Genomic DNA, 144,179 nt, shown 5'->3' on the forward strand with positions numbered 1-144,179 from the left:
GGCAACATGGCGCCTCCATGCTTGCAAAACGCGCCAAAAACTTTTAAACAGGAAATGACGGAATTTTACCGTACATATTTACAGCGGGTCTATTTGGACGGGATTAGTATTTCCTGAGGTAATTTTTCCGGACCTTTTTACAGAAGGTAAAAGTCGCCGTAATCTTTACTGACATTGTCCGTAATGATTACCGAGATGGCACATTCGGACGGGACTAAAATCACAGAGAAGCTCTGGTAATAATTACTTTACCCCCACGTCCCCACGTAAAACTAATCCCGTCCGAATAGGGCTTTAGTCCGTAATGATTACCGAGATGGCACATTCGGACGGGACTAAAATCACAGAGAAGCTCTGGTAATAATTACTTTACCCCCACGTCCCCACGTAAAACTAATCCCGTCCGAATAGGGCTCTAGACACATAAATGATCCAAAGATGGCGGCGCGTGCACAACGCGAGGCCCAGCGTCTCTAAAGATTTTGCGATTTAGTAGCAATTTCTCCATCAACAGCAAGTTTATTCACTCAGAACAGGCTTGCACACATCTCGGCCGACAGCGAGACTTCAGTGCCGGCGCCAAGACTGTAAACAAAAGAGAGGGAAGCGAGGTGGCATCAGGGCTAGGCTAAACCCGCATCAACCATCGATTCCAAGCATCTTCCTTGCTAATATATGGTCTCTCGCAAACAAAATGGATGAGCTGCTGCTCCGGATAACATCACACAAACGGATTAAGGATTGTAATGTCATGATCTTTACGGAAACATGGCTCAATGACAACATTCCCAGCAGTGCCATTGAGCTCGGGGGTCGCAGTGTTTTTCGGGCGGACAGGATGGCAGAGGACTCTGGTAAGCGCAGAGGTGGAGGTCTGTGCATTTATGTTAATAAATCATGGTGCACGGACTCTACTGTAACTGAAAGTCATTGCTCTGTTTATTTAGAGTATTTGATGATTAAGCGCAAACCCTTTTATTTACCGAGAGAATTCTCAGCCATTGTTGTGACTGCGGTGTACATTCTGCGGTGCACATCCTGAAGGAGCTATCGTTGTTGCTGGAGATTTCAACCACTCCAACTTGAGATCTGTTTTTTCAAAATTTCACTGCAATGTCTTCTGCTCTACCAGAGGGGACAAAACACTGGACCAGGTATACACAAACATACCTGGGGTATACACAGCCATTCCCCTCCCCCACTTGGGTCAGTCTGATCACCTCTTTGTTCATGCTACCCAAATACACATCACTGATCAAACGGGTGAAACCAGCTATGAGGACAATAAAAGTATGGCCAGAGGGGGCCATTTCTTCTCTACAGCAACAGTTTCAGGATACTGACTAGAACATGTTTGCCTCACAGGCCACACTAGACTATCACACAGACATGGACATTTACACATAATCTGTTTTGGATCATATTAACACATGCATTGACAATGTCACTACCGTCAAACACATGAAATGCTTTCCTAATCAGAAGCCGTGGATGAACTCTGAAGTCTGTCTCCTGTTGAAAGCAAGAGATGCTGCCTTTAAATCTGGCAGTGCAGAGGATTACAACAGAGCCAGGGCCAACCTGAAAAGAGGAAAGCAAAACTCATATTCAAACTCCACATAGAAGAGCACTTCCACAACTCTGACCCCAGACGCCTGTGGAAAGGCATCCAGACCATCACAGACTACAAAGGCACAGCTCAACCAACCAGCAGTGCCTTCCAACTGGACGAACTCAATCACTTTTTTGCTTGTTTTGACCAAAGCACAGGACATTTCACCTCAACCAAAGACTCTTCTACAGCTTACAGCCCACTTTCACTCTCAACAACAGATGTCTATTCTGTGTTTAGCAGAGAGGATACACGCAAGGCAGCTGGCCCGGATGGCATACCGGGACGTGTTCTCAGAGCATGCGCTGGACAACTGGCACAGGTTTTTACTGACATTTTCAACCTGTCACTGGCCCAAGCCACAGTTCCTACATGCCTGAAGACCACAACCATCATACCTGTGCCTAAGCACTCAGCTGCCGAATACCTGAATGACTTTCGCCCATTTGCACTGACCCACATTGCTATGAAATGCTTTGAGAAACTGGTCCTGTATCACCTCACTACAGGCCTACCACCTACACTGGTCCCACACCAGTTTGCCTATCGCCCGAACAGGTCAACAGAGGATGCAATTTCCACAGTTCTTCATTCAGCTCTCACCCACCTGGATAAAACCAACACCTACATCAGAATGCTGTTCATTGACTTTAGCTCTGCATTCAATACAGTCCTCCCCACTGCACTCATCACTAAGCTCAGTGACCTGGATATCTCCACCTCCTCTTGCAGATGGATTCTGGACTTTTTCACCAACAGACCTCAATCTGCTAGGTTGGGAACCCAGGTATCCTCAACCCTCATTCTGAACACTGGCGTCCCGCAGGGCTGTGTCCTGAGCCCACTACTCTACTCCCTGTTCACCCACGATTGTGCTCCTCTGTATAACTCCAACATCTTCATCAAGTATGCAGATGACACCACCGTAGTTGGCCAGATTGACAACAACGATGAATCGGCCTACAGGGAAGAGATCCGAAATCTGTCAGCATGGTGTGCCAACAACAACCTGACCCTCAACGCCACAAAGACCAAAGAGCTCATTGTGGACTTTTGGAAATCCAACAGCAGAGACATCTACCAGTTAACATCAACGGAACTGAGGTAGAGCGAGCAAGTTCCTGGGAGTTCACATCTCTGAGCATCTGTCCTGGCAGCAGAACACTTCAGCTCTGGTAAAAAAAGCACAACAACGCCTGTACTTCTTGAAAAGTCTCAAGAAATCTCATCTGTCCCCGGGGATTTTAACAAGTTTCTACCGCTGCAGCATCGAAAGCATCCTGACCAACTCCATCACCATATGGTATGGAGGCTCCACTGTGTGTGAACATAAAGCCCTGCAAAGGGTGGTCAAAACTGCCCAATGCATCACTGGCACCCAACTACCTGCCATTGAACACATTCACCACAGCAGATGTCTGCGCAGAGCTCACAACATTATCAAGGACTCTTCACATCCCAGTCATAAACTGTTTAACCGCCTTCCATCAGGAAGGAGATACAGGAACTTACGCACCAGAACCAGCAGGTTCAGGGACAGCTTTTTTCCATCCATCATCACACTACTGAAGTCTACACTACACCGCTAGATCACCACAAAACAAACACAAAACACTGTATATAACCTCTGTACAATACATGTACATATTACATTGTTTATCTTTTTTACTCCTCATTTATTGGATACATTACATCTGCACTATTTTTTTTATCTATATGTATCTTTATATCATCTTTATATCATTAATGTACATTCTGCCCAACATTTCACATTCATCATTATATATATATATATATATATATATATATATATATATATATATATATATATATATATATATATATACACAGTAGACTGTTTATTCAGCTTGCTAACTCCTTAAATGCCATAATCTTGTAACCTTTCACTCTGCACATTCCTCTTCAATGCCATAGCCTTAGAACCATTTCTGTAATTCTGTAATATTTATTTACTGTATATGCTTTCATATATACCACTTGCTGTAAATATGCTAGATATTTATCTGCACTTTTGCACGACTGCTACTCTTTGCACTTCTTATGCAATGACAATAAAGTTGTATCTATCTATCTATCTATCTATCTATCTATAAAGTGTATCTGTACAACCTGGTGTACACAGTGTGAGACGTTTACATTATTACACCAGCAGGTGGCGCCAGTAAGTTTCATGTCCAATCCACCAAGAGAAGGTCCGGTGTGCTTATTTTCAAGAAAGACTTTTCAAAGACTGATGGAGCAACATGTACATATCAGCTGAGCCATCAGTGAATCAACAGAATCCTGTTCATTCACCTGGTTCACACAACAATCACCAGTTAGTTCAGAATCAGTATCACTTTCATTCAGACTTAAAATGTCCAGCCCATGACTTGCTCCTTTACAGCCTTCAAGTCAAGTCAAGTCAAGTCACCTTTATTGTCACATCACCACAGCACATGTGCCATGGTGTATGAAATTCTTGGGAGCGAGGTCCAGACATTGCATAACCATTTACATACAGTAGTTAAGAAACAGAAATTAAGAACAATTTACATACAGGTAAAAAATGTGCAAAATACAGTATATATATGTATGTATAAGTATAAATATAAATATTATATATATGTAATATGTTAAGGTGCAACAGACTGTACAGATACAGAAATGTCCTGTGGTACAGATAGCTTATTGTCAGATGGATTATTATATTAAATTAAATGTAGTGTGTGTGTATAGTCCAGTGTGTATAAATGCAGTATGAATGCAGTGTGTGTATATAGTCCAGAAGTCCACTCTAATGTCAACTTTAAAAAGCAGGAAAAAGCTCCCAAAGCAGTCAGGAGTTCACAGGTGGGACTTCAAATATGATTCAATGTCTGGATGTGAATGAAGAGGATTCGTTCAAAAAAAACCAAAAAAAAAAAAACGATTAATTCACAAATGTGAATGCTGCTCTTTCTCATGAAGTCATGTGTGGTTTGGTGGGATATAAAGAAAGTTAATCAAATCAACTATCACACATACAGTATGTGGTTTATTATCAACATGTTCCAGGTATAATACAACTAAAGTGCAAATAAATTGAACACTATAGCATTTTAATCAGATGAAATTTGCATCCTCCAAATCTAAAGCCTAAAGCCTGAACCACTCATTATTTAAATTAAGTCACATAGCTCTTTAAAGGTTGGGTGCACGATGTTTGATAAATGCTTCAGAAAACTGAGTCGGGCCGACAAACAAAACAAACGTGTAGCCAATGAGCAGAAAGGGGCGTGTCTTGTCAATGTGTGGCGGAGTGTTCAGTGCGTATGTGTGACATTAGCCAGAAGCAGTTGAAAGATTGACATGGTGGATACCTGCCGTTACCTCTGCCTCGGGTTCTAGGTGTTGAACGTCGTCTTCCACGTGAAACGGAGCTGTGTACAGCGTTTGACAACAACTGTGTACAGCACACAGTACTACAAAAACACATTTGTATTACCATAGTATTACTCATTGAGTTCATTTATTGATAAAAATATCCCCTCGGCCAGCTGCCCCAGCAGGTTCTGCCATAATAGTTGCCTGGGTTGCGTATGCATGTGTGGGGCGGAGCGATCAAAAAAGGGGTGACACTCATTTGGGTTAGGGGCGTGTTTATTTTGGTGATTTCAAATGTCAACATTGGCTTTCAAACATCATGCACCCCACCTTTAATGTAAAATGGATGTATGCTTAGCATTCTGTCAATCAAATGTGGAAAAACATGAATTATGGGTAAGCAAACATTTCTCTCTGCTCAGAGTTGATCCCTGCTTTTGTTTATTTTCCTTTTTGCATCTTTTATAGCATGAATTATTTCTTTATAGTCCACGGTAGTTGTGTCCAGAAATAGGTCTTTGTGCACCCACTGTAGTAGTCGGATGGCTTGGTCTTGGTCGATGAGATCCCATTTGCTGTATTTTTTCACTATGTCTTTAAATCCTCTCTTGTAGTACTCGTTCCTGTCGATCACGGCAAGTCCCGGATCATGTGTCCTGAACTGATGACGAATACCTGCAAGTTAAATAGAACAGTAATCATTTAGATTGGTTCAGCCAAAGGTTTTAAATTTTAAAGGCTCTATTCACTTTTTTATGCTCATTAGAGGTTAGTATGTAATATGTACCAAGATCGTTCCAGATGTTGTCGGAGCATTGAGGATGGGCCATCATTAAGGAGAGCTTCAGAGCTTTCTCTGTATCTCCACTTGAAAAGGTGTTTGTCAGGAACCGTCTGAGGAACATGAAAATGAAACAAGGACATGGATCAGCACTAAGAAAAGAAATGATTGCAGTGATAGAGATAGATGCAGGTGTTGAGACGAGACCTGCAGGCTCTGGATTCTACACGGTTTCCACTGCTCAGAGCACGCTGGTGATCTGTGTACAGCGTGTTCATGCAGAGCTGCTGTTTTCCATCTGGGTCATGTTTCATTTTCTTCATTAAGTAGAAAGCTTCGTTGTTCTTTTGCTCTAAAGATGCAGAAATCTGTGGGTTTGTTTTGAGGAGTTGAAGGACTGCAGTCCATGTGCTTTTTGGTGGAATGTGCTGTGCCACCACTCCTGCTGTGGGCTTCTCCATAGCTAAAAGGCTTCATGGGATTACATACAAGATGAGTAATGTTAGTTTTGTATGAGACTTGACTACAGGAACATATTCATGAAGAAAATCTGATTTGCTTGAAGGGACCCAAAAATTCCCAGAAGTCGAATATGGCATGCAGTATTTTTGTTATGATTTATACATATTAATTTTTGTTCTTTGATCCCATTGGCAGAATATGTGTTTTCTCTTTGATAAAACTGCTGCTGAAGCAGTGACTATGATTTTTTTAACATTAAAACATTTTTACTATAGGAAAGAAATGCCAGTAAGCAGCCTTGACATTGCTAATCTGTCACGCTGTTGTCGATTATATTTACAATATCAGGAACTAAGTTTGAATTAATTTTTATCTATCCACACAGGGTACTCTTGTTCTTGTTCATTCCATTGTCATTTTGAGACGCTACTTGGCAGCTCTGTGTATGACCTCTGAAAACATCCAGAATGTAGCTGTTGTGTTTTCAGCCTTCTCAGGTTGTCCCACACCACCCCATTGCTGTAGAGCCGTAGAGCAGTGGAGCCGCTGCTCCACCACATCCAGAGAAGTCAGCTGAGGTGGCTCGGGCATCTGTTCCGGATGCCTCCAGGACACCTCCCTGGGGAGGTGTTCCGGGCATGTCCAACCGGGGAGAGGCCCTGGGGAAGACCTAGGACACACTGGAGGGACTATGTCTCTCGGCTGGCCTGGGAACGCCTCTGTATTCCCCCGGAAGAGCTGGAGGAAGTGTCTGGGGAGAGGGAAGTCTGGGCATCCCTGCTTAGACTGCTGCCTCCATGACCCGGATAAGTGGTAGAAAATGGATGGATGGATGGATGGCTGGAACTTTGACTGGCATAGTCACTGCTTTGGCAACAGTTTTATTGAGCAGAAAATCTCAATTTGATACATATCTTGCTTAGGGTTTGAAGAACAAAATAGCCAGATTCATGTGCACAACCTTTGGAAAACTAACACAAATACAAAACGCATCTACAAGGTATGATGGCACATGGAAGACAGACTCTAAGCATATACTACCTAGCAACAAAACCTGTACCTGTGTGAAGTTCGCATGCCACATTCAAATTCGGATCATTTTTGTGTTCCCACTTTTATGTTCAAACTAGTGCATAACAAAAATAGGATGACTAAAGCCAACAATTTGAATAAAAAAAAATACCACTTGTGGTTGTCCACTTTTCCGAGTTTGTACTCATTGATAATTTGTTTTGGTGTCTTGTTTTTAGTGTACTTGATGTACTTCTCCAGATCACATTCTCGCACTCCAGAATGGATATTAAATTTATTCAAGCTATTTGTCATGTTAAACATGTTCTGGATCTTCACAGCATCTATATACTTGCTTGGTTTTAAAAGAACCTGTAACAGAAACAATATTAGTATTTTTTATTACAATTCTGTAAAATAATTCCCCAAACAGTGAGTAAACAGTACAGGGTCAGCTGTGGGCCTTGATCAAGAGCCCATCAGTAGCGGCTTGGTAATGTTGGAGCTTGAACCCCCAACTTTCCATTCACTAACCCAGATTCTTATCCACTAAATCACCTCCATGGACAACTGAGCTACAAACCTTTTTTCCAAGGATGTATTAATAATAATGACATGTGGTTTGAAATGCCTGTAGTATGTGGCACAATACAGTGACCCAACTTTTCAGATGGCTGCTAAACCCTTGGGGTTACAGTGGATTAGGTTTTAGCATGTTTGCCTTACACCTAAAGGTCTGGGGGTTTGTTTGGCATCTCTAAAGTGTGTGTGTTTATTGTGTATTTTAATGGGTTGGCACCTTGTCCAAGGTGGCTCCTGCTTTGTGCCACAACCTCATGACCCTGTGTAGTATCATTCATTCATTCATTAATTAGTTCATTCATTTTTTGCTGCTTATCCGAACTACCTCGGGTCACGGGGAGCCTGTGCCCCAGGCGTCATCAGGCATCAAGGCAGGATACACCCTGGACGGAGTGCCAACCCATCGCAGGACACACACACACACTCTCATTCACTCACACACTACGGACAATTTTCCAGAGATGCCAATCAACCTACTATGCATGTCTTTGGACCGGGGGAGGAAACCAAAGTACCCGGAGGAAACCCCTGAGGCACGGGGAGAACATGCAAACTCCACACACACAAGGTGGAGGTGGGAATTGAACCTCCAACCCTGGAGGTGTGAGGCGAACATGCTAACCACTAAGCCAGCGTGCCCTCCTGTATAATATATGTGGTACAGAAAACAGATACAGCCCTGAGATAGTATTCTTTATAATAACCTTTTGTTCTATGTTCATGTTCTAAAAAGTTGCTTTGAGACAATGTCAATTGTAAAAAGCACTATACAAATAAATTTGAATCAAATTGTATTGAATAGATACTAAGCCAGCCAACCAAAGTCTTGCAACTAAACTTGAACATATGGCATATTTTTCCTTACCTCCTCACCAACATTCCTACGGAGCTCTTTAACTTTTTGTAGCACAACATTGCTCGGGTCAGCAGTTGTTGCTTGGATGACAGCATGAAAAAGACAGTTGACAGTTTCTTGTGATCCGTCAGGGCGAACAACATCAATGCGACCACTCTGTGGAACATCTTCAGGATTACTGTAATTTTTCAGTTTGTTCAACTTTGAGTCATTTCTGTGAAATGCAGGGAATTATGAGAATATATTTATTTAACCAAAAAGTAATGGCTGCAACAGCATCAACAAGAATTTCTATATAAGTCCCAAATGCTTTTTTAGGCTCACCCTTGAGAAGTCAGAGGTGTTTTTGTAAAATAGAGTTTGATAGTACCAGCTACTGGGTCAGTTCCTGGGAAAGTCTTCTCTGCAAGACGTCCTCGAGCATCTGCTACAGTTATACAGATTCCTTTTCCTCCCAACAAGCTACTCTTTGTGAGGATATGGGCTTCTAATGCTGTTGCTGGCTGTTGATAATCAGCTATATTATTAGCATAACCTGTGAGCTCACTTAGGTCTTTTTTACTCATAGATCTTTTCTTGCATTCAGTGGCTGATTTCCGACCATGACAATGCTGCTGAGTCACAAAGAAACTTTGGGTTTTGTGGCTCAAATTGCCAAGTACATTTCCAGTAACAGAGTTTAGTCGCTGAGTAAATGTTTTTGTAAAAATTGACGTGGCAAACCCAGAAAAACTCTCCACCATGGTTTGGGAAAGAACTTCTGAAACCAAGTCAATAAGATCATCTTTAAGACGTTCCACATCCAACAGTTTGTCCCTGCCATCATGGTCATATATTTCAAGTAATGGATCCTCCTTAATAGACTTCAGAAATGCAGGAACGAAATTACAGTCAATGGTCTGTTTAGTAGGAATGGAGGAGTACATTTCATAAATGGTAGTGGACATGCTTGCAGCACTCAGAAGTCTCTTGATGCAGGTATAAGGTCGGTGTGCAATAAACTCTGCTGATTTGTCCCATACATTTGACAGATTTTTAATGGTATTTTTTATTTGGTTACAGTTTATTATAAGACCTTTGATGCTAAGTCTTGTAGTCTGATCAACAGAGTCAATAATTTGTTTCTCCAAGTTTTTGCTAATCTTGTAGCCTGTCTTTTTATTTAAGGCTGTCTTTGGGATTCCTGAGCTGATAAAATCTAAAAGCATTCGAACAAATTGTTCATTCTGGTGCAGTGCTGAACAGATAGATTTTTTGAAAATAAGTTGAAATTCTCGTTTGAAAGCTTTAGCATCAATGTTGTTCAAAGCAGTGTTTACTCCGCGAATAGCCAGTTGCTTAACAGCATATACACTTGTTTTTTTTAAGTTCAATTTGGCTACATTCAATGTGATGTTTTTTATGCAAACTGATGATGTTAATGACTTGACTGTTGGGGACATAAATAGCTTTCTTCCTGAATGGTAGGCAATCCATGCAGTATGTTTTAGTGACTTGCTGCCATTGAAGATACTATTTGCTGCATTTGTCACTGAGGAGAGTGATCTTTTGACCACACTAAATCCATGACAGGCCAAAGAATTTTGTATATTGATTGCTTTAGACATCGCCCATGATGCCCAGTCAAAATTGCCATTTATCATTCCCATAATACCACTGATTATGTCAGACACACCTTCTGAGATCAAACCAGGACCAAATGAGGACATGGAACCAGCTGTCAGTTCACATAACAGAACTCCTGCTACAACCTGAGCCACACCAAGAAAACAACAAATCAGGGGATCAAATGAGAATTTGGGCTTTTGTTTCACCTCAAACACAACTGCAAGGCCATAATTACGAAAGAGGCCGAGTTCACTAGAAGACACAAAATCCTCCTTAGTCGATAAGCTGTAAAGTGTCAAGTCCATAGTTTTGAAATCTTCTTTTTCCAATACAAGCAGATTGTATATATTTGTAATATTTTGTTTCCATGAGTTAAATATGTTCATCCTTGCCTGCATTTGTATTTGTAAGTTACAGCTGCCACTGTGGTGTGGTTCAAAATCTTGAATAAAAGACAAAGAACAGAAGCTCAGTGTGTTGGTCATTTCTGATACATAAGCATCAATGGCTTTTTCTGCCTCCTTGAGTAAGGAACATGCCTCAGTTTTGTAGTCCTCTTTGGCCAAGTTAATGGTAATGTAGGCCTGATTATACAGTGCAACAGCTCTGTAGTAGTTGTCTGAGTCAGAGGCTTTTTTCCAGTAAGTTTTTGCTCCATAGTCACATTTATTTTTGTTTTGAAGATGCAAGGCAGTTCTTCCTAAAGCCTGCTGAATGTGGTCATAAAAGTTTTCACTGTGACCTTGTAAAAGTTTGTTACTTGTGTCCTGCAAGTTCTGGATTAGGTCTTCTTTCAGGTGTGTGAGGTCACTGTGTATGTTAATCTGGTCTGTATGAAGTATCAGCCATATACCCCATGATTCCTTCAAAGCATTCAGTGCTGGGTGATAGTCCATCTTACTGTGAAAAGATTCAAAGTAATGATGGGCATCTTTAATTTTCACTTCAAAGAGGTCTATCTTTTCTATTGTACTATAATGCTTGTCAAAGTCACTAAGGAACTGACAAAATGTAGAGAACAGCTCTTCCTTCATTTCAATTTCAGCTAGTTTTTCCTTCTCCATGTCTTTTATTCGATTAACTTCATATTCTTCTCTCAGTTCCCTCATGACTTCAATAGAATGGCCTCGGTAGGCCATGGCCAGACGATCATGGTTCAGTATTACCTGGACCATCCCTGGGGTGCCTTTTCTACCTGTTCGTCCAAAGACTTGTTTCTCGACTCTTCGGTTATTGGGGAAGTAGGTGAGTAGCACAAAGAGACCACCGCAGCGGTTAACCTCTTCTGTGACCTTAATGTCTGTCCCACGTCCTCCAAGGTTAGTGGTAATAATGATCCGTCCCTTGTCGAACTCCTGGTTCTCAATGTTGTGGCACTCGCTCATCGTGTACATGGTAACTGAATATTTAGTTTCTGCTGCAATTTTGTCATTGAGCGCATTTGCTGTGTTGACGTCCTCACACACGACTAACACCACCTGTCCTCGTTTAGAGACATTTGAGACTGTGGCACAAATAGTTTGGATCCACTGGTCGGTACCTCCCCTCACTTGTACTGCAGGCAGCTCAGTAACCTTCTGACGTTGATGAGGTGGTATGACATAGCTGTCCGTTTTGTAATGTCTTGCTAGGAAACCCTTGTCTGCATCTCCACCTAGTGTTCCAGAAACACCAAATATCCCTTTCCCCATGAGATATCTTTTAAAGAAATTTGAATTTGACATGTAGTTTGTCACATTTGATAATGGTGATAAAGTTAGTTGATGCTTCATCTCCAGAAATTGTTGTAGTCCATCACCCCATCGTTTTCTTTTCTCCAGCATTCCACTAGCCTGAAAATCCACTGGGATTATTGCATGGTACATGTGTTGGTCATCTTCATCAACATCTAATCCCTGAGCTTTTAAAGATCTCTCAATCATGTACTCTCTGCCTTTGGTCATCTGAATGGCCTTCAGTGCATTCTCAACAAACAGTGGCAGCTGATTTTCCAGGTATTTCTCTAAGAAAGAAGGGATTACAAGTGATTCTTTATCTTCTTCTGAACTACTTTGTCGAGAGTATTTAATTTTGGATTTCAACTGGCTAACAGTGGCTTCAATGAGCAAATTTTCAGACAGGATCTCACAAGCTTTTCCATTCTCAAGTAGCAGCATGTTGATGTTTTGGTCAGTTTTTAACTTTTTCTCTCCAAACTGAGTCACTTTTCTTGTTTCCGGCTGATAAATATAACAGTTAAATGCCACCTTGTCCTCCATCCCCATCTCAAGAACATTGAGCAGATCATACTGTTGCTCTATTCCTGTTTTGGCCATGATGGTCTTCCATGCCTCATTTTCAATGTCTCCATGTTCCTTTTCTCCTTCTTCATTAAAAGAGTCCTTCAAATTTTCAAAATCTTCCTCTGAGTAAAAGCCTAATTCAATGCCTGGCAACAGAATTTCCAGTGGTGAAAATTTATCATTTTTATCTGAACCAATCATTGCTATCAGGGCAGCTGTGTGAAAACTCTGGACTCTTGTTGTCCACATGGTCTCTCCAGTTTCTTCTACCTCAATTGGTCGACATGCAGATATTATGGCCCAGATGCTTGCTAGGATTTGTTCCAAATGTTGGAGTCCACTGGACTCAAGGGACAGAAATGTTATTTGAACTCCATTATCCAAGGTCATGTAGTCAACCTCATCCACAAGGACCATCTCAAACCTCCTGTCTCCTCGAGTTGTTTTCTTCTCAAACTCTTGTTTCAGTATATCTGCTGCAATAGTTCCAACAGTACTATACACTACATCTAGTTTGTATGCTTCCTGAGTAAGTTCTTCTTGTTCTTCAGATGAGACATCATTCAGCACTGGAGGAACAGCAGATGACATTATGTCGAACATCTTGTAAAGTTTGCTCCATTCCTCTAAATCACGACGAGCAAGGACCGGAGAGCTGGTCACAATGTCCACCTTCACACCACGCATGGCATGGATCACAGCAAGCATGGCTAATATACAAGATTTCCCTTCACCTGTCCCAATTTCAAGAAGACAACCTGTGTTGGTTTTTGATTTTGGAAGCAGGAAAACCACCAGGGCTGCAAGTTGAGTTAATCTGGGAAGATATCCATCAATGACTTTTTCCTCTTTACCCTTTTGAATAGTGACAGCAGAGCACATTTTTACTGCGAGTGACATTTGCACTAGTACACTTTTGAGAACTTGTCTGTCTGGGTTGGTAAAATCCAGTTCTTTAACCATTTTCTTTACACTCTGAATGTCATTTTTATGGAGATGAGTTCTTTTGTATTTTGGAAGGTCTGTTTCCAGATATACCAGAACATCCTCTAGTATTGTCAAGACATTCTCAGGGTAGTTTGAGTTGCGCATTTCACTAATAATAGTATCAGCATTTTTGTGTCTCTCTGTGTCAACATACCCTTTCAGCCATCTGAGGGGATCAGATTTATCTAAAGCATTGAGGACATTCCCATACTCCAACTTGTAGGTCTGTGCAATGTGAAGTATTGCCTGCACTTGGTCTTTGTCATTCCTGACAACATAACGCATGAAATCTGTTATTTCTGCCAGTTTCCATGTGTTGTTGAATGCAATCTGACACAGAATTTCTTTACTCTGTGTAGAAAGTTGCATATCAGTTTGAAGAACGTTCTGTAAAAGATTAAACGCGAGTGATGGATGATCGTCTTGCAACAGTTCGAGCACATCCAAGAGGAAATCCCGATCATGTTTATGTGTGTGGTCGTTTTCATCCTCCTCAAAAACTAACTGCAGTAATGTCTCAAGCACTGTCAGCCTATCATGTAGAGGCAAAGTCTCATAACCAACTGCTGTGTCGAAAGAAAACAGGCAGCTACTGGACAGGTCGTGTTTCTTACAGTACTCCACCATTAACTCATTTTGTAGGGTTTTCATCCTGTCTTCTAATGTCTCCTCTGAGTCTTCCTCATCAGTTATTTGATATTCACACAGGAGCTCTGAGAATGTCTTCTTTATTTTTGGAACCTGTATTAAAATAATATATTATGTAACAGACCTCAGCATAACATTTAAAACATTATATATTTAACTTGGAACAATACTTATTAAATCTGTTACCTCATCTATTTCAATTTCAGCCTCCAAAGGCTGTTGCATTACGTGCGTTTGGTGATGGAGCTCATGGCCTCTCAGCCGTTGATTTAGTGCTTCTGCTTTCTGCTTCAGCGTCTCTTTTGCCTGTGAAAGCTTCTTCTCAGCGAGCTCACTTTCCCTTTTAATTTGTTCCTCAATTCTTCTTTCCCGTTCAAGCTGAGCCTGTTGCCGCTGCTCTTCATCTCGTCTTCGTTTTTGCTCTTCCTCTCGCGCATCATCTTTGATTTTCTCTGTATATGATAAAAAAAATTATACTCATATTACTTTGTACATTAATTGTAGTATACGTATTACAGGAGTATGTCATGTTTATATACAGTATTTTTTTTTTTTAAACATACAGAAATACATAAGTACACAAAGTAAATAAATAGGCACCCAATTAGCTGTGACATAAGAATTGATATAATTTGATTAAAAAAAATATAAATGAATATGTAAAATACCATAATTTGGGCACGTTGATTTCTTGTCTTCGTAATTTACATTGCAGTCCAGATGTATGTACCAGTGGTCTCCACTCTCTCGAATTGTGAAACAGGGGTCATCTCTTGGATTGAATAAGTACCACAAATCTGGATCTGTTTGGCACTCTGTCTCTGAGCACTGCCCGTACTTCACTTTCAAGTAGATGGCTTTGCCCCATTTAATTAAATCTCTCTGGTATTGCTGTGTTTTTTTGTGAGGTTGAATATCAAGCTAAATACAGAAATATGTAGTCAATTTTATCTTTACAATACTAATGACATTAAAGTGAGAAATAATCTTTTTCAGTATTGTTTAATTGTATCACATAATTGCTTAATTTTATATGATGGAACTTAAATGTGCTTCATCAGCCTCCAACTCAACTCCAAGTTGTTAAATATTACAAAATTCATCAATAACATGGTGCATGTATGCATTATTACACCACAGCACTTGGATTCTGGGTTATGAGTGATCAGAGGGTGCTCATTAGAGTCATTTTCTCTAACAGAAACTCTGACAATAAAACAGGTTTATATTGATTAACTTGTTCTAATATGCTCTTCTTCCTATAGTAACAGGTGTGACTCTGGTGCCGCTGCCCACATGCAGCCAGCTGCTGTTTGGGTGTTGAGAGGACAGAACCACATCAGCAACCTTTGTGTTGCAGACAGCAAATTAGCACATGGCTGTAAGGTGGAGCAACAGAAGAATGCAACAAGGATGACTGGTCCCACATACTCACTCCTTCCTCTCTAGAGAGACCTAAACGTCTTACCATGTGATTTTGCCTGCAGAACCTACTACAAGATGCTCAAGAGCAAAATCCTAGAGCGATCTCCGATAAAAGCTGCAGCAGAGTTTCATGACTGGATTCTCCAGCCCAGAGCCACTGCTGATCAGGCCCAGATGAAACTACAGGAGCCTCCTAAACTCCTTAACCGTCCTAAATTCCAGGAGCACAGTGCACAGTGACCCTGGCACAACCAGCAATCTTGATCTGAGAAGCCAAGAAGATGGGAATGCTCTCAGTCTCAAGCCAAACCAAGCTGTAGAATGGCTGCTCGTCGTGTAAATGATCACAGATCTCCTAGTTCCTCTGCACCTGGGGTGAGACTAGCCAGGCTTCTATATGGTCCCTGCCACCAGGGCATGCAATTGATAAAAACCACCAGCCACCTAAGTGGGAAGGGTCTACATGGTCCAAAATAAAGGGAATGCCAGAGCCACAATTAACAGTAAGATACCCTAACCCAGTTTCTTCTGTGTTCCAACAGTTCAACCAGGAGGACAGCATTGAGCATGAACAAAAGAAGTATGGCAGACTGGCACAGTGCTGTGTCTGCATACCGGGACCCCAATTAGTCAGACCACCTATACAACCTTGGGGAAGTACTTAAGAGCTCCGGAAGGTTAACTCATGTAAGTATCATCTGGGGCTGACTTAAGCACAGTATCAGGGGGTACTGCATTGGCCTGAGCTTGTTAAAAAGTCTAGGAGAACAAAGTAAAGGAAGAAGGGTACCCCATCACACCACCAATAAACTGGTATGTGCCATCATGTCCCAGATATCTGAATGGGTGAAAGGGAGGCAAAAGCTGAACCCCGCTCATAGGGAATTGTGTGGCAGTCGAGAGAGAAGCCCTTGTAACAAAGTGGGCTATTGAAGCACTCTGTAGTAGCACTCTGCCACCTTGCAGGCCTGCACTTCACTCTAGTCACTGACTATGCAGTGGATGGCCAGAGCCAAGGACACCAACTGTAGCGTAACTTGATTGTTTCTGTCATTTCTGCCTGGGTGCTAAAAAGAGTGTGTCACTTCAGCACCTCAAATGTTGTCGATAGCTGATGAGCATTTAGATGTGTGACAAGTTGGCTGAAGTTCAGGGGAAAAAATGACAGCCAATCAGGGTGGCAGCTACAGCTCTGAAGACAGAGAAAGAGCTTTGTGGGGTATGGTGCTCCCAGGGAGGTGCTCCCTGAAACCCTTACACTCCGAAAGTCTCCTGGGTCTCGCCTTGTCACTGCTCCTCATTGCTGAGATCTGTACCCCTGCACCAAGCTAAGTTTCACCTTTCTTCAAATTCACTAAGATTTATCCTGCGTTTCTTAAATAAATTGCACCTGTTTTATACCAAGTACCCTGTCTCCAGTGTGTCTCTGTTGCTAAAACTAAAAAAATACTGTTTTCTGCCTGAGTTATGTCACATTTTTAATGTTTTTATCTGATACACATTTTATCCCAAATGGAAACAAATGATGAATTTTTTCCTTAACCAAAAAAGTAATCATTGTTAAAGTGCTGTGGTATTAGATGAATTAAATATATAAATATATAATTCTATATAATTATAATGTATAATGTAGTTATATATTAAATATATAATGTGCTGTTACAGAAAAGTGCACAGTCTGTATTAAAAGTATCACATTTCAGGTTATCTAAAAGTATTTATCTGAAGGATGTAGTGGTTGTGTAAACATTACTGTAGTGTATCTGTCAGAAAACAGCCATGGTGTCTGGGTCTCGATGCAGACGGTCCATTTGTAGGGTGTACAATTGTTAACAGTTATTTCTCCTCCCAGGAGGCCCATTCTGAAATGGAAGATTTTATAAAATAATGTGCTACTATTTAAAAAATAATTTATTAGGAGGTGTTATGAGTAATGTAATAATATAATAATGTAATAAATATTATCATATAATCATAATGTAATAAATCTAAAGATTTTTTAAAAAAATATATAGACTTAAGAATAATAATAAAACAACTACAATAATTCATTCATTCATTCATTTTCCACCGCTTATCCGAACTACCTCGGGTCACGGGGAGCCTGTGCCTATCTCAGGCGTCATCGGGCATCAAGGCAGGGTACACCCTGGATGGAGTGCCAACCCATCGCAGGGCACACACACACACTCTCATTCACACACTACAGACAATTTTCCAGGGATGCCAATCAACCTACCATGCATCTCTTTGGACCGGGGGAGGAAAGCCCTGAGGCATGGGGAGAACATGCAAACTCCACACACACAAGGTGGAGGCGGGAATCGAACCCCCAACCCTGGAGGTGTGAGGCGAATGTGCTAACCACTAAGCCACCGTGATTCATTGGACCATTACAGGTAGTTACATTTAAATTTGCCTCATCTGACAACCTTACCAAAAGTAATGTACAAAAGTGCTTTCAAGTTTCTATTAATGAATACATCCATCACAGACTAAGAATACCATCAGTTTAACTCTATTTCCTTGGAAAATACAGCAAGAAAACATTTCAAATCCTTTTGATAGTTTTTGTAATGCTTCATGACACACACAGGTGTGTACTACACACAGTTGCTTTTACTAGTCTATATTTGGAGCTCAGATATTTGCTTACATTACATTTACATAGGAGTGGCACACAAACAGAAATCAGCTGTAGTGCTTAGTTGTTAAGACTAAATGAAATGATATAGACAAAAGCAGGGCAGGGTCAGAATGTGGAGCGTGAATAGAACAGTGAACATATATTATAGGCCTTGAGACAGAAGAAAATTATTTGTCATACTTTTAGATATTCTCCATAAAATCACAATTTAAGTTTGCAGAAATATAGGCAGCAGATTATAAGTAGAAGATGACTTTAGACTTTAGCTAGACACTGAGCACAAGTAAATATCTTGCTTAATGTCAGCATGCTAATCATGGTAATAAACAGAGCTAAGCCATTTAAAGTTTAAAATTAAATTTACACCACTGAAATTTAAGTAGTTTGGACAAATTACAGTTGTTAAATCTGCTATTATTTCTAAGTGACAACATCCTAATTTGACAGAAACCTCAGCTTGTAGTAAACTCTAACAGCTTTACCAGTTTAACAGAACCCTTCTGTGTAATATAATGTGGAGGTTATAAAATATGTGTTTAATAATTTACTGTACAGTTCATAAAACTCACCTGGTGTCTGTTCATAGCCGATGCCGGTGTGTGAAGCAGATTAGGCAAGAAAAACAGGTTAGGCAAGAATATTTTTTTTTTCCTTAAGGTGGAGTGGAAATATGATGCACAGTAGGTGTAGTTACACACTACGCACACATATTTAAGAGACTCCAGAGGTTTATTTCTTATTTGTACTGTACAGTACAGACTGTTTTGAAGAGCTAAAAGAACTTAAACCAATAGTAATAATAAGTAATAAAATAGAGCTCTGTAAATCTGTACATACAGTGTTGTTCTTTCAGCTGCTTCCTGTTCAGGTCACCAGAGAAGATCATCCAGTCCACATATTTGATGTTGCACATGTTTACAAATGCCCTTCCTGATGCATATCTCCCTCCTGGGACTGGCATTAAGAGTTAACTCTTGCCTGCCCTGGACTTGAACATGTGCTGTGGCAATGAAAGTACCAGATCCTGCATGTGGAGCACCAGGGGACCAAATTTGAGAAACTAAACTAAATAACCTAAATTTAAATAAATAAAATAAGAATAATTAAACCTGCTTGGCTAAAAAATGTGTATTTTCTGCTTGTGTCTCCAAAACAGCAATGACAATGAGACATGACCTCTGTGAAGGTGTGCTACAGTATGGTATCTGGCACCAAGGCATTAGCAGCAGATCCTTTAAGTGTCAGTGAGATTTAGATGTTCATGACTCATTGAATCACTTTGGTAGGTACTTATCACTGCACACTGGAACACCTCACAACACCTGACATTTTGGAGATGCCCTGACCCAGTCATCTACTGTAGGTGTGTCAACTGTGAGCAAATACGTGTTAGAGAACATACATAAACATACACTATCATGAAGACCGAGCAGCAATTAAAGCAAGTCTGGATCAAAGTTCTGGAAAAATATCAGTTAGGGTTTGAATATTAAAAAAATGCTTGATGAGGCATTCATTTTAGCCTGTGTAAAAAAAATGTGTATTATGGGATTTACTGTAGTGTCATATATCAAGCATCAAGAACAAGGCTGTGTTCAAAGTGTTGAAGCTCTCAAGCTGAGACCCACAACATTTTATATTTCATAAGTCTTATATTATACATTTATATATTATACATTATACATTTTATAAGTCTTATATTAACACTTACATGTAAGTCTCTATCATTGAATGCATTAACTCTGGTTCACTAGGTTACATACTTAAGATACCATGAGTCTAAAACATCAAAGGTTTTTTTTTATAATTTTTTTTTTTATACACATATATGCAACAAACAGGGAAGGAAGTGCTAGTTGAAGTGTTTCATGAATAAGTACAGTAGGTCTTCAACCGCTGTTTGAAAATAGCCAGTGACTCAGCTGTCCAGACCCCTAGGGGAAGTTCATTCCACCACCTCGGTGCCAGAACAGAAAAAAAATTTGTAGTAGACATAACTCTTACCCTGAGAGGGCTTACTCAATTAAACTGAAGGTGAACCAGGTGCTCCACACAGATGTGACTGATGTTAATTTTCATGTATGTATATTTACAATGTAAATATATGCATTTCACTAAAAATCCTTCCTATTTGTTTTATTTTTTTTAATATGTTTTATGTCATGTTTAAATTAATTAGTTCTATTTTTGGCGGAAGTGTTTTCTTTTGCGATTAAGCTGTGTTATGTCATGACGTCATTCGGGAAGCGCGCGCTGCTCCTCAGTTTACTTTGTGCATACTGAGGAGAGGTAAGTAAGCTGTTAGCGGTGCTCTCCCGGGATTACTTGCAAAATTGAGTTTTACACATTTGAATTTCACTCATAACATGTTCAAATATTATTGTTGTTATTAATGTAATATGTGATATGTAAGGTGATTTGTGGATGGATGGGGAGGATTAAGCGTCTTATTCAATAAGTACAGCGAGCAAATAAGCATGTGCATTGGCTAGGCTTAGTGATGCTAGTGAGTTAATGGCTGCAATTTGACTTGTGCAGGTGGTAAAGCTGACCAAGCAGCCACGGTTATTTTGTTTCTTTCTGTATTCCATCCAGGTACAGTAACTTCTAATGTTTTATAATTTGTTTAATTAAATTTGTATTTCTGTTTTATCAGTTTACTTTGTGCATACTGAGGAGAGGTGGTAAAGCTGACCAATCAGCCACGGTTATTTTGTTTCTTTCTGTATTCCATCCAGAATTGTTGAGTGTTGGTGACAATAAACTCTCCAGTACTGCTGCAGCAAAGTTGTAAAGACTAGTCATTCCACAACACAATGCAGAGAACGCGAGCACCGGTCAGAACCGAACGTGACCGGTTACACAGACTCTCCACTGGTGTCCCACAGGGCTCAGTACTTGGTCCTCTTCTTTTCTCTCTGTATACTCACTCTCTTTGTGAAGTTATTTCCTCACATGGGTTCTCTTACCACTGCTATTATGATGATACACAACTTATCTTCTCTTTCCCACCCTCAGATGCCACAGCTTCTGATCGGATCTCTGCATTTCTGGCAGAAATATAATCATGGATGACTGCTCATCAGTTAAAGCTCAATCCTAGCAAAATTGAACTGCTTTTCATCCCAGGTGATTCATCCCCAGGTCATGATCTTGCTATATCCCTGCACAACGATCTGATCTCTCCTTCAGCCACAGCTTGCAAACTTGGGGTAACCATGGACAATCAACAGTCCTTTTCCTCTCATGTTGCTAATGTGACTCACTCATGTCACTTTTTTCACACTCATCAATCCTCACACTGCACCTCACACCCTCCGATCTACCAGCACTTCTCAACTGGTTCCACCATCTCTCAGGGTAAGAGGCAAGTATACTACAAGACTCATTTCTGTTCTGGCACCAAGGTAGTGGAATGAACTTCCCCTAGAGGTCCGGACAGCTGAGTCACTGGCTATTTTCAAACGGCGGTTGAAGACCTACTTATTCAGGAAACACTTCAACTAGCACTTCTTTCCTTATCTTTTGCATTTAAAAAAAAAAAAAAAAAACTCTGGCACGTTTTCATTGTAACTTTGAACAATGTTTTAAACTCATGGTATCTTAAGTATGTAACCTAGTGAGCCAGCATTAATGTATCCAATGATAGAGATTTAAGCACTTATGTACGTCGCTCTGGGTAAGGGCGTCTGGCAAATGCTGTAAATGTAAATGTAAATGTGGTGGAACCAGTCGAGCAGTGCTGGTAGCTCTGAGGGTGCGAGTGCAGCGTGAGGAGTGATGAGGGCTTTGAGGTAAGAGTGAGCTGGTCCGTTTTTGGCTTTGTAGGCAAGCATCGTGACCTAATGGTTAGAGAGTCTGATTCCTAAACCTAAGGTTGGCCCTTGAGCAAGGCACCGAACCCCCCAACTGCTCCCCGGGCACCGCAGCATAAATGGCTGCCCACTGCTCCGGGTATGTGTTCACGGTGTGTGTGTGTGTGTTCACTGCTGTGTGTGCACTTTGGATGGGTTAAATGCAGAGAACAAATTCTGAGTATGGGTCACCATACTTAGCCGTATGTCACTTCACTTTTATTTTCACTTTCATCAGTGTTTAAATCTGATGCATGCAGCTACCGGAAGCCAGTGGAGGGATTGCATGCGAGAACTTAGGCAGGTTGAAAACAAGCCATGCAGCTGCATTTTGGATCATTTGCAGAGGACGGATTGCGTTCATACAGTATGTAGACCTGCCAGCGGTGCATTGCAGTAATCCAGTCTTGAAATGACAAGAGACTGAACAAGTACCTGAGCAGCCTGTGTGGACAAAAATGGCTAAATCCTTCTAATGTTGTACAGAAGAAACCGACATGAGTGAGTCACATTAGCAACATGAGAGGAAAAGGACAGTTGATTGTCCATCGTTACCCCAAGGTTGCGAGCTGTGGCTGAAAGGGGAGATCAGATCGTTATGCAGGGATATAGCAAGGTCATGACCTGGGGATGAATCACCTGGGATGAACAGCAGTTCAGTTTTGCTAGGATTGAGCATATAATGAAGGGTTCACATAATGAACTCTACTCCATATAATGGAGTAGAGTTGTACCAGTACCAGCCGATGGAATAAAATGTACCACTTGTGGTAGTTAAGGTGTGCTAGTTGTACCAGTACCAGCCGATGGAATAAAATGTACCACTTGTGGTAGTTAAGCTGACTGACACAAGCTTCCTAGGTAGAACCTGTCTGGAGGAAATCTGTAATGGAGTAAAATACATCTTACATGTTATTTTTGTTGGGGGGGCATGGTGGCTTAGTGTTTCACGCCTCACACCTCCAGGGTTGGGGGTTCGATTCCCACCACCGCCTTGTGTGTGTGGAGTTTGCATGTTCTCCCCGTGCCTCGGGGGTTTCCTCCGGGTACACCAGCTTCCTCCCCCGGTCCAAAGACATGCATGGAAGGTTGATTGGCTTCCCTGGAAAATTGTCCGTAGTGTGTGAGTGTGTGAGTGTATGAGAGTGTGTGTGTGTCCTGCGATGGGTTGGCACTCCGTCCAGGGTGTATCCTGCCTTGATGCCCGATGACGCCGGAGATTTAGATCCTTGCCATCCTTCACTGGACAGTTTAGTATAGCAGGCTGTTCAAACTATCAAGGAAGGGATGAGAAAGACCAAAGGTGGGACAAGAAGAAGAAAGAAACACAAGGTAAGGTACTTAATTGTCAGTAAACTCTCAAACAGCAAGAAGGACATCTAATCATAAACTGAAAGTAAGTTAAGAAGTTAAAAAGAGAAGGATTAAGAAAAGAGATATACTCCTTTAGTATACTAATGTTACCCCTTACAGTATACTAACGTTACCCCTACATTATACTAACCATACCCCTACAGTATACTAATGTTACCCCTACACTATACTAAAGTTACCCCTACAGTATATTAATCTTACCCCTACACTATACTAATGTTACCTCCTACAGTATACTAATGTTACCCCTACAGTATATTAATGTTACCCTTACAGTATACTAATGTTACCCCCTACAGTATACTAAAGTTACCCCTACAGTATACTAATATTACCCCTACAGTATATTAATGTTACCCTTACAGTATATCAATGATACACATACAATATATTAATGTTACCCCTACAGTATACTAATGTTACCCCTACAGTATACTAATGTTACCCCCTACAGTATACTAATGTTACCCTTACAGTATACTAATGTACCCCCTACAGTATACTAATGTTACCCCCTACAGTATACTAATGTTACCCCTAGTTTAGTTTAGTTTAGTTTAGTTTATTAATTTATAAAGCACATTTAAAAACAACAGCCGTTGCAGCCAAAGTGCTGTACATCAAGTAAAAACAAACAAGAACAGTGCAAAAGTAAAAACACAATCCAAAACAAACCAAAAGAAAACACATAAAATTCTGCACTTTCAAACAGAGTTAAAACTTACAGAATAAAAGTAGGTTTTTAAAGCAGATTTAAACAATGAGACAGTGGTAGCAGATTTTAAATGAAGAGGGAGATTGTTCCACAACCTTGGAGCTGCTGTAGCAAAAGCCCAGAGAGAAGGAATTGATTAGAAGACCGAAGAGATCTAGGGGTAGGGTACGGAGTGAGGAGGTCACAAATATACTGGGGAGCACCATGTAAAGCTTTAAAAACATAAAGTAAAATCTTAAAATCAATACAGAACTTAACCGGGAGAAAGTGTAATGAGGCAACTACTGGGGTAATGTGCTCACATTTTCTGGTGCCAGTCAGTAATCTCGCTGCCGCATTTTGTACCAGTTGTAATCGGTCGAGAGATGATTTAGGCAAGCCAAAATAAAGAGAGTTGCAGTAATCCAATCTCGAAGTTATAAAAGCATGAATTATAGTTTGAAGGTCCTTCATAGAAAGCATCTTCTTGATTTTAGCAATTGATCTATACTAATACTATACACTATACTAATGTTATCCATACAGTATATTAATGTTGCCCCTACAGTATACTAATGTTACCCTTACAGTATACTAATGTTAGCCCTACACTATACTAATGTTACCCTTATAGTACAGTATATTAATGTTACCCCTACAGTATACTAATGTTACGCATACAGTATACTAATGTTACCCCTATAGCGTATTAATGTTACCGCTACAGTATACTAATGTTACCCCTACAGTATGCTAATGTTAAACATACAGTACATTAATGTTACCCTTACAGTATACTAATGTTACCCCTACACTATACTCATGTTACCCTTATAGTACAGTATATTAATGTTACCCCTACAGTATACTAATGTTACCCCCTACACTATACTAATGTTACCCTTACAGTATACTAATGTTACCCCTGCAGTGTACTAATGTTATCCATACAGTATACTAATGTTGCCCATACAGTATATTAATGTTACCCCCTACACTATACTAATGCTACCCCTACAGTATACTAATATTACCCCTATAGTATACTAATGTTACCCTTACAGTATGTTAATGTTAAACATACAGTACATTAATGTTACCCTTGCAGTATACTAATGTTACCCCTACACTATACTAATGTTACCCTTATAGTACAGTATATTAATGTTACCCCTACAGTATATTAATGTTACCCCCTACACTATACTAATGCTACCCCTACAGTATACTAATGTTACCTCTATAATATACTAATGTTACCCTTACAGTATACTAATGTTACCCTTACAGTATACCAATGTTACCCCTACAGTATACTAATGTTACCCTTACAGTATATTAATGAGATTTGCTTACATTTTGTTTCTAAGCCACAGTTGTGCATCTTGCATAGTGCAGATGTGGCAAACACACAAAAAATGAGCTGTAGTGCTTAGTTGCTAAGACTGAATGAAATGTTACCCCTACAGTATACTAATGTTACCCATAAAGCATATTAATGTTACCTCTACAGTATACTAATGTTACCCTTACAGTATATTAATGTTACCCCTACAGTATACTAATGTTACCCTTACAGTATATTAATGATATTTGCTTACATTTTTGTTTCTAAGCCACAGTTGTGCATCTTGCATAGTGCAGGTGTGGCAAACACACACAAAAAATCAGCTGTAGTGCTTAGTTGTTAAGTTGTTGTAGCACTACAAGCATGAATAGAACAGTGAACATATATCATAGGCTATGAGACAGAGGAAAATTATCTGTCATACTTTTAAATACTCAGCATAAAATTATTATTTAAGTTTGCAGAAATATAGGCAGCAGATTATAAGTAGAAGAACTAGACTTTAGACTTTAGCTAGACTTTAACAGAACCCTTTTGTGTAATATAATGTGGAGGTTATAAAATATGTGTTTAATAATTTACTGTACAGTTCATAAAACTCACGTGGTGCCTGTTCATAGCCGATGCCGGTGTGTGAAGCAGATAGGACAGGTTAGGCAAGAATAATAATTTTTTTTTTTCTTAAGGTGGAGTGGAAATATGATGCACAGTAGGTGTAGTTACACACTACACGCATATTTAAGAGACTCAAGAGATTTATTTCCCATTTGTACTGTACAGTACAGACTGTTTTGAAGAGCTAAAAGAACTTAAACCAATAGTAATAATAAGTAATAAAATAGAGCTCTGTAAATCTGTACATACAGTGTTGTTCTTTCAGCTGCTTCCTGTTCAGGTCACCAGAGAAGATCATCCAGTCCACATATTTGATGTTGCACATGTTTACAAATGCCCTTCCTGATGCATATCTCCCTCCTGGGACTGGCATTAAGAGTTAACTCTTGCCTGCCCTGGACTTGAACATGTGCTGTGGCAATGAAAGCACCAGATCCTGCATGTGGAGCACCAGGGGACCAAATTTGAGAAACTAAACTAAATAACCTAAATTTAAATAAATAAAATAAGAATAATTAAACCTGCTTGGCTAAAAAATGTGTAGTTTCTGCTTGTGTCTCCAAAACAGCTCTGACTATGAGACATGACCTCTGTCAAGTTGTGCTATGGTATCAGGCACCAAGGCATTAGCAGCAGATCCTTTAAGTGTCAGTGAGATTTAGATGTTCATGACTCACTGAATCACTTTGGTAGGTACTTATCACTGCACACTGGAACACCTCACAACACCTGACATTTTGGAGATGCCCTGACCCAGTCATCTAGGTGTGTCAACTGTGAGCAAATACATGTTAGAGAACATACATAAACATACACTATCATGAAGACCGAGCAGCAATTAAAGCAAGTCAGGATCAAAGTTCTGAAAATATATCAGTTAGGGTTTGAATATTAAAAAAATGCTTGGTGAGGCATTCATTTTAGCCTGTGTAAAAAAAAAAATATGTGTATTATAAGTTTTGCTATAGTGTCATATAGCAAGCATCAAGAACAAGGCTGTGTTCAAAGTGTTGAAGCTCCCAAGATGAGACCCACAACAATTTATAAGGGAACATGTGGGAAAGAGATATAACATTTACATTTACATTTACAGCATGTGACAGACTCTCTTATCCAGAGCAACATACAGAAGTGCTTAAGTCTCTATCATTGTATACATTAACTCTGGCTCACTAGGTTACATACTTAAGATACCATGAGTCTAAATCACTGTTCAAAGGTTTATTTTTTTTTGTATTTCATAAACATGTATGCAACAAACAGCCAAGGAAGTGGTAGTTGAAGTGTTTCATGAATAAGTAGGTCTTCAACAGTCGCTTGAAGATATCCAGTGACTCAGCAGTCCAGATCCCTGGGGGAAGTTACTGGACATTACTGTAGGGGTAACATTAGTACACTGTAGGGGCAACATTAGTATACTGTAGGGGTAACATTAGAACACTTTAGGGGGTAACATTAGTATACTATAGGGGTAACATTAGTATAGTGTAGGGGTAACAGTATACTGTAGATGTAACATTAATACAGTGTAGGGGTAACATTAGTATTTTGTAGGGGTAACATTAGTATAGTGTAGGGGTGACATTAGTATACTGTAGATGTAACATTAATACAGTGTAGGGGTAACATTAGTATAGTGTAGGAAGAAACATTAGTATACTGTAGGGGTGACATTAGAATAGTGTAGGGGTAACATTAGTATACTGTAGGGGTAACATTAGTATACTGTAGGGGTGACATTAGTATAGTGTAGAGGTAACATTAGTATACTATGGGGTGACATTAGAATAGTGTAGGGGTAACATTAGTATACTGTAGGGGTGACATTAGTATAGTGTAGGGGTAACATTAGTATAGTGTAGTAGTAACATTAGTATACTTTAGGTGGCAACATTAGTATACTGTAGGGGTGACATTTGTATAGTGTAGGGGTAACTACTATACTGTAGGGGTAACATTAGTATACTGTAGGGGTGACATTAGTATAGTGTAGAGGTAACATTAGTATAGTGTACGGGTAACATTAGTATACTGCAGGGGTAACATTAGTATACTGTAGGGGTAACATTAGTATACTGTAGGGGTGACATTAGTATAGTGTAATAGTAAGATTAGTATACTGTAGGGGTGACATTAGTATAGTGTAGAGGTAACATTAGTACAGTATAGTGTAATAGTAAGATTAGAATACTGCAGGGGTAACATTAGTATACTAAAATTGTATTGTTGTGTTAATTACAGCTTTTGCTTAAAAAATACACACAAAAATGCACCAAAATTCATGCTAGGATGAATCTCTAGTCATCTACTCTGAGACTTGTAATGTTTCTGTATCTGAAAAAACACAGCACTGTTTCTCCAAATATGGCTGTGTTTTATAAAGAGGAAATGGAGGAAAAGGAAGCTGGGGTGTGGTGGGTTTTACTTAATAAAAATGCCTGCAGACTTACAGTTTATTTTAGATAAATCAGATGAGTGGTTAAAAGTGGTCACATTCACTGATAGAGTAGAGAAACTTTATCTCCTGCTGCAATTGGGCTCTGCTTGCACTCAAAACCGCATTGAGCATGCGTAAACTATGAGCATTCAAAAGGTTGCAAGAGTGTTGGAGTGATAAAAAAGTGTCCTCAGTCAACCTTGACAGCTTAAAGAGACAGCTTCAAGACAGCTTGAGAGGTTAAAGTCGCTTTAATAATCGCCCTCTCTGTGGGAGACAGACGTGATGCTGCAGTGAATTCTGTAAGTAAAAGAGCTTTGTTTATAATAAAAAGCAATAGTAAAACGTTATGATTCTTCCTCATGTATCTCACACAATGCATGTTGTACAGACTGAGGACCAGTAAGTAGTAGTTCACACAATGTTTAATAAAGAAACATTCATTTAGTGAGCAGATTTAATCTAAAGTCAATTCAAGTTTATTTGTATAGCACGTTTAACAACTGGCATTGTCTCAAAGCAGCTTAACAGAACATAAACATAGAACAAAAGGTTAATATAAAGAATAATATAAAGATTAATACAATACAAAATTCAGGATTGATATTAGATATATTTAAATGTGTTTGTATTTATCCCCAATGAGCGTGTGAGGTGACTCAGGTGACTGTGGGGAGGAAAAACTCCCTTAGATGGTAAAGGAAGAAACCTTGAGAGGAACCAGACTCAAAGTGAAAGCTCATCCTCATATGGGTGACACTGGAGGGTGTGATTATAAATATACAGTCTGATAAATATTGTATTGATGAAGAGATTGTTCTTAAAGACCACATGGAGTTGGTGTCTGATCTTAGAATGTCTGAATACTTCATGACTCAGAGTCCAACTGGAGCTGGAACATCTCTAGATGTCTCAGGATCCTCACATGGCCAACGCATGTTGTATCTAGAAACACATGTACTGTACTTTCAAAACTCTATTTATCCACCTTTCCATCTTCATTTCTGGACTGTGGTTCATCCAGCTGCTCTTTCTGAGCTAACGGTTAAAGGAACCGCACATAGATTTCAGGGGCTTTTAGATACTTACAGTAATAGCACTGAAAACGGAACAGCTCCTACAGCACAGAAAAATAAAGTGTACAGAATTTACAAAACAGTCCACAGAATTTAGAATAAGACTAAAGGCTTAATGTTTTAAAAGCATTAGATATTAAAAATGGTAAAAGTAAAATATATACATATATAAAAATCTACAATGCTCATTTCACATCCTTTCAGCAGGACCTCATGTAGAGAGAAAATAACGTTCTTTAATGTTCCCATTAATGCCCTTTTATGCGTTATGGTCTATACAAACACAAAACCAGACATCCCAAGTGTACCGAAATTTGATGTTTTAGTTTTAGTGTGTTTTAGTATACTTCTCTACCTCTCAACTCTTTCTTGTCATTAATTGATGGATTTGAAATGTTGAGCGGCGCCGCGACCAAACGTCAAACGAAGACTTCTTTTGATAGGTGAAATGAGATGTGAAACAGCATCAAACTTCCAATGCTATCAAATAAAAATTTGGGGTGGCACCTGGTGTGGCCAATCAGATGTCAGGGATACCCCTCTGGCTCCGCCACTGCTCTGCTTGCCTGCTGCATCACGTGGATAGATTATGCTCTTGCGTGCGTCCAACAACAGTTAAAAAAAAAAAAAAGTTATTTCGAGTCTTTTAACTCAAGTCACAAGTCTGTAGTCATGAATGTCAAGTCAAAGTCAAGTCGAGTCTTTTTTAAATATTTGTCAAGCAAGTCTCAACCAGTTTTACTGTGCAATCTTTTAATAATCCTGGCTGTATAACTGGCTGTATAATTGTGCCAGGAAGCACATTTTAATAAAGTATAAAATGGAAATTTAAAAATGTTAGTAGATAAAACTCTCTCAGATCACTTTGTAATGATCTACTCTATGCTCACAATAAAGATCAGCCAATTTTACTCGGGAATGTTTTAATAATTCCTCATAATTAAATCACCATATCTGGCAGTATAACTGCACATGGAGGTACATTTTAATCCTATATTAAATTCGAAATGTTAGTTAATAAAACTTTCCCTTCACAATGACCTACTGTATATTCAAAAATAAATATCAAATAATTCTACTCTCTAATTTTCATTCAAATTCAATATTTCTGTCCATTTAACTCAACCAGAAGCTGAATTTGATCCATTATAAAATTAACATTTCAATATGATAGTTGATCAAGTCAGATCCATTCATAATGGCCTAGTCTAGTCAAATGTACAATGTCTGTAATCCATTATAAAATTATAATTAAAATTGTATTTGTCACATACAGTACATAAACATACACAGGATGATATGAGGTGGGATGTGTTTTAGTAAAGTAGAAGTTTAAGGAAAAATAGTAAAATGGGTAGAAGTACAGAACTACAGAGAAAAATTAAAATGTAGATACAATTAAACATGTACATATATACAGGGCAGGGCATAATATACAGTTCAACTAATTTAATCCATAATAAAATGATTTATGGATCTTTATTTTAAGAATAGAGAAGTTAGTTTAATTAACAAAGTAAATTTTATAATAGACTAAATGTTGCCCACTGGCTGAATTATATTCATTTAATGATGTAATCAATGTAATGATTTTGAAAGGGAAATTCTTAAAAAATTCCCCAGTTAAATTAGTTGGTCTTTATTGTTAGCATGGAGAATCCCAATATAAAGTGAACTGATTCAGTTTGATCAACTAACAATTTGAAATGTACAGTTTATAATGGATTAAATGTTGCCCACTGGGGCAATTGTGTTGACAGACATGTTGACCTTGGATAGGAATTATTATAAGATGTGGCAGCACTTTTGATCTATATTTAAAAAACACAGTCAGAAACAGAGTTGGTGGTAAAAGCAGAGAAGTAAAGATGGTATTTATTTTGCTGCAGCAAAAGGCGTCTTCCATACAGTGCAGAGTCCCAAGTCTACACATTGAAGAGGCAAAGATTGGTGATTCAGCTCTCCATTTTATACCCTAGGTGTGTGCTTGTGTAGCCTGGTATGTGTGTGTATTGGTACAGTGCGTGTGTGTGTGTGCATTTATATTTATGTGACCTCTCTGTCACCTCAGTAAAGTCAGATCTTATCATGCACATGCACCCACACTCATATTTATGGCAGGGATGTTTATGGTAGGGAATAGATTGTTGTAGAAATGTTTATGGCAGGAACATTTCCTCCTGTTCTCTCTCTCTAGTCTGACACACAGAATTTACCATGAAAGCACATATAACACTCATGATATTTAAAATTTACACTACAAAGATTAAACAGTACAATTGGCTGATATTTATTTTGAGTCACATTGAAGTGATCATTTTAAAATATTGTTTTTATGATGGATTAAATATGCCCACTGCCCATTAATCCTTTACTAATGGTCAGTTTAACCCTTTGGCTTCTAGAGTAAAAGTCCTGCTCATAAAAAAAAATCTTTTTTTCCTGCTTACTGGCAGATGAAGATTCACAAGGAGTAGGAGAAAGGAAACAAGGTCAGTATATAAATAGTACATACACTGTATGGTCAAAAGGTTGTGGACACTCACACACTTATGTAATTTGTTCCAAAACTGTTATCACAACGTTGGATGTTCACAATTATTGTATAGTAAAGAATGTCTTTGTGTGCAGAAGCATTACAATTTTCCTTCACTTATAGTAAGAGGCCCAAACACTGTTCCAGCATGATAATTCCCCTGTGCACAAAGCAGCTGCATGGTGTCGTTGTTTTATTTCTTATTTATTGCTGTCAATACTTTCATTTCAGAATGGGGTTCCTGGGAGGAGACGTAACTATTCACAATAAAACTCAGTACAAATGGACCGTCTGCATCGAGTCTAAGGAGCCATGGCCTAAGTCTGACATATATATTACAGTAATGCACACAGTCAATATGTTTCCTTAAGTTATTATAAAATTGCACACATTTTGTGTGAAAACATTCAAGATTTTTGTTTCTATTATTTTTCATGCATGTGAATATTTAACATCTCCTATCTGTTCCTGTCTGTTTAGTTCACAGTTGGAGGCTATGAAAAAAAAGTTCAAAAATTATTTGTACCCATCACCTTTATCAGAACAATCTACATCAATGTGAAATATGGCAAGTGCTCAGAGACAGACTGCTACAAAAATCCACATTTGTGGTTCATGTTTGATCCAAAAGATGATCCATATTTCACAATTCAAGAGAGTGGAGACCATGAGCAAATACATCTGGACTGCAATAGACATTATGAGAAGAAGAGATCAACATGCCCAAATTATGGTATGTCAGTTTTTTTTTAGAAGAATTTCTGTAAATTGTTTTAAAGCATGATCTCTGAAGATACCACGCTGCACCCTAGTTTTGTCACATATGTTTTCATCTTGGCATTGTCGCTCTGTTTCATTATTAATATCAGAGCTTTTCCAGTTGCTTTCAGGCTAATTTTGTCTTATTTAAAATAGCATATTTAAAACACAGAAAAGATTATTTTCATTTATTTATTAATTAATATTTTAGCTGTCTTCCTGGTATGCATAGTACAGGTCTCTGTCCAAAGGGATTGTGACATTCAGCAGGGAAGGGAGTTGGGCTTTTCTCAGCCTTCGTAAGGAGTAAAGACGCTGCTGGGCTTTCTTGTTGATGAAGCTGGTGTTGAGTTCTCAACTTGATTAACCCTTCTGGACACTTTAGGACAGACATGTCCAAAGTCCGGCACGGGGGCCAATTGCGGCCCGTGTTGAAATTTCCATTAGCCCGCAGCCTCTGGCATAAAATTAATAATGTGTGGCCCGTCAGCACTGTTTTATATACTTTACCAGAAGATGGCAGCTGATCCAAACGAGCTGATCATCGCTGGATGACCCTTTATAGCCCATTTCTAAAATGGCGACTGTAACGAAGAAAAGGAAAGTTGACAGAGAGGGCCGTCGCTTCAAGACAAGTGGAAATTGGCATATTTTTTCACCGAAATACGAAACAACTGTGTCTGCCTAATTTGCCAAGCGGCTGTGGCTGTTTACAAGGAATTCAATATCAAGAGGCACTACCAGATGAAACATGCTAACTACGACAAGCTAACTGTGAGCGAACGTTATCTAGAAGCTGTTTTAACGGCACAGCAGCGGTTTTTTACAAGAGCTCGTGAGTCAAATGAAAATGCCACAAAGGCGAGCTATAAGGTCAAAGCCAAAACTGAACATTTGTCCTGAGAAGAAGCAAGCGTTTGCCAATGTTTGCCTGGCTCGTAACACAGTGGTATGGAGAATTGAAGATGTTTGAAGAGTCGGCCCCCACACATCACCAAATCTGGCTCTCTTTGCAAAAAAGTTTGGACACCCCTGCTTTAGGACATTTTTGTCCATTAGGGGACATACATAGTTCCCATTCACTGAGCCTCCAACCCCGACTCCACCATGCCGGAACATGTGTTCGTTGTACCAGTTTACGTCATAAATCTCCACATATTTTTCTCTCTCTCCCCCTGTAATGAAGAGTCATAGGGCTGAGGATCTATTTGCAGGCTTTATTAGAATACTTGCCGTACAACAGGCAAGGGTTGACGTTGGAAAACTGCAGAGAAGACAGAAATCATGGTTAATACAACAGGCAGAGGGTCAGGGCAGGCGGCAGAGAATCGTATGGCAGAAATACAAAACAAAGTAACAACTAGTAAATCACAAGACGGGAAACGCTCAGAATGATAGCCGAGGCAAATCGAGACTTCGCACAGAAGTCAAGTTCAAGTTTGCTTTTATAGGGAGTGGATGATTGGAACCAGGTGGCGGGAAGCTACTAATACTCGGGAGAACGTTCCCTCTAGTGACAATCGGAGGATGAGGCAGGTGCTTCAACCATGACAGAGCCCCCTGCGAGCGGCTCCCGAAGCGAGGATGCGTGCGATGCCGGGGTCTTCCACGAGGTCGAGGGGCCGGTTTGCCCGGGTGCTCTCGGTGGAACTCGCGGTGAGTGACGGGTCCAGGATGCCCCTCGCCCACCCCGGCGTCTGGAGTCCAGTACGTTGTGAACCTGATAAGCCTCCTCACTGCCGACCAGCAGGGGTGGTGGCACCGATGGATCGGCAGCCTCCTTTCATTTCCCTTTAGGACCACCAGCGGGTTTTAGTAGCGTGACATGGAAAGTAGGAGAGATACGGTAAGTAGAGGGTAATGCCAAGCGGTATGACACAGGGTTTATTTGTTTAATGATCTTGAACAGGCCCACGTACCTAGGACTAAGCTTTCTGCAGGGTAGGCGGAGACGGATGTCATGGGTGGAGAGCCAAACCCACTGATCAGGTTGATAATCTGGGTGCGTTCTGCGGCATTTGTCGGCCTGGAGTTTCTGTAGCCTGACGGCTATTTTCAGCTGGTGATGTGCCTCGTTCCCGGTTTCTTCGCTCCTACGGAACCAATCATCCACTGCTGGCAGATCTGAGGGCTCACCAGACCATGGGAATAGAGGCGGTTGATACCCAAGTATACACTGGAAGGGTGTGATACCGGTGGTTGATTTGGTGAGTGAGTTCTGTGCATATTCCGCCCACATGAGGTACCTGCTCCAGTCGGCCTGGTTGTTTTGACAGTACCAGTGGAGAAAACAGGTAAGTTCTTGATTCATGCGCTCAGTTTGGCCGTTGGCTTGTGAGTGATATCCGGAGGTGAGACTAATGTTGATGTTTAACTGTTTGAAGAAGGCAGACCAGACTCGGGATGTGAACTGTGGTCCTCTTTCGGAGATGATGTCTTCAGGTAGGCCATGGAAGCGGAACACGTAATTACAGAGGGTTTCCGCTGTTTCGAACGCTGTGGGCAGTTTGGGTTGAGGCATCAGGCGGCATGCCATTGAGAATCGATCTACGACGGTGAGGATTATGGTGCAGTTGCTGGACTTGGGTAGATCAGTGAAGAAGTTGATGTGGGACCAGGGTCGCAGTGGGACACGTAAGGGCTGCAGTAATCCTGCAGGGAGTTGATGTGAGGCTTTAGATGTGTTACACACTGTACAGTTTTTCACAAAGTTTCCTACATCTTCGGATAGAGAGGACCACCAGAACGTATTCTGAGCGAGTCGGGTAGTGGCCGAAATGCTGGGATGACCGGAGCTTGGAGAGGCATGCAGTAGTCCGAGGAGAGCTGAGCATAAGTTATCCGGCACGTAGGTCTTGGCGGGAGGACAGTTGGCAGGAGGCGGAGACATCGCATTGATTTGAGAGATCTCAGTCTTGATGTCCCATTGAATGGGAGCGACCATTTGAGCCTCGGGGATGATGGACTCAGCAGGAGGGTTCTGGTCGAGCTCATTGTCTAGGCGAGAGAGTGCGTTGGCTTTAATGTTCTTGGACCCTGGTCTGTAGGTGACTGTAAAGTGGAGCGTCTGAAGAACATAGCCCATCACGCTTGGCGGGTGTTCATTCGCTTGGCTGAGTGTAGATATTCTAGATTTTTATGATCCGTGAGAACCGTGAAAGGATGCTGGGTGCCCTCCAGCCAGTGCCGCCACTCCTCGAATGCTGCATTCATGGCTAGCAATTTGCGGTCCCCTACGTCATAGTTGCGTTCGGTAGCTGATGTTTTTGGGACACGTAAGCTCACGGGAACATCTTGTCAGCCGGACCCTGACGCTGTCACAGAACCGCTCCGATTCCTGCGTTGGAGGTGTCCACTTCGACAATGAACGGTCGAGTTGAGTCAGGGTGATGGAGAATGGGAGCCATGGTGAAACGCTCCTTCAACAGGCGAAAGGCTGTATTTGCCTTGGTGTCGCTATGTGGTGTCGCTATGGTACTAAATCCACGGATGAAGCAGCGATAGAAATTAGCGAACCCAAGGAAACACTGTAGTTCCTTGACGGTTTGAGGTCGTGGCCACTTTAGCACTGCTTGTACTTGGACCCCTCCGGCGGAGATGACGTAGCCCAGGAAGGATGTGGAGGTCTTATGGAATTCACACTTCTTTGCTTTAGCATAAAACTGATGTTGGATCAAGCGTTTCAGCACTGCTGGATGTGTTCCGCTAACGTTTCGGAATGGATAAGGATGTTGTCAATATACACGATCACCCAGCGATCCAGCATATCCCAGAAAACATTGTCGACTGTTATGCTGTTATGTTATACATGGACTGTTAGAAAGGCCGAACGGCATGACCAAATATTCATAGTGGCATATTTTCCATTGCGTTTTCCATTCCGTTTTCTATGGCAGTTTTCCATTCATCTCCCTCTCTGATGCGGATGAGGTTATAGGCATTGTGCAGGTCCAGCTTGGAAAAGTATCTGGCATTACGGAGCTGTTCTAGGGCCGATGGTACGAGGGGAAGAGGATACCGAAACTTTGCGGTGATCTAATTCAAAGCCCGATAGTCGATGCAAGGTCGGAGCCCTCCGTCCTTTTTCTTCACAAAGAAGAACACTGACAAGGCTGGTGACACAGAATGCCGAATAAGCCCCTTCTTTAAATCCTCCTCTATGTACTTATTCATTGCTTCGGATTCTGGTTGTCACTATGATAGGAGCCCACTTGTAATTCAATCTCCTTGGTAATGAATTGTATTCGTCCCTCTCCAAGTGGTCGACCGTCTATCACCTCCACTGCCAAGGGAGAGATACACTCAGTTAGTGGAATGGCATTCAATCTGACCAACTCCCCGAAATGAAATTTCCCGCAGAACCGGAGTCAACAAGAGCTACCAGATCAATTTCCCTTCCCTGTACCTTTAAACGCACATCAAATTGGGCACAGTTCTGAGATCGGGAGGTGAAAATGTTCAGACTCACCAGGATGTTTCGTTTATTGCATGGCCTGGTGGGACATGTTGGCAGCAGGTGTCCGGGTTTTCCACAGTATAGGCAGAGTTGCTTGACGGATGCATCACGCTCTCTCCTCGGGCGTGAGGTGTGTGTATCCGAGTTGCATGGGTTCGGTATTCTCGAATGGTGGGATGCGTGTGGGCGATCGCTGGGTCTTTAGCATGTTGTCTATTTGGATCGACAGTTCCACGAATTCTCTCCCCTCGTCACGACAGTCGAGTTCGGCCTGCAGCTTGCGGCTCAATACCTTGCGGTAGAGAAGCTTGAGAGGTCTCTCCTCCCAGCCTGCTTGTGCCACGAGGGTGCAAAACTCAAGGGCATAATCCACGGCAGTGTGGTTTCCCTGGGAGACACTTAATAGGCGCTCCTCTGCGCTCTCTCCTCCCACGGAATGTTCGAATACTCTGCGAAACTGGGTTAGGAAGTGATGGAAAGAAGGGAATGCGGAACCATCCTCTCATCATACCGCGGTTGCCCACTCTAGAGCCTTTCCCGTGAGAAGGGTGCAGACAAAGGCTATTCAACTGGCTTCAGTGGGGTAGAGCGAGGGTTTTTGTGTCACAAAGAGTGAACACTGCATCAGGAAGACCCTGCATTTCGCCGGATCGCCGTTGAACTTGTCTGGGAAGGCGAGCCGTGGGTTTGCGGTCGAGAAGACGGCGTAGGAGGGGCAGGCGGTGATGCAAACAGCGTTGGGCTGGATGGCGCCAGGCTACCTCGCAAGCTTTGTAGTGCTGTGATGAGTTCACTCGTGAGCGAGGTAAGATGAGTCAATTGTTTGTAGTGGCCTGCAAGTTGTTGTGCTTGAGTAGAAAGCTACATCGAGAGCTTGGAAATCACTGCTGGATCACTTTGTGGCAAAGTCTTCTGTAATGAAGCATCATAGGGCTGAGGATCCATTTGCAGGCTTTATTAGAATACTCACAGTACAATAGGCAAGGGTCGACGTTGGCCAAAACGGCAATGCAGAGAAGACAGAAATTGTGGTCAATACAACAGGCAGAGGGTCAGGGCAGGCGGCAGAGAATCGTAAGGCAGAAATACAAAACAAAGTAACAACCGGTAAATCACAAGACTTGAAATGCTCAGATTGATAGCCGAGGCAAATCGAGACTTTGCACAGAAGTCAAGTTCAAGTTCGCTTTTATTGGGAGTGGATGATTGGAACCAAGTGGCGCTGTAATCAGTCCCGGTGATAGGGTTATGGGAAGTGTAGTCCGGAAGCTACCAACACTCGGGAGAACGTTCCCTCTGGTGGTGATCGGAGGACAAGGCAGGTGCTTCAAAGCTGACACCCCTCTCTCTAATTATTTAATTATATATTTATTCATTTATTATTTTCCAAAAACTTGTAAGCGAGTATATCTAATACTATGCATGATTAATGGTTCTGATATACGGGGGGTCTATTCTATTTTCTAGTTGCTGCTCTCACCGCTCTGTCCATGCATGCTCACGGACGGGCGTGTGGATTCTTGCCCAGAACAGAACCATACCGCCAAACTTTAACTGTATGCATTTTATCTAATAAATTCTCATTTGACAAAGTGGTCCTGACAGAAATGTGGAATATTTCCTGTCAACCAGGGAAAATTGAAGATGATGCACGAGAGGAAGAGGAGCAACGAAGAGAAAAAGAGGAGAAGAGGAGACAGGCCCAGCTTGAACATGAAAAAAGAATTGAGGAACAGATTAGAAGGGAAAGTGAGCTTGCTGCTGAGAAGCTTTCACGAGCCAGAGAGACACTGAAGCAGAAAGAGAGGCTGAGAGGCCATGAGCTCCATCACCAAACTTATATAATGCAACAGCCTCTGGAGGCTGAAATTGAAATAGATGAGGTAACAGATTTAAATGATCATTAATAGAAATTTTAAATGCCATTCTCAGTACTTGTTCTTAGTTAAATATTATTGTCTAAAATTGAAGGTGAAGGCTGTTACATAATGTTATTATTTTTTAATACAGGTTTCAGAAATAGAGAAGAAATTCTCAGAGCTCCTGTGCGAATATCAAATGACTGATGAGGAAGACTCAGAGGAGACATTAGAAGACAGGATGAAAACCCTGCAAAATGAGTTAATGGTGGAGTACTGTAAGAAACATGACCTGACCAGTAGCTGCGTGTTTTCTTTCGACACTGCAGTTAGTTATGAGACTTTGCCTCTACATGATAGACTGACAGTGCTTGAGACAGTACTGCAGTTAGTTTTTGAGGAGGATGAAAACGAGCACACACATAAACATGATCGGGATTTCCTCTTGGATGTGCTCGAACTGTTGCAAGACGATCATCCATCACTCGCGTTTAATCTTTTACAGAACGTTCTTCAAACTGATATGCAACTGTCTACACAGAGTAAAGAAATTCTGTGTCAGATTGCATTCAACAACACATGGAAACTAGCAGAAATAACAGATTTCATGCGTTATGTTGTCAGGAATGACAAAGACCAAGTGCAGGCAATACTTCACATTGCACAGACCTACAAGTTGGAGTATGGGAATGTCCTCAAAGCTTTAGATAAATCTGATCCCCTCAGATGGCTGAAAGGGTATGTAGTCACAGAGAAACACAAAAATGCTGATACTATTATTAGTGAAATGCGCAACTCAAACTACCCTGAGAATGTCTTGACAATACTAGAGGATGTTCTGGTATATCTGGAAACAGAGCTTACAAAATACAAAAGAACTGATCTCCATAAAAATGACATTCAGAGTGTAAAGAAAATGGTTAAAGAACTGGATTTTACCAACCCAGACAGACAAGTTCTCAAAAGTGTCCTTGTGCAAATGTCACTCGCAGTAAAAATGTGCTCTGCTGTCACTATTCAAAAGGGTGAAGAGGAAAAAGTCATTGAAGGATATCTTCCCAGATTAACTCAAATTGCATCTGTGGTGGCTTTCCTGCTTCCAAAATCAAAAACCAACACAGGTTGTCTTCTTGAAATTGGGACAGGTGAAGGGAAATCTTGTATATTAGCCATGCTTGCTGTGATCCATGCCATGCGTGGTGTGAAGGTGGACATTGTGACCAGCTCTCCGGTACTTGCCCGTCGTGATTTAGAGGAATGGAGCAAACTTTACAAGATGTTTGACATAACGTCATCTGCTGTTCCTCCAGTGCTGAATGATGTCTCATCTGAAGAACTAGAGGAACTGACTCAGGAAGCATACAAACAAGATGTAGTGTATAGTACTGTTGGAACATTTGCAGCAGATACACTGAAACAAGAGTTTGAGAAGAAAACAACTCGAGGAGACAGGAGGTTTGAGATGGTCCTTGTGGATGAGGTTGACTACATGACCTTGGATAATGGAGTGCAAATAACATTTCTGTCCCATGAGTCCAGTGGACTCCAACATTTGGAACAAATCCTAGCAAGCATCTGGGCCATAATATCTGCATGTCGCCCAATTGAGGTAGAAGAAAATGGAGAGACCATGTGGACAACAAGAGTCCAGAGTTTTCACACAGCTGCCCTGATAGCAATGATTGGTTCAGATAAAAATGATAAATTTTCACCACTGGAAATTCTGTTGCCAGGCATTGAATTAGGCTTTTACTCAGAGGAAGATTTTAAAAATTTGAAGGTCTCTTTCAATGAAGAAGGAGAAAAGGAACAAGGAGACATTGAAAATGAGGCATGGAAGACTATCATGGCTAAAACAGGAGTAGAACAACAATATGATCTGCTCAATGTTCTTGAGATGGGGATGGAGGACAAGGTGGCATTTACCTGTTATATTTATCAGCCAGAAACAAGAAAAATGACTCAGTTTGGAGAGCAAAAGTTAAAAACTGACCAAAACATCAACATGCTGCTACTTGAGAATGGAAAAGCTTGTGAGATCCTGTCTGAAAATTTGCTTATTGAAGCCACTGTTAGCCAGTTGAAATCCAAAATCAAATACTCTCAACAAAGTAGTTCAGAAGAAGATAAAGAATCGCTTGTAATCCCTTCTTTCTTAGAGAAATATTTGGAAAATCAGCTGCCACTGTTTGTTGAGAATGCACTGAAGGCCATTCAGATGACCAAAGGCAGAGAGTACATGATTGAGAGATCTCTAAAAGCTCAGGGATTAGATGTTGAAGAAGACGATCAACACATGTACCATGCAATAATCCCAGTGGACTTTCAGGCTAGTGGAATACTGGAGAAAAGAAAACGGTGGGGTGATGGACTACAACAATTTCTGGAGATGAAGCATCAACTAACTTTATCTCCATTATCAAATGTGACAAACTACATGTCAAATTCAAATTTCTTTAAAAGATATCTCATGGGGAAAGGGATATTTGGTGTTTCTGGAACACTAGGTGGAGATGCAGACAAGGGTTTCCTGGCAAGACATTACAAAACGGACAGCTATGTCATACCACCTCATCAACGTCAGAAGGTTACTGAGCTGCCTGCAGTACAAGTGAGGGGAGGTACTGACCAGTGGATCCAAACTATTTGTGCCACAGTCTCAAAAGTCTCTAAACAAGGACAGGTGGTGTTAGTCGTGTGTGAGGACGTCAACACAGCAAATGTGCTCAATGACAAAATTGCAGCAGAAACTAAATATTCAGTTACCATGTACACAATGAGCGAGTGCCACAACATTGAGAACCAGGAGTTCGACAAGGGACAGATCATTATTACCACCAACCTTGGAGGACGTGGGACAGACATTAAGGTCACAGAAGAGGTTAACTGCTGCGGTGGTCTCTTTGTGCTACTCACCTACTTCCCCAATAACCGAAGAGTCGAGAAACAAGTGTTCGGACGAACAGGTCGAAAAGGCACCCCAGGGATGGTCCAGGTAATACTGAACCATGATCGTCTGGCCATGGCCTACCGAGGCCATTCTATTGAAGTCATGAGGGAACTGAGAGAAGAATATGAAGTTAATCGAATAAAAGAAATGGAGAAGGAGAAACTAGCTGAAATTGAAATGAAGGAAGAGCTGTTCTCTACTTTTTGTCAGTTCCTTAGTGACTTTGACAAGCATTATAGTACAATAGAGAAGATAGACCTCTTTGAAGTAAAAATTAAAGATGTCCATTGTTACTTTGAATCTTTTCATGGTAAGATGGATTATCACCCAGCACTGAATGCTTTGAAGGAATCATGGGGTATATGGCTGATACTTCATACAGACCAGATTAACATACACAGTGACCGTACACACCTGAAAGAAGACTTAATCCAGAACTTGCAGGACACAAGTAACAAACTTTTACAAGGTCACAGTGAAAACGTTTATGATCACATACAGCAGGCTTTAGGAAGAACTGCCTTGCACCATCAAAACAAAAATAAATGTGACTATGGAGCGAAATCTTACTGGAAAAAAGCCTCTGACTCAGACAACTACTACAGAGCTGTTGCACTGTATAATCAGGCCTACATTACCATTAACTTGGCCAAAGACGGCTACAAAACTGAGGCACGTTCCTTACTCGAGGAGGCAGAGAAAACCTTACATGTTTACATGTCTGAAACAACCAGAACATTGAGCTTCTGTTCTTTGTCTGTTACTCGAGATTTTGAACCACACCACAGTGGCAGCTGTAACTTACAAATACAAATGCAGGCAAGGATGAACATATTTAACTCATGGAAACAAAATATCAAAAAAATCTGTGATCTGCTTGTATTGGAAAAAGAAGATTTCAAAACTGTGGACTTGAATATTTATAGTTTATTAAATGAGGAGGATTTTGTGTCTTCTACTGAACTTGGCCTCTTTCGTAATTATGGCCTTGCAGTTGTATTTGAGGTAAAACAAAAGCCCAAATTCTCATTTGATGCTCTGATTTGTTGTTTTCTTGGTGTGCTTCAAGTTGTAGCAGGAGTTCTGGTGTGCACTCTGTCAGCTGGTTCCATGTCCTCATTTGGTCTTGGCTTGATCTCAGAAGGTGTGTCTGATATGATCACTGGAGTCATGGGTATGATAAATGGCACATTTGATTGGGCATCATGGGCGATATCTAAAGCAATAAGTATAGGAATCTCTTTGGCCTGTGGGGGATTCAGTGTTCTCAAAAGATCATTCTCCTCTGTGAAAAATGCTGCAAGTAATATTCTCAATGGCACCAAATCCCTAAAAAGTGTTGCATGTAATGCCCTGAAATCAGGTAAAAACATGTTTGTTTCCACAGGTAAATTAGCCAAATCAATGGTGTCATCAGTAAGTGTAAAGAACATGACAAAGACCATGGTTAAACTGAATCTGAAGCATGCAAGTAAATATGCTGTCCAGGAATTGGCAATTCAAGGAGTAAACACTGCTTTGAACACATGCTTCAATGCTACAGTACAAAAGACATTCCAACAAGGATTTCAAAATACTTTAAAGGAATCTGTATGTTCAATATTACACCAAAATAAAGAGTTTGTTCGAACACTCACAGATTTCATCAGCTCAGGAATTCCAAAGGCTGCCTTGCAGAAAGAATCTGGTTCTTACAGGATTAGCAAATCCCTAAAGAAGGAAATGATGGACCATACGGTTTACAATACAAACCTTGTCATGAATGATCTCATTGTAAACTGTAAACAGATACATCATGTGATTAACATACTCTCACACGTATGGGACAAATCAGCAGAGCATGTTGCACACCGACCTTATGCCTGCATCAAGAGTCTTCTGAGTGCTGCAAGCATGTCCACTACCATTTATGAAATGTACTCCTCCATTCCTACTAAACAGACCATTGACTGTAATTTTGTTCCTGCATTTTTGAAGTCCATGCATGAGGAAGCTTTATTTGAGACATATGACCATGATGGAAGGGACACCCTGGAAGATGTCGAAAGGCTTAAAGATGATCTCATTGTTAAAATTTCAGAAGTTCTTTCCCAAACAATGGTGGAGAGTTTTTCTGGGTCTGCCACCTCCTTGTTTACAAAAACATTTACTCAACGACTAAACTCTGTTACTGGAAAAGTAGTTGGTAATTTACTGGGGAGGCATGAAACCCAAAGTTTCTTTGTCAATCAGCAGCATAATTATGATATGAAATCTGCCACTGAATGCAAGGAAAGGCCTTTGTCTGAGGAAGAAATAAATGAGCTCATGTGCTACACTAATACTGTAACTGATGAACAAAAGCCAGCAACAGCTTTAGAAGTTCTTGTTCTTACAAGAAGTAACTTGCTGGAGGGAAAAGGAATTTGCTTAAGTGTTGTAGATAATAAAGGAAATCATCTCGGTGAGGAGACTTACCCAGGAACTGACCCAGCAGCTGGTACTATCAAACTTGTGCTGACAAAAACACCTCAAACTTCTCCAGAGTGAGCTCAATCTTTATTGAACAGAAAACACTACAGAAGAACTATTTTCTTATTTGGTGTGCTTATAGGCATAATGGTTTTTTGTGCCTTACAGAAAAAGAGGAATATGGAGTAAACTGACTCAATGGGCCATGGGTAAAGACACACCTGTCAGTGGCCACATTGATATTATACGACCTGACGGCTCTCGGGAAATTGTGAACTCCACAAATCAGAACTGTCTGTTTCATGCTATCATCCAAGCAACAACTAAAGACCCAAATGATGTTGTACAACAAAAAGCCATAGAACTCAGGAGCAAAGTCAGTCAGGAGGTAAGAGATTATAACATAACAATATTATTAGAGAAATAATAGTGTACAGTATATCTCCCATTGGTGCATACTGTATCCCCTCTGCATGACTTAGGACAGGGAGCCTCCGGGCTGCAGGTAACTACCCCCTCCCTTGTGGGAGAGGAAATGTTCCTGGGTCTTGCCTTGTCACTGCTCCTCATTGCTGAGATCTGTACCCCACACAGAGCACACTGTGCCAAGCTAAGTTTCACCTTTCTTCACCTTCACCAAGATTTATCCTGCATTTCTTAAATAAATTGCACCTTTTTTTACACCAAGAACGCTGTCTCCAATGTGTCTCTGTTGCTAAAACTAGAAAAATATTGTCTTCATACCTGAGTTATGTCACATTTTTACATGTTTTTATCTGACTCATGTTTTATCCCAAATGGAAACAAATGATGATTCATGACACACACAGGTGTGTACTACACACAGTTTCATTTACTAGTCTATATTTGGAGCTCAGATATTTGCATACATTTCATTTCTAAGCCACAGTAGTGCAGGTTTTGTATGTTTCATAGGAGTGGCACACACAAAAAATCAGCTGTAATGCTTAGTTGTTAAGACTGAATGAAATGATATAGACAAAAGCAGGGCAGGGTCAGAATGTGAAGCGTGAATAGAACAGTGAACATATATCACAGGCCTTGAGACAGAGGAAAATTATTTGTCATACTTTTAAATACTCAGCATAAAATTATTATTTAAGTTTGCAGAAATGAAGGCAGCACATTATAAGTGCTAGACTTTAGACTTTAGCTAGACTTTAACAACACTGAGCACGAGTAAATATCTGGCTTAATGTCAGCATGCTAATCATGGTAATTAACAGAGCTAAGCAATTTAAAGATTAAAATTAAATTTACACCATTGAAATTTAAGTAGTTTGGACAAATTACAGTTGTTAAATCTGCTACTATTCCTAAAAAAGTAATCATTGTTAAAGTGGTATAAGATGAATTAAATATATAAATATGTGCTGTTACAGAAAACTGCACAGTCTGTATTAAAAGTATCACAAATTTAGGTATCTAAAAGTATTTATCTGAAGGATGTAGTGGTTGTGTAAACATTACTGCAGTGTATCTGTCAGAAAACAGCCATGGTGTCTGGGTCTCGATGCAGACGGTCCATAGACTTAACAACAATAATAATAATAATAATAATAATAATAATAATAATAATACGAATAATAATAAGAATAATAATAAGAGCAACAACAATAATAGTTGTTATTATTATTATTATTATTATTATTATTATTATTATTATTATTATACCAAGGGATTGAAGATCCACTGCGGCCTATGATGTCTGCTGCTACTTTGACAATATGTTAATAAAATCTGGTGAAGATTGGACAACATTTGAAGGAGAAAGAGCAGTAATGGCAGTTTGAAGGAAGCATCCATAGCATGTTATTGTAATGTTTGACTAGTAGATGGCAGTGGCATGAAAATTGTTGCATACCCTGAGGTCAAAGTCATAAAGATGCCTACCAAGTTGTTGCTGAGATACAGCCTCACTTCATGTTTAATGGATTTGCTGTCAGATTCATTGGACCATTACAGTTAGTTACATTTAAATTTACCTCATCTGACAACCTTACCAAAAGTAATGTACAAAAGTGCTTTCAAGTTTCTATTAATGAATACATCCATCACAGACTAAGAATACCATCAGTTTAACTCTATTTCCTTGGAAAATACAGCAAGAAAACATTTCAAATCCTTTTGATAGTTTTTGTAATGCTTCATGACACACACAGGTGTGTACTACACACAGATGCTTTTACTAGTCTATATTTGGAGCTCAGATATTTGCTTACATTACATTTACATAGGAGTGGCACACAAACAGAAATCAGCTGTAATGCTTAGTTGTTAAGACTAAATGAAATGATATAGACAAAAGCAGGGCAGGGTCAGAATGTGGAGCGTGAATAGAACAGTGAACATATATTATAGGCCTTGAGACAGAGGAAAATTATTTGTCATACTTTTAAATATTCTCCATAAAATTATAATTTAAGTTTGCAGAAATGAATGCAGCACATTATAAGTGCTAGACTTTAGACTTTAGGCTTGTAGTAAACTCTAACAGCTTTAACAGTTTTAACAGAACCCTTCTGTGTAATATAATGTGGAGGTTATAAGATATGTGTTTAATAATTTACTGTACAGTTCATAAAACTCACCTGGTGTCTGTTCATAGCCGATGCCGGTGTGTGAAGCAAATAGGACAGGTTAGGCAAGAATAATTAAATTTTTGTTTCCTTAAGGTGGAGTGGAAATATGATGCACAGTAGGTGTAGTTACACACTACACACATATTTAAGAGACTCAAGAGGTTTATTTCTTATTTGTACTGTACAGTACAGACTGTTTTGAAGAGATAAACGAACTTAAACCAATAGTAATAATAAGTAATAAATTAGAGCTCTGTAAATCTGTACATACAGTGTTGTTCTTTCAGCTGCTTTCTGTTCAGGTCACCAGAGAAGATCATCCAGTCCACATATTTGATGTTGCACATGTTTACAAATGCCCTTCTCATTGTGCTGTGGCAATGAGAGCACCAGATCCTGCATGTGGAGCACCAGGGAACCAAATTCGAGAAACTTAATTAAATAACCTAAATTAAAATAATTAAACCTGTTTGCCTAAAAATGTGTAGGTCCTAAAATGTATACAGTAGGTCCTAATATGTGTATTATGAGTTTTGCTGTAGTGTCATATAGCAAGCATCATGAACAAGGCTGTGTTCAAAGTGTTGAAGCTCCCAAGCTGAGGTCCACAACATTTTATATGGGAACTTAGACTTATGTGGGAAATCTAAGAGATATAACATTTACATTTACAACATGTGACAGACTCTCTTATCCAGAGCGACTCAAGTACTTCTGGATCATTTGCAGAGGACGAATTGTGTTCAAAGGTAGACCTGCCAGCAGTTGTTGCGAGTCTTGAAATGACAAGAGACTGAACAAGTACCTGAGCAGCCTGTGTGGACAAAAATGGCCGAATCATTCTAATGTTGTAGAGAAGAAACCGATATGAGCGAGTCACATTAGCAACCTGAGAGGAAAAGGACAGTTGATTGTTCATGTTTACCCCAAGGTTGTGAGCTGTGGCTGAAGGAGAGATCAGATCGTTATGCAGGGATATAGCATGACCTGGGGATGAATCACCTGGGATGAACAGCAGTTCAGTTTTGCTAGGATTGAGCATATAATGAAGGGTTCAGATAATGAACTCTACTCCATATAATGGAGTAGAGTTGTACCATTACCAGGCAATGGAATAAAATGTACCACTTGTGGTAGTTAATCTGACTTACTCAAGCTTCCTATGTAGAATTTGGCTGGAGGAAATCTGTAATGAAGTGAAATACAGCTTACATGTTATTTATTTATTTATTTATTTTTATTCAGGGTGTTTCTAATTGAATGTAACCATCAAAAAACTGAGGATGTGCTTTAGTACCCATGGCTTGCATAAAATGCTATTCTTAGACAATGGAATGTTTCTCAAGGAGGAGATTAAAGATTTCATGAGGAAGAATGGCATGTGGCTTTAGATCCTTGCCATCCTTCACTGGACAGTTTAGTAAAGTAGGCTGTTCAAACCATCAAGGAAGGGATGAGAAAGACCAAAGGTGGGACAAGAAGAAGAAAGGAACACAAGGTAAGGTACTTAATTGTCATTGAAATCTCAAACAGCAAGAATCATAAACCGAAAGTAAGTTAAGAGGTTAAAAAGAGAAGGATTAAGAAAAGAGAATAATGTAAAAGAAATATAAAAGATTGCACACGAGTGTAATGTCACCCATACAGTATGTACTTTAAATACAGTATACTAATGTTACCCCTACAGTATATTTATGTTACTCCTACAGTATATTAACATTATTTTACAGTGAGGTCTCGCTGTGTTGCTTAAGTTGCATTGTTGTGTTAATTACAGCTTGTTTATTTGTAATTTTTGCTTAAAAAATACACACAACAACAAAAATGCACCAAAATTCTGGCAAGGATGAATTCATAGTCGTCTAGACTGAGACTTGTAATATTTCTGTATCAGAAAAAAAAAACACAGCATTGTTTCTCCAAATATGGGTGTGTTTTATAAAGAGCAAATGGAGGAACACTGCGCATGCGTACAGTCTCACCATGCAAAAAGTTGCAAGAGTGTTGAAGAGTGATAGGAAAGTGCCCTCAGTCAACCTTGACAGCTTAAAGACTCCTGACAGGTTAAAGACGGTTTAATAATAGGTCTCTTTGCGGGAGACAGATGTGATGCTGCAGTGAATTCTGTAAGTAAAAGAGCTTTATTTATAATAATAAAAAGCGAAAGTAAAACATTATGATTCTTCCTTATGTATCTCACACAAAGCGTGTTGTTTATTTTCGCTTTCAGACGGTCACTGAGGACCAGTAAGTAATAGTTCACACAATGTTTAATACAGAAACATTCATTTAGTGTGCAGAATTTATCTAAATTCAATTCAAGTTTATTTCTATAGTCATTTTTACAATAGACTTTGTCTCTAAGCAGCTTTACAGAACATGAAAATAACAACAAAATGCTTTTATAGAGAATACTATGTACTGTAATATAAAAAATGTATACATTCATTAACTTTTGATTCTTTTTGTAATCGCAAAGGTCTTGGACTAATGCATTTGAACATACGTAGTCTTCTTCCCAAAGTTGCTGAACTTACTGCATACGTTCACACTGCAGGGTGGGGGGGGGTTGCTGTCTATTGTAAGGATAATTTACAATGTTCAGTAATTACCTCAAAATCTGTTGCTAAACAGTTCGAGTTAATACTTTTAAAAATTGCCTTATAAAAAATGTTTATATCACTGTAGTTGGTTGTTACAGACCACCCTCTGCTCCTGTAAGCGCTTTGACTGCCTTAAGTGAAATAATGATCCTCACATCTCACATCAAACAATATGTTTGATCTATGGAATCTGGCTCATTAATTGATATTATTCTCACTAATAAGCCAGAGAGGTATACATCTGGAGAGTTCTGTCAAAGCCTTAGTGATCACTGTAACATAGCCTGTGTCTGTAAGGGCTCCGCCTTAAGAAATCCTCCGGTGCTTGTTTTTAAACGTTGTTTGAAAAAGTTTAATGAACAGGCTTTTTTGAATGACCTGGTTGTTATAGATTGGTATAGAATTGGGCTTATTCCTGACATTGAAGATCCCTGGGCATATTTTAAATTCTTGTTTAGTTCTGTTTTGAACAAACATGCCCCTATTAAAAAGTTTAGAGTAAAAAATCGTCTCAGTCCTTGGTTTAGTCCTGATCTATCAGACTTTATTCGTCAAAAACACACTTTTTGGTGTAGAGCAAAGGCTTCTAATAATATCTCTGATTGGCAAGCATACAGGGCTATACAAAATAAATGTACCCAGTCCATTAGACAGGCAAAATCCAGCTATTTCAAGCATAGTTTTACTGTTAATGGTTCTGATCCCCGAAAATTTTGGAATACCATCAAAAAAATGGAAAACAAAAATATCTCTCCCCGTTTACTCACTGTAATTAATCACAATGGTGTTGTTATTACTGACAAATCAAAAGTGATTGATCAATTTAACCGACATTTTGTTAATGCTGGCTTTGCTTATGAGAATAGGTCCGGTACTTCTATTTGTTCTCCTGTTAATTTGGCATCTGCTAGGCATTCACCAGCCTCAGGTCTCTCATCCATCTCTTTTAAGTCTATACGAGAGATCGATGTACTAGAGGAATTGCTCAACATGGATATTCATAAACCCGCTGGCTTGGATGAATTAGATTCAATATTTTTAAAGAAATCAGCTTATATTATTGCCATGCCTATCACTTACCTATCGCATGCCTATTGCATTTTTAATCTCTCACTCCATACTGGTGTTTTCCCGAGGGACTGGAAATCTGCTGCTGTAACCCCACTTTTTAAAGGGGGTGATAATTCAGATTTAAATTGCGATAGACCTATTTCCATCTTTCCCTGTCTCTCTAAAGTACTAAAGAAGTTGGTCAATAAGCAAGTTATGCACAATTTGGAGACTTATAATGTTCTTAATCAGTTTCAGTCTGGTTTCAGATCCGGTCATAGTTGTATCACTGCTTCACTTAAGGTTTTCAATGATATCATATGTGCAGTTGACAACAAGGAGTACTGTGTGGCTGCATTTGTTGATCTGGCAAAAGCTTTTGACTCTGTGGACCACAAAATATTGATGGATAGGCTAAGAGATATTGTATTCTCTGAGAGCTGTCTGGCCTGGTTCAAGAGTTACTGTTCTGATCGTTCACAATCAGTAAGGGTGGAGGGGTTTTGGTCAGATGCCCTGCCACTATTTAAAGGGGTCCCACAAGGAAGCATTTTGGGGCCTACACTTTTTAACATTTATATTAATGATATTCCTCTTGCTGCAGGTGATTCTCAAGTACATTTATACGCAGATGACACTATCATTTATACATCCCATTCTTCCTTGACAAGCATTTTCTTTACTGCAGGCTAGTTTTACTTGTATCCAACATGCTTTTTCTAATTATCATCTGGTTTTAAACACAACCAAAACAAAATGCATGGTTTTCGACAGAAATCTTCTTTTACCCTTCTTTGAAACAACTTCTGGTCAAAACGACAGTGCTTCCAATATTGGATTATGGTGATGTAGTTTATAGGTCCGCTTCAAAAACTTTCCTTCGTAAACTGGATGTTATTTATCCGCTTTGTGGCTGGAGCTTCATTTAACACTCACCATTGCCTCCTGTACTCTTTATTGAATTGGTCTTCTCTTCATTCTCGCAGACAAACTCATTGGTTTCTGTTCATTTATAAAACTCTTATTGGTAAAACTTCCTTGTACTTACAGTCCCTTCTTAATGTTTATAATACAAGTCGTGATCTGCGCTCTAGCCGATTCTTTAATTTTCGCATTCCTAAAGTCTGTACGTCCTTTGGTCGATGCTCTTTTCAGTTTTCTGCTGCCTATGATTGGAATCACCTGCAGCTGACTCTTAAGCTTAGTTCATTTATATTGCTTTCTTCCTTTAAATATTCAATTCAGTCACTAACTCAAGATCACTGTACTTGTTTTTAGTTTTTTGTTTGTTTTCATTGTTTATAGCTGTTTGTGTATTGTATTTGTTTTTTTTTTCTTGCCGCTTTGTCAGGTCGTCATTGTAAATGAGAACTGGTTCTCAATTGACTCACCTGGTTAAATAAAGAAATAATAATATAATACAATGTTCAAGATTAATATTAGATATATTTAAATGTGTTTGTATTTATCTCCAATGAGCAAGTCTAAGGTGACTCAGGAGCAGTGTTGTAATGTAACAGAGTACAAATACTTTGTTACTGTACTTAAGTAGAAATTTCACGTATCTGTACTTTACTTCGCTATTTAAATTTGTCAACTTTCACTTTTACTTCACTACATTTTCTAGATAAAATGTATACTTTTACTCCGCTATATTTCCACTAAGCATCTTTGTTACTCGTTACTACAAAATAAAATCAGAAGAAATGTGTGCGACTGCAATAAGGGAGGTTTGGCGAATTACTGCTGCTAGATTGCATTACGTTCCGCACGCAGTATTTCAGTGTAATGTTGCCAAAAGGAGGCGGAAGCACAACTGAAACCGTCATGGAAGCACCTACTCAAGGACCTCCCGTTATCACAGACCAGGGGTGGCCAACAAGTCAGAGACCAAGAACCACATTTTTTACTGTGTTACCGCAAAGAGCCACATCATACACATGGGCACACATGATCATGACCTTTTCCCTGCCATTTTGAGAGCGAACTTGACACAAATTGTTTACTCAAATGATCTTGCTCCTACTGGGAAACTTTGAGGTATTTTCATCCTACTCACATGCGCGTTTGACGAAAATACCGTATTGAACTCAAGCGAAGCGAACACGCACATTAAAAAGACACAAATACAAACTTTAATATGAACGTACAGTACCAGTGTTCTGCGCTTGTAGTGTACTGTACTGTATGTTAAAACTACTGTACATATTGTTGCTCTATTGATATGAGTCAACAGTTATCAACTCAAAAGTTGTCACCAGTGCATACAGGAGTGTGTGCATGTGCTCTTTTCCCTTTATTTTTATCCAGTTTAATGCTTTATTGTTGAATAATGTATTTTCCTCTAAACACTGTATTGTTAACATTGTGAACTTGAACACATTGCAGTGTTACCTGTTTTTTGTCAACAATAAAAAATTAAATTGTGTTCTTGTTTAATTTCTTATTAAAGAAATTAAAATCTCATTTAAGTAGTATAATTTAAATTATAAGACATTAATAGTTATTTTATAAAACATATGCTCAAAAACATTAGTAATGTGAACTAATGAATTTCAGTAAAGACTACTAATGTAAACTTGATTTGTCTATCGCATGACTTGAGATTATATGTTCAAACAACTTAACTTGTCCTGCACAACGGGTTTCCTTGCAAATTTCTAGTAATGTCAACTAATTCGAGTTGAGTGTATGGCCAAAAGGTTGTGGACACTCACATGCTTATGTAATTTGTTCCAAAACTGTTATCACAATGTTGGATGTTCACAATTATTGTATAGTAAAAAATGTATTTGTGGGCAGTTACCCCTTACACTATACTAATGTTACCCCCTACAGTATACTAATGTTACCCCCTACAGTATACTAATGTTACCCCTACAGTATAGTAATGTTACCCCTACAGTATACTAATGTTACACCTACAGTATACTAATGTTACCCCTACAGTATACTAATGTTACCCCCTACAGTATACTAATGTTACCCCTACATTATACTAATGTTACCCCCTACACTATACTAATGTTACCCCTACACTATACTAATGTAACCCCTACAGTATATTAATGTTACCCCTACAGTATACTAATGTTACCCCTACAGTATACTAATGTTACCCTCTCCAGTATACTAATGTTCAGTGTTGTAATGTAACGGAGTACAAATACTTCGTTACCGTACTTAAGTAGAAATTTCACGGATCTGTACTTTACTTCGCTATTTAAATTTCTGTCAACTTTCACTTTTACTTCACTACATTTCCTAGATAAAATGTACACTTTTACTCCGTTATATTTCCATTAAGCATCTTTGTTACTCGTTAATACAAAATAAAATCAGAAGAAATGTGTGCGACTGCTCCTAGATTGCATTACGCTCCGCACGCTCTATTTCAGTGTAATGTTGCCAAAGGGGGAGGAAGCACAACAGAAACCGACATGGAAGCACCTACTGGAGGACCTCCCGTTATTGTAGATGACCACCTCGATGATAGTGGTGAACTCGGTGAACAGGGTGAAGAAGATAACGTTATACACCCGTGGCCGTATTTGCAAGAAATGTTTCTGTACATTGGAATGAAAGATTTTTCCTACCAGATGAAGTGCCTCTTATGTCTACAGAAAATCACTGAAATTTTACTTTTTACTTTTACTTCAAATACTTAAGTACATTAAATATCAGAAAATGACTTTTGATACTTAAGTACAGTAAATATCAGATACTTTAAGACTTTTACTTGAGTAATATTCTAAAAGGTAACTTTCACTTCTATTGAAGTCTTTTTCTAGTACGATACTTGTACTTTTACTCAAGTATTGCTTTCTAGTACTTTATACAACACTGCTAATGTTACCCGTACAGTGTACTTATGTTACTGCTACAGTATAGTAATGTTACCCCTACAGTATAGTAATGTTAACCATACAGTATACTAATGTTACTGCTACAGTATACTAATGTTACCCCTACAGTATACTAATGTTAACCCCTACAATATAGTAATGTTACCCCTACAGTACACGAATGTTACCCCTACAGTATACTAATGTTACTGCTACAGTATAGTAATGTTACCCCTACAGTATACTAATGTTTCCCCTACAGTATACTAATGTTAACCCTACAGTATACTAATGTTACCCACTACAGTATACTAATGTTACCCCTACAGTACATTAATGTTATTTTACAGTGAGGTAATATTGTGTTGCTAAAATTGCATTGTTGTGTTAATGACAGATTGTTTATTTGTAACACACAACAACAAAAATGCACCAAAATTCCAGCTACAGTAGGATGAATCTATAGACATCTAGGCTGAGACTTGTATTGTTTCTGCATCTGAAAAAACACAGCATTCTTTCTCCAAATATGGGTGTGTTTTATAAAGAGGAAATGGAGGAAAAGGAAGCCGAGGTGTGGTGGGTTTTACTTATTAAAATTGCCTGCAGACTTTCAGTTTATTTTAGATAAATCAGATGAGTGACTAAAAGTGGTCACATTCACTGATAGGGTAGAGAAACTTTATCTCCTGCTGCATGTGGGCTCTGCTTGCACTTACAGTTGCAAAAGTTTTGAAGAGTGATAAAAAAGTGTCCTCAGTCAACCTTGACAGCTTAAGGAGAAGACAGCTTGAGAGGTTAAAGACGTTTTAATAATCGGCCTCTCTGTGGGAGACAGACGTGATGCTGCAGTGAATTCTGTAAGTAAAAGAGCTTTATTTATAATAATAAAAAGCAAAAGTAAAATGTTATGATTCTTTCTCATGTATCTCACACAATGCCTGTTGTTCAGACTGAGGACCAGTAAGTAGTAGTTCACACAATGTTTAATAAAGAAACATTCATTTAGTGTGCAGATATTATTCAAGTAGATATTCAATTCAAGTTATTTCTACAGTCATTTTAACAATAGACTTTGTCTCTAAGCAGCTTTACAGAACATAAACATAACAACAAAATGTTATTATAGAGAATAATATAATACAATGTTCTAGATTAATATTAGATATATTTAAATATGTTTGTATTTATCCCTAATGAGCAAGTGAGGTGACTCAGGTGACTGTGGGGAGGAAAAACTCCCTTATGCCCCTTTTCCACCGAGGCAGTTTGAGTGCTGGTTCGGAGCCAGAGCCTAATTTAGAACCACTTCTTTCTTTTTCGACAGCCAAAGCACCAGCTCTGAACCAGGAAAAGTGGTTCTTAAGTAGCACCAAAACGTTGCTGGTCTAGACTTAAGAACCGCTTGTGTCAGGAGCTGGGGGTGGGGCTACTGTTTAATACACTTTTACTTTACTGCAATATGATACATTATCAGCACACATGATAGTAAGTAGCTACATGCTAAGGCTAGCTTTTTCTGTGTTAATGATAAAATAACGTTATGTACTTTCTTGATTACAACCTCCGTTTATACAAATTACATGGAGCTGCACGTACACGTTGGATTCGCCGCGTTTGGATGCCAATGTAGGTTCACAAAGCCACGAGTATTAACAGTAAAGCAACATCCGCCATTGTGTGACACTTACAGTATACAGTGACGTCAGACTCGGCTCTGTGATGGCTCTCTAGCTGATGGAAAGGCAAACTGGTTCTTAGAAAGTTCGCCAGTAGAACCAACTTTGAACCAGCACCAGCACTAGCTCTGAACCAGCACCTGGTTCTTTTGGTGGAAAAGGGGTATTAGATGGTAAAGGAGGAACCAGACTCAAAGTAAAACCTCATCCTCATATGAGTGACACTGGGGATGTGATTATAAATATACAGTCTGATAAATGTTGTATTGGTGAAGAGATTGTTCTTAAAGACCACATGGAGTTGGTATCTGATCTTAGATTGTCTGAATACTTCATGAGTCAGAGTCCAACTGGAGTTGGAACATCTGTGGAACATCTCAGGATAGCACATGTTATATCTAGAAACACATGTACTGTACCTTTATAACTCTATTTATCCACCTGTCTGTATCTTCATTTCTGGACTGTGGTTCATCCAGCTGCTCTTTCTGAGAGCACGGTCAAAGGAACCGCACATAGATTTCAGGGTCGCTGCTTTTAGATACTTACGGTAATAGCACTGAAAACGGAACAGCTCCTACAGCACAGAACAATAAAGTGTACAGAATTTATGAAACAGTCCACAGAATTTAGAATAAGACTAAAGGCTTAATGTTTTAATAATCATTAGATATTAAAAATGGTAAAAGTAAAATATATACATATATAAAAATCTACAATCCTCATTTCACATCCTTTCAGCAGGACCTCATGTAGAGAGAAAATAAAGTTCAACCAGTTTTACTGTGGAATGTTTTATAATCCCTCTTCAGTCACCATATCTGGCTATATAATTGTGCCAGGAAGCACATTTTAATAAACTATAAAATGGAAATTTAAAAATATTAGTAGATAAAACTCTCTCAGATCACTTTGTAATAGGGCTGGGTGATAAAACGATAACGATATGTATCACGATAGACACATGAACGATAGCGATAGAAAATGTGCTCGATAAAAGGTTTGATATTTTTTATCCTTCGTCGGAAGAAAACAGAAGTTGCGAAGCAAGCTTGGTTTCATTAACAAAGGCAATCGCTCTCTGGTAACCTAGCAATGTAGGTAGTGACACGCTAACAGCCAATCATGTAACAGTATCATGTTTGGTTGTGCCATATTGTTGTCTGCTGGTCTGCTAGATTCTGCTTCAGTAACCGGCGACTGATAAGCAGCAAAATGAGCGCCGCTGCGAGCGAGGAAATTGTAAATAAAAGAGGAAAAGTCAGCTCGCCAGTACGGCAGTTTTTTTGGATATTATAAGTAGGGCTGAAACGATTCCTCAAGTAACTCAATTACAAAAATTATTCGAGGCAAATTCCTCTGCCTCAAAGCCACTTTTAATTCATTTTAAAGCTCACGTCATGTTCTTGTGCAATTACTGTGTGTGTGTGTGTGTGCGTGTGTGTGACAACGCGCTTACGTCAAAGCGGAAGGAGACGCGAGGAGTTAGCGGTCTTTTATGCATGCTAGTGCGGGCTGCAAATGGAAGGGCGTGATAACAATGACAATGAGCAAAGAGCAGAAACAAACAGGAGAAAACGACAGAAAATGTCCAAGGTTTGGGATCATTTCAAATCGAAAAGTAAAGAAAATGCCATGGCATGTGTCCATTGCAAGATCGAGCTGGCATACCACAACATGCACGTCGTCCATGCTTATATATGCTTAAAGCACTTGGTATGAAACCATGCATAGGTCCAAGTTCCTGTCCATGTTTTTGCCTCTTAATTACCACAAATCATTCCAAGAAGACAGTAAAGGCTTATGTTATGCCTGAGCTGTAGATTTAGAATCTTTTAGTTCTGAAGTTAAGTTGCATGGCAGTATTTTTGTATTATTATTATTATTATTATTATTATTATTATTACTATTTATTTTAATGTATGCCTTAGTTAATTTTTTTGTTTTTGCATCTCAGAAAAGCTTTCCTTCAAAGCCCAGAATATTTGGCACTTAAATGTACTTAATTCTTCTCAGTCTTCTCAGACAGAAACAATGGGTAAAATGTCTAAATGTTTATTTGTGATAGAAAATATTGTATAAAAGGAAACCAATTAGTTGTTCATTTTAAGAGACCTGTCTTATTTTCTCTTGTATATTTAATATTGCTCTTTAATTAAGCAAAAATACATTTTATCCAATTAATCGACTAATCAATGAAATTTTCAGTAGAATACTCGATTACTAAAATATTCGATAGCTACAGCCTTAATCTCAGTCGACCTCAGTTTTATTTACGTTTACAAAACACTGCACATATTTTAAAACACTTTATTCACCAGAAGGTGAACAGCTAGTGAACTTCCCAGCACTAAACTTGCACTAAATTCTCAGGTTTCTCTATGTTTATATTTAACACTTTGCACTATTTTATTACACTTTATTAAGCATTTCTTACATTTACTTTCATTTTGCACCTTAAATGTTAAGAGATAATTGTTCAGTGTTCATTGTGACATTAGACTTATGTTACATTATAATTATTGGAGTTTTCCTGGTTGTTGACATTTCTGTCTTAATAACTGAGGGGATTCTGATCAGAGGAAGGTTTAAGTTTAAAATAAAAATGTTTAAATGTAATATATTTTTATCCTGGTCCTATTTTAAAGGGGTCATAAAAAATATCAATAATTATCGATATCGACCGATATGAAACTGATATCGTGATACACTTTTCAGTCATATCACCCAGCCCTAATCTGTAATGTTCACAATAAAGATCAGCCAATTTTACTCTGGAATGTTTTAATAATTCCTCATAATTAAATCATCATACCTGGGAGTATAACTGCACCTGGAGGTACATTTTAATCCATTATAACATAGATGTTTCAAAATGTTAGTTAATAAAACCATCTCACTTCCCTTCACAATGACCTACTGTATGTTCACAATAAATATCAAATAATTCTACTCTCTAATTTTCATTCAAAATTCAATATTTATGTCCATTTAACTCAACCAGAAGCTGAATTTGATCCATTATAAATTTAACATTTCGATATGTTAGTTGATCAAGTCAGATCCTTTCATAATGGCCTAGTCTAGTCATATTTACAATGTCTGTAATCCATTATGAAATTATAATTAAAATTGTATTTGCCACATACAGTACATAAACATACACAGGATGATATGAAGTGGGATGTGTTTTAGTAAAGTAGAAGTTTAAGGAAAAATAGTAAAATGGGTAGAAGTACAGAACTACAGAGAAAAATTAAAATGTAGATACAATTAAACATGTACATATATACAGGGCAGGGCATAATATACAGTTCAACTAATTTAATCCATAATAAAATGCTTTATGGATCTTTATTTTAAGAATACTCCTACGGTATAATAATGTTACCCCTACAGTATACTAATGTTACCCCTACAGTATAATAATGTTACCCTTACAGTATACTAATGTTACCCCTGCAGTATAATAATGTTACCCTTACAGTATACTAATGTTACCCCTGCAGTATAATAATGTTACCCTTACAGTATACTAATGTTACCCCTGCAGTATAATAATGTTACCCTTACAGTATACTAATGAAACCCCTGCATTATAATAATGTTACCCCTGCAGTATAATAATGTTACCCTTACAGTATACTAATGTTACCCCTGCAGTATAATAATGTTACCCCTACAGTATAATAATGTTACCCTTACAGTATACTAATGTTACCCCTACAGTGTACTAATGTTACCCTTACAGTATACTAATGTTACCCTTACAGTATACTAATGTTACCCCTTCAGTATATTAATGTATACTAATAAGTAACTTAAATTCACAGTGGGCCAAAATATAAAACTGAGATAAAGTCACGGGCCAAACTGAATATTTATTGAAAAATTAACTGATGTGTAATGTTCAACCTTTTTCATATGGAAACAAACTTTAGTTTTGCTTGAACACAGGATTTGGAACAACCAGAGCTTGATATTACAAACACATAAGAAATTAAATTTGAAATAAAAGACACATCAGTGTTGTTTATTTTTTATTTAAATAAATCAAATAAATGATTCCTCTCACTGTATCATTTTAAGTTCTTTTTTGAAGTGGATCTTTTTCAAAACCAACAACAAAAAAACCAAAAATATTCATTTCATTCAATGAAAATCCAACTTTTCGACTATTAACAGTTCATGCATTGGAGTAGAAAAAGTGCATAAAGAAAACATACATTCAAACTCAGTTTGTTACACTCTGTTTAGTTTCATAGTCTTTAGTTTCAGCTTGCTAGGGTTAGGCCCGCGGGCCTGAGTTTGACATATGTGTTCTAGATGGACAGGGCAAAATTTCACAGGGGTTGGATGCACTAAAAGAGGAGTGGATCACATCAATTTTGTCATGAATGAATTTTAAAAAATCCTCACAGACATTATTTGATGGCTCAATCTTGAGTAAGTTACTAGGATTAATAATTGAATCTATAGTGCTAAAAAGAATTTTGGGAGAATTGCAATGACTCTGCTGATAACATCAGAAAAAAATTGTTTCTGGCTGCTTTTGCTACCTTTTGAAATGTATCCAAGCAGAAGTTAAAAATGTTTTATAAGACAGTAAGATGATCTTTTTTCCACTTCCTCTCAGCTTTCTGGCAATCCTGAGTGAGATGGTGGATAGAGTCATCAAGCCATGGCTGAGATTTAAATTTAGGAAATCTAAATTTAACAGGGGCTACAGAATCCAGAATGGAAGTGCAGGAAGAGTTAAAAAGTTCAAGTAATTTATCCAGATTGGAGGAGTCCGGAACTGAGAGTAAAGAGTTGCATTGTTTTGATAGCTGTCGATAAACAGATTTACAGTTTCAGAATTTATACAACTCATAGGATACCCTGAGGTTTTTGTAGTACATAGATCGTAAAACAGCGTAGTGTTGAATACAATTGGTTTGTGGTCAGAAAATACAATGTCTTCAATGTTAATAGAGAGACCAGAGGACAAAATAAGGTCTAGAGTATTGCCATGGACATGTGTAGCCTCCTGAACATGTTGAACGAGGCCAAACGAATCACAGACCCAGCTAAACTCAGTAACCAAGGGCTTACCTGGGCAGGACATGGATATTAAAGTCACCAAGGATGACTAGACGGTCGTATAATGTCATAGCCTGGGATAAAACGTCTGCAAAGTCCTCTGTAATGTATTTGTCCAGCCTGGGAGGGCTATAGACCAAGGCACAACGTACCGGAGAAGTAATCGACGTAATTTCAACACATTGTAGTTCAAATGAGAGATAGTGCTTAACTGAGAAGGTCCTAAGTTGAAAGTGTTTTTTAAAAACCACAGCGACTCCTCCTCCTCGTCTTCCATCGCATCTAGGGGTGCTAAAATAGCAGCAGTCAGGTGGACAGAGTTCGCCAAAGATGTTTCCTTTTAAAAATAAAAAGTCCAATCGGTGGGAGATAAAAAAAATTGTTAAGAATAAAAGACTTATTCGATACTGATCTGGCGTTTATCAAAGCCATTTTAAAGTTTAGATGTAGACTGTTGTAGTGGTTTGCAGGCACGTTTCAACTGTTGGATATTAGAGGAATTTACACCTCTGGCTCTGATGCGTATTCTTGGGGATCGCACTGTAGCAGGTAATCCAGTTGAGGCTGGGAGAAAAGGCAGATGATAACGATGCCTTAGATCTATCGAACGTCGTGTCGCATAAAAGCCTAGAAGTTTGTAGTAGCGGCAAAGCGACAGCTGTTGTGAGGAACAGTATGAAATTCTCTCCTAATCCTCACTAGGACACCTCCACAAGTTCCCCTCTTTCTGCTACATTTCCTAATGTAAGCAATACAGCAGGGCGGATGACGAAGCCATGTTTCAGACCAAAAAGGGAACGAGGAAGAGTGGTGTAGAGTAGAGCAAATCCTCGTGTAAACTTCCATAGAATCCACAGAGTTTCCTATGTCTAGCAAAAACTGCCGATTATAAGTTATGCCGCTCTTAACAGGCATAATTAAAAATTGCAATAAAAAGACAGAGATAAGGAACCATTTTTGAGCAAATTGAAAGGTTTGGAGTAGACGGCATGCCGACAGGTACACTGGCGCCATCTTGACCCCACCTTTTCTATGGAGAACCCATGAGAGGAAATAACTTCACCAAGAGAGTGAGTATACAGGGAGAAAAGAAGCGGACCAAGTACTGAGCCCTGTGAAACAACAGTGGTGAGTCTGCATGGAGCAGATGTCACTCCCCTCCGTGTTACCTGATATGAGCGTTCTTCCAGGTAGGAAGCGAACCATTCCCAAGCTGATCCGCAAATCCCAAGACTCCTGAGGGTGGACAAAATAGTCTTGTGGTTGACCGTATCAAACACTGTTGAAAGGTAAAGGAGGATAAGGACGGATGACAGTTTGGCTGATCTAGCAGCATGTAGTTTCTTAGAGACATCCAAAAGGGCTGTCTCTGTGGAATGAGCTGCTTTAAAGCCAGACTGTTTGGGATCTTGAAGGTTGTTCTGTGAGAGATAGACAGACAGTTGATTATAGACAATGTGTTCAAGAATTTTTGAAAGAAACGAGAGAAGTGATACCGGTCGGTAGTTACTTTTGTCTGACGGATCCAGAGCAGGTTTCTTTAGGATGAGAATAATTCTTGCTCTCTTGAAAGTACAGTAGTTGGTACCTGACCAGATGCTATGGATCTATTGATGATAGTGGTAATGAAGGGCAAAAGGTCTTGCGAGATGGTCTGGAGCATAGTGGAAGGGAGTGGATGCAATGGGCAAGTGGTAGGATTGCAAGACTGGATAAGTTGTAAAATCTCTTCTGCTGCTACAGTTGAGAACTGCGATAATGAAGGAGTAGAGAATCCATACTCTGAGATGTAAGTGCAGTCGGGGCTGAAGTGAAGGTCCGGCAGATTTCCTCAATCTTCTCATTGTAGAAAGAAGCAAAGTCTTCTGCAGTCAGAGAGGATGAAGAAGGAGGTGGAGCCGGGAGGTTGACTAGAGTAGAGATGATGTTGTGGAGCTTCCGAGGGTCTTGGGCCGAAGCTTCAAGCTTTTTCTTGTAGAATGAAGTCTTGGCAGAAGTCACATCTGAGGAGAACTTGGCCAGGAGTGTTCGGTAAGAATCAAGATCTGCATCAAGTTGTGATTTCTTCCACTTTCTCTCGGATGATCTTAGCTCTCTTCGATTGTTGTGCAGCACATCTGAAATCCAAGGAGCAGAACAAGAAGTTTTCTTGGGTTTAGTGGACAGAGGGCAGAGAAAGTCCATAGTTGAGGAAAGAGATGAGAGGAAAGTATCTGTGGCCGAGTCCAAGGGTAGTGAGGAAAAAGACTCAGGATCAGGAAGAGAAGAAAGAGTGCCAGAAGCTACAGAAGAAGGGGAGACAGAGTGAAGGTTGCGGCGGGTAAGAGCGAGGGGGTGAGAGGTAGTTTTAGGTAGGACAGGTAGAGTGATGGTGTACCAGGTGATGATCGGAGACGTGTTGTGGGGTAGCAGTCATGTCTGTAGCTGGAGAAGGACGGGTGAAAACCAGGTCCAGCACATTGCCTCCTTTGTGTGTGGGGATGTAGCTGTTGAGTGTGAGTGTGAATGAGTCGAGAAGAGTCAGGAGGGAAGAAGATTGAAGCTTGTCAGAGGGGAGCTATCGGTAGGGAAAGCACTAAGCAGTGTGTCCATTTCTACCAGGAAGTCTCCTAGGGGACCAGGAGGGTGGTAGACAACAAAGATAACAAGGTTGATTGGAGAGGTGACTGAAATGGCATGGAATTCAAAAGAGGAGATGGTTAAATGAAACGAGAAGAGAGGTGTAAAACATCATCTCCTTGACAACAGTAAACCTGTACCACCACCCCTGCCTGTTTCTCGTGGTGAGTGAGAGAAAGCATAGGCAGAGGATAAAGCAGCTGGTGTAGCAGTGTTCTGTGGGGATATCCAGGTCTCTGTTAGCGCAAGAAAATCAAAGGAGTAATGGGAAGTTAAAGCAGAAATAAAATCAGCTTTCTTTACAGCAGACTGGCAATTCCAGAGCCCACCTACCACCACTGTTTGAGACTTACACAACAGAGGAGGGTAGATGAGGTTACTGGGATTGTGACCTCTTCTCTGTGGACAAGAGCGTCTGTGACGGTAAGAGTTGAGTACAGAGATGGGTTTGAGGCAAATATCTGCAGTCAACCAAAAGTGAGAATTAAGGTATGGTAGAATATATCAAACAGAACTAGACACTTATGTTACAATGTGAGAGAGAGATACAAACTACAGTACAAACTGATCATCAGTGTCAGGGCCCTAACACAGGTCCATGTGTGTGTGTGTGTGTCTGTCTGTCTGTCTGTGTGTGTCTGTATGTGTGTGTGTGTGTGTGTGTGTGTCTGTCTGTGTGTGATTGTGTGTGATTGTGTGCCTGTGTGTCTGTCTGTGTGTGTATGTGTGTGTGTGTCTGTATGTTTGTGTGTGTTTCTGTGTGTGTGTGTGTGTGTGTGTGTGTTTCTGTGTGTGTGTGTCTGTGTCTGTGTGTGTCAGGGTTCTGTCATTACATGTTGTTCTTATTTCTTATGCTCTTCCATTGAAGTTACTGTGTTTAGGTACCTGATTATTTCCTCATCATTTCTCACCTGTGCAGTGCTTCAGGTGAAGAAGTGTGCAGTGCTTCAGGTGATGATGTGTACCAGCTGCAGTGTTCCTCACCACCTCCTTCTTTTCCTCATCCTCACGTTCATCACAGGTGAGTGTGATCTCAGTGTCACTGCTCACACTGGACTCAGTTAGTCCCTCTGACAGTCTTACACACGTCTATTAAACAGGGTTTAGGATTCATTTCATTCACTTTCAGGAGTTAATTTGTGTTCAGAGCATCAACATGAAAATTCTTACTGCAGAGATTTTGTTTGTTGAATGTCATAGCATCAGTAAATAAAATTGAATAGGTTTCATTATATTACATTTATGTTCTGTTAAATTTATACATGATTTATACAGAAATATACTTCCAAGTCGGTCCCGTTGCGGTCGGCTGACATCACAAATGCTCCGACTATGCTTTGTTGGTTCTTGTTTATGGAAAGTTCCAGAGGGACATTCAGAACTGTAACCTCCTCTGTTTCACTCAGATAAGGATGAACCCAGTAGTACCAGTAGGTGTTTTTTTTTGCACAGCCCTGTGTAATGATTCAATAGCCCAATTTTTTGTTCAACAGTAAAAATTTCTAATTTTACCTCTTCTCAGTGGAAGAAACCATAAATAAACAAGAATGCATGATTTTTTTCATGTCATGACCATGCAATGAATAAACATGGTTATAACGGCAGTCAATGGGGAAAACAGCCCTGATATGTAAATGAGGGAGAAATAATTAAATCTAAAGCTACACAAAAACTAACAATGCATAAAAGCCAGTGTTATTAGTCATCTTTAACATTTCCAAGACTGTAATAAAGGTAAAAAAAAAAAATCCAGTTCACTTTTTTATATTAAAAAGAAATTATTTTTTGTGTATTTTTATGCAAATTTGTGACATCATTAAATAATTAGTAAATAAATATTTAGCAGTTTTGATCAGAACTGAGGTTGATTAACAGATTTGTGCAAAAAAAAAAAAAAAAGTATGTATTTTTATATTAGTTTAGTTTAGTGTTTTTAAAATGTCCACAAGGGTTAAGATCATTACTGTACCACCTTCATTTTATATTTATCTCATTTTTATTTCACTTTTTTTTATAACAATCTTAACTTTATTTCACAAGAAGCATGTGTATGTGACAAAATATGTTTGAGATGATTTTGAGATATATATTTTAGATATATTTTACTCTGTTTATCTGCTTTTCTCTTTCAGTTCCTGTATCAGCTGTCATTACAGTAAAGGTGGAGTTTAATCAGACTGCTGCTCTGCCCTGTCATCGGAGATGTTCTCGTCAGGTCACATGGACTCTGTTCAATAACCCAGATTATGTAGTGGCTCGGTGTGATCAGACAACCTGCTGGCTAGCAGAAGGATTTTACATCTCCCATGATCAGTATCTGAAAGGAGATCTGACCCTCACCATCACTGTAGCTGATGACAGTAAGAGGAACATATACAGGTGTTGGTGTGATGGCAAAGACATTAATTATGTGCGTCTCAGCATCAAGTGTAAGTGTCTTTAATGCTCTATAGTTTATAAACTCTCACTGATTTAGGTTTTATGTGTTTTATGTGTGTGTGTCTGGTGTTTTTTCTTCTCAGCCATCATATCATCAGTTCAGATGAATCCTTGTGAAGATCTACAGCTGAATTTGCACATATCAGAACAAGTGGAGGTGATCTTTAAACACAGAGATTCAACAGATGGTGTACAGATCTGCAGTGTGTATAAAAGATCACTAAACTGTACAGCTGAATACACACAGAGAACATCACTCACTAACACACTTCTTACACTGAGAGGAGTAAAGAGGACTGATGATGGAGTTTACATCATCAGAGACAAGGAGTATAACGAGACCCTTCATATTTACTTTGTAACAGTAAGAGGTACGTATTCAGTGTGATTTGTGTCAGTGTGTAAAATTCAACAGTCTGATATTGGTCAGAAATCATCGTGAACATTCAGTTAATATAATAAAATAAAACTTAAAGTTGCTCTGAAACTTGACCGTATGAGAACCTGTCATTAAATCCCACATTTTCTACACACAGGTTTTTTTTACTAGTAAATAAATTCTTCTGCAGATGATTTACAAATAAATAAATGTTTAAAACTAACACTGTAAATGAGGCCCAGTGGGTGTGTTATTGGTGTTCAGTTAATCACACTCACTGGCACATGGTGTGTGTTAAATCACTAATAAACTGTGTGTGTGTGTGTGTGTGTGTGTGTGTGTGTGGAGTACAGATCAGAACAAAGATCAGGAGTGTGCTCTACCAGTGTGGAAGATTGTCCTGATAGTAGTGCTTCCGGCTGCTGCACTGATTGTGATATTCCTGATCCTGAGGACTATATATCACAGCAACCGAAGAGATGATGTAAGTAACAGAGACCTGCAGCACTGCGACATCAGAGATCACATGACTGTGTGCTGTAATAAAATCCACATCACCCTGATTAGACATCACTCAGTTACTACATGGACACTTCCACAGAACAAATATAATGATCACCTATAATAACTAAATAAATGTCTTCCAGTCTCACACTGACAACTAAATCCTCTATAGGTTCTTTATAAATGAAGACTGAATTTATCTTCAGTTTTATTCATCAGCCTTTGAGGAGATTGAATTTACTGAACTTTAGGATTTACAGCTAGTGATTAGTATTAATATATAATGTAATAATGCATATATACATATTATTTCTTCTACAGTATATTGTACAGAGGCCCAGGAATGGAGCAGGAGAACCACAGAGCTCTAATGCAATAAAAATGAACCTAATGGAGAATGAAGTAATTATACTGACACACGTGTCCTCTAGTGACACTTGTTTTCGGATTGCATAGGAAACCCTTCCAGAATCCCACTAAAGGATGTGCCCTAGTTTGCATGGGTTAATATTGAAAACACAAGATCAACAATTAGAGTTGCTCTTACCTTGAACGCAGATATCCTTCGAAGTCCCTCGGTCTTCTAACAAAGGTTCTGCTCCAAGGTCTTCTACCTATTCTATTGTTTGAATCTTTAGATGAAGGAGTCAGACTTAGACCTTGTTGTCTTTTCAGGATCCTCACAATGGGAGGCCTTGTTTTTATTAAAAGTAGTGTAATACAAATAGGTGTGTGTAATATATGTAAGGTAAAAGAAAATTACGAACAAAATCTCCGTCAAATAATCAAACAATTCTAGCGTAAGTAGAAATAAGTAAAATGCAAAGATAAAACAAACCAAGAAACACTCTCCTAGTGTAAGCCTGCGTTTGTTCTCCTGATGCACCCTCTATAAGCAATAACAGAGTATAACACAATGAGCTCGCCTCAAGGTGAATACACACTGATAACTGGTTCTAAAAAGCTATTTATAACCTTTTATTAGTATGATCTCATAACGGTCATTCTGCTTCTGTCAGCATCCTGTCAGGTCTTCTCATGATCTCATGCTTCTGCAAAACATCCTGAGAAGTCTCCTAAGCTGCACGGCTGACTGTGTGTTCTTATTCTGCTGGCACAAAGCTGCTGACACAAAAACCTTGTGATTTCTTTTTAAGCTTTCACTGTTACTCTCTGTCTTAATATCTAAACATACTATTGAAAATTATAATCATAATTAAATTATATAATTTCTTAATCACACAATGTTTACATAAATTCATATAAAGATGAAGGAAACTTATCGTTCTATAAAATGGAAAAGAAAACTTATAACAATTCTATAATCTTCTTTCAGCAAGATGTTGGGTCTTGAGCCAACTGTCTATGTACAGTGTCTGTTCAGATATATTTAATTTCTTTATTTCATACAACAATTTTCCCATTTCCTTTAGTTTATCTTCCATAGCTTCCTTTTTCTTTGCTTTCTGTCTTTGTTGTCTTTTACTTCGTTTCTTTTTTTTTTTGTGCTGCATTAATTTCACTTTGCAGGGGGGCACGGTGGCTTAGTGGTTAGCACATTCGTCTCACACCTCCAGGGTTGGGGGTTCGATTCCCACCTCTGCCTTGTGTGTGTGGAGTTTGCATGTTCTCCCCGTGCCTCGGGGGTTTCCTCCGGGTACTCCGGTTTCCTCCCCCGGTCCAAAGACATGCATGGTAGGTTGATTGGCATCTCTGGAAAATTTTCCGTAGTGTGTGATTGTGTGAGTGAATGAGAGTGTGTGTGTGTGCCCTGCGATGGGTTGGCACTCTGTCCAGGGTGTATCCTGCCTTGATGCCCGATGACGCCTGAGATAGGCACAGGCTCCCCGTGACCCGTGGTAGTTCGGTAGAAAATGAATGAATGAATGAATGAATGAATGAATGAATGAATGAATTTCACTTTGCTTCTTTTGGATGAGATTGTCACATAAAGATAACCATGTGCACGTTGTATGGCAGTTGCATGTGATATGGCAGTTACTCCACTCCTAACATTTCTATCCACAGTCTTAAACTAAACACTGCCGAGCATCATGCAACCTAGACATTATATAGCATCAAAAAATAAATGATAATCATAACATTTATTTTTTTACAGTAGCTTACTGTGCTACACCCTTTCCTGATTTGTTTCTTACCTGTTGTTTGTTTCTCTTGATGAGCTGCTCTATATATATGTCTGTCTTGTTGTCATGATTATTGTCAGTCATTATTTGATGTAATGTTGTGTGTAAGCTGGAAGGCTGTGTTATGTTTCCATGTCAGTTTAAGTCTTGTTTATTAAATAAAAACAGTACATGCACCATATGCATAAATTTGGGTTTGATTACCCGCTACCGCTAGAGTTACACCTACTCTAATATTAACACCTATAACAATGGGTGTTGACATTATTTTGTCTGACTGCTGTATATTAAAGAACTGCATATGCAAAAGACAATGTGCGTCCCAATTTAGTGCAGTACTACTGCAACGCACTGCTGGCAGGTCTACCTACAGTATTAACACAATTCGTCCACTGCAAATGATCCAAAATGCAGCTGCGCAACTTGTTTTCAACCTGCCAAAGTACTCCACATCAACCCGCTGCTGCGATCCCTGCACTGGCTTCCGGTAGCTGCACGCATCAGATTGAAAACACTGATGCTGGCCTACAAAGCCAAAAATGGACCTTTTACCTCTAAGCCCCCATCATATCTCACAGTGCACCTCACACCCTCAGATCTACAGCACTGCTCCCACCATCTCTCAGGGTAAGAGACAAGTTTACTACAAGACTCTTCTCTGTTCTGGCACCAAAGTGGTGGAATGAACTTCCCCTAGGAGTCCAGGCAGCTGAGTCACTGGCCATTTTCAAATGATGGTTGAAGACCTACTTATTCATGAAATAACAAACAAACAAACAAAAATAAATAAATAAATAAATAAATTTGGAATAGTGATTTACAGTAGGCTCATGGTATCTTAAGTCTGTACCCTAGTGAACCAGAGTTAATGTATTCAAATATAGAGTCTTACAATCACATTTGTACGTTGCTTTGGATAAGGGCATCTGCCAAATGCTGTAAATGTAAATGTAATATAAGTTGGGATGACTTCACAGTGCATGTGGCACACTGTGCTCATCTGGCAAAGAAATGCAGGGAAGCACAAAATGGTTGATGCACTGAAATTGCTACTTGCAAGATATCCACCGTCCCAGAAATGATGTCAACGAGACCTAAACTTTGTGGACAGGGAAGTGCAGGAAGACACGTTAACAGACACAGACAGTGGAATGTTTGTCAGTCTGTACAGTGTACGTTATACTTTTTTTTAAATAAGGATATTATAATGCTGTCTTACCTAACGTGTTTAAACTTTATACTCATCCGATTTCACCATCTCAAACAGTCTCCTTTGTTCACAAACCCCAGTAGATCCAGCTGAATTCCTAACAGAGATTTATTCTTCAGTGGTCTGTGAATCAAATGCATCCCCGGGCAGTTATACATGCTCACTTGCTTCACATGCTTTCCATCAATGGTGACAGGTGATAATGTTAAGTATGTACCACTCTATGCATTAAACCTTCTGCAGATGACATGACACTACATAGAGTTATACATGAAGGGACCCTGTACAGTCCCTTGACTGGGTCCAGTGCTGCACATCACCATATCTGACACACAGCCATGGAGTCATACATGCTATGGTCTGTCACTTAGGCAGTTAGGTAGCTTCTCTTCAGAAAACATACTTATCTTCTATAAGTGCGCACTACTTTCAACATGGGCAAAAAGTGCAATTTGCATTACAAGGAAATTCACGCTAGTTACAAAACTGAAGTTATAAACTGTTCACGGATGAACTCTTGAGTGCAAAACTGTTAGAAGTCTTAAAGCTATCATAGCAAATCTCTACATTGTAGTCCAAGGACTTCTTTTTGGTTTGGTTTCTAAGGGGTACATGAAATAATAAAGTTATGATATTACCTGTCGAGACACACAATAGATGTGCTCACATCTATAGAGCAGCAACATATCTGCTCTCTGTCCATGACAAATATTGATCACTAATTACTAGTTATTAAGTTACTGTCATTACTCAGTTTATCATAAAAAAATTTAATGCAATTTTTTTGCAACTAATTATGAGTACCTCTTATAATTTTGTTTGCACCTCAGCAAGATGAGTGTGACACAGCCTGGGAATTTTATACCATGCACATGTAAGGTCATAATCATGTGGTGATGATATTAATATGAGTAGACAGATAGTTCCAGAAGAAAACTTGTGGCTTAGAAGATAATTGAACATCTACAAGAAAATGATGTAAAGTAACCTGAGGAATGTTGGTGGTGGATATATTGCTGAAGGTGCTCATGATGGGTATAAGCAAAGAGCTCTCTCAGTACCTTCACAACCTTATTGTTACATAACATGCTGATGGCACTGGTTACAGAAGGATTTCTAAACTCTAAATTGGGGCCATAATCTGGAAGTGGAAAGAACATCATTTCACCATAAACCGGCCATGACCAGGTGATCTTTGGAAATCTAGAAGATTTCCAAGTAAAAAGAAAGGAATTATCAGAAGAGTTGTCCAAGAGCCAATGACCACTTGTGGAGAGCTTCAGGAAGACCTGGAATTAGCTCAACACAAGACTCCATTTGTGAAGAAAAAGCATGTTGAACCTCATTTGCTGCACTGTGAAGCCTGTGAAATACTGGGAGAATTGAACTCTTTGGATGCCATAATAAAGACCACGTTTTGAGGTAAAATGGCACTACACTTGACCCCAAATACACCAGACCAACAGTGAAGTTTGGAGGTAGAACATCATGGTGTGGGGCTGATTTTCAGCATAAGGCACTGGGAAACTTTAGGACTGAAGGAAGGATGAACGGAACAATGAACCGAGGCATTTCTGCTAAACATCTGCTTCCATCTACCAGGATGATGAAAATGAAACAAGTGTGGAGATTTCAGTAAGACAACGATCCCAGACACACAGCCCACAAAACTCTCAATTGAAGAAAGAAAATAAATAGAATGTCCCATCAACTGACGGATTCAATAGAAAATCTATGGAAATTACTAGAGATCAGAGCTCATAAAAGAGGCCTATTGAAACTTCAAGATTTGAAGACGTTTTTTGAAGAAGCTTTTGTGTAAGAATGGACAAAATCACACCTGAGCACTTCATGTGACTAGTTACAGGAGGAGTCTTAAAGCTGTCATTAGCAAAAACGACTTTTGTACAAAGTATTAACAAAATGTCTGTAAGCGTGTTTAATACCCTGTGTCATTCCATTTTATTGCACATAACATAAGTTCTGAACTGTATGTATGGATTACTTGGGCTGTACTTGACATCTGGTGAAAATTTCATGTCAACAGAACCTTTAGAAATATATTTACTGAGAAATGGTTATGTGTTCAATACTTAATTTACCTGCTGTATATGTGGGAATTATTCATCTTAAATTGGTAAAACTTTCCATCTTTCACCTCATGTCTTGTGTGAGGAACACTTATATGCTTTTATAGGCATCCTGATTGCTAATTATATTTTTTGGTGCAAATGTTTTGTTTTGTTGTTACAGATTCTTGCAAATCCGTGTAAATATGCAGAAGCTGTGAAGATCCAGATCAAATTTGACAACACAAACAGCTCCAATAAATTTAAAATTGAGGCTGGAGCAAATCCCAAGGAAGAGGCTGAGGATAAAAAAAAACTACCCAAATATGTGAAGGACTATATAGAATATAAGAAAAATATGGATGAAATTACAATTATTAAAGAATACAAGTTGGGAGAAGTGGATACATACGGAAAGTAATTTAATTTGTTTGTTTTATGTTTACATACTAACCTTAGGCTTGTTTATTAGACATTATATATTAATTACAAAACTTAAATGTGGCTTAGAAAAACCCATTAAATGTCACTGGAGCTGGAAAAAACAGAAGGAAAATGTATCTGTGTGTTGATCAAAATGTGTTTGTTTATCATTATTATTTTTTACATGTTGATTTCTTGCTGTCCAGTGTGTCTATTTTATCATAGATTAAATCTACATTTTTTAGAAACTACTTTTCATACGTTAAAAAAAACAAACAGTAAACTGTATCACTAGTTTCTAATAGACGTTTAGGACATTTAGTGTTTTGCTAGTGGAGAACTTAAAAACATAAAAGTCTTACTTTTCCTGCAATCATGCAGAAAGTGTAGGAGAAAGCTGCTACCTGTCTATGTTCATAATGTACAAAACCCAACAAAATACTAACGTTTGTCCCTTTTTCTTTTCTTGTGAAGACTTAGAAATAAGAAAAACAAGGAAAATAAGAAAAATAAGGAAAATAAGGAAAATAAGGAAAATAAGGAAAATAAGGAAACGATCCCTGGAGTGGTCGAGGCAGACCACATTCCTCCACAGAATAGTTTTTGGGAACTCTGTAAAATTCTCATTAATGATGAAAAAAAGAATAAGGCACTCTATGACTTAGTGATGAACGATAAGGATAGAATTGAGAAGTATTTAAAGGAGAAGGATGAGAACAAGAAGGATGAGAACAAGAAGGATAAGAACAAGAAGGATAAGAACAAGATGGATAACAACAAGATGGATAACAACAATATGGATAACAACAATATGAATAGGAAAACGCCTCCTAGTTTTTATGGAAGACATCTGATTTCCATGAACACTCTGCACTGGGACCATCAACGTGCACTGACTACTGCCAGCAGTCATGTATCCGTAGCATGCAGGTTTCGCCTAAACACCAACATGAACATTTGTCCTTCAACAAAATTAGTAGGTCAAATTTAAGTTCCAAATATTAACCTGTGTTTAATATTTATGTCCCCCAGAGAATTGCTGACTAAACATTTGGAAAAGGACACGTGGTTAAAGCACTGAAGCTGTCACTAATTATGGCCCACCCGGAATCCTCGGACTACATACACACTGTTGGTTTTTAATATTTCTCCCCCAATTATTATTATATAATCATCAACAATTATTGCAGAGACTCTACAAGTGAATCAGTATAAAACAATAAATTCCAAACTTTACAGTATTTATATATTATTATTTATAAAAACAAAGCTTCTTCTAATTAAATACATATTTTTAAAAAATGATGCTAGAATTCAAATGTTAATTTTACTGTCACTTTCAAATAAAAGATGTTTACAGCACAGTTTTGTTCTTTACCCTTGTGCTACAGAACTGGGTATAGACACCTCAGGTCCAGACAACAACACACCAAAGAGTGAGGTCGAAGGTTAGTAAAAAGGTTTATTGCTTTGGAATACTCTAAAGAGGCAACCAAAAGTATTATAGTCTAAAAAATCCAATATAGGACAGTCTGCAAAGAGTCAAAGACAGAGTTCAGCCAACAAAAACAAAAGAAATATATACAGTATATATAAAACGGGCAGAAAATGCAAACAAAAGAATGAAAAATTAATCCACCTTTCAGACCACCTTAAAAAAGCCTGTTTCACCACAGACCCCCTTCTGAAACACCCAGCCAGAACGTTCACTTTGTAGTAGAGGTTGACACATCCAGTTGTGGCGCACACAGGAAATTATTTTCATGTGCATTTTGATCTAGAAAATTGACCCCCGCTATAGCGGATCTCTGGAGGAATGGCGACACTGGCTTAAGGGACGCCATGACACAGTACATCAATCTACATGCCCTGAGCCCATCTTACCACCATCCATATTATTCACCCTGGTTCATTGGGACTCGCCCAACAGTCTGAGCCGCCACCTTTAAAATGCACCACCACCAGACATTATGTTCCCACCACCTTGTGCCCTTGAGTGCTCCACTGGGTCCACACAGTCATTAGCTCTGTTCATCCAGGTATTCAAAAATCATATCTGTTCTCCAAAATGCCTTCTGGTGGCCCTCCCTTGCCAAGGATGTTGAAACTTACATCAAAGCTGTGTCCAGCCCACAATGAGCCACCAGGTTCCCACAGGACTCCGAGAACCAATGCCTATTCTGCTGTGACCCTGGTCTCACCTCTCTCCAATCTTTCTCCAAAAGATATACCATGATTTTCATGGCCACTGACTAGTTCTCAAAAGCCTGTCATTTCATAACTCTAAAAGGGCTTCCCATGGCCATCGAGACTGAACCGTTAGCAGGCTCTCTAACATAGTGTATAGTAGACTGAAAAAGGCAGAAATACTGGATCCTAGGATTATTAATGTTTTGGTGTTTAATATGTATTTTACCTTTACTATACATAATTATCAAATCACTGCAATGCTTGAGTTGCCACACTGATCAAATCTAATTTTTTCTTTATACCTCTATATTTCTCAGGTGGAACTAATCAATCAGATGTGGATGTGAACCCCAGACTTACACTAGAGAATATGAACAAATACTACAAAGATGGATTTAAGAAAATTGTAAATAAATACAAGGAGATAAAAGTGATTAAAGAAGAAGAAGCAGTTAAACTGATTAAGTGGGTGGATGAAGATAAATATTTGTGCAAAGAAGAAGAAAAAGAAGAAGAAAAAGAAGAAGAAGAAGAAGAAGAAGAATAAGAAGAAGAAGAAATAAAAAAAATAAATGTAAATTACATAATTAAGATTTGCAAGGACAAGCTCAGTCAGAACCCAGTCCCAGCTCAGTCCCAGGCCCCCACAAAGAAGAGGAATGTGTTTGCATTAAGGCGTGAATCTGTGCCAAATCAATCTGGTGTACCAGATGATCAGGAGTTGCATACTGAAACGTTTGGTATAAATAAAAAACGGAGGTTTGCAAAAAGAGATTTTGACTAATTAATACAAATATTTAGCTCTAAGCTAACTAGTAGCTTAAAGTAGTTTTTGAAAAAAAAAATCGAGTCTGTTGTTAAAAGAGAGAGTGAGTTTTATATATATATATATATATATATATATATATATATATATATATATATATATATATATATAATCAATATTTAATCATTCTAGATTTCTATTGCTTAGCTGGAGAATGTTAAAAGGTTATAAAATAAATTAATCTCTGTGTATGATGAATATCTAACCTCCTGTCTGCACCATTATTACTTTATATTATTAGATATCTACACAGAAATCAAACCAATAATCATGTCCTAATTTTGTACAAACATTACACATCCTTAATAAAACTGAGATGAAGTGACCATGTATTAAAAAGCAAACACAATGTATGATGAGACAAATAAACAATAAATCTGAACATTAAAGATGTTGTTACTGTTTTCAAATATTTTAAAATCCATATTTACACCCATTTTTTATCAATTATTTTTTGCTGTCATTTTCCTTTTTAATTTGTTGTTTCTATTGTATTTTCCACTTTCCTCTTTTGCTATTTCATTTTCTATCATTTTTTCTTTTTTAAATTAGCGGAGCCTTTAGGGGCTCCAGGAGCACTGGTTAGGTGTATTACAGGAGCCATGGCACTGGACATTGCAGGTAATCTTAGGGTCTTAGGCAAGCATAGGTTCTCAAATGACGTTTTCCTTGTAGGAGCTGATGATATGTGCCTTCCTTATTCAAAGGTTACTAAGTGTAATATTGTAGAGGTGTGTGAATTAGCCATGGTGATGCCCAATACTGTAATATTGGACTAATAACCTCACTAATAATGAGGTGTCAGATCCATCAGCAGGCTTTCTGTGTGTTCTGCTTTGTGTTTTAGTTTAGTTTTAAAAAAACTTCTGCCAGCAAAATACATACGCTGTAACTGGGAACATATAACACTGGCTAACGTTATTAAATGTGACCTGATAGAAATAGCTCATGTTTCTGTGAACGGACAGAAAATGAGAAAAAAAAACTAGCATCCATCGTCACATTTACACTAAGTTAACTTATTAACATTTAACTAACATTGGTTTTAGGGTAATCATTTATTGTCAGAAAGATTTCTATATATTAGACTATTTACACTCACCGTTTCAAAGTGCTTTAAAAAATCCACGGTTTGCGCACCGAGGACCAGACAGCACATTGTCAGGTCCTGTTTGATCAACATGGGTGAGTCATTGTTCTGAAAAACATGCACATTTATTTAACAGTTTGGTTTTTCAAGCTTGGTGTTAACTTCAGCGAACAATTTGCTTATAAATTTGGTTAAGAATTTGGTTATGAATCCAATTACTCTTTAAACAATAAACATCACCTTTTGGTGTCTGAATCTCACCCATGTAGGTTCCATGTTGGTACAGTATGTGTATATTTATTACACATATACAACTGCAGATAGGCCAACTGATCAGAAGGTCATGAGTTTGAATCCCAGGTCCACTAAAAGGTGCCACTGCTGGGCCCCAGAGCAATTCTCTTATCACCCAATTTCTCAGTTAGATAAATTGAAAAAAAAAAAATTAAGTAACTCTGGATAAGGGTGTCTGCTAAAAATACACTCCAAGGGCATGATGGTTTTGCTCTTTGAGATTGTGTTTCCAGGCAATTTCAGCAGCCGTGCTCAGGTCTCTTCTCAGTCCGGGAACAAACTCATGATGGCTGACCACCTTATCATCACATAGGACATGCTGAAACATGATGTCGATCGGCAGCATCAGAATATGCCCAAACATAAGATAAAAAGGTGCAAACCCAATCAGATCAATCTCAGATCATCAGTTCATACTCACACCAGCCCTTTGTCTTCATTTTCATGTTTAATGAATGTTACGTGAAGCTGCTGGCTGTACCTGCATGATTTTTATTCATTGTACCACTGCACATGATTGGCTGCTTACTGTAGGTAATTGCATGATTAAACATGCAAATAAATAAATAAAGTGGCCAGTGAGTGTAACAGTCATTCATTTGGGTCTTTTTTCACACTCTCCCGCAACGCTGTCTCTATGGAACCGGGCAGGAATCAAGCGCGTCTCCCCTGGAGGTCTTAGTCGAGCCTGACACTTATCAGCCAATCAAAAAAAGAGCCTACACAATAGCCAATCAGAAAATAGCACTATTGTATCTGGGTAAGATTTAACACAACAACCAATGAAAAAAAGCAGATCCTGGAATTGTTCATCATCATCCTTGTTCACCCACAGAGAAAAGCACTGGAGCTGCGAGCATCACTTTGAGCACAGAGTAAGTCATGATCTCCTGTTGTAATGTTACAACTAATTCACAACTTGTTTGACACAAACAATGACATTGTGACTGCTGTTAGAGACGTTTCCCAGATCATCAGCAGGTGTTTTTCATCAGTGTCTGTAACTTAGTCAACAGTTTTACAGCCTGTTCACTGACAACACCTGCTCAGAACAAGTAGTCTAGGGCCAGTGGTTCTCAAACTGGGGGCCCTGAGATGGTGCCAGGGGGCCCCGGTTTACTGACAACACCTGCTCAGAACAAGTAGTCTAGTGCCAGTGGTTCTCAAACTAGGGGCCCTGAGATGGTGCCAGGGGGCCCCGGTTCACTGACAACACCTGCTCAGAACAAGTAGTCTAGGGCCAGTGGTTCTCAAACTGGGGCCCTGAGATGGTGCCAGGGGGCTCCGGTTCACTGACAACACCTGCTCAGAACAAGTAGTCTAGGGCCAGTGGTTCTCAAACTGGGGGCCTGAGATGGTGCCAGGGGGCCCCGGTTCACTGACAACACCTGCTCAGAACAAGTAGTCTAGGCCAGTGGTTCTTAAACTGGGGGCCCTGAGATGGTGCCATGGGGCCCCGGCTTTATGACATTTTATAAAACAATGAATACAAGTGGGGCCGCATGCTGAAAAATGTTTGAGAACCACTGGTGTAGGCCTAGTCAGTAGTTTAAGTCAGTAGTAAAGAGTAGTTTTTATCAACTTAGACTGAAGGCTGAAACCCATCCTTAATACTAAAGACCTACAGGTCATAGTGCATGCTTTTACTACCTCAAGACTGGACTATTGCAACTCTCTGTATGTTGGGATAAGCAAACACAATTTATCTCGTCTGCAATTAGTGCAGAATGCGGCAGCTAGGTTTCTAACTGGCACAAAAATTAGAGAACACATAACTCCAGTATTATCTACTCTTCACTGGCTTCCAGTCCAGTATAGAATTGATTTCAAAATTCTATTGATGGTTTTTAAAGCATTTCACAACATCGCTCCGAGCTATATCACCAACTTCTTAAAGGACCATACAACAGTCAAGTCGCTGAGATCAAGATATAAACTTCTACTGGCAGTTCCCCGTTCCTCAAAAAAATCTAGGGGCGATAGAGCTTTCATGGTCATCACCCCCAAACTGTGGAACAGCCTCCCTTTGCACATTCGGCAGGCCTCAACTTTAGAAGGTTTTAAGTCTCAATTAAAAACGTATCTTTTTAATTTAGCGTTTGTTGAGAATAGACCTTGTTTAGAGATAGTTTCTTGATGCTTTTATATATTTTATTTCATTTTATCTTTTTCCCTTTTATGTATATTATTTTTCATCTGTAATCGGTCTGATATATATTGCTTTATGCTTTTTGTAATATTGTTCAGCACTTTAGGCTTTTGAAATGGCAGTAAAATGTGCTATATAAATGAATAAATTTGAAGTTGAAGTAGTCATATAGTCATACATATATGTAGGCCCATTGTTGTGTTTGGATGGGGGGTTGGAGATGTCACACTTGCCTGTCTTTAAAACTTGAGAGCTATGTTTAGAGATACATCAACCCTGCATACAGTGGAGGGACAAATCCAGGCTTCCTGCCTACATCCAGATCACCTGCTCTGGTGAATGGGTTGACCTCAGAGTCTTTCTATACCCAGTGTGCACTTAGCAGTAGTGTGACAAGCGGATGGCACTTGACCTCGGTTTCATTAAGGACATGAAATAAAGAAATAAAGGAGGAGACAGAATCTTAGACTCTAATCACACACATGGCAAGTTTATTATCATAAATTGAGAGACATTACTAACATGCAGAGTATAAACAGTATTGATTCATGACACTATAACTGACTTCATGATGCTCTAATGGATTACAAAAAAAACTTGTAGAATGTTTTATATATTAACATTTATGAAAGAACAAAATCTTTAAGAAAGAAAAAAGTTAACATTAATGTATTGTCACTACATGTAGAGATTTGTTTCCTTTAAGTTTGTTTCTTTTTTCAGTCAAACACTGATCTTAACACTGACGTGAACATTACAGCTCACGACGCTGATAATTTGGCCTCATGTGGTCTGTGTTTCTTCTGTTTACAGCTTTAACTTTTATAGCTCCTTTAATTTCTTTATACTCCACTGCAGATGTGTCAAAATATCTCTCTTCTTTCACCCACTGCATCAGGCGATCTGTTTGGTTTTGGTCGATCAGCTTCTTCCTGCTGTATTCACGTACAAGTTTGTCAAAACCGTCCTTGTAATATTTGTGACAGTCAGCCACTGAAAGTCCAGAATTCTTGGTTTCAAAGTTATGTTTTATCCCTGTAATAAGATCAGAACATGAGAATAACTGAGTTTGGGTCAGTGCAGTAGAACTTTAGATTGAATTATATACTGTTGACTAAATTGTAGATTGAAGGTAAACTAGGAATTTAAAAATATACGAAATCATTCCAAACCTTAGGAATAATCCTCTTTTACCTCTTTTTGAGTTTTATCAGCTACTGAACTATAAAACTTAATTTAATTGATTTAATTGTCACTATAGGTGTTCATTCCATCCAAATCTAACTATTTAGGGTTAGTTTTGGAATCTACCCACCACTACATACAGTAAATACAGTAACTTGTCCCATGCCAAGATCTGTGCAGCATTCAGCACACAGCACTGAAAACAGTGATAACTTTGGACCAAATAACCCAAACTAATCCATAATAAACGTGTTTACATACTTTTCAGCTGATTTAAGGTTTTCTTGTTTGGTGTTCAAATGAGCTGGAGGTGTAAAAACCTATCATGATATTTTTTCATGAAATCCACCTCTTTTGTTGTTGAATACACACCCGTCTTCCATTTCCACTCGTTTTCAGCGTCTAAAATGCAAAATAATGCCAAAAAAAATATGTATAAAGTTGTCAGTGAATTTTTAAGGTCCAGGGCATTTAAATGGGCTTTAAACTTTGTTTTGTGTGACATCGACTCGGTGTATTTACGTGGCGTGTTTTGAAGCATAATCCAATAGTAAGGCAGTAAAGTTAGTGTGTCATGAATGATCCATAATTGATGGCCAATGGACTTCTTGTATTTGTAAGTCTTTCACAGACACAGGAAGTGACAAACACAAGAAATAGTCCTTTCTTTTAACGGCAGACAGACAAATTCTTATAATTCTACTGGATATTTCTCTTGGAATATGATTTATAATATTGAACAACAAAGGTAAGAGCAAGTTTAGTGTCATGGCTGTTCAGTTGTTTTGTGATTTTTTTTTCCTAGTATTGGTCACACAGTGATGATCCTTAGACCACTGGATTCTGTAGAATGTTTGTATCGTGTAATGGCTGATTTTTTGGGTCAGATTTCAATTATGTTTGTCCAGGCCAATAAAAGATGCATTGAGTAACCACTCACATGTCTCACAGTGTTCCCCAACCATCACCAACACAGTCACATTGGTGCTGTGACTCATTGTTTCAATCATGATGGTATGTGAAACAGCTGAGGGTTCAGTTTTTGCTGGAGTCAGGTGGACACAATGGTGCTCAGAAACTGTGGAAATTTAAAAAAAAAAATATACAAGAGAAAATTTACAAAGGACATTTTGCTTTCCAGTCAACAGCACATTTTATATTTTCTTTGATCTATATTACTCATTGTTTATGTGTACTGATATTAACTGAGTGGTTTCGAAAACAATCGCACTCCTGTCTGTGGAAGTAAGAGTAGAGAATGGTGTTTATTGAAAATGCAAGTGTGACGGTCTTGTCAGGGCAGTCCTTTCTGCTGAGGTGCACAATGGAGAACACAGGAAATAAGGGAACCTGCATGGAGAATTAAAACAAAACTTCCACAGTCTCATTATCTCTGCTTTGTTATTTAGAACAGTTGTTTTTTAATCTTTTTAAATCAATTATGCGTTGTGATCGTATCGTGTATAAAATGTTGCATTTGATAGCTTCAATATACATTTTCAATGAATTGATAGCAAATTAGTGAAAAACAATTCAATTCAACTAAATTGGATTGGAGGGTAAACATCCCCACCTAGTGGCGAACACATAGTTCAATTTGAACAATAAAATGAATACATTAAACACATTAAAACAACACATCTTACAACATACCTGCACGATGGAGAACACAGGAAATAAGGAAACCCACAGGGAGAATTAAAACATAAAACTTCTAGATAAAACAAAGACAATGCACAAATCAATTACGATTAGGCCTCGTAACACAAACTAAAAAGAACTCAATATAAAACACCACATTTGACGCCAAACACAAACAGTTCCACCAGTAGTTCATTGCAAGTTAAATTCACAATACAGCAATTAGTTATGTGTTTTTAATCATTTTAACATTTAATTACATATATATTGATTTTATATTTTCTTTGATCTATATTATTCATTGTTTATGTGTACTGATATTAACTGTGTGGTTTTGATAACTATCGCACTCCTGTCTTTGGAAGTAAGAGTAGAGAACAGAGATTATTGAAAATGCAAGCCATTACAGTTTAGTGACCCCGATGTACAGAATAGTGCATGACAGTCATGCTCCCAGTTCATGTCCATTAGTTAGTGAGGGCTCGGCTACTAGTCATGAATCAGATGCTTCAGTAGAGCAACAGGGTGTGTTTTTGTCTGCCCCATTCTCTAACACACACCCCTCAGATGTAATCAGTTCAATGCCTGACACAATCAGTCAAGTCAAGTTTCTGACACTGTTTTCTTAAATGAGTGGATATATATCATGAGACTCTACATAAAAAATAATCTCAGCAAAGAGCAACAAGTGGAGAAGATTTTGAGCCATCTTAGAGGCCAAGCAAGAGGTGTGGTAAGAGAAGAAAGAGAAGTTTTTGACATGACCCTGATGCAATTTTTAGTGTTCTCAGATATACTTACTAAATCCTTAGACACTCCAGAGGAATCCTGCATCTCCAATTGTGTGTGTGTGTGTGTGTGTGTGTGTGTGTGTGTGTGTGTGTGTGTGCATGTGTGTTTGTTTAGATGTCTCCTCTTTCTAACGGCTGAGGTTTGTGTTCATGGCTCAGAGTCTGCTCCCTGCTCTCCTCTCCTGCAACCTTGCAGTTGACATTGCTCTAGAAGGACAGGTAAAATGATTGACACATGGTCTGTGCAGGAAGTCCAAGATATTTTGAATGGATATCACTCTGAGATCTGTCTTGTATCTGCAGCAAGAAATGCAGCACCCATTAAAATTCCTGTGATCAGAACTGAAGTGAAACTGTCGACAGCAGCACTTTCACCTACTTTCAATGTCCAGCAGTCCAAGTCTATGGAACCTTCTGCATTACTGGGAGTCATGAGCCTGTTGGAAATAGTCCTGTTAAAGGAATCCACCAGCAAAGAGCCAAGTTGGTGCTCAAAACCCAATGTAAGTCTACTACAAATAACAGGCCTCAATGACCTGCCATACACTGCCTTTACAAGCACTGATCATTCTGGCTTCATGCATTATTGTTTCCAGTATCACTCCCCTGAACTGTTTGTCCTCAGAGTCAAATCACCAAAAGTGATGTATGACTTGAACTCACAGTTAATGCCTGCAAGATGGTTGTTCCAGTTTCATGGTTCCTTTCCAAACTGATGTCTTAATTCTTAGTAGAGTTTCTGGCCTTCCCTGATCCCACCTCCACATCAATAACATCAATACTGGTCTCCTATTTAAAGAGGAAGCAAAAGAAAATGGACGGTGGTAGAAGTGTTGTGTTTGTAGTAGCTTATTCAAGCTTATTCAAGATAGTGTTTGTTGGGGATTGAAGGTTTCTGTTCTGGTTTCTGGAGTTGTGCATGTGTTCCCTGTCTCTGAGCTTGGTTTTCCATTTGAACTTGTTGCCGTGTGTTTACTCTTTGTATATACAGTCATGTGAAAAGTTTAGGACACCCCACAAAAGCCTGTGATTTATTTTTTTAAATAGTAAATAAATATCTTCATTTTAACATTATTGGAAGATTCAAGTAATATAACTAAATAAAATAAAACCAAAGAAAGGTCTTTTTTAAATTATCTGTAAAATGTCATTTTAATTCCAATTTCTTGTGAGGAAAAAGTGATGACACCCCCATATTTATTTGTACTTAAAATGAATAAAATGACTTACAGGCTTGCCTTATTTAAACCTCAGATATTTATCTTGATTTACTCTTAATTGTTGAAGTGAGAGGTATTACCACGGTGAGATCCAAAGAAGAACTCTCTGAGGCCTTCAGAAAGAAGACTGTTGATGATTTTGAGTGTGGTAAAGAATATTGAAAGATCTCCACTGTCTGGAAAATCATTTACATGTGGAGAACATTTGAAACAGCTGCCAACAAGATCAGGTCAGGACGTCCAGGAAGCAAATTCAACCCAAAAGCAGAACGCAAGATGCTTATAGAAGTCCCCAAAAACCCTAAAATATCATCACGGTACCTACTGTACAGCAAGCACCTGCTACAGTTCATATCTACAGTTCACATCTTCAACGCATCTACCTGTCCTTAAGCGTGCATACAGCCATGTTTCTGCTGGATGTCGGAAGAACCACATTTTTGGAGTTAAACTCCATGCACACGGAAGAGCTGCGGGACCTCTGTCTGCTCCGGACACCTACACCATCACCGACCCCCACTACTGCATCTTCCCACAGCGGAAATGCCACAAGCGGCATGAGAGAAAGCAGAAGAGGGGTAAGCGTAGAGTTATCCAGGCCAGGTTAATGGCTAACCCACAAAAGCCAGCTATCCCCACCATCGTACTGGCTAACGTACGCTCTTTGGACAATAAAATGGACTACATCCGATTACTACGCTCAGCTCAGAGGACTGTAAGAGACTGTTGTGTTTTTGTGTTCACGGAAACATGGCTTAGCAACAGCGTTCCAGCTCGATCAGCCGACATGCTATCGAGCTTACAGAGCTCTCGTCACGGGAGGAAAAACCCGCGGCGGCGGACTTTGTGTTTACATCATATACTGAAGTACATGCCAGGTATGAAGAATGACACCTTAAGCAGAGAGTCCTTTGTTAAGTCTTGTGTCAGCCATTGTCTGTTGAAAGAACCATATGCTTCTAGAAAGTTGTCGATGTCCTAGTCGACAGATCATTTGTCTAAGATGGGACAGGACCTTCCCCTGTCACAATCAGTCTGCAAAACTAGTTGTCCATTGCCTTTAGACTCCCTTATGTCCTCTATGGCTCCTTTTGCATTTATGGATCTTCGAAAGAGAATACATTCGGGAGGGGGAGGGGCCTGAAACAAGGCATGACAATGTGCTGTCTGGTCCTCGGCGCGCAAACCGTGGATTTTTTAAAGCACTTTGAAACGGTGAGTGTAAATAGTCTAATATATAGAAATCTTTCTGACAATAAATGATTACCCTAAAACCGATGTTATTTAAATGTTAATAAGTTAACTTAGTGTAAACGTGACGATGGATGCTAGTTTTTTTCTCATTTTCTGTCTGTTCACAGTAACATGAGCTATTTCTATCAGGTCACATTTAATAACGTTAGCCAGTGTTATATGTTCCCAGTTACAACGTTTGTATTTTGCTGGCAGAAGTTTTTTTGTTGGTTCTTATAAGCGTGTATGCATGTACACGTGCTTGTCGCTAACGCTAACATATGTCTCAGGTGTATTAAAATAACTGTTCAAAAACGTGTTTCTTAAAGTTTCTTTTGAAACTTTTTTATTATTTTTTGTTTGTTTGTAGTAGCAACTTAAACTGTTTAAAAGATGTAGTCATTAGCAGATGTTCATAAACGTTTTACAGTGAAAGTGATTTGCTAATCTAAACGTTTTCCTATGCTCTGTTTTCACAGGTTCTTTTGAAGATGCAGTGTAAGTGGAAGTTTTGTGAATTTATATGTGAAGCATGGCTCCAGTTTTAATGCTTATACAGTTTAATGCCTATTGGCATATTTTTGAATACTGTGTTTGTGTTCCTTTTACCAGTGTCCTGCGCTTATAATGTACTGTATGTTAAAACTGCATATTGTTGCTCTATTGATATGAGTTAACAGTTATCAACTCAAAAGTTGTCACCAGTGCATACAGGAGTGTGTGCATGTGCTCTTTTCCCTTTATTTTTATCCAGTTTAATGCTTTATTGGTGAAGAATGTATTTTCCTCTAAACACTGTATTGTTAACATTGTGAACTTGAGTACATTGCAGTGTTACCTGTTTTTTGTCAACAATAAAAAAAATGAGTGTTATTGTTTAATTTCTTATTAAATTAATACATAGTAGTATAATTTAAATTATAAGACATTGCTTTAATATAACATTTATTTTTACTTAAAATCATTTGTTTAACTTAATAGTTATTTTATAAAACATATGCTCAAAAACATTAGTAATGTGAACTAATGAATTTCAGTAAAGACTACTAATGTAAACTTGATTTGTCTATCGCATGACTTGAGATTCTATGTTCAAACAACTTAACTTGTTTAGTTTTATACTGTGTAAAAGCTAAAATGGTTTAGTGCAACGGGTTTCCTCACAAATTTCTAGTAATGTCAACTAATTCGGGTTAAGAGTGCAGACACAGGTGGGGGCACTTGATAAGCAGAACAGATATAAGGTGCATGATTTTGAGCCATATTTTTAGAAGCTTGGAGATCTTGTTGGATCAGCACTGATCATTTTGTCCACTGAATGTTCATGACAACTTTAAAAATTTGTATTTACCAGCAGTTTCAGGATGAAATGCATCATCAATAACCTGCAATCTAACTAATCTATGGTCCTGTTTGTCCCAGTTATGTTTGTCCAGTCCTATAAAAGAATTGAGTGACCACCCACCTGACTCACAGTGTTAATTAATACACCATCACCAATACAGTCACACATAGAACCAGTCATCTGTCTTAAACAGGTACTCAGGCTTCACAGGTCCTTTGTAAGCTCTGTTGGCTTCCTATACCTATTGATATTTGTATTGATATATAGAAGTTTCAAGTAATTTTAAAACTAAAACACAAAGCAGAACAGACAGAAAACCTGCTGATGGATCTGACACCTCATTATTAGTGAGGTTACTAGTCTTACAGTATTGGGCATCACCATGGCTAATTCACACACCTCTACAATATTACTCTTAGTAACCTTTGAATAAGGAAGGCACATATCATCAGCTCCTACAAAGAAAACGTCCTTTGAGAACCTATGCTTGCCTAAGACCTTAAGATTACCTGCAATGTCCAGTGCCATGGCTCCTGTAATACACCTAACCAGTGCTCCTGGAGCCCCTAAAGGCTCCGCTAATTTAAAAAATAAAAAATGACAGAAAATGAAATAGCAAAAGAGAAAAGTGAAAAATACAATAGAAACAACAAATTCAAAAGGAAAATGACAGCACAAAATAATTAATAAAAAATGGGTGTAGTTGAAAGAACGCATCTGTAAAAATATTTGAATACAGTAACAACATCTTTAATGTTCAGATTTATTGTTTATTTATCTCATCATACATTGTGTTTGCTTTTTAATACATGGTCACTTCATCTCAGTTTTATTAAGGATGTGTAATGTTTGTACAAAATTAGAACATGATTATTAGTTTGATTTCTGTGTAGATATCTAATAATATAAAGTAATAATGGCAGATACAGGAGTTAGATATTCAGGGTTTCCCACAGCACTTTGCAGTTCAGGCGGCCCGTCTAAGTTGGGAAACCCTTCCGCCTTAACTAGGTCGTCCAAAAAAATAAAAAATTCCGCTGCGCAAAAGGCAGTCAAGTGCATCTCGAAGAATAGCCACACGGCCGAAATGAGAGAAAGACGTGGTTCGTCACTGTCTGGAGGATAACTTGCCAGTTGATAAAACGCGTGTCCGTAGGAACTGTAAGTGGACTTATGTTTTGGGTTTATTTAAGCAATGCTATATGTCAGCTCTGCCATAAGCTGTCACAGACGCGGGGGTAAAAATGGACCCAAATGCAGGACAGCTTAACAAAAACAGGGATTTAATAAATAAAAGACACAAAACAGGACAAGGGCAACAGCAGACATGAAGACAAGAGAGAATTCCGTGCCGCACAATGCAACGCGGCTCAACTAAATAATACAAATAATCAATAAACATGAGGGACAGGTGTGCAGAGGTGGGGCGGAAAAGACAAGGGCGGGGCAGACACGTGAACATGAAACAAACAAAAGGCACATGGCCAAAGTCCAGGCAAAGTCCTGACATAAGCAGTGACTGATCGCCTTGCACATTTTGACAATGTTGTTTTGCACTTGTATAGTTGTAGTTTGTATACTGTTTGTTAAAACTGTTTGTTGTTAAGGCAAATTTTGAATGTTTTGCACTCTTATTTATTCTTATATATTATTTAAATTTTATATTTAGTGTTAAAGAAATAATTGTTAAATGTAGTACAGAATCTGTGGTCTATCTCACAAAGAAGCGGCGTCCCCACCCGCTTAACCCTACCATTTTAACTAACAAATTCTCTGTGGGAAACCCTGATATTCATCATACACAGAGATTAATTTCTTTTATAACCTTTTAACATTCTCCAGCTAAGCAATAGAAATCTTGAATGATAGTATATATATTAAACTCATTCTCTCTTTGAACAACAGACTCGATTATACTTTTTTTAAAAAAACACTAAGCTAATAGTTAGCTTGGTGCTAAATATTTGAATCTCTTTCTTTAAACTTAACCATTTTATTTTTATCTAAAATTTCATTATGCAACTCCTGATCATCTGGTACACCAGATTGATTTGGCACAGATTCACGCCTTAATGCAAACACATTCCTCTTCTTTGTGGGGGCCTGGGACTGAGCTGGGACTGGGTTCTGACTGAGCTTGTCCTTGCACATCTTAATTATGTGCTTTACATTTTCTTCATTTTCCGACAAATATTTATCTTTTTTCACCCAGTTCATCAGGTCATTTTCTTTGTCTTGGCCAATCACATTCAGCTTCATGTATTCCACTACAATTTTCTCAAATCCTTCTTTGTAGTATTTGTTCATATTGTCTCGTTTAAGTCTGGGGTCCACATTCTTATATTGATCAGTTCCACCTGAGAAATATAGAGGTATAAAGAAAAAATTAGATTTGATCAGTGTGGCAACTCAAGCATTGCAGTGATTTGATAATTATGTATAGTAAAGGTAAAAGACATATTAAACACCAAAACATTAATAATCCTAGGATCCAGTACACTATGTTACAGAGCCTGCTAACGGTTCAGTCTCGATGGCCATGGGAAGCCCTTTTAAGAGTTATGAAATGACAGGCTTATGAGAACTAGTCAGTGGCCATGAAAATCATGGTATATCTTTTGGAGAAAGGTTGGAGAGAGGTGAGACCAGGGTCACAGCAGAATAGGCATTGGTTCTCGGAGTCCTGTGGGAAGCTGGTGGCTCATTGTGGGCTGGACACAGCTTTGACGTAAGTTTCAACATCCTTGGCAAGGGAGGGCTACCAGAAGGCATTTTGGAGAACAGATATGATTTTTGAATACCTGGATGAACAGAGCTAATGACTGTGTGGACCCAGTGGAGCACTCAAGGGCACAAGGTGGTGGGAACATATTGTCTGGTGGTGGTGTATTTTGGAGGTGGCGGCTCAGACTGTTGACCGAGTCCCAACGAACCAGGGTGAGTAATATGGATGGTGGTAAGATGGGCTCAGGGCATGTAGATTGATGTACTGGGTCATGGCGTCCCTTAAGCCAGTGTCGCCATTCCTCCAGAGCGTCCTTGCCCACATCATAGTCCGCTATAGCGGGGGTCAATTTTCTAGATCAAAATGCACATGAAAATAATTTCCTGTGTGCGCCACAACTGGATGTGTCAACCTCTACTACAAAGTGAACGTTCTGGCTGGGTGTTTCAGAAGGAGGTCTGTGGTGAAACAGGCTTTTTGAAGGTGGTCTGAAAAGTTTAACATCTCAGTTTCTCTTTGAATTACTTTTTCATTCCTTTGTTTGGAATTTCTGCCCGTTATATATATATATATATATATATATATATATATATATATATATATATATATATATATATATATATATATATTTCTTTTGTTTTTGTTGCCTGAACTCTGTCTTTGACTCTTTGCAGTCTGTCCTATATTGGATACTTTTGGTTGCCTCTTTAGAGTATTCCAAAGCAATAAACCTTTTTACTAACCTTTGACCTGACCCTTTGGTGTGTTGTTGTCTGGACCTGAGGAGACTTTACCCAGTTCTGTAGCACAAGGGTAAAGAACAAAACTGTGCTGTAAACATCTTTTATTTGAGAGTGACAGTAAAATTAACATTTGAATTCTAGCATTTCTTAAAAATATGTATTTAATTAGAAGAAGCTTTGTTTTTATAAATAATATATAAATACTGTAAAGTTTGGAATTTATTGTTTTATAATGATTCACTTGTAGAGTCTCTTCAATTATTGTTGATGATTATATAATAATAATTGGGGGAGAAAGATTAAAAACCAACAGTTACCAGAGCGTATGTAGTCCGAGGATACCGGGTGGGCCATTATTAGTGACAGCTTCAGTGCTTTAACCACGTCTCCATTTCCAAATGTTTTAGTCAGCAATTCTCTGGGGGACATAAATATTAAAAAACAGGTTAATATTTGGAACTTAAATTTGACCTACTAATTTTGTTGAAGGACAAATGTTCATGTTGGTGTTTAGGCGAAACCTGCATGCTACGGATTCATGACTTCTGCCAGTAGTCAGTGCACGTCGATGGTCCCAGTATAGAGCGTTCATGCAAATCAGATGTTCTCCATAAAAACGAGGAACCTTTTTCCTGTTCATATTGTTGTTATCCATCTTGTTCTTATCCATCTTGTTTATATGCTTCGCAATTTTATCCTCATCGTTCATCACTAAGTCATAGAGTGCCTTATTCTTTTGTTCCAATGACTTCCTCTTATCTACATCATTAATGAGAATGTTACAGAGTTCCCAAAAACTACTTTTTGGTGGAATGTGGTCTGCCTCGACCACTCCAGTGGACTTTTTCTTTTCATTTCTAAGTCTTCACAAGACAAGAAAAAGGGACAAACGTTAGTATTTTGTTGGGTTTTGTACATTATGAACATAGACAGGTAGCAGCTTTCTCCTACATGTTCTGCATGATTGCAGGAAAAGTAAGACTTTTATGTTTTTAAGTTCTCCACTAGCAAAACGTCCTAAACGTCTATTAGAAACTAGTGATACAGTTTACTGTTTGTTTTTTATAACGTATGAAAAGTAGTTTCTAAAAAATGTAGATTTAATCTATGATAAAATATACACACTGGACAGCAAGAAATCAACATTTAAAAAATAATAATGATAAACAAACACATTTTGATCAACACAGAGATACATTTTCCTTCTGTTTTTTCCAGCTCCAGTGACATTTAATGGGTTTTTCTAAGCCACATTTAAGTTTTGTAATTAATATATAATGTCTAATAAACAAGCCTAAGGTTAGTATGTAAACATAAAACAAACAAATTAAATTACTTTCCGTATGTATCCACTTCTCCCAACCTGTAGTCTTCAATAATTGTAATTTCATCGTCATCCGTGGTTTTGTCTTTCTTATAGCTTTTATACTCATTCTCTTGATCGAGAGTTATTCCAGCCTCAATTTTAAATTTATTGGAGCTGTGTGTGTTGTCAAATTTGATCTGGATCTTCACAGCTTCTGCATATTTACACGGATTTGCAAGAATCTGTAACAACAAAACAAAACATTTGCACCAAAAAATATAATTAGCAATCAGGATGCCTATAAAAGCATATAAGTGTTCCTCACACAAGACATGAGGTGAAAGATTGAAAGTTTTACCAATTTAAGATGAATAATTCCCACATATACAGCAGGTAAATTAAGTATTGAACACATAACCATTTCTCAGTAAATATATTTCTAAAGGTTCTGTTGACATGAAATTTTCACCAGATGTCAAGTACAATCCAAGTAATCCATACATACAGTTCAGAACTTATGGTATGTGCAATAAAATGAATGACACAGGGGAACAAGTATTAAACACGCTTACAGACATTTTGTTAATACTTTGTACAAAAGCCGTTTTTGCTAATGACAGCTTCGACTCCTCCTGTAACTAGTCACATGAAGTTCTCAGGTGTGATTTTGTCCATTCTTACACAAAAGCTTCTTCAAAAAACGTCTTCAAATCTTGAAGTTTCAATAGGCCTCTTTTATGAACTCTGATCTCTAGTAATTTCCATAGATTTTCTATTGAATCCAAGTCAGGTGATTGGACATTCTATTTATTTTCTTTCTTCAATTGAGAGTTTTGTGGGCTGTGTGTCTGGGAGCACTGTGTTACTGAAATCTCCACACTTGTTTTATTTTCATCATCCTGGTAGATGGAAGCAGATGTTTAGCAGAAATGCCTCGGTTCATTGTTCCGTTCATCCTTCCTTCAGTTATATAAAGTTTCCCAGTACCTTATGCTGAAAATCAGCCCCACACCATGATGTTCTACCTCCAAACTTCACTGTTGGTCTGGTGTTTTTGGGGTTAAGTGTAGTGCCATTTTACCTCAAAACATGGTCTTTATTATGGCATCCAAAGAGTTCAATTCTCCCAGTATTTCACAGGCTTCACAGTGCAGCAAATGAGGATCAACATGCTTTTTCTTCACAAATGGAGTCTTGTGGTGAGCTAATTCCAGGTCTTCCTGAAGCTCTCCACAAGTGGTCATTGGCTCTTGGACAACTCTTCTGATAATTCCTTTCTTTTTACTTGGAAATCTTCTAGATTTCCGAAGATCACCTGGTCATGGCCGGTTTATGGTGAAATGATGTTCTTTCCACTTCCAGATTATGGCCCCAATTTAGAGTTTAGAAATCCTTCTGTAACCAATGCCATCAGCATGTTATGTAACAATAAGGTTGTGAAGGTACTGAGAGAGCTCTTTGCTTATACCCATCATGAGCACCTTTAGCAATATATCCACCACCAACATTCCTCAGGTTACTTCACATCATTTTCTTGTAGATGTTCAATTATCTTCTAAGCCACAAGTTTTCTTCTGGAACTCTCTGTCTACTCATATTAATATCATCACCACATGATTATGACCTTACATGTGCATGGTATAAAATTCCCAGGCTTATCTTGCTGAGGTGCAAACAAAATTATAAGAGGTACTCATAATTAGTTGCAAAAAATTGCATTCAAAATTTTTATGATAAACAGTAATAACTGTCAGGGTGTAGGGGGGATGGACCCGGAGTATAGTCTGCCGGAGTATAAAGAGGTATTAACCCGGAAGTGCCACAGCCAAGATGGCTGCCGCCCCGCAAGTGGCTGTTACACAGCCTAGTGAGCAGGCAGAATATGACAAATGACAGTAACTTAATAACTAGTAATTAGTGATCAATATTTGTCATGGACAGAGAGCAGATATGTTGCTGCTCTATAGATGTGAGCACATCTATTGTGTGTCTCGACAGGTAATATCATAACTTTATTAGTTCATGTACCCCTTAGAAACCAAACCAAAAAGAAGACCTTGGACTAAAATGAACAGACTTGCTATGATAGCTTTAAGACTGCAACTCCTAACAATTTTGCACTCATCAGTGAACAGTTTATAACTTCAGTTTTGTAACTAGAGCGATGGTGATGTGCAGCACTGGACCCAGTAAAGGGACTGTACAGGCTAGCTTCATGTATAACTCTATGTAGTGTCATGTCATCTGCAGAAGGTTTAATGCATAGAGTGGTACATACTTAACATTATCACCTGTCACCATTGATGAAAAGAATGTGAAGCAAGTGAGCATGTATAACTGCCCGGGGATGCATTTGATTCACAGACTGGATTGGACCACTGAAGAATATATCTCTGTTAGGAATTCAGCTGGATCTACTGGGGTTTGTGAACAAAGGAGACTGTTTGAGATGGTGAAATCGGATGAGTATAAAGTTTAAACACGTTAGGTAAGACAGCATTATAATATCCTTGTTTTAAAAAAATTATAACGTACACTGTACAGACTGACAAACGTTCCACTGTCTGTGAAGTCATCCCAACTTATTTACATTTACAGCATTTGGCAGATGCCCTTATCCAAAGCAATGTACAAATGTGCTTTTAAGATCATGAGTCTAAATAACTATTCCAAATTAATTAATTAATTTCTTTGTTTCATGAAGAAAGAAAGAAATTAATTAATTAATTTCTTTGTTTCATGAAGAAGTAGGTCTTCAACCATCGTTTGAAGATAGCCAAAGACTCAGCCTTCCGGACCCATAGGGGAAGTTTATTCCACCACCATTTAGAAATGAGCGTTGTTGTTTTCTGGCTACCCTGCATTGCCTTGTTCTCCCATGTTCTGGATTACTGGACTGTTAATGACTCTGGATTCTGCCTGCTTCATATTGTCCTGTTTACCTGTGTGCTGGATTATTGTACTGTTTGTGACTGACCTCTGGCTAGGGAGCACTGCACTACTGTTTTAACACAAGCCTTTCAGTTTCAGTTTAAATGCACATTTTAGATTCAACTAAGATATACTGGGGCAGACAGACAATAATACTGTAAATGTCCAAATATTTATGAAACTCTATATATATTAGAGATTAATGACAGTAATGATTGGATTTATATTGCAGAAAACAGGAAATCAGAAACACTTTTAATCTTCAAGATTTGTATTGAGAGACCAGTGGTAATGCCAATCTAACTGCACTAATTGGGACGCACATTGTTTTTTCCATATAGTTCTTTTATATACAGCAGTAAGACAATAAACTGTCAACACCCATTGTTATAGGTGTTAATATTAGAGTAGGTGTAACTCTAGCGGCTTAACAGGTAAGAAAAAAATCAGGAAAGGGCATGGCATTTTTTGAAGCTATATATTGTCTAGGTTGCATGACAGAATTAAACAAAATGTGCTCGGCAGTGGTTAGTTTAAGACTAAAAATGGCTGACTTATCAGACTACTAAAGGGGACAGATCATAGGAACCTCTTTAGTAGGAACATCTGTAACCTTTACAGCCCAACTCTTTGTTGTTTCAAGAGCAACAGTCTCCACCATTATGGATTTCATCAGCAAAGAAGAATATTGGGTGAAAATCAGAATTTAATAATAGGTACTGTCGAACACTAGGAAAGATTGTGTCCAATCAACACAAAACTGCAGCAAAAGTTTCAGCAGAACTTAATTCCCACATTAAAGACCCTGTTTCTACAAAAAAAAGTGCACATAGAACGTATAGAAGCTGTATAGAACTTCACTTAATGTGTATTAAATGAGGATGTTGGACCAACACCATATTACTAAAAAATATTACATATTTTATCTGTGTTCATATTATTTGATCTAACCCCTCTATATATACAGTATAGTTACCTACCTCATGTTGAACTTTGTGGCGGAGTTCTACAGCCTTTTGGTTTAAATCAACTTTTGGGTCATTAGTTGTTGCTTGGATGATTGCATGATACAGACAGTTATGATTGGAAGAGTTCACAGTTTCTCGTGAACCATCAGGGCGTATGATAGAAATGTGGCCACTTTGTGTTGTGTCTTTACCCATAACCATGTCCTTCAGATTACTCCACATTCCTCTTGATCTGTATAGCACAAACACATTAACTTATACATGCACAAGCACAATAAGGCATATAACAGACTAACAAAAAATATTCTGCAGTGTTTTAAATATTGAACTCACCCTGGAGAAGTCTGAGGTGTTTTTGTCAGCACAAGTTTGATAGTACCAGCTGCTGGGTCAGTTCCTGGGTAATTCTCATATGTAAGAGGGTTTCCTTTATCATCTACAACACTAAAGCAAATTCCTTTTCCCTCCAGCAAGTTACTCTTTGTGAGTACATGAACTTCTAAAGCTGTTGCTGGCTTTTGTTCATCAGTTATTTTAGTAGCGAAGCATGTGACCTGATTCAGTTCTTCTTCATTCACAGATCTTTCCTTGCATTCAGTTACAGATTTCAGATCATGATGATGATGCTGACTGTCAAAGAAATTTTCGGTTTCATGCCTCTCCAGTAAATTACCAACTACTTTTCCAGTAACAGAGTTTAGTTGTTGAGTAAATGTTTTTGTAAACAAGGAGGTGGCAGACCCAGAAAAACTCTCCACCATTGTTTGGGAAAGAACTTCAGAAATGTTATCAATGAGATCATCTTTAAGACGTTCCACATCTTCCAGTTTGTCCCTTCCATCATTGTCATATGTCTCAAATAAAGCTTCCTCATGCATAGACTTCAAAAGTGCAGGAACAAAAATGTCATCAATGGTCTGTTTAGTAGGAATGGAGGAGTACATTTCATAAATGGTAGTGGACATGCTTGCAGGAGTCAGAAGTCTCTTGATATTAGTATGAGGTCGGTGTGCAACATGTTCTGCTGATTTGTCCCATACCTGTGAGAGTATGTTAATCACCTGATGTATTTGTTTACAGTTTGCCAAGAGATCATATATAACACTCTTTGTTTTGACATCCATGTAGTCAGTCATTTCCTTCTCTAGGGTTTTGCTAATCCTGTAAGAACCAGATTTTTTCTGCAAGGCAGCCTTTGGAATTCCTGAGCTGATGAAATCTGTGAGTGCTCGAACAAACTCTTTATTTTCATGTAATTTTGAACGTACAGATTCCTTAAAAGCATTTAGAAATACTTGTTGGAATGTCTTTTGGAGTGCAACATCGATGCATGTGTTCAAAGCAGTGTTTGCTCCTTGAATTGCCAACTCCTGAACAGCATATTTACAGGATTGTTTCAAAATTGGTTTGACTGCATTCCATGAGAGATTCATACCTATTGATGACACCATTGATTTGGTGGATTTACATGCTGAAACAAACATGTTTTTTCCTGATTTCAGGGCATTACATGCTACACTTTTTAGGGATTTGGTGCCATTGAGAATATTACGTGCAGCATTTTTCACAGCAGAGAATGATCTTTTGAGAACACTGAATCCCCCACAGACCAAAGAGATTCCTATACTTATTGCTTTAGATATCGCCCACGATGCCCAATCAAATGCGCCATTTATCATACCCATGACTCCATTGATCATATCAGACACACCTTCTGAGATCAAGCCAAGACCAAATGAGGACATGGAACCAAGTGACAGAGTGCACACCAGAACTCCTGCTACAACCTGAAGCAAACCAAGAAAACAACAAATCAGGGCATCGAATGAGAATTTGGGCTTTTGTTTCACCTCAAACACAAGTGCAAGGCCATAATTACGAAAGAGGCCGAGTTCAGTAGAAGACACAAAATCCTCCTCATTTGATAAACTATAAAGAGTCAAGTCCACAGTTTTGAAGTCTCCACTGCCTGATCCGAACATGTCAAGCATTTTTTTGATATTTTGTTTCCATGAGTTAAATATGTTCATCCTTGCCTGCATTTGTATTTGTAAGTTACAGCTGCCACTGTGGTGTGGTTCAAAATCTCGAGTAACAGACAAAGAACAGAAGCTCAATGTTCTGCTTGTTTCAGATATGTAAACATCTAAGGTTTTCTCTGCCTCCTTGAGTAATGAACATGCCTCAGTTTTGTAGCCCTTTTTGGCCAAGTTAATGGTAATGTAGGCCTGATTATACAGTGCAACAGCTCTGTAGTAGTTGTCTGAGTCAGAAGCTTTTTTCCAGTAAGTTTTCGCTCCATAGTCACATTTATTTTTGTTTCGAAGATGCAAGGCAGTTCTTCCTAAAGCCTGCTGTATGTCGTCATAAAAGTTTTCACTGTGACCTTGTAAAAGTTTGTTACTTGTGTCCTGCAAGTTCTGGATTAGGTCTTCTTTCAGGTGTGTAAGGTCACTGTGTATGTTAATCTGGTCTGTATGAAGTATCAGCCACATACCCCATGATTCCTTCAAAGCATTCAGTGCTGGGTGATAGTCCATCTTACTGTGAAAAGATTTAAAATAACTATGGACATCTTTTATTTTCACTTCAAAGAGGTCTATCTTCTCTATTGTACTATAATGTTTGTCAAAGTCACTAAGGAACTGACAAAATGTAGAGAACAGCTCTTCCTTCATTTCAATTTCAGCTAATTTCTCCTTCTCCATGCCTTTTATTCGATTAACTTCATATTCTTCTCTCAGTTCCCTCATGACTTCAATAGAATGGCCTCGGTAGGCCACGGCCAGACGATCATGGTTCAGTATTACCTGGACCATCCCTGGGGTGCCTTTTCGACCTGTTCGTCCAAACACTTGTTTCTCGACTCTTCGGTTACTGGGGAAGTACGTGAGGAGCACAAAGAGACCGCCGCAGTGATTAACCTCTTCTGTGACCTTAATGTCTGTCCCACGTCCTCCAAGGTTAGTGGTAATAATGATCTGTCCCTTGCTGAACTCCTGGTTCTCAATGTTGTGGCGCTCGCTCATCGTGTACATGGTAACTGAATATTTAGTTTCTGCTGCAATTTTGTTATTGAGCGCATTTGCTGTGTTGACGTCCTCACACACGACTAACACCACCTGTCCTCGTTTAGAGACTTTTGAGACTGTGGCACAAATAGTTTGGATCCACTGGTCAGTACCTCCCCTCACTTGTACTGCAGGCAGCTCAGTAACCTTCTGACGTTGATGAGGTGGTATGACATAGCTGTCCGTTTTGTAATGTCTTGCCAGAAATCCCTTGTCTGCATCTCCACCTAGTGTTCCAGAAACACCAAATATCCCTTTCCCCATGAGATATCTTTTAAAGAAATTTGAATTAGACATGTAGTTTGTCACATTTGATAATGGAGATAAAGTTAGTTGATGCTTCATCTCCAGAAATTGTTGTAGTCCATCACCCCACCGTTTTCTTTTCTCCAGCATTCCACTAGCCTGAAAATCCACTGGGATTATTGCATGGTACAAGTGTTGATCATCTTCATCAACATCTAATCCCTGAGCTTTTAGAGATCTCTCAATCATGTACTCTCTGCCTTTGGTCATCTGAATGGCCTTCAGTGCATTCTCAACAAACAGTGGCAGCTGATTTTCCAGGAATTTCTCTAAGAAAGAAGGGATTACAAGCGATTCTTTATCTTCTTCTGAACTACATTGTCGAGAGTATTTAATTTTGGATTTTAACTGGCTAACAGTGGCTTCAATGAGCAAATTTTCAGACAGCATCTCACAAGCTTTTCCATTCTCAAGTAGCAGCATGTTGACGTTTTGGTCAGTTTTTAACTTTTGCTCTCCAAACTGAGTCACTTTTCTTGTTTCCGGCTGATAAATATAACAGTTAAATGCCACCTTGTCCTCCATCCCCATCTCAAGAACATTGAGCAGATCATACTGTTGTTCTATTCCTGTTTTAGCCATGATGGTCTTCCATGCCTCATTTTCAATAGCTCCATGTTCCTTTTCTCCTTCTTCATTAATAGAGTCCTTCAAATTTTCAAAATCTTCCTCTGAGTAAAAGCCTAATTCAATGCCTGGCAACAGAATTTCCAGTGGTGAAAATTTATCATTTTTATCTGAACCAATCATTGCTATCAGGGCAGCTGTGTGAAAATTCTGGACTCTTGTTGTCCACATGGTCTCTCCATTTTCTTCTACCTCAATTGGGCGACATGCCGATATTATGGCCCAGATGCTTGCTAGGACTTGTTCCAAATGTTGGAGTCCACTGGACTCATGGGACAGAAATGTTATTTGAACTCCGTTATCCAAGGTCATGTAGTCAACCTCATCCACAAGGACCATCTCAAACCTCCTGTCTCCTCGAGTTGTTTTCTTCTCAAACTCTTGTTTCAGTGTATCTGCTGCAAAAGTTCCAACAGTACTATACACTACATCTTGTTTGTATGCGTCCTGAGTCAGTTCCTCTAGTTCTTCAGATGAGACATCATTCAGCACTGGAGGAACAGCAGATGACTTTATGTCGAACATCTTGTAAAGTTTGCTCCATTCCTCTAAATCACGACGAGCGAGTACCGGAGAGCTGGTCACAATGTCCACCTTAACACCACGCATGGCATGGATCACAGCAAGCATGGCTAATATACAAGATTTCCCTTCACCTGTCCCAATTTCAAGAAGACAACCTGTGTTGGTTTTTGATTTTGGAAGCAGGAAAACCACCAGGGCTGCAATTTGAGTTAATCTGGGAAGATATCCTTCAATGACTTTTTCCTCTTTACCCTTTTGAATAGTGACAGCAGAGCACATTTTTACTGCGAGTGACATTCGCTCTAGTACACTTTTGAGAACTTGTCTGTCTGGGTTGGTAAAATCCAGTTCTTTAACCATTTTCTTTACACTCTGAATGTCATTTTTATGGAGATGAGTTCTTTTGTATTTTGGAAGCTCTGTTTCCAGATATACCAGAACATCCTCTAGTATTGTCAGGACATTCTCAGGGTAGTTTGAGTTGCGCATTTCACTAATAATAGTATCAGCATTTTTGTGTCTCTCTGCGTCAACATACCATTTCAGCCATCTGAGGGGATCAGATTTATCTAAAGCATTGAGGACATTCCCATACTCCAACTTGTAGGTCTGTGCAATGTGAAGTATTGCCTGCACTTGGTCTTTGTCATTCCTGACAACATAACGCATGAAATCTGTTATTTCTGCCAGTTTCCATGTGTTGTTGAATGCAATCTGACACAGAATTTCTTTACTCTGTGTAGAAAGTTGCATATCAGTTTGAAGAACATTCTGTAAAAGTTTAAACGCGAGTGATGGATGATCGTCTTGCAACAGTTCGAGCACATCCAAGAGGAAATCCCGATCATGTTTATGTGTGTGGTCGTTTTCATCCTCCTCAAAAACTAACTGCAGTACTGTCTCAAGCACTGTCAGTCTATCATGTAGAGGCAAAGTCTCATAACCAACTGCAGTGTCGAAAGAAAACACGCAGCTACTGGACAGGTCATGTTTCTTACAGTACTCCACCATTAACTCATTTTGTAGGGTTTTCATCCTGTCTTCTAATGTCTCCTCTGAGTCTTCCTCATCAGTTATTTGATATTCACACAGGAGGTCTGAGAATTTCTTCTCTATTTCTGCAACCTATATGTTTGAGCACAAACACACACACACACACACACACACGTTTTTAGTAGCATCCATCAACTAAATCATAGCATTTAAAGATTTTCCCAATAGTATTTTAATAATAATATGAAGGAATTACTAAAAACTGTGAACCTTGATTCAATTATGTAGAAAAGAAGAAAATTTTACCTCATCTCTTTCAATTTCAGTATTTACTGGTGGTTGCATTATATGAGTTTGGTGATGGAACTCATGGCCTCTCAGCCTCTGTTCCTGCTTTAGTGTTTCTGTGGATTTTAAAATCTTTTTAGCAACAAGCTCACTTTCCCTTTTAATCTGTTCCTCAATTCTTTTTTCATGTTCAAGCTGGGCCTGTCTCCTCTGCTCCTCTTGTTTGCGTTTCTCTTCTTCCTCTTGTGCATCGTCTTCAAATTTCCCTGGTTCAAATGAAAGGTACAAATGAGATGACTAACAGTCAGATATTAAAGATAAAATCGAGTTTGCTGTCAAAAAAAGCCAAGTAACAATACTAGGGTATAATTTGGATTGTATATTAGGCATTTTTTTTATAAAATACTGCAGAAATTAATGACATACCATAATTTGGGCACGTTGAATTCTTATTCTTATAATCTCTATTGCAGTCCAGATGTATTTGCTTGCGGTCTCCACTCTCTCGAATTGTCATATATGGGGCATCTTCTAAATCCATATACCACAAATCTGGACTGGTGAAACAGTCTGTCGCTGACCACTCGCCATACTTCACACTGATGTGGATTGTGGTGTGGGGAACAATAAAATGTTGTACCTTTTTTTCATAGTGTCCAACTGTAATCTAAACATACATGAACATGGATATGTTGTTGAAGCCTAAATATTCACATGCATGAAAGATTTTAGTAACAAATATTTTTATGAACAAATTTTGTAATTACTTTTTATCACAATTAATACATTTTTAATAGACTGTGTGCATTACTGCAAATATACCTTATACTTAGAATCCAGGTCTTTAAAATCAATGCAGATGGTCCATTTGTACGGAGTTTTATTTTCGACAGTAATGTCTCCTTGTAATCTTGCATATTTTGCTCCCATTCTAAAATGAAAGTGTTCACAGCAGTAAGAAATAATGAATAATACAGTAGTAAATATACTTATACCAAATATACCATATAAGGGCATCTACAAAACTTTACTCCAGCTTCTCTTTGTCTGAAGGAAGCATGAGTGGACGTCCTGGTGACACAGTGTCTCGTTCCCTTCTCAGTTACATATGTAACATGGTGTATTTTTGAAGAGAACTCGACACTGCATCAGAGCCAACGCTATTGGAACGTCAATACCCATTTTGCCACGCACCGGTCAATGACTGTGCCACAGGAACAGAACATCAATAGCCCTGCAGGACTTGGGTTGGGGTCCAGGTTCAGGTTATAGAACCTGATAAAGGTTTGTGGACCAGCCCATAAAAGCACAAATATGTTCAACAAGTATGTTGACAAGTATGTCCCTGGCTAAGGCACTGGACAAGGTGATACCCCTAGTGGAGTGAGAACTGATGCCGAAAGGCCAGGCAAGACCGCGCACCTCATAGATCTGGGCAAAGCAAATGCCGCCACTCGTTCCACCGACTCACTGGACAACCTGCCATTTTGGGCACCTTAGGGACATATTCCACCCTGGGGTGCAGGAAAGCCTTGGACATGCCAGGGGCAAATTCTAGGCAGGCAGGGGCGATTGACAGGGCCTGCAAATCTTCCACTCTTTTGAGAGAGGCCAAGGCTAAGAGCAGAGCCATCTTCAGGGTCAGAAACTTCTCAGTGGCTGACTCCATGGGCTCAAAGGGGCCACCAGCAGCCCCTCCAGGACGACAGAGAGGTCCCAGGAAGAAAGGCATGGTCTGCAAGAAGGTCTCAGCCATCTGACTGCAGGGACCAGACCCAGAGCGTCCACATCTCGAGGTAGCATGTAGGATTGCCCCTTGTGCCTGAGAGAGGAGATTCTTCCAGACGGAAAACTGGAGTGCCAATTAGGAGGGACACTAGGTCCATGAACCAAACACGAGAAGGCCAACAAGGAGCAACTTGAAAAAGGTTGACTCAGTCATGGCTCACTTTGGCTAGGACTTGTGGGAGCAGAGCTACCAGGGGAAAAGCATACAGATGGAGCCTGGGCCACATCTGTACCAGGGCCCAAACTCGCTCCACCACCTGGGGGTGGAGACACCACTTCTTGGGCCTCAGCACCTGCCTTGATAGGAAGTCTGCCTCCCGATTTACTGTACATGTCCTGGAATGAAAATCGCTCTCAGCGAAAGAAATCTGGTCTCTGTCCAGAGCAGAAACTGCTGCGCCAACCCGAACAGGAAACCACCGCAGTGCTGTCTGCGCACTAACACATGGCAGCCTTTAGGTATAGGAGAAAGTGTTTCAACGCTAGAAACACGGCCCTCATGTACAAGCAATGTATGTGCCATGAGAGATAAGGGCCCTCCCATAGACCCTGGGCAGGACGGCCATCCAAGGTTGCTCCACAGCCCGAAAGTGAGGTACCCATTGAAAGAATCCTGCAACGGTGACAGGCTCCTAGAGTGGGACCCAAGGCAAGAAACTGGGGTCTTTCCCCACATAAGAAGCCCACAGCACATAAAGGGGATGTCTGTGAGGATGAAAGCCCTCACCCCTGGCCCAGAGCTTGAATGGCCTCATGTGAAGCAGACCCAAGGTATAACGTTGGCTGCTGCCGCCATAAGGCCAAGCACTCTCTGTGCCTCTTCGACAGGGAGGCTTCGGCCTAGCCAGATGTCTTTCATTGCTGGGAAGATGGGAGTCGCCCAAGTGGGCGACAGACGTGCCCGCCTCATGGTGGAGTCCCAAATTACCGAAAGCAAACCTGTGAAATTTCCTGCGCTTTGGCAAAATGCCTATGTGAAAATAAGCATTTTTGAGTTTTATCGTCAAACCAGTCCTCGGACCTGATCTGAGAAGTGTGGTGGAACTTTTTACTTTAGAGATGTTTGTAAGGCTTTGTCCTACTGTATGCTTGTGACTGGTAGTTATTGTGAATAGAAATTGTCATTGCCAGAGACGAGTTGGTGGGACTTAGGCTCACAAACAGCTTCTAGTAGACCTTGGTAAGACACGATTAGCTTGATCAGGAGATGAGCAGGCGTTGTGCATTTGAGCCAATGATTGATTATGTTTTGCTTTTACATGCCTTCTTTGTTTGAATCCTGTCTATAAAATCGTGATGTAATCAATGATCGGGGCCCTTCCTCTCTCATGCTACAAGAGGAGTGTGGGGTCCTGCTACGCAGCCGAACATAATAAACTGTGAAATCTTTTTACTCTTGCCCGTGCCTACCAGTGTGATACTTTATACTTTAAATCTCTCAAACCTCAAAACGTCCACAACAGAAGCAATAACCTTGAGTGTGAGCATGCTGAATTGTAGGTCTTCAGAGTAGCTTGTGTTGCTATTAAATAAGCTATTAAATAGTCAGTTATTGAGTGATAGGTGGTTTCATGAATTACAGTTACTGTATGTCCCCAAGAATCCTCAACGCATGATACTTTTTATCTGTTTACAGTTACAATTTATAATCATATGAGTTTACTATTTCTATTAATAGTATATTTATAATATTTATTAACTATATTTATAAGTGTCTTAATGGTGTTACTCTTTGTATGGGGTGCTAATGTATAAATATAATAAACACTATTCATGTATATTTTATAATACTGACTTTCCCACATTTCCTTTCACACATTTGGTAACTTTACCTGCAAGCAAGCACAATTTTTTAAACTAGAATTAGTGTGCAGTTTCACATTATTAACAATAACTAAGATTAAGATTTAATAATAAATAAGATTTAAATGTTGTATAACTGAGGTAGTAAGCAAGAAGCGAGTAAAATTGTTTTGCTATAATCAGAAAAGAGGGTGCAATTAAACAAGGTCAAGTGATAGAGTAATGAAGAATGAAAAAATAAGAAGCATGCTTAGCTTAGCAAAACAGAAGTAAGAAGCCAATGAATGATTTTGTTATCTTATATGGAGTTGTTTTTTACATTTTAGTGTGTCTGTGTGTATAAAAGACTAACTTTGAGACACAGTGGTATCCTTCCTCTTTGAGACTTCTTGGAGAATGCTGGGTCCTGTTGTAAATACAATAAATTGTAAACTTTTTTACTCTTGCCTAGCAATGTGATATTTTTCTCAAGACTTTAATAACAAGCTGCCATTATCAGCAGGATTCTGTGCTTGAGGGTCGGCTACAGTAAATGGTTTCCCATGGAGACATACTGCAGGTGCCTTAGAGTCTGTTAATGTCACCTCAACCACATGAATGTCACCTCAACCACATGGCTAGAAGTTCACAGTGCGATAGCAATGCCCATGGTGGAAGTAGCGGGACCGGACAGTAAGCATTATTATCTGTTTCAAGACTTACAGTGTATCTATTGTGCATCAAAGTTATAGTGTTTAAAAATGCTGCGCTGAGAGAGGACTCAACTGTGGACTTGGAGGAGTATGCTGCAGCTGTAACCGGCTACATCAGCACATGCACTGAAAACCACAAAACACTGCAAGATCTATCCCAATGATAATCCCTGGATCAACTGTGCGGTGCGGGCCAGGCTACGTGCCCGCTCCACCGCATTTGTCTCAGAAGACCTTGGGGAATACAAAAAGGCCAGATACAACCTATGAAAATCAATCAGGAAGGCCAAGGGAGACTACAGTCTGAAGCTTGATGCATACTACACCACTGCAGACTCATGGCTCATGTGGCAAATCTTCAGCATATCACAGAGTACTGACAGAAGAGTCAGGGAGACATAACTCCCAAGATCACACTCCCAGATGAGCTGAATGAGTTTTATGCTCACTTTAAGGCCTCAAACACTGGCCAACAGCATAGAACTCTGGCCTGAGAGGGCATACTGGAAATGCCACACACCGTGTCATCAGCAGCGTCATCACCGTGTCATGCACATGACTCTGAGGAACATGAACCCATGGAATTCAGCAAGCTCAGATAACATCCCGGGCAGGCACTCGGGGTTTTCGTCGGAAATGGCTGACTGTGGCTGATGTGGTTGATGTGCCCACCTACTTCAGGTCCACCACCATCAAAGCTCTCCCAAAGAAGAATACTGTGACCTGCCTGAATGACTATCGTCCTGTTGCACTCACCCCATTAGTAAGGAAGTGTTTTGAAAGGATAGTCATGTCACACATAAAAAGGAACATTCCAACCATCTTGGACTCATTTCAGTTTGCATATCAACAAAAGCGGTCCACTGAAGATGAGAATGCTTTTCATTAACTACAGCTCGACATTCAACACACCCTTGGATTGCCACCCTCTCTCTGTAACTGGGCACTGAACTTCCTGACAGACAGACCCCAGTCAGTCAGAGAAGGAATCCAGACATTTGGCATTAGAACTGTGAGCACAGGCAACCCCCAAGGATGTGTCCTGAGCCCACTGTTGTACATCCTCTTCACCTATGACTGCATGTGTAACCCAGGTTACTAATGGTTAATGACTGAGGGAAAGAAAGGGGGAAAAGAACCAACTTTCGGATTAAATGACAGATTGACAGATTGAATAGGAGGCTGAAACCATGGATTATGGTGTGATAAAGTTTTGCTAATTACATAATACATAATCGCATGCAATGTGTATGTGCATGTGTATATGTGTCATATGCATAGAATGTTTAAGGTCTCAAAATTCTCCAATAATATTTTCGCGTTGTTGGGGTAACCAATGAGGTCGTGTTGACGTCACTAAAGCTCCGCCCTCGCGGCATTTTTCGGATTCCGCATGTTCGAGATCTTTCTTTTTCTCGCTATAACTTCGGATGCAGACGGACGCTTCTCGCTATTCCGGGAGATTTGAGTTTTGAAATCGGAGAAGAGTAACGTAAGGATTATTTAGGAAGTCCCTAAAAACATTCATATGTCGATTATGTACATGTCAATTAGTGTGGAACAAGTAGAAGTGCTACGTTTACTCGTATATCCATGCCATTTCAGTGAATGTTAGTGACGTGTCTTAGCATTAGCTTTAGCTTATGTGAAGTGACATGCATGTATATCTCTAAAAAAGGGGTGCAGAGAGAAGCGGATTGTGTAGAGAGTGACATTGGAAGTGACATTGGAACAACTTTTTTTTTGTGTGGCCTAATCCTGGATCAGCTGCACATTAAAGGACACTTTAATTTTTTTGAGACTGAACTGAATTCTGACACTGTTTTTTCCAATTTGTAGTGAATTAAGGTCAGTGGTTTACTGGTTATCCATAATTGTTTTATTTTGATTCATGCTATGGGGATGTGGTAGCTCAGTGGTTAAGGTGTTCGACTACTGATCGGAAGATCATTGGTTCGAATCCTAGGTCCACCAAGTTGCCACTGCAGGGCCCCTGAGCAAGGCCCTTAACCCTCGATTGCTCAGGTGTATAAACTGAAATAAAAATGTAAGTCACTCTGGATAAGAGTGTCTGCTAAATGCTGTAAATGTAAATGCTAAACCTGTTGAATTTATTTTGATAGTGATTGCAATGCTTTAGAAAAAAAAAGGGGAATAGCACGAAATATTGATACGTGAGCATTCTTGTGTTACTGTTTTTTTTTCTTTTGTACTTATTTTACAAAATATTTTGAGTTTAATACAGTGAATCTTGTTCCTAAAATATTGACATCTGGGTGTGTTCACTCTTGTCGCTCCATCTCTCTCTCTCTGACAGACCTAGCCTTCTGATCATCCTGGTCCTAATTGAGTTGATGCAAAATTTACACCCTTGGTGTGGGTCACACAAAAAAGTGGTGAGCCAGCCAGGAGAGAGAGATTGGTCTGCAACAACGGTGAATGATTAGGAGAGCTGAGTTAAATTGAAAATAATACAGTACACTTTGTGTGGAAAACTAACAGCATGGATATTGTAAAAAGAGAGAATGTAAATGTCTCAAATGCCATAGTAGTCAGCGGGTTGACATTGAAACGGATCAGGACTTAGAAACATGGCTGTTGAGATATGGTAGTATTAATCGCAACCTTCTCATTGATGATCCAAACTCTGAATTCCATCGTCATGCTATTATAAAGTTCACTTATAGCTCTGGTATGAAAACACTAATGCCCCTGCTCCCAGTGACAATGGTAAGCACATCAGACCCAGATACTACTTTCGTAGTGCATGCCTTGAACTCTGTCTACCCTCAAGTAGCTAGTGATAGTGCCACCAAGGGGTATTTAAAGGAATTGCATACAATTGCTAGTGCAATTGGAAAGTCATTTGAAGAAGTGCTCGAGGGGGAGTTAAAGAAAATAAGGGGTGGCCGTCCTGTTGCAGAACCCTTATCTTCAGGTGAAGGAGCTGAGCGTACAAATGTAGCAGACTCTCAAATGCGCGATAGCAGCACAACCAGCTTACTGGACAAACAGTTGTCCCCAGCCAAATCACAGAGAGTTACGACAGAGCAAGACACTTTTCCTTTATTAGAAACATCACCATTTGATGGAATTGAATCTGAGAAATCACCAAACCTGTCCAAGGAAAGACCTAGGCATAGAATTAGCAATCCTGCAGCTAAGGCATTACCCCATCCAGTACTTACAATGGACATGATTGATCCTCCCAGCATGCAAAAAGTTGTAGTTGAACATATTGTCAGATCAAGTGACACTGCTGCATTACAACCTACCTCTTTTCGTCTCAGGCCCTTCTCTGGGAAAGTTCCTAGACCAGTTAATGAACCAGACTTTGACACGTGGCGGGCGAGTGTTCAATTTCTTCTGGATGATCCCTCAATTTCTGACCTGTCTCGCACAAGGAGGATACTAGATAGTCTGCTTCCTCCTGCAGCCGATGTCATTAAACATGTGAGTCCCCAGTCTTCACCGTCAGTGTACTTGGAACTGTTAGAGTCTGTCTATGGATCAGTGGAAGATGGTGACGAGCTGTTAGCAAAATTCATGACTATGCTACAGAACCCAGGAGAAAAGCCCTCCAATTATTTACACAGGTTGCAGGTGATGTTGAGCACAACGGTCAGAAGAGGCGGCATTGCTGAAAGTGAGCAGAACCTTTGTCTGATAAAGCAGTTCTGCCGCGGATGCTGGGACAACAGAATAATTGACAACTTACAGCTAGAAAAGAAAAAGACCAATCCACCTTCCTTTGCAGAGCTGGTAGTGTCCATTCGCACAGAAGAAGACCGGCAAGCCTCAAAAGAGGACAGAATGAGGAATCATTTTGGAATGAGCAAGCCAAGTAACGCTCCTAAACTGAGAACTGCTTCCCATCAAATATCTGCATACTCTCATGATTTAGTGGGTGGAGCAGCTGAAGAGGTGGATGCCATGAGGGCTCAGATATCTGAAATTCATGCTCAGATTGCTGCTATGCAAACCTCACCTTACCAGAAGGGCTAGCCTGATTATTTCAAGAATGCTGATGTGATCCAGATAAAGAAAGATCTAACAGAAATACAAGCACAAGTAGAGGCAATGAAAACATCCAATTCTGGTAAAGTGGCAAAAGAAACCCCAGCAGCTAAAGAACTAGCTGGATTGAAGAAACAAGTGGCAGACTTAAAGGCTCAGTTGACCACCCCTGAAATACCCCAACATCGTTCAGGGAAGACGACAACCTCCAAAAGCCCATCAGCAAAATTTCAACAAGCTGAGAGGAATGAGAACAATCAGCTCAGAAATTATTCTGTGACATTCACTCGTCCTCGTCCAGGATACTGTTTTGGGTATGGGGAAGATGGACACCTTGCTATCAATTGTGAAAATGACCCTAACCCTCCTAAAGTGGATGAAAAGAGACGTCAGTTGAGAGAAAGACAGGTCCAGTGGGATCTAAAGAACCAAGCAGCTACTGCCCAGTTAAACAGCATGTAGTCTCCGTAGCAGGGCATATGGAGACTGAGACAAAACATCAGTGTCCTAAAGCCAAACTGCCAAAGGGGTTAATTGGAATGAAATGCACTGCTCAAATCTATGTTGATGAAATTAAAGTGAACTGCCTTTTAGACACTGGTTCCCAGGTGACCACTATCCCCTTGTCTTTTTATAAAAAGAACTTGTCCCATTACCCCATGAAATCATTGAAGTCTCTGCTGGAAGTGGAGGGAGCCAATAGACAATCAGTACCTTACCTTGGGTATGTAGAGTTAACCTTGATGTTTCCCAAAGAGTTCTTAGGAACAGATGTAGAGGTCGTCACATTAGCACTGGTGGTCCCAGATCTGATAAATGTGCCACAGGTCCTAGTAGGTACAAATACCCTGGATGCACTTTACTCCAGCTATGTACAAAGGGGGCCTGTCAGCATCAATCCAGCTTCTCGTGGATATGCAGCTGTATTGAAGACACTTGATGTGAGACATAGACAAGCATGTGCTGAAACTCTTGGATGTGTAACATTAAAAGGGACAGCCCCTGAAACTGTGCCAGACGGATGCACCACTGTTCTGGAAGGAGTTGTCTGCCTAAATTGTCTTCCAGCAGAAAAGCTGACTGTTATAAGCCCTCCCAAAATGTCGTCTCTGCCTGGGGGTTTATTAGTTGCTAGCGGGTTGCACGGGTTACCTGTGAAGCGCTCCTTCTCTTTGCCATCCCACCCAAGACTGTCATCGCAGAAATGCATGCTGTTCAGCAGGTAATAGACAAGCCATTACCAAGCAATGCTCCTGGAACAACAGAAAAACCCAGAAGCACACAGCTAACATTTGATTTTGGAGACTCCCCGCTGTCCTCAGAATGGAAAGAACGGATATCAGCCAGGTTAAACTCTATGCCTGATGTTTTTGCTCTGAATGACATGGATTATGGGCACACAGACCAGGTGAAACACAGAATTAAGCTGAGTGATGAAACTCCTTTCAAGCATAGAGCTCGTCCCATTCATCCACAAGATATTGATGCTGTCAGGAAACATTTACAGGAGTTATTAGCAGCAGGGATTATACGGGAGTCTGAGTCCCCATTTGCATCCCCCATTGTAGTGGTCAGGAAGAAAGACAACGCAGTGCGGCTATGTATCGATTTTAGGAAGCTTAACTCACAGACCATCCGAGACGCATACGCGCTCCCAAACTTGGAGGAAGTCTTTTCGGTGTTGACCAGTTCCAAGTGGTTTTCCGTTCTTGATCTGAAGTCTGGGTATTACCAGATTGAGATGGATGAAGCAGATAAGCAGAAGACAGCATTCGTATGCCCACTTGGTTTTTGGGAGTTTAATCGTATGCCGCAGGGGATCACCAACGTGCCGAGCACATTCCAGCGGCTCATGGAGCGTTGCACGGGTGATTTAAATAGAAGAGAAGTCTTGGTCTTTATAGATGATCTTATCATATACTCCGAAACCCTGGAAGAACATGAGTGTCGGCTGATACAAGTCCTGAACCGCCTGAAAGAATATGGGTTGAAGCTCTCACCTGAGAAGTGCAAATTCTTTCAAACATCTGTTCGCTACTTGGGCCACATTGTTTCCCAAAATGGTGTAGAAACTGACCCATCAAAAATTGAGGCCATTAAAACCTGACCAAGGCCCCAGAATCTTCGGGAACTTAAGTCCTTTCTAGGATTTACCGGATATTACCGGAGATTTGTTAAAGATTTCTCCAAGATCGCAAAACCACTCAACAATCTTACTGCTGGCTATTGTCCTGTTCGAAAGGGAAGAAGGAAAGATGGAAATCATACCTCAATCCAAAAGACTCCCTGGGTGACCGATGGACTACTGAATGCCAACAGGCGTTTGACAGCCTTGTGGAAAAGTTAACATCTACTCCCATACTGGGGTATGCCGATCCTCATCTGCCTTACCTGCTACATACAGATGCTTGTGCTACAGGTCTCGGGGCAGTTCTGTATCAAGAACAGCAAGGACGTATGCGAGTCATAGCGTTTGCCAGCCGTGGACTAACAAAGTGTGAGTCCAAATATCCAGCCCACAAATTGGAATTTTTGGCCCTCAAATGGGCAGTCACTACTAAGTTCCATGACTATCTGTATGGGGCAGATTTCACGGTGGTCACGGATAGCAATCCCCTCACCTATGTTCTTACCTCTGCCAAACTAGATGCCACTAGTTATAGATGGATATCTAGTCTCTCAACATACAATTTTAAGATACAGTACAGAGCTGGAAACCAAAATCAAGATGCGGACGGATTGTCCCGTCGTCCAAACGGTGAACCATCAGATGATTGGCAATCTAAAAAAGAGCAAGAGAGGATCAGACAGTTCACTCTACATCATTTTGCAGATTTTGAAAGTAACACCAACACGATCTCCCCAGAAGTAGTGGGGGCCATCTGTGAAAAACATCACGCAAGTCAATCCGTTGATTCTCAGTCTTTCCCTCTGACCTTAGTAGAGTCTCTGAGCATGGTTGTAACAGCATTACCTCAAGAAATAGAGACAGAAGGTGTCCATGGTCTCCCAGAGATGCCATGCCTGTCTGAAGAGGATCTGATCAGGAAGCAGAGAGCAGACCCTGACATTAAAGAGGTAATTGAGTACTTGGAGTCTAGTAACAAACCATCAAACTTGAAATTTCACTCACCTCCTGTAATCCTGTGGATGAGGCAATGGAACAAACTTGAGCTAAAGAATGGGTTGTTATATCGGAAAAGGATGGATGGAGACAAAATGTTAAGCCAGCTGGCTTTACCCAAAGATCTTAGAGGAATTGTACTTGCTAGTCTCCATGATGATATGGGCCACCTTGGCCTAGAGCGAACACTCGATCTTCTTCGGTCCAGATTCTACTGGCCGCAGATGGCAGCAGATGTGGACACAAAAATAAAAACATGTGAGCGCTGTGTTCGTAGGAAGGCTTCCCCACAGAAAGCAGCTCCCTTGGTGAACATTCAGACTCACAGACCTTTAGAACTGGTTTGCATGGATTTTCTGACACTGGAACCAGACAGCAGTAACACCAAAGATATTTTGGTCATCACCGACCATTTTACTAAGTACGCTGTCGCAATACCAACCCGTAACCAGAAAGCGCAAACAGTAGCCAGATGCCTGTGGGATAATTTTTTCATCCACTACGGTTTTCCAGACAAGCTGCTGAGTGACCAGGGGCCAGACTTTGAATCTCGTACCATCCAAGAGTTGTGTCGGGTCGCTGGCATCCGCAAAGTGAGAACCACCCCCTACCATCCCAGAGGAAACCCGGTGGAGCGCTTTAATCGGGCCCTTTTGCAGATGCTGGGCACATTGGAGAACAAGAACAAAGCTCATTGGAAAGATCATGTCAAGCCATTGATGCACGCATATAACTGCACCAGGAGTGATGTAACGGGATACTCACCATATGAGCTTATGTTTGGCAGACAGCCTCGACTACCGGTCGACCTTGCTTTTGGACTTCCCATTCCAGTCTCATTCGCAGTATGTAAAATCCCTAAGGAATCGACTTGAGGAGAGTTACAGAGTTGCTACTCACAATGCATCAAAAGTAGCTAATCAGAACAAAAGACATTTCGACAGGAGGGTAGTTGTGTCTGCGCTTGATTCAGGTGATCGGGTCCTTGTGCGAAATGTCAGATTAAGAGGGAAACACAAATTGTCAGACAAATGGGAACCTGAGATCTATGTAGTACTCCAGAAGGCAGGTGACATGCCAGTGTACACAGTTTGTCCAGAAGGGAAAGATGGATCGATCCGCACCCTACACCGTGATTTGCTATTGCCTTGTGGGTTTCTACCCCCGAGTGAAATTCGAGAAACAGACCCTCCAAAGGTTTGTCGTAAGCCGAGAACCAGATCCCACTCTATAAAGGAAGCGGGCCACCAAGAACATCTATTGAGCAGTCAGTCAGAATCAGATGATGACACCGTTCGAATTAGCAATTCAGAATGCCAATTGGAGTTCAGTACAAAGACCATCTCACCTTTTACAGAACGTCCTAGGATTGCAGATATCCTACCGGAAATAGAGCCCATTGAGTCACCTCCTGCTACAGTAGAATTTGTGAATGAGACCTTACCTGATAACACTGAAGTTCCTTCAGTTGTCATGCACTCGGTAAAAGAAACCTTACATGGTATCAGACTAACAGGCTCAACAGGCAATGAACCAGATAATGAAGAAGGAAGTCACTTACCTGTGAATACTCCTGTGGAAACTGATACTGATGGAGTGGAGAAAGGTGGAAACAAATGCGCTAAAGAGTCTGAACTTCCAGAGCTGTCAGAGTCTGCAAATGAAAGAGTGCTGAAATTTCCAAGCCTGTCAGACCCTGCGATTCAAGAAGCACAGTCAAGTGATCAGACCTCACCTGCCCAAGATGTTTCTAGTAACCAACCAGTTATGGATGATGACCTAGGGGCCACTAACCCTAGACGTTCTAAAAGGCAGTGTGGACCTCCTAACAAGTTCCAGTATCATAAATTAGGAAATCCATTGACACTGGTCATTCTGTCATTGCTGCAAGGCCTGAGTTCAGCACTTACAACTTCCTTAGAAGACCACATGATTGTCAGTGATCAGTCTGTAACCATGCCTGGCATTTCCCCGTTAGAGGCGTCAAAGCCAACCACTTATCTAGCATGCCCAGGGACGTGCCTTCATTCAGTGGGGGGAGGTGTAACCCAGGTTACTAATGGTTAATGACTGAGGGAAAGAAAGGGGGAAAAGAAATAACTTTCAGATTAAATGACAGATTGAAGCCATAGGAGGCTGAAACCATGGATTATGGTGTGATAAAGTTTTACTAATTACATAATACATAATCGCATGCAGTGTGTATGTGTATGTGCATGTGTATATGCGTCATATGCATAGAATGTTGAAGGTCTCAAAATTCTCCAATAATATTTTCGCGTTGTTGGGGTAACCAATGAGGTCGTGTTGACGTCACTAAAGCTCCGCCCTCGCGGCATTTTTCGGATTCCGCATGTTCGAGATCTTTCTTTTTCTCGCTATAACTTCGGATGCAGACGGACGCTTCTCGCTATTCCGGGAGAATTGAGTTTTGAAATCGGAGAAGAGTAATGTAAGGATTATTTAGGAAGTCCTTAAAAACATTCATATGTCGATTATGTACATGTCGATTAGTGTGGAACAAGTAGAAGTGCTACGTTTACTCATATATCCATGCCATTTCAGTGAATGTTAGCGACGTGTCTTAGCATTAGCTTTAGCTTATGTGAAGTAACATGCATGTATATCTCTAAAAAAGGGGTGCAGAGAGAAGCGAATTGTGTAGAGAGTGACATTGGAACGTGTATGATCTGGTATTTTCCGGTTCAGCCAATACACGTGTGATTGAGTTCCTTGGTGAGTTTGGAGTTTTTTTTATTTTCCAATTAGTGCATTCCAAAGTATATTTAGTGTTTCATTGAATAAGTGTTTTTTTTTGTTTTAATACTAATGGTGAACACAGCCTTAAATGTAAATTTGAAGCATGAAAAAAAACTGTTGTATGCATAGGTTAAGTGGGATGATAAGGTGTGTAAAGTTTTACCAAAGGGTTCACTAAAATGCCTTTAGATGATGAGAAAATTGCATAAAGAGGAAAAGAATTGTTATACAAATTAATGTAACAAAATGTACGTGCATGTTATTTGATGTTTAGTAGAATTTGGGTCGAATTGAGCAATGTATGCTTTTACAGCATTAGACATTAATGGTTCTTATGGCCTTGTGTGTTCAAGGCCAGGTTTTTTTTCTCTGTGATGATGTCCGAGTTGAGTCCTGCTGTTGAGTGCTGCCTGATCCGGATGTGAACAGACACGAGTGTGAATCCCTGTGATTTGTCTCAACCCTCTCCTGCGTCTTCTGCATGCACCTGGGTGGGGTTGGACTGGCGAGCCACCTGTTGTTTGAATCCTCAGAACGTCTTGTAAGCTTGAAAGTGATTGCCGTCAACCGGTAGGAGCAAAGTTGCACAACAACTTTTTTTTTTGTGGCCTAATCCTGGATCAGCTGCACATTAAAGGACACTTTAATTTTTTTGAGACTGAACTGAATTCTGACACTGTTTTTTCCAATTTGTAGTGAATTAAGGTCACTGGTTTACTGGTTATCCATAATTGTTTTATTTTGATTCATGCTAAACCTGTTGAATTTATTTTGATAGTGATTGCAATGCTTTAGAAAAAAAAGGGGAATAGCACGAAATATTGATACGTGAGCATTCTTGTGTTACTGTTTTTTTTTACTTTTTTGTACTTATTTTACAAAATAATTTGAGTTTAATACAGTGAATCTTGTTCCTAAAATATTGACGTCTGGGTGTGTTCACTCTTGTCGCTCCATCTCTCTCTCTGACAAACCTAGCCTTCTGATCATCCTGGTCCTAATTGAGTTGATGCAAAATTTACACCCTTGGTGTGGGTTACACATGGCCTCTCAAACCAATTCAAATTTATTTCTATTGCACTGTTTACAATTAACATTGTCTCAAAGAAGCTTTACAGAACATAAACATAGAACAAAAGGTTATTATAAAGAATAATAGAAAAATTAATATAATACAAAATTCAAGATTATTATTAGATATATTTAAATGTGTATGTATTTATCCCCTATGAGCAAGTCTGAGGTGATTCAGGTGGCAGTGGCAAGGAAAAACTTCCTTGATTGGTAAAGGAAGAAACCTTGAGAGCAACCAGACTCAAAGGGGAAGCTCATCCTCATATGGGTGACACTGGAGGGTGTGATTATAAACAGTCTGTGATTATATACAGTCTGACAGATGTTGTAGTGATGAGGAGATTATTGTCCTCAAAGACCGCATGGAGTTGGCATCTGGCATCTTGGCATCATATATGTATATGTGTAAATATATGTAAATATATTATGTATAAAATACTATAAGGTGCAACAGAAGTGACATGGATGTGCATCGGATGGTATCTAGTGGTAACAGATGGATTATGATATTAAATGCAGTGTGTATGTATAATCCAGTGTGTATAATGCAGTGTGTATGTATAGTCCAGTGTGGATAGTCTGAAGTTAAGGTGTGTGGCATACCATATTGTGAAACTATGCTGTGGTAGTGATGGCCAGTTTGTGAACGACTCGTTCTTTTGAACCAGTTCTTTTTAATGAACTGGATGAACCGGTTCACCAAATCAGACTGATTCGTTCTAAACAGTTCGCGTCTTGAGTCAGCAATGATCCACAATTTACTAAAGTTACTCACTTTCGGTCATGCCTGACAGCCCCTCCGACTCTAAATAAACTAATATCCCGGAGTATAACTCCTGTACACTAAACTGAGACATGTTGTGCTGAGAGAACTGTGAGCTCGAGCTTTTGATACTGCGCATGCGTGAATTACTGAACCGATACAGCGAATCATCAGTACAGAACTGAGAACTGCTTGTTTCGGACGCGTCTGAGAACCGATGAACTGATACAGCGAATCATCAGTACACTGAACTGAGAACTGTTTGTTTCGGACGCGTCCGAGAACCAATGAGCTGTTGATACAGCGATTCATCAGTACACTGAACTGAGAACTGTTTGCTTCGGATGAGTCCGACATACTGAGAACCGATTAGCTGTTGATACTGCGCATGCGTAAACCTTCAGAGCAAATTATACATATTGGGATATGCATAGTAACTAGTCATAGGCTATTAAACATTTTTATATAAAAAAAAAAAAAATCATACAACTGTTCACTCAATATGTCAGTTAATTTTACTATTGACTGTTGTGCAGGTTAGTCTGTATTTTTATATGCCGCTTTTTGTAAGTTGATGAAGATTAGTTTATTAACTTTATATCTTTAAGACACGTAAAACATCCACGTTTGCACATCACTGCCTGTACTGGATGTTTTAGTTGCAAAACTTAAATGTAAGAAATGTATTCAACTAAAATTATGATTACAAAGAACTTTTCAAATGTGTTAAATTGATTGTATTAATATCTGCCGGCAGCAGGATGATGGAATTTGTGTCATCACGTCATTGTGAATGACGTCATTACGTCAGGACGTAAAAGAACTGATGAACTGGATTTTTGAACTGCTTTACGGTTGCCAGCGGTGCTGTTTCCAAGCCAGGCAGTGATGCAGCCCATCAGGATGCTCTCTATAGTGCAGGTGTAGAATGTTCTGAGGATGCTGGGGCTCATTCCAAACTTCCTCAGCCGTCTCAGGAAAAAGAGGCATTGGTGTGCCTTCTTCAGTACTGCGTCAGTGTGTGTGGCCAAGGTGAGATCCTCGCTGATGTTAACGCCGAGAAACTTAAAGCTGCTCACCCGCTCCACATTTGTCTTGTCGATGGTGATGGGTTTGTATTCACTGCTCTGTCTCCTGAAATCACCACCAGCTCCTTGGTCTTGTCAATGTTGAGTGGAGGTGGTTCTCCTGACACCATGTAGTCAGGGTGCTCACCTCTTCTCTGTAGGCCGTCTCATTGTTGTTGGTGATCAGGCCTATCACCATTGTGTTGTCAGTGAATTTGACGATGACGTTGGAGCTGTGTGTGGCTGCATGTGTGTACAGGGAGTACAGGAGTGGGCTGAGAACACAGCCCTGAGGAGCACCAGTGTTGAGGGTCAGTGGGGATGAAGTGTTGCTGCCCATTCTTACCACCTGACTTCTGCCTGTCAGGAAGTTTAGAATCCAGCTGCACAGAGATCTGTTTAGTCCCAGAGTCTGGAGCTTCACAACAAGTGTGGCAGGCACTATGGTGTTAAATGCTGAGCTGTAGTCCACAAACAGCATTCTCACATAGGTGTTCTTATTTTCCAGGTGGGAGAGAGCAGTGTGTAGGGTGAAAGCGATATCATCGTCTGTGGAACGGTTACTGCGGTATGCGAATTGCAGCAGGTCCAGTGAGGCAGGCAGCACAGAGCAGATGTAATCTCTGATAAGTCTCTCAAAACACTTGCTGAAGATGGGTGTGAGAGCAACTGGCCTCCAGTTTAGGCATGTGATTTTATTTTTCTTTGGTATGGGCACAATGGTGGATTTTTTGAAGCACGATGGAACCACAGACAGACAAAGGGAGAGGTTGAAATTGTCTGTGAAAACACCGGCTAGTTGTGATGCGCATGCTCGGAGCACACGGCCTGGGATGCCATCAGGACCCGCAGCCTTGCGGGTGTTTACCTGTCGGAAGAATCAGGTTACATCCGCGACAGAGACAGAGAGTGCACTCACATCTCCTGCAGTAGCCACGGGAACGCTCTCTGTACATATAATGATCAAATATTTAAACTGGAAAAAAAAAATCAAATAAACATTTTAAATTATATATTTTAAAATATTTCACTTTAACAAAATTCATGAAGGTTGCTATCATCTTCAAGGAGAAATGAAGATCAAGAAATATGGTGGTAGAATGAGGAAATACAGGACAGCATTCAGAGAAAAAAAAAGAAGTGGAATGTAGAAAAGACTGAAGAAAATAAACATGATTACAAGGGATCACAGGGCAGAGTGATGAGGGACATGACAAAGATGCATATGATGAGTTGTATGCCAGGTTAGACATGAGGGAAGGTGAGAAGGAATTGTACAGATGAGCGAGACAGAGAGATAGAGATGGGAAGGTGCTAACAGGCGAGGAGAGTGTGCAGAGAAGATGGAAGGAGTATTTTTAAGAGCTGATGAATGAGGAAAATGAGAGGGAAAGAAGGGGGAAGAGGTGAATAGAGCAGGAAATAGCAAAGATTAGAAAGGATGAGGTGAGGAAGGATCTGAGGCAAATCAAGAAAGATTCTATCTAGATTGTTTGGAGAAGTGTTTTATTGCCGATCTTTAAGAACAAATAAAAAATTGATGAGAGACACAATAAAGCTATGGGAAAGAGTACTGGAAGCTACAGTAGGCTAAGAAAGGAAGTGGATACTGTATTTCTTCGCAGTCACCTCAGCTTGTTCATTGGGGATAAATACAAACATGTTTAAATATAAAGTCTAATATTATTTTTTGCATTATATTAATCGTTTTATTAAATTTATGACAGGGTGCTGAGAGTGGAGCCAATGAAATGCTGTTTTTTTGCTAACTAATCTCATACATGAACTACATACATGAACTACACTGTCCTACTTCTCTGCCACTCCTGACATCCACATACAGTACCATAGCTCTTGGCACCCTGTCACATGCTTTCTCTAAATCCAGAAAGACGCAATGCGGCTTCTTCTCTGGATCAATAGTGCTCTTTCTGGGCATTAAGCCATATTAAGCCTGCTAAAAAGTGAGCGGTTGTCACGAGATTCAGAGATTCGCATTCTTTATATTGCTACTTGAACAGTCCAAGCATGTCAACGGAATAAGGACACCCATGGCCTCGTATTCAATTTATTTTCTAACTCCAAGGATTGAAAAATAACATTTACATAGAGCCATGCCTGCAATGTGCACCAAAACATCTTAGTGTACAGGAATTCCAGCTCCATTTTAAACATGCTTCACATTAATGCCTATTTCAGACTAATTTTGCCACTATGCCACATTTTTGACACATTTTTATATCCATTTTCCACTAAATAACGCAAACTGGATAAACACATTTGTGTCACAAGAAGAATCTTGTTGAAATGCTTATATGTATTTTTATTCTGTAAACATAACAAACTTTACAGAATAGGCATGGTTTACAGATCTCACTGTAGTCTGGGATTCAGGATTTTCCCTTCATTCTTCAGAGCCAAAGTAATTAGAAACTTTACTTGAGTAGTCTTCTCATTGGATCCTTTATTACTCTTACTCCAGTAACTTTGAACATTATTACATGTACTTTATATGATTCAAAAATTTATGAGTAGTTTTACTTGTACTTTTGTATTTTTGATACTCCACCCACCTCTGCAACTAACACCAACACTGTCTTTTCCTTTCGATTTAAATGTTAAAATAAAGCGCCAGTACTTACATTTTCAGCAGTGTTGAGGTTTCTGGAGAAATGTCCTAATGTTCTTTATTTATTTATTTATTTAAAAGAGGATAATGTACATTGTACAAAGTCTTGATTTTACTTTCACGGTGATTATCTGATCATCCTGCGTCTACTGGTAATGTCCACACAGTGTGCACTCATGTTGCAGTATTTATATCCCGTTTGTTATCCGGTGTAGAAAATGCTGATTCATCCCTCACCCTTTCAGTAAACCTATCTTGTTGGGTTTAGTTCATTGATTTATTTTTGATGCAAATAAATCTCTAAAAAGTGGTAAAACTACCGTTTTTCTTACTGCAGTCGTTTATATAGTAGGGGGGAAATGATATTTAATTATGTATTATTCCTCATTAGTCTTGAATAGAACTGGATACGTATCACATGATTTTGATGCGTTAGTGTTGTGAAGATGAATAATAATATGGCAGTTCTTCATCATCAGTCTGAAACACTTTCAGCCAGTCTAATTGAGAGGAACTTCATGTAGCAAGACAATGACCCAAAACACACTGCCAACTCAACAACGGATTCTATCAGGTGAAAAAAATGGAAGGTCCAATCAGCTGACTTAGGGACCAGAACGTCAGTAAATTACCAATTGAATATCACAAAACCTTTTCAATAGGATCTTCTAGCACTTCAAAGCGTCCTTAAATAAATCAGTAAAAGTAAACACATAAGCAAGAATTGTGTTTGTCTTTAATTATGTTGCTTTGTAGAAGCCAACATTCTGTTTTCCTATTCAAGCTTAGACAAAAATGTATAAAATTTAATGCAGCCTAGGGCTTTCGAGCCACATTCAGATATGTTGCAGACCCGGGTCTCAAAGTGGCCTTTGTTCCCATAGAATTCTAAAATTTGGAGGTTTATAACTCTAACAGCTTTCGAACTATCTAGACCAAACTCGGCCAGCTCCTTTAGGGTGAGACTCTGAACAAACGTTTAAATTGGTGTACCGACTGGCTTTTCGGTTGTACCACAGCCCCGCCCCCAAAATATGCAAAATCAAAAAACTTTTTACAACATGGACATGTGAGGGGATCTTCCTCAGGAGTATTCGGATGACGTCACATGCTCGTCTCCACTTGCCTCCAAATGTTTTGGCACCCTATCTTTCTGTCCACTTGCCTCCAAAAGTAACACTGACCCTTATGTCCACTCGCCTCCTAAAAGCACCAGCCTTTGCGAATGCTTGCCTTGTCAAAGCCAACATCAAAGTTTGTTGCGACAAACTTTACAAATCTAGTTGACAAATTAAAGCGTCTCTATATGAAATTAGCTTTACTTTGCAGAATGCTTCATTTTACCTACACAGTACTTAAAGCAATATGTTATTGTGTGTAACAAGACAAAGCTTCTTCTTCAGTCTGTTTTATCTTCTGCACAAATAAAGCACACATTTATAACTCATTATTATGTTGGCTTTGTAGAAGCCAAGATTCTGTTTTCCTATTTAAGCTTAGACAAAGATTTATAAATAGTAACTCCTCCTAGGGCTTTCGAGCGACATGCACCAAATTCGGATATGTTGTAGAACCTGGTCTGAAGTTTGTTGCTATTACTTTTCTAAGCTTTTTGCCCATAGACTCCCATTATAAAATTTGGAGGTTTATAACTCGGCAAGCTTTCGAACTACCTACACCAAACTCGGCCAGCTCCTTTAGGGTGATACTCTGAACAAAGTTTTAGATTGGTGTACCGACTGGCCTTTCGGTTGTCCTGCAGCCCCACCCCAACCATATGACATATCAAAACACTCAGCACAATAAGGGGAACAGCCTCGCAGGTATTCTGATGATGTCATGTGATACCATCACTATCACATAGAGAGAAATATTTAAGGCAGAGTTAAAGAATAAATCAGGTGTATTTACTGAGAATACTGTAAGGGGAAATCACACAGCAGGGATATTGAGGTCTAAGATATAATGAGGTAAAAGTGATAATGAAGTATAAGAGTGTATGGGATATTGTGTTATTAGTTCTAATGAAGTCTAAAGGTTAGTGATCTATAAGGAACAATGAGGTGTAACATATTAAGGAATAAGAGATAATGAAGTAAAGGGGATAAGGTGGAACAGTGTAGGACACGGGAAACCTGCTGTCTGAGACTCATGATGCACAAACTCTGAATAATCAATTGCAGGATGTGATGGAAGTGATAGTTTGTCCCCATAGAGCTCTGATCTCAACATCATCTTGTCTGTCTGGGATTACATGAAGAGTCAAGGATTTGAGGCAGCCCACATTCACAGAAGATCTGTGGTTAGTTCTCCAATCTGCCATGTTCGCACTTGTATGCATATAAACTAGTGAATGTGGATTATTTATTTATTTGTTTGTTTGTTTGTTTGTTTCTTTGTTTGTTTGTCTTTAACAAGACTTATTTTAAACTTTCAGAGTTAAAGAGTCAGCTTTGGATTTTGACTCCATTTATATTTACATTTACATTTACAGCATTTGGCAGATGCCCTTATCCAGAGTCATGTACAAAAGTGATTTTAATCTCTATCGATGACTAAATTAACACTGGTTCACTCCAAACTGTATTCCAATGTTTGCACAACAACAATAATAATAAGAAGAAGAATAATGATGATTATTATTATTATTATTACTACTATATTATTATTATTATTATTATTAGTAGTAGTAGTAGTAGTAGTAGTATTTATTATTATTATTAGTATTAGTATTATTATTAGTATTAGTATCATCCTGCTTCTACTGGTAATGTCCACACAGTGTGCACTTATGTTGCACTATTTATAGCCCGTTTGTTATCCGGTGTAGAAAATGCTGATTCATCCCTCACCCTTTCAGTAAACCTATCTTGTTGGGTTAAACGATCACTGAGAGTAGTTACACATCAAACTAAACCCTTCTCATAACAGATATGGAGACACTGATCCACCTGAACAGTCATGAAGTACACACAATGTCTTAATCACACAATAAGCTCATCACTCAGGACATTCAGACTGCAGATGAACAACTTTATACCCCATCACTCACTCTAATGAAGACACAAAGAGAACATTTACTCACAGAGCATCACAGGCAGTGAACTGAGCTCCATCCTGTCTGTGCCCTGGATGGGTTGGCACTCCGTCCAGGGTGTATCCTGCCTTGATGCCCGATGACGCCTGAGATAGGCACAGGCTCCCCGTGACCTGAGGTAGTTCGGAGAAGCGGTAGAAAATGAATGAATGAATGAATGATATGCTTTAACACACTGACTGCAGCATCTGTCAGTCAAATCTACTTCTAATGAGGTAAAAATGTTTTTATTGCACTATATAAAGTCATGATGCTCTTTATGTGAAATGAAGAGATGTACTGAAAAAGTTACCTCGAATTAGAGTCACTGCTCACATGGTTTACTTAAAACACTTTTTTGAACAGGAAACACCACCAGAAAGCTCATTACAGGCTCATTTCAATGGGCAAAAATATAAATACCTTCCAGTCTTATTTTTTAACAGATCAAATGAACATGAGAAGTTGTAACAGCAGGCCACAGATTAATAGACTATTTACACCAGATCCACTGATTCACATGAACAGTCAAGTACAGTACACACAATGTCCCAATCACACAACAAGCTTATCATTTAACACATTCAAACAGCAGATGAACTTAATGCCACCTAAAGGACACAAATAGAACATTTACTCACAGAGCATCACAGATAATGGACTGAGCTCCATCCTGTTCCTCTAATGACTGACTGCCTGATAGAGCAGTGGAGTGTGTTAAAACCTTCCTTAAACACTTCCTGTATTCTTGCAGAGACAAAAAACATTGCACACCACAGAGAGACACACAGACTGTTGCCCCAACCTATTAAGAAAGGTTTGAAAAAACAGACAAATAAATTTGCATTTAATGTCCTGTAAAGCTGCTCGGCCATTGTTAAAAGCACTATACAAAAAAAAATTAATTCACATATGAAAATAAATTGACAGCATTCTGAGTTTGAATAGTAAACCTAAAATTCTGTTCTACCTGTTCCATCTCTTAGTATCTCTAAGATGCTAAGATAAGTAGCAAGGTAACAAGTAAACAGTAAGGTAAGATAATAAGTAATGTAAACAGTAAGTAACAGTAATAAGTAAGGTAACATAAACAAGAGCCCATGGCCAAAGTCCGGGCTGAGTCCTGACAGTACACCCCACTCAAGGCCCGGCTCCCGATGCGCCAATCCCGTATTCATTGCAATATCCGAGGGGACCACGATCCCGACAGAATCAAGGCTGTTAGGGATATACAATCTATATAGACAATCTATAGAAAAGACCAACAGGGCAGCCTCCAGCACCAAGCTCTCTCTAGAGGCTGACAGGTGGCCTCCAGCTCAAAGATCCTTCCAGAGGTTGACAGGGTGGCCTTCAGGTGGGTCAACAGATAATCTTTTTCTGGAGCCCAAATTTTTCTATCTATATGAACATCATAAAAATGGTGTTCATGTCTATGATCAGAAAACAATGATACAGTACAAAAACCATGCCACAGCCAACATGACAATTTGCTGGGGAAGGTAAGCAATCTCTGCTTGCTGTGTGGCCCAGGCCCTCCAGGACTCTCAGTTATTTATAGATGGAAGAGGGGAAAACAAAAGTGATGCAAAGAAAGCTGGCTAGATGGTGGGAGTCCATGATAGGATAGGGTAAACAAACCCTAGCTGGCTAGATCTCCAGTCCATCCCGCTCCTTGTTATAAATGTTTGCTAAATGTTAAATGTTTGCTCCTTGGATTACATTTGACTCCAGGAGACTAAATGGCATGTGTTTAGAGACTGCTGCATCTTTGTTTTGATAGAGAAGTGGCTCAGCAACAGAGTTCTTGAATCTCGCCATTCAGCTAGACTGCTCACTTGGTTTCAAGTTAAAATAAATGCTTGGTAACTCCTTGGTTTACATCACAGACTTGAGCAAGAACACTGTGCTTGTTTCTAATTACTGCTTGTTACTGGTAGACTTTGTGACTGTTATATACATGACATTTTATTTAAGACATGTGTTCCCCACTGTTTTCATAGGGCCTTTTTACACCTGGTCACTTCATGTGTTTTCTCTGATCTGATAGCTATCTGATTTGTTAAAACTGTTCTATTTACATTAGGCCACATAAATGCGTCTTGCAGAATCATATACTGTATCAATCCGATCTTTCTAGTCCCGCCCAAAATGCAAATATATTTTACCTAATTTCCAGGGTAACTGAAATGGAGCACGCTTTGGTGTATGCGGTTGCTACAAAAAACAGAATTTACTGTTTGCTGCATTATCCCTGCTGGCAGCAGTGCATTTTAAGACCCAACGAGACACCTGGGTGAAAGATCGGAGCCAGCGCCGGTGGGAAAACATATATGTTTCTGGCGCGATGCACGACTCATGAGTCACTTGCGAGTGAAGTACTTCTGTTTGGGTGGAGTATAGCGCTGACGTATGTGGCTTGAACAACCACATTCATTTACACCTTTTTGGTCTTTTTACGATCGGATAGCTATCCGATGACAGAAAACGCATTAAGTGTCCAGGTATAAAAAGCCACATAGTCTGCGTGTATATTCTCCACACTACATGCAGGGCATCTAAACTAATTACAAGCTAATTACTAACTATTCATAAAACCTTGACCTTCAAACTAAATTAATGTATGAAATGGTGCAGTTTTTTGCAAGGAGGTCTTTAAATAAGTGACATTGTAACAGGATTGAATGACTCAACTATTTTAATTGATGAATAGATTAAAAAGTACATTACTGACATTACAAATTAATTTCCAAATAACTAATTAGAAATTAATTACTAACTAGTTTATAACTAATGCATAAATGCATACTTATACATGATCTATATACATGTCCTTACAGTGATACAATAAGTCAATAAGCATAGCTTTAATAATAAAAGGATTTTGCAATATAAAGTTTTATATCTACATTTTAAGATGTATTTTGTTATATGCTATAAACAAACCAAGATATGGGCTTTAAATGGCATAAGAATGACACTAGTGTAGAATTTAATAGGCAACTAATTTAGTCTGAATAAGTATGAAGGTAATATGCTATGACTTTCCTGGCGCTAAGGATAAGCTGAAGCTTGCTTAAAGAAACAGCAGGACAGTGAAGAACAGACTGCAAGTATCCAGTCTAGAAGGCATTCAATAAAGCATTTAAAACAGAGCTAAATCTGTAGTCCAAGAAAAGTTTGTCTTCTGTTCATCTTCTATTGAGTCTTTTATTTTGCACGCTCAGGTTTTGCATCTGGCCAAACACGTTTTCATGTGTACCATGATGACTGCACAAAATAATGCAATAGATTGCTATTATTGTTAAAAGATTGTTATTTTATCTATGTACACAGTTAAGTGCAGGTATGTGCATACATATGTGGGGGATAGGTGAAAGAAAGTGCTCATAAGCAAAAGAAAACAGAAGTAACAGCAATAACATGTCATATAACCACAGCTCCATCAGCTCCATACATCGACAGATGACTCACTGCAGAGAGAGAAAGCGATCATATAAATACAGATAAGGAAACCAGGTTCAGGTGTGTAACATCAGATAATATCCCTCTGCCCACCACTTCACACTGAACCAGTCTCCCTTTCTCAATATTTATACTGGAATTAATGCTCAGACACTATTCTGACTAATAGGTGTTTCTCTAACACCTGTATGTGGTGACATGAAGCTTGCTTACACACCGACATCAGATTACTTCTGATCTTTAATTGAAAAGTGAAACGTGATCAAATGTGAACTTTACTTTTCAAACTGCTCTGAGTGAAACAAGACAGAAGACAAAAGAAGGAAAACACAAATGGAAATCTATCTAGCTTTGACCCAACTAACTAGAAAGTATGTTTTATAATACATATATAATAAATAAATTTACTTCATGGTGTTTGATGACATCAGCTAGTTCTTGAGCTTAAAATGTGAACCAGTCTTACCTTGTTGTTCAGCTTCACTGCTGAGTATAAAGTATCAGCATCCACACTGGCTTTTTCTAATTAAAGCAAAAGATCTTGAATTAAATTTGAGAAAAAAAAAATTAAATCTATCGAAATTTAACTTGAATTTCTGTACCTTTTTTTCCCATAGACGACTTCTTTGGTTTTAATTCAAGTTGAGCATAAGTCACATCACTACCACTGAGATCACCATCAAGATCTGCAGAAGCGGAGAACAAAAACATCAAACTTATCAACAGCTTCCTAATACATTAGTCATTACAGCATCAGGTGTACTGTACCACAGTGATGTTGTCCATTATAGTATTATAATAAGAGTAGCATGAGATTATGAGTGTAATAAATGACCAATATTTTGGTAGCATTAAAAATACTCTATAAAATACTGTTTAATATAAAATACCATTGTTCCTCTTGGCCTTCTTTTTCTTCATGACCTGGGTGTACTGTAAGTGACTTTGTTGCTCTCAGCTGCAGCTTCACCTGAACACAGTGCAGTGTGTTAGTCTCTACAAAACACTTCTGCAAAACACTTCTGTACTTTACTGTATAGAGTTAATCTAGAGTTAAATCTCCTAATGCAAGAGGAAATCATACTTTATATGCAATAAAGCTACCTGTTCCTCTCATATCTGCCTGTTCCACAGTGTCATAAATATTATCACTTCCTACATAAACAGAATAAATATATAAAAAATATTGAATTAAATTCTAAAAAGATTTTTGAGAATCAAATGTGGAAATAAACAGTCATTGAGACAGTGTCTGACCAGCCTGAAGTGGTGTGTTTCCTGACTGAAAGTCTTCAGCTCCTGATCGGCTCTGATTCAGTTCTGATGTCTGATTGGTTTTCTGCTTTTCTATAAAGAGAGAGAGACAGATTCTGTATCTGAACAGGGTGTAAATATTAATGGAAACTTTTTTTTACACAGTATTGAGAACAGTATACTCAAATACTACAAATACCTAAAGAGTGAGGATTAGTTACAAATATTAACTGTATATAATGATAACAATTTTGTTAGATATGGATTACTGTAGTTTGTTCTGGCAACTATTAATTATATATTGTGCAATCTTCATTTTATTATTATTATTATTTTATACAGTGTAATCAGGACTCATTCATTCATTCATTCATTCATCTTCTACCACTTATCCAAACTACCTCGGGTCACGGGGACCCTGTGCCTATCTCAGGTGTCATCGGGCATCAAGGCAGGATACACCCTGGACGGAGTGCCGACCCATCGCAGGGCACACACACACACACACTACGGAGAATTTTCCAGAGATGCCAATCAACCTACCATGCATGTCTTTGGACCGGGGGAGGAAACCGGAGTACCCGGAGGAAACCCCCGAGGCACAGGGAGAACATGCAAACTCCACACACACAAGGTGGAGGCGGGAATCGAACCCCCAACCCTGGAGGTGTGAGGCGAATGTGCTAACCACTAGGCCACCGTGCCCCCCTAATCAGGACTCAATGTTTCTAATATTCTAAACAAGATTTAGAAAGTAAGTTAAATAGATATAAAAAAAATTATGTAAAAATAAACTTTTTGTAAATTTTATATTTCCAAGTAACTTAATATTTGCTAAAAAGTTAAAGCATTTATCAGACCTTTCTTTATTTTGCAGAACCCCAGCAGGAAGATTAATAAAATGATCAGAAATGCCAAACTTAGTATAAAAGCTAAGGTTGTACTAGTGGACCAAGAACCTTTAACAGAGGAAAGGAAGAAAGCAGGATTTAAGTTTTATTAGTGCTGTAAATATAAAGTGTGTCATTAAGAGAATATCAAATCAGAAGAAATGGATTTCCCACCTCTCACTGAGACCCAGCTTTTCAGTGACTTTCTACTCTGTGGGTGTTTACACTGGTAGAAACCTTCATCTGACTTTGAGACAGTTTGGATGATCATCTCTCCTGTAGTCTGTTTCTGGAGAACTGATCCATCTTTATAGAAATCAGCTCAGAGGTTTGAGGGATTTGGGTTGTGATATAAACAGCGTAGAGTCAGAGGATGTCCCTCAGTCACAGGATGGACAGGACTCTCCAGGATCACATCACCATCTAGAAGAGAGAATTTACACCACTGTCTGATTTCACTGTAAAACCCAGTTAAGTGTCTCTTATTGAACAGTTTTTCTCCAGTTAGAATATCAGAGTTCTAAATATTCTGTAATGAATCATTTCCCTTTTCCTTTAACATTAAACACACTACATGAAGACTCACCATGCACTGTGATGTTGACAGGATTACTGTTTTCTCCAGATTCCGATTCACACCAGTAAACTCCAGTGTAGGATGTGGAGAGGAAGCTGATGTTACATGTATCCTGTAAGTGATCCCCAGTGTGAACAATCTAACTCATTCTTACTGTGTGGGTATCGTCTCACCGTCCATCCAGTAGACTTACTCTGGTCCTCACAGCTCAGTGAGAGAGAGTCATTAGTAAAGTGTTGAGTTCTGCTGGGATTGATGATCAGAGAGACTGAATGAGATTCTCCTTAAACACAGATCATTATAATTATTGTTATGTATTATTATGATTGTGTTTTAATAGCATAACCTGAACACATTTACTCCTCATTTAGATACACAGTGGTATTTGAATGAGAATAATCCTCTACCGGTGCTTAGGGTTATTCAGCTACGGAAAACATTCCTCAATCAGGAGGCTAAATATAAAGAATGTTACATCAAACATTAACACAGCTGTGATTCTCCATATTTAAATTCAGTGCTGTCACTTTTATATTTTATTTATGAATCTATATTCAACAATTTCAACCTTTGTTGTGTTTTCCTCACCAGTGATCCATAGGGGCTTTCTATAGCTGTATTTTGTGTAAAAGGGTTGTTCACCTCTCTTTCCTCTACACATATAAACTCCTGTGTGTTTAAGAGCAGCAGGACTGAGAGTGTATTTGCCTCCAGATCCTCTGCTGCTGTCTGAGAGGAGCTCCATATACACGGTATAGCCAAGATTAATATTTATTGCAGTTAATCTGTCTCTGTAGGGAACAACTGTGTACCAGCTGAATGTCCAGTCTGTAGAGGAGTCTGTAACCTCACAGCTTAGACTCACTGAGTCTCCTGCAGTCAGCCAGCTCTGTGGAGATACACTCAGTACTGGCCGTGGTATATCTGTTACACAGGAAATTCACAATTATTCTTAAATCTGTACATTTAAGTCATACATACACAATAATCTCTCTATGTATAAGAGATAATTTAAGGAGTAAGGAATAGTAAATTAAAATAATATTTATAAAGATACAATTATGTTATAAAGTAAATACCTATATAGGTCTAATAGTACTATGTAATTAGAGGAGGCATTAGGAATGAGTTCATTCTTCTTGTTGTCACGGAGTCACCAGGTCCTTCTCTCACTCACCAGCACTCACGTTCCCCTGAGTACTAATCAGCATCACCTGCTCCACATTCATCAATCAACACACACCCTATATAAGCCACTCTCAGCCACTCAGTCTTTGTCTGGTCTCGTATGTACTAATGAGATTTTTCCCCGCAGTCATTCAAGCTCCAGACTCCCGTTTGCTTCACAAACAACCGGCTCTCCTTCCTTCTCCCCCGCCTTCGGGGCGATAGGATTATCCTCCTGCAACTACTAGTTCCCGTCAAGGATCCTGTCTCTCTTATCATCTGTGTTTTTCCCCAGCGTGTGTGATTTAGCGTGCTGCAACTTTGTTGTGCTTCATTTGCGTTCTAAGTGCGATACATCTGTTCACGGACTTCAATAAACGTTACTTTGGTTTCATTTACCCTGGCCCGTGGCGTGTGTATCATTTACACTTGTCATCATCAGTCTGGGGTTTATATATTTTGCTAAATAAGTGGAATCATCTTCTACTAGTCTGTCATATATGAGAGTGAATCTCTCCCTCATAAACACGTTAATTTTATGATTTGGTTTAAAATACCAGAAATACAGAAAGTTTTATTAAATTATCATATAATGAGTTAGATAATAGCAGGGGCAAGACACAATGAGATTTACTGCTTTAATGTTAGCTGTGTGCTATTAATCACACTGACTCACCATAATTATACTGCATGTGTAAAACTATCCAGATGTTGTTGCCACAGACTCACCTGATACAGTCAGTGTAACTGCATCACTGATCTCTGAGCTCTGAGAGTCTGCAATATGTCCTTTGCAGGTGTAGTTACCACTGTGAGGGTCTTTAACAGACTCGATACTGAACTCCTGCTTTTTGCTGTCTTTATACTATTTGCCTTTTCCTTCTTCTGTTTTAAGACTTGAATTATTCTTAAACCAGATGTATGTCCACTTAGTGTCAACTCCCTCTATGTCACATCTGAGAGTGATAGACTCGCCAATGTACACGTGTTTATCGGGCTTTATTGACAACACAGCTTTAGGTTGCCCTACAAAATAAATATGGTGTTAATAAACACACATAATGTAGACTACAGAAGGTGGCAGAGTTTTCTGACCCACAGTTACAAATATTGTTCCAACAGTCTCAGGGATTAAGTCTAGGCTGAAACCTATTTGTTTACACATGGTTGAGTCTCAGATCTGAACAGTCGATAAATCAGTTTGATATAAACTCAACTTCAAACCTTTAATGATACTCAAGTTCCTTTTAACACATTTAGCAGTATTTGATTTTGTTCTATGAAGTTATAGAAGAGTAATAATTTATAGTCAAACTATCCAATGTCACTCAGATGAGGATATGTTCCCTAAAAGTCTGGTTTCTCTCAGCAGCCACACAATGTGTGAGAATACAGAGAGAGTTCAAAGTAAAACTAAACATGAGATAAACTGTTATAAGAGAAAAGACTGAATGTACAAACACACTCTTCTCACTTCTAATTCAAATCAGAAATGCACACATAAACAAATGAATTTAAATAATTTAAAATAAGGCAATATATAATATATATACCTTCAGCATGTGTTTCTGGAACGAGTGAAATCAGCACTGAAACAAACAGAAACACAGAACATGATGTAAACATAGAAAACATACGGTGTATGACTGAAATCAGCACAGCTTTGACAAACTAAACTCATGTAATAAAGGAATACGATATATTAATTTGCATAATTTATAAGTTAGGTGGAAAATACTAAAGTAAATGTCATGTTCTGCAAAGCGATTGAAAAATATTGATCAAAAGAGGGGTATAAAAGTATTTCCAAAACATTAGATGTACCAAGTAACACTTTGAAAATCACCATACAGATGTGGAGAAAAAACTGACATTACCAATGTGGCCTTTGTTGCCGAGATTAACGACACAAATCACCCGGCACAAAACCTTTTTATTAAACACAGAAGTGTGTTCACATCATACATGCACAGGAGCCAATTAAATCAACTTAAACAATTCCATTTCACATGCTATATCCCCCTTTTTTTTAACTACAAGTAAACATATCAGTAACATCAACTCTCTTTGTTTTGTCTTTTGCTAATTATTGTTATCCAACAATAACAACAGAAAAACCATGTAATTTTGATTCAGTCCCTATTTTTTTGTTTCACTTCTTAAACACACTTTATTACTATTCTTACATTCTTTAATAATAATTGACTAAGGGTGTGGGTAGACTACCACCATCCCTTGAGATAATGAATACCGATCTCCTTCTATAACCTTGTTATTGAACGTTGAACTATGACTTGAATATGTGCATGGCCTCCGGCTCCAATTGAATAAATTAAGGCATTTACCTGTACAACTTTATCCTCCTCCATAAGCAATGAAGCAACTCGATATCTAGCAAACCTCTGTTTCCAGTCAGTCCATGCTTCGGGCTTGGAAAAGTCTAACTGCTCAGGAGGGGTAAACTTTGCCATGGCGATGCACACCTCAGTCCTCATAACAACTCGCAATCTAAAATTCACTTCTACTTAGTTTTTGCTGCTGACACCACATGGTGTTTGTTGCCAAGATTAACGACTTGTTGCCAAGATTAATGATTTTTTTCAGCCATTCAGAGGTGGACTTAACTCCACCCATCTTTGGGGGGATGGCCAATACTACGGCCTGAAATTTCGGAGGGAAAAACTCCCTTTGTTTCATGTGTCTGTGGGCGTGGTTTGGGCTATGAAACTTTAGAGGACTTTAAAGTTTTATCCAAGGTGTATTAAGACGGTATGGCACCTTTTGTGTTCAAATAAAATGCACCATTGTTTGAAAAATAAGTAACAGATAATTTTGTGGTCATTTGGATACTAAACATGAAAGGGAATGATGGTATAAAGGCAGCGGTACATTATATACACAGATCAGTAATCAAAGTGTAACTGATGTTACTACGATATTGTGTTCTGATAAAGGAAAAGAAAACAAGAATGAAAACACAAAACAAAAATGCAGTTTCATTAGTGAAGTGAAAAACAGATAATTTTGTATACATTCTGACATCAGACCTTAAAAGGACATACAGCCTTAGAACAGGTATACATTAACATGCCAGGACCAGTAATTAAAATATAACTGATGTTAATACAGTGTTGTGTTCTGATATATAAATAAAATACACCCTTGTCAGGGAAGTAAGGAGTAAATAATTTTAAGTCAGGCAAGCCTTAACAGAAGAGACACATTACAACAGGGTTACAAGAATAAGACTCTTGGAGTATCACTATAATTGGGGAGGAGATACCTATTATTATTATTATTATTATTATTATTATTATTATTATTATTATTATTATTACATCCAGCTCTCCTCTATCACACACAGTGTGTATAATAATAAATATAATAAGCTATAATTGTTACGGTGAGTTATAATTATAATTATTAGTGTTTAGATTGTTGTTGATCTGCTTTTTCTTTACTGTTTATTTTTAAATAATAAAAGTGGAGTAGAATGGAGTAGAATCGATCTAGAAGCGAACAGAACCGATACGGAATTGGGTTCAAATCACCACGGACCTTTCAGATGACTGTTGTACACTGAGAGAGTAATGTGTTTGCCCTCAAGTTTAAACCTCTCTTGCCCCATGTGTGTGTTTTAGGAGTGTGAGTGAGAACAGGAGGCTCACAGCATCCTCCAGAACAAGTACCAGGAGATGAAGAAGACTCTGATGAACAAGGAGTTACTGAAGGTAAACATTTCCTCTCATAAATTGTTGTTGTGAACTATGTGTGTGTGTGTGTGTGTGTGTATGTTACTCCTATTTTGGAGACATGTTCTTCTTTAACCAGTACATATTCTCAGGAGTGAACAGTTAGTTTGTAAAGGTGTCTGAATGTGTGAGTAGAAGTAAATAAATCCATCAATCCTGTGAAGAACAGTGCAGGACACAGGAAACCTGCTGTCTGAGACTCAGGGGCAGTGTGACCAGTGTTGAGTGTCAGTGGCATGCACAGGATGTTATTAGACACTGGCATGTACGGGATGGAGTTGCAGGACTCTACATACCTGATACTGGTTCTCTTAATACTGATTCTCAGCAAATAAATAATAATAACAAATGATCTCTCGTCACTACGTCGCGATTTGTGAGTCACTCCTGCCATCTTCAGGTCCGAGTGTTCTGTGCCTCGCTGCTGTTTGTTCCCGTGTGGATTTCCCCGTCTCGGATTACTTTTCCCCCGGGATTACATCGTGAGTTTTTTCATTGCTTCCGGGTGTTTTTCCGGTTTTTGCGCTCTGGCCTTTGCCGTTAGGATTACCTTTTTTTTTTGTGTGGATTACTTCCTTTCTGTTTGGATTACTTTTGCTCATGCTTGGATTACTTCCTTTTTTTTCTGTGTGTATTAATTTTTGTAAATCGAACTTCCGGTTTCGAGAGTGTTACTGTTAACAGTACTGCTACTGTTTCTGTAGGAGGTTCTCCTCTAGACTTTTCCCGGCTACTTCTTCTGTCCATGTATATTGATACCTCTTGTATTGCAATAAACTCTCGTTTTGGACATTGGCCTGCATTTGGGTTCTCCTCCCTAGCCCCCTCCTCTGTTTTGCTGATAGTATCATCTGGCCAACAATGAACCCAGCAGGATCTCAGGAGTTACAGTCACAGCTCGACTCCTTGTCCAAATCCTCCGCTGCTCACGAACGTCAACTCAAGGAGATTTCTGAGGCCACCGGCCCAGCCCCCCCTACCCATGGTGGAGCAAAACCAAAACCCCATGCGGGAGCCACATCTGCCTCACCCCGAGCGCTTCTCTGAAGAGGCGGGACTTTGCCGCGCGTTCCTGATGCAGTGCTCAGCGATTTTTGAGCTCCAACCCTCCTCCTTCCCTTCGGATCGGTCTAAGGTAGCGTACGTTATCTCCTTGTATCTGGTAAGGCCAAGATCTGGGCTACAGCAGAGTGGGAACGTCAGACTTTCATCTGTTCTTCATTTGATGCCTTTTCAGCAGAACTGCGCAAGGTTTTTGACTCCACGCTACCCAAGCTGGACGCCACTCGAGCCCTGTTCGAATCATCTCAGGGGTCCGTGGCGGAGTATGCTGTGGATTTCCGTATGGTAGCTGGGGACAGTGGGTAGAACCCAACAGCTCTCTACGATGCTTTCTACCGTGGCCTAGCTCCCCAGGTTAAGGATGAACTCGCGGCCCGTGAACTCCCCGACGAGCTTGACGACCTGGTTTGTCTGGCAACCAGGATCGATCGCCGAATCCAGGAACGAAGAGAGGAGGGACACCCAACTCGTTCCTGGCCTCCCAGAACCTCGTACGCCAAGCCTTGTTCAGAACCTGGAAGATCACACCTGCCTCCCAGGGACCTGTATGTCAAGCCCCGTGCAGAACCTAGCCAATCCTACTCGCCGCCATATCCTCAGCCCATGGAGATAGGACGCCGTCTCCTGTCCTCAGCAGAGAAGGAGCGACGTCGGGCCCACGACCTCTGTCTGTACTGTGGCAAGGCAGGACACTTTGCATTCGCATGTCCAGCAAACGACAGGGCTCGCCATTGAAGGAGGAGCCCGCGGTGAGCCTCTGGTGCTTAGCCTCCCCAAAGCCACTTCTCAAAGCACGTTTACAGATCGGGAGCCAAGGACACGATCTTGCAGTTTTCGTTGACTCTGGAGCTGATGCGAAGTTCCTTGATGAGGAGTTAGTGCGTCAACTGGGGATCGAAACCGAACCACTACCCACCATTCTCCAGGTGCGGGCCCTGGATGGGCATATCCTCCACTGAGCTCGCTACCGTACCAAACCTCTGTTGGTTTCCATTGCCGATGAACACAAGGAGTGGATCTCCTTCCTAGTCATCCCCTCACCCCATGCTCCAGTCATGTTTGGATTGCCTTGGCTTCAGAAGCATAACCCTCATCTGGATTGGTCCAGCGGCCGGGTCCTTGGTTGGGGATCTACTGCCAGGCTCACTGCCTGATCACCTTGACACCCTGCCCGTTATTAGTCAAGAAGGACCTGCCATCCGACCTCTCTCTGGTGCCAGCTGAATACCATGATCTGGGCCAAGTGTTTAGTAGAGCCTGTGCCACTTCCCTGCCACCTCATAGACCTTACGACTGTGCCATCGACCTCCTGCCAGGCACTGTTCCCCCACGGGGCTGCTTGTACCACCTATCCAAGCCTGAAAGGGAGGCCATGACCCAGTGTATACAAGAGTCCGTGGAGTCAGGTATTATCCGCCCATTGTCATCCCCAGCCGGTGCTGGATTTTTCTTTGTGGAAAAGAAGGATGGTACACTACAGCACTGTATAGACTATCGGGGTCTTAATGCAGTCACCGTTAAGAATCGCTACCCTCTGCCACTCATGGCCTCTGCTTTTGAGCTCCTCCAAGGAGCCACCATTTTCACTAAGCTGGACCTTCGGAACGCATATCACCTAGTTCGTATTCGGGAGGGTGACGAATGGAAGACCGCATTCGACACCCCCACTGGTCATTACGAGTATCTGGTGATGCCATTCGGTCTCACTAATGCCCCAGCAGTGTTCCAGGCGCTGGTAAATGACGTTTTACGGGATATGTTAAATCTGTTCGTGTTTGTTTACCTGGACATCATCCTCATCTTCTCCCGCACACCCGAGGAACACACCCGTCATGTCTGTACTGTTCTCCAGAGGCTTTTTCAGAACCAATTATATGTTAAGGCAGAGAAATGTGAGTTCCATGTCACGAGGACCACTTTCTTGGGCTTCATTCTGGCAGCAGGAAGTGTACGGATGGATCCCGACAGAATCAAGGCTCGTCCGAACGGAACTACACTATTGGTGAACGTGAGTTACTGGCAGTCAAACTCGCCCTGGAGGAATGGCGTCACTGGTTGGAGGGTGCTGAACAACCATTTCTGGTCTGGACAGACCATAAGAACCTGGAATATCTCCGGACAGCCAAGAGGCTGAAACCGAGGCTGGCTCGTTGGGCACTCTTCTTTGGAAGGTTTAACTTCACGCTGTCCTATCGGCTGGGAACAAAGAACGGGAAGCCAGATGCTCTCTCTCGTCAGTTCTCCCCCGATCCCGTTGAGTCTACCGCTGAACACATTCTTCCTCACCCCGTTGCTATTCGGGCACTTCGACTAGGGATCGAGAGAAGAGTTCATCAAGCCATGTCTAACCTGCCGGTTCCTACGGACTGTCCGGAGGGCAAACTCTTTGTTCCTGATCATCTCCGGTCCCAAGTTCTCCAGTGGTGTCACAATTCCCGGGTTCTTCTGTCACCCCGGTTTCCCTCGGACCCTGTCAGTTCTCCAACGACGTTTCTGGTGGCCCTCGCTCAGATGTGATGCTCTGGACTTTCTCGCGGCCTGTCCAGTATGTGCGCAACACAAGTGTTCCCGATCTCTCCCATCCGGTCTCCTTCGGCCTCTGCCGATCCCTTGCAGACCTTGGTCACATATTTCGCTGGATTTCATCACCGGCCTCCCCCTTTCCGATGGCTACTCCACTATTCTCACTGTGGTTGATCGCTTCTCTAAGCTCGTCCATTTTGTTCCCCTGACCAAGCTTCCTTCTGTCAAAGAAACGGCTTTGCTTCTCCTTCAGCACGTTTTCCAACTCCATGGCATTCCCCGGAATATAGTCTCTGGGTTTCATCCCCAGTCCAATGGGAAGATGGAACGGCTCAACCAGAAGCTAGAGACGGGTCTCCGCCTCCTCTGTGCCGAGGATCATTCATCCTGGGCCTCCAACTTGGTATGGGTCGAGTATGCCCATAATTCTCTGCCCTCTGCTGCCACGGGTCTGTTCCCTTTTCAGGCTGCCTATGGCTATCAACCCCCATTGTTCTCTACTCAGGAGCTAGAAGCCTCGGTTCCTTCAGCCTTGGCCCTCGTGAGGCGCTGTCGTCGAGTCTGGAGGAGAGCTCGCCTCACCTTGCTGAAATCTTCCCGGAGCTACGCTCGCTGGGCCAACCGCAGGTGCCGCCCTGCTCCTCCTTACCGTGTCGGGCAACAAATGTGGCTTTCCACCAAGGATCTCCCTTTGAAGCTGGCGTGCAGGAAGCTGGCTCCCCGTTTCGTTGGTCTGTTCCCCATTGCCAAGGTTATCAACCCAGCTGCGGTCCGGCTCAAGCTCCCCAGGGTGTTACGCATCCACCCGACTTTCCACGTTTCCAGGCTGAAACCTGTCCAGTCCTGTGCGCTGGTTCCCTCCGCCAGACCCCCTCCTCCCGCCTGGGTCATTGATGGGGGCCTTGCCTTTACTGTCCGTCGGCTCCTGCACTCCAGACGTCATGGAAGAGGGCTGCAGTACCTGGTGGACTGGGAGGGATACAGCCCCGAGGAACGCTCCTGGGCTCCGGCACGCCACATCTTGGATCCAGACCTCATCTCCCAGTTTCACCGTGAACACCCCGACCAGCCAGGTGGGACGTCATGAGACGCCCCGTGGAGGGAGGGGTACTGTCAGCGTACTCCTTCATTGTTCCCGTTCGCGGCGCGCACTTGTGACGTCATTCCCTACTCGCCAGTCTTTTATACTCGGCAGCACTATTTAAGCGCGCTGTTCATGCTGGACTGTTGCCAGATGATCTCTCGTCACTACGTCGCGATTTGTGAGTCACTCCTGCCATCTTCCGGTCCGAGTGTTCTGTGCCTCTCTGCTGTTTGTTCCCGTGTGGATTTCCCCGTCTCGGATTACTTTTCCCCCGGGATTACATCGTGAGTTTCTTCATTGCTTCCGGGTGTTTTTACGGTTTTTGCGCTCCAGCCTTTGCCGTTAGGATTACCTTTTTTTTGTGTGGATTACTTCCTTTCTGTTTGGATTACTTTTGCTCATGCTTGGATTACTTCCTTTTTTTTTCTGTGTGGATTAATTTTTGTAAATCGAACTTCCGGTTTCGAGAGTGTTACTGTTAACAGTACTGCTACTGTTTCTGTAGGAGGTTCTCCTCTAGACTTTTCCCGGCTACTTCTTCTGTCCATGTATATTGATACCTCTTGTATTGCAATAAACTCTCGTTTTGGACATTGGCCTGCGTTTGGGTTCTCCTCCCTAGCCCCCTCCTCTGTTTTGCTGATAACTATAAAGTTACACCACAACCAATTATTAACTTATCCATCAGTAGAAAAACAAACATAGATAATACAAGGAGAAGGAAAAATAGGGAAAGAAAAGAGAAATGTAAGGTGAATAAACAAAGGAAAATTGATGTAAAAATACCAAAAAGTTGAAGAATTGGATGAAGAGTTGAAAGATTTGAATATGAGTGTTTAGAAGAAGACAACGAGGGATCAGACGCTGTACCTAGACAGCTGGAAGAAGATTCCAAAAGAAAAGAAGATTATAATGCATTATGTGTTATGTTTTATTTTCAGATGTTCAAGAGAATTCTGAAATGCTTTTCTTTTCCTTATAATCATGTATTCTCATGTAATAGAGTTGATTAGATTAATATTGCTTATTTTACTGTAAACTTAGATGAAAAGCTGTATCTTGTAGTGAAAGCTTATGAAGCCTACTGTGTATTCGCTGTGAACCTTGAGAATAGAGAAAAAAAGACATTAGTAGCACACACAGAGTCGCCGGCGAGATATGTTTGGGAAAACGAGAAGTGTTTTTGAGATAAGATGGTAGCCGTCTATAAGGCACAAAGCCGACCAAACCTGACAGCCAAATCCAACTGGCCACAGTAATTATACAGAATGTATAAAAGCCCGCCTTGAATCACATTGTTTGTGCATTCTATTGTAGACAGCCTTAGGGCATGTTATACTTTAGGTGCATCATAGAACAAATGCAAGTTGACACTTGGAGAGTGTTTCTTGGTTTGTTATAATCTTTGCATCTTAATACCTTTTACTTATTCTAATACTGTTTGATAATTTGTAATTTTCTTTTTATTTTACATATATTACACACACCTATTTGTATTACACTACTTTTAATAAAAACAAGGCCTCCCATTGTGAGGATCCCGAAAAGACAAAAAGCTCTACGTCTGCCTCCTTCATTTAAAGATACAAACAATAGATTAGGTAAAAGAACTTTTGAGGAACCTTTGTTAGAAGACTGAAAGGACTTCGAAGAACACCTGCGTTCAAGGTAAGACCAACTTTGATAGTTGACCTTGTGTTTTCAACACTAACCCGTGCAAACTAAGACACATCCTTTAGTGGGAGAGCGGAAGGGTTTCCTACGCAATCTGAAAACATGTGTCAATGTGCTAAAGAATGGAAGAAAAAAATAACCTGAGGCATTAACCAGCTCCTTTTACAATATGAGGGGACTGTATGAGGACCTCAGTAAAAATTTCATTGATTTTCATTGATTTCATTGAATTGATGGATCAATTAATCCATCAATTTATCAATCAATCATGAGTATATTCATAAAGTTAGGCTTGATCACGTACAATCTCATATCAGTGCATCATTTCCCCTTGTTGGGTATCCATGAATGCTTAAATTTCCATGATCTTCAGTAGACAATATGCTGTTTGTGTTGGGGACAAGACCCGTACATATAAAATGCAGTTAAAGGCAAAGCATTGATCTACTTGTAACTTCTTTGCAAGTCACAGTCTTTAGTGTCTATATTCACCTTTGTCTGATTCTGGATCATTCTGAGTCACTCTGAGAAACTGTCATTGTCATTGTCGAATGGAGGAATCCATTCGTTGTCATTATCATCCAGTTTCACAAGTTGTTTGGTCATTAGATTAGACATTATGATGTAATGAACGCATTTGTACGTATACGCAAGGGTCAAACAAACATAATAAGATTAATACCACACTCACTGGAATTATCATTGATAGATAGGGAGTCTACTGTCCAAACAGTGTATACCAGAGTTCCCAACTATAATCTCAGTGTTTGTCTCCTCTCATTTGGTCTTCTACTTTGTGCATATCATGCAGTGCCTCAGAGATCGATCTGTGGTCATCGTCATTAGAGGGAATGAAGGTACAAAACTGATCTCCTATCATGACGCATACACCTTCCTCCTTAGCTAATAGAATTTCTAAGGCTATTCTGTTACGTGCTGTAGTCAATCCAAGTGCTGCAATTTCTTGTTTGATACCTTCGGCTGCCTGGTTAGTGGTATTTAATATAAGTGATTTACTGTAATATAAGTGAACACTCTGTCTGTGGCAGGTCCAGTCATTTGAATATGGATAATATAATTGAAGTCATCTACGACTGGTGATATTTCCGAATGGTTTGTTCCCTGTTCCTACAAAGCAGTGTGTGTAATTTTATTTAGGAGGAGGGTGTGCAACAAATGTGTTAACTTGTGTTTGATTTACCTTGAGTGTTCGTCTCAACGCGGACTGCTGCACTTTAGGCAGTTCCTCCTTCACCTGCTTATGGATCTGAGACCACTAGAGGACAAGTTTGCTCATTAACACAGGATTTCATCTTCACATTGGCTGGTAGTTAACTTAGGTGTGTGTCCAGGCTTGATGCCTGTATATAGGGGTATCTCAAATTTGCTGTCCCCCTAGTTTTCGTTTTCATGTACAGTAACACAATGGGGAGGGCCTTTGCCCAGGATAGACCTGTTTCATCACACCATTGGCTTGTGTTCCATTCTCTCGCTCTACTGCCCCTCCGGTATCAGGGTGGTATAAGCAGTGTTGTCTGAGATCTATACCTAAGTACTCGCCCACCTGTTGAAGTGCTTGGTTTACAAATGGAGTCCCATTGTCACCAACGATTTTGTCAGGGATTCTCCAATGAGGGATAATATCAGACAGGAGTGATTTAGATACTGCACTCTGTACTTTAACGCCTCAGTGAGTATCGATTGTTGCATACTCTATGCATCACTCACAAAAGTTCTGGGAGTAGGTAGTGAAGCCCTTAGTGTACCAGTATCTGGAGACCCTGTTATCCCCCCATCCACACCCCCTTTGACGCATGGTCTTGCACAGGTGTCAACTTAGCATAGGATGAATACAATTTCTTTGACAAGCAAGGTTTGTCATTGGGGCTGTGCCAAACCCCATCTCTTACTACACCTCCTGCTTTTCTCCATGTGGCTTTTTTCTCAGCTGTAGACTGTTGTGACTGACTCGGGAAGGACACATGACAGAGTGATTACGTGCCAGTAAGTCCATATAAGGGCATCTACGTCACACTACTCCATCTTCTTTGTCTTCAGGAAGTGCTCTGTGCATGTGTGTCAATTGTTTGTCCTGTCTGTCTAGTGCAGGGAGAGAAAAAGAAATTTTAAGAGATGTGTGCATCCGTGCTCCCGCTTTATCAC

At 39.6% G+C, this 144,179-nt stretch overlaps 3 protein-coding genes, 1 long non-coding RNA gene and 1 pseudogene across 6 annotated transcripts; 3 read left to right on the forward strand and 2 right to left on the reverse strand.

Annotated features, from left to right (window-relative positions):
* Nucleotides 1–4,032: 4,032 nt before the first annotated feature.
* On the reverse strand, nucleotides 4,033–19,151 carry LOC132849154 (uncharacterized). 2 transcript variants are annotated; one of them, XM_060875385.1, is made up of 10 exons: nucleotides 19,105–19,151; nucleotides 17,374–17,482; nucleotides 14,864–15,116; nucleotides 14,382–14,647; nucleotides 8,995–14,288; nucleotides 8,680–8,884; nucleotides 7,405–7,604; nucleotides 5,967–6,230; nucleotides 5,766–5,872; nucleotides 4,033–5,653 (listed from the first exon to the last, which is right to left on the reverse strand). In XM_060875385.1, exons 2-10 carry the CDS (start codon nucleotides 17,479–17,481, stop codon nucleotides 5,397–5,399), a joined length of 6,954 nt encoding a protein of 2,317 aa, XP_060731368.1. In that variant the 5' UTR covers nucleotide 17,482; nucleotides 19,105–19,151; the 3' UTR covers nucleotides 4,033–5,396. The 2 variants fall into 2 exon arrangements, with proteins under 2 accessions (XP_060731368.1, XP_060731367.1); XM_060875384.1 differs by having other exon boundaries at nucleotides 18,837–19,146.
* Nucleotides 19,152–28,627: 9,476 nt separating this feature from the next.
* LOC132849155 (uncharacterized) lies at nucleotides 28,628–45,207 on the forward strand. 2 transcript variants are annotated; one of them, XM_060875386.1, is made up of 7 exons: nucleotides 28,628–28,891; nucleotides 32,122–32,157; nucleotides 32,433–32,541; nucleotides 32,682–32,934; nucleotides 39,049–39,299; nucleotides 39,427–44,750; nucleotides 44,845–45,207. In XM_060875386.1, exons 3-7 carry the CDS (start codon nucleotides 32,434–32,436, stop codon nucleotides 45,101–45,103), a joined length of 6,195 nt encoding a protein of 2,064 aa, XP_060731369.1. In that variant the 5' UTR covers nucleotides 28,628–28,891; nucleotides 32,122–32,157; nucleotide 32,433; the 3' UTR covers nucleotides 45,104–45,207. The 2 variants fall into 2 exon arrangements, with proteins under 2 accessions (XP_060731369.1, XP_060731370.1); XM_060875387.1 differs by having other exon boundaries at nucleotides 32,433–32,522.
* A 4,167-nt stretch (nucleotides 45,208–49,374) lies between these two features.
* On the forward strand, nucleotides 49,375–73,326 carry LOC132849275 (uncharacterized). Its single transcript, XM_060875528.1, has 6 exons — nucleotides 49,375–49,405; nucleotides 65,077–65,178; nucleotides 66,290–66,586; nucleotides 66,680–66,967; nucleotides 67,329–67,459; nucleotides 73,090–73,326. Exons 2-6 carry the CDS (start codon nucleotides 65,112–65,114, stop codon nucleotides 73,324–73,326), a joined length of 1,020 nt encoding a protein of 339 aa, XP_060731511.1. The 5' UTR covers nucleotides 49,375–49,405; nucleotides 65,077–65,111.
* Nucleotides 73,327–73,862: 536 nt separating this feature from the next.
* Nucleotides 73,863–76,211, forward strand: LOC132849157 (uncharacterized). The gene is made up of 4 exons (XR_009648821.1): nucleotides 73,863–74,258; nucleotides 74,361–74,459; nucleotides 74,720–74,776; nucleotides 75,836–76,211. It is a non-coding gene; the product is annotated as an uncharacterized LOC132849157 (long non-coding RNA).
* Nucleotides 76,212–128,950: 52,739 nt separating this feature from the next.
* LOC132849276 (Fc receptor-like protein 5) lies at nucleotides 128,951–134,416 on the reverse strand (annotated as a pseudogene).
* Nucleotides 134,417–144,179: the final 9,763 nt, after the last annotated feature.

The sequence above is a fragment of the Tachysurus vachellii genome, chromosome 7 (assembly GCF_030014155.1).
Source record: "Tachysurus vachellii isolate PV-2020 chromosome 7, HZAU_Pvac_v1, whole genome shotgun sequence".
Classification (NCBI taxonomy): Eukaryota; Metazoa; Chordata; class Actinopteri; order Siluriformes; family Bagridae; genus Tachysurus; species Tachysurus vachellii.

Coding starts and splice junctions, on each gene's coding strand:
- LOC132849154 (XM_060875385.1), bottom strand. CDS start 17,481: ATGGGCCTCCTGGGAGGAGAAATAACTGTTAACAATTGTACACCCTAC. Junction 14,289..14,381: donor CTGAAATTGAAATAGATGAG/GTAACAGATTTA, acceptor ATTTTAATACAG/GTTCCAAAAATAAAGAAGAC. Junction 8,885..8,994: donor ACACCTCTGACTTCTCAAGG/GTGAGCCTAAAA, acceptor TGCATTTCACAG/AAATGACTCAAAGTTGAACA.
- LOC132849155 (XM_060875386.1), top strand. CDS start 32,434: ATGGGGTTCCTGGGAGGAGACGTAACTATTCACAATAAAACTCAGTAC. Junction 32,935..39,048: donor ATCAACATGCCCAAATTATG/GTATGTCAGTTT, acceptor CCTGTCAACCAG/GGAAAATTGAAGATGATGCA. Junction 39,300..39,426: donor CTGAAATTGAAATAGATGAG/GTAACAGATTTA, acceptor TTTTTAATACAG/GTTTCAGAAATAGAGAAGAA.
- LOC132849275 (XM_060875528.1), top strand. CDS start 65,112: ATGATGTGTACCAGCTGCAGTGTTCCTCACCACCTCCTTCTTTTCCTC. Junction 65,179..66,289: donor CATCCTCACGTTCATCACAG/GTGAGTGTGATC, acceptor TTTCTCTTTCAG/TTCCTGTATCAGCTGTCATT. Junction 66,968..67,328: donor TTACTTTGTAACAGTAAGAG/GTACGTATTCAG, acceptor TGTGGAGTACAG/ATCAGAACAAAGATCAGGAG.